Source organism: Mauremys reevesii, linkage group 6, assembly GCF_016161935.1.
Source record: "Mauremys reevesii isolate NIE-2019 linkage group 6, ASM1616193v1, whole genome shotgun sequence".
In the NCBI taxonomy this organism is placed as follows: Eukaryota; Metazoa; Chordata; order Testudines; family Geoemydidae; genus Mauremys; species Mauremys reevesii.
Window position 1 is genome coordinate 71,320,517 of NC_052628.1, and position 144,179 is coordinate 71,464,695.

The following is a 144,179-nucleotide window of genomic DNA, read 5'->3' on the forward strand; positions in this document are numbered from 1 at the left end:
TTGATATTATTATGGTCTTGCAGTAGTGAGCCCATAGTTAACATTGCATCAGAATGTTCTGTTTTACAGGGTCTGTATTTGAGTGTCTCACCCTTTTTTTTCCCCTCCAGAACCCTTCTTTGTAAACTTGCTGTAGACAACTTGAACCAAGTTGTAGCCACTAATTAATGTGTGTGTGGAATCATCTCCAACATGTACTTTGTGTTTGTATGTTTTTGGTTATGTAGGACATTTTGGAAAACTGGGACTCTGATTTCTCCCCCCTCTGTACACATTGGCTGCCCCCTGCTGTTGCCTGAGCAGTAACATTGTGACATCAGGAATAATACTGCTCTGGTTTGCATGGCAACAGCTGCCTTTGATAACTGATTTGCCCCAGACCACCATAACATTATTACAGAAAAGAGTCACAGGAGGTTCTGTAATGAAAGCAGACTGGGGCTGGATGAGCTTCTATGAGTTTGTATTGGGTAAGTTACACTGGTTCTTTTCAAAGGGTAATTGTTTGTTGTGTTTTTCAAAAAAGGTTACATAAAACAAGACATAAAATTCCAGTTTTTCATGTATATTGTTTATTTGCATCTTATGTGGGTTATGGCTTTCTGAATATTTACCTTTCTGAAAAAGTGGGAGATTGTAGATTAGTTTTTGGGTACCCAATAAAAAAAACACAGTTATTTAGAAGTTACAATAAAACTGAAGCTGCATTAGAAAAATCATGTTTTGGTTGAAAACAGTTTAATTACTTTCAGTATATTGGTCAACATGGCACTGAGTGGAGAAGTAGGGAGCTTCACAAAGCAATAAAATATACATTAAAGGAACAAATGCATGTGTTTTATTATTTAAAGAGCAAATATGTAAAATATTTCCTTTCTATTAAAACTATTAAGGAAATTACCAAAAAAAACCCCAAAACAAAACAAAAAAACAAACAACCCCCCCAAACCCTTCAGTTAATGCTAGTTAAGGTTGCTTTACTCAATAAACTAAACTATTTCTATGAGCAATGTGTACAACTGAGTGGAAGTATTTTTCCATTAGGAGTAATTCTTCACTGCTTTTCCCCACCTGTGTAGCCACTCATTAAATTTCACACTGCTTTGTTGTCCTGTCTTGCTAGCTGCCCTCTAACTATGTTTTTCTTTCTCTGCCTTTCCTAGCCCTTATCACTAGAAACTCAATTTTCCACTCATTTTCTTGAGTGGAAACTCACAGGAGCTGCCATTCTTTCCAAGTGTAGTTACTGGGAGTGAGCCATCATGCTTTTCTTACTGGTGCATTGTACAGCTTCTGTGGCTGTATTTTGCCAACATATCCTTTTTAAAATTAAAAAGTATTCACCAAACAGCCTGACAAATGTTTTATTAGTTATGGTTAAGGAAGGTGAGGAGGAAGAATGGTGGATGCTCCTACAAATCAGGGATGTTCCCAATACTAAATCTATTTTAACCATCATTAAATATGAGAGCAGTATTTCTTTAGTATAGGTGAGACTAGGGGTTTTCAAGACTGTACAAACCCATGTTCCTTTTTATAGAGCTACAGGGCTGTCATGAGGGCTCATAGATACCCCTGCTTTGCTCTTCCTGCTTATCTTTTTAGTTGCTCCCAAGGTGTGGAAAAGAGGGACTTTTCTGTCTGTAGTACAGTAAACTGTGAATTCAGTGCATCTTGCTGCAACAACTGCCTAAGTTTGAGCTGGCTTCCATCTGAATCCTGTATAGTCCAGTTCTTGTAGTACTCCAGCATAGTGAGTGTGGACCTCCCTGCCACCTTGAAAGAGTTAAATGGGCTGAGATGGCTAGAACATAATGCGAACATTACTATGAATGTCAGTTGTTTTGGCCTGTGTAGCAGAATAGATACCACATGCGGGTAATGGTCAGCTATTATGGAAGCATTCTACGTGATTCCTGACCAGGGGAATGAGTCAAAATACTATTCTACTAGTTATGCTTCTACATGCATGGAAATGATTTTGTTGATTTGGAATTGTAACCAAATAGTTTCCACTCCTAGATTATCTTCCCTGAGGAAAATCCATTTGAGTATGATTTGTTTTTTGGACACCGCAGCCCTTTTTTCTGGAAACCCGATCTAGCTTTCCTGCATACTGTGAAGCCAGAGACCACCCTATCTCATTGATTTATATTGTCTTAATGTGTCTGAGTTATCAGTTACTATAAGTCGATTCCTTGACAACCCAAATATAGTATGTTATTTTAAGGTTTAAGCTTCTGGAGTTTGCATGAAGACCTGTATCGTTTTTGCACCTAACAATATGGCCATTACACTTGTGACGGGTTGAATGACAGAAACCTCTTTGGGAGCTGCCACCTGATGTGCAGACTACTTCTGCCCTTGCTTTCCCTGCCAGGTTGGGACCCCAGCACCCTGTCTTGCTGAGCCAGACACGCCCATCTGCTTCAACACAGACCCAGGGTCAGATGCCCAACTCTCAGTGGGGTCTAAACCCAAATAAATCCATTTTACCCTGTATAACGCTTATACAGGGTAAACTCATAAATTGTTCGCCCTCTATAACACTGATAGAGAGAGATGCGCAGCTGTGTGCTCTCCCCCCAAGTATTAATATCTACTCTGGGTTAATTAATAAGTAAAAAGTGATTTATTAAATACAGAAAGTAGGATTTAAGTGATTCCAAGTAGTAACAGAACAAAGTGAATTACCAAGCAAAATAAATTAAAACACGCAAGTCTATGCCTAATACAGTAATACAACTGAGTACAGATAATATCTCACCCTGAAAGACGTTTCAATACATTTCTTTCATGGAGTGGATGCCTTCCTAGTCTGGGCACAATCCTTTCTGCTGGTACAGCCCTTGTTTCAGCTCAGGTGGTAGCTAGGGGATTCCTCATGATGGCTCTCCTCTCCTCTCCTTTCTGTTCCTCCCATTTATATATCTTTTGCATAAGGCGGGAATCTTTTGTCCCTCTGGGTTCCCGTCCCCCCACTTCTCAATGGAAAAGCACTAGGTTAAAGATGGATTCTAGTTCAGGTGACATGATCACATGTCACTAAAACTTCATTGCCCACTTGCTGGCCCACACGTGTACAGGAAGATTTACAGGTAAAACACAGCCATCTGCAGTCAGTTGTCCTGGTTAATGGCAGTCATCAAGATTCCAAACCACCATTAATGGCCCACACTTTGCATAATTACAATAGGCCCTCAGAGTTATATTTAGTATTTCTAGGCTCAGATACACGAGTGATACATTTATACAAATAGGATGATCACATGCAGTAGATTATAAGCTTTGTAATGATACCTTACAGGAGACCGTTTGCATGAAGTATATTCCAGTTACATTAGCATATTTTCATAAAATCATATAGAGTGCAACATCACAACACTTACTCCGTTTAGTTCAACTGCTGCTTTTAATTGGACTGATGCCAGTAATAACTCTTTATCTTCTGTCATGCTTGCACTGGAAAGTCAGGGCTCCTGGCATAACCTTTGGACTCTGCTAGCCTTCACAGCTGTCCTTATTGTGTGTCGTGCAAGCTGAGTGCTCTTCAGCTCCTTTTGACTCCTCTAATTTGTAGTGTAAGCCATTCTGCACCCATCCCATTCCAGAATTAGTTTTCTTGACTAGTGTTCTCTTTGCTTTATGATTAATGTGGAGCCTCTGTTTTGTCTGAAAATAATTGTCATAGAGAAGGAGGAAAATAACTCCACACACTGTTCATGTTCCAAGTACAGTGTTTAATTTTTCTATTTTCTTACCAATTATGTCTTAGATGCTAGTGCTCACAGCTTTCTATCATTTTTATTCTGCCTCGTTATCATATTTTAGGGCTTGAAGTAGTGGTAACAAGATGATTGTCTTGTCTTCACAAAGTATTATCTTCTTTAAAGCCCCATTAAAGGCTACTTCATAAGATTTATTTAAAAAAAAATCAATGTGTGTGTTCTGACTCCATTTCTTCTCATGTAGTCAAACAGCTATCAAACTGCATCACTGATATGAAAAACCAGTGTGTGTCCTGGCTAAAGCTGATCTAATCTATTGTTTCCTTTTTCAAAATATAAATAGCTGTGGTGAAATTTCATGGAGGCAAAAAAGTATTAGCTTAGGCACCCATGTATTTTCTCTGCTCCACAGTCTTTCCCTGCTGTGGAAAACTACAGGGCTAGCAAAATAGCTCTTATCAGAGGGGTAGCCGTGTTAGTCTGGTTCTGTAGAAGCAGCAAAGAATCCTGTGGCACCTTATAGACTAACAGAAGTTTTGCAGCATGAGCTTTCGTGGGTGAATACCCACTTCTTCGGATGCAAGCAGTGCATAATATGCATAAGATGCAAAATAGCTCTTGGTATTCTCCAAGTCAGCAAATGGTAATTCTTATCCACCACTGTTGATGCAACTTTGGTAAACCTCCAGGATACAGTATAGTCCTTTAGTACCACTGTCCAATAGCATACGTGTCAATGGCATGAGATGCTGCACTTTGCTAAGATCAGGTCACTCTTGTCAGGGAACGATAGATAGTGTTTTCATACTTGGCTTCACACATTTTATAAAGCACAGTCAAGATCTCTTTCATTCAGTGTTCAGATTCCTTTTCTAGTGTTTTGGAGATCATCCTTTCTATTATTGGATACATTATAATAGTGTTCAGTATGGATCTGATTTTACTTTTGATCCCCATAAATAAAGGTGGTTTAAAAGAAAATTGCCTTGTGTAATGCAATGTCAGCAAATGTCCACACAGGGAGTCAGGACACATATGGGTGGCAGTCATGCCTCTGACACTGTGTGACCTTAGGCAAAGCACATAATCTCTCTGTGCCTCAGTTCCCCCTGCCCTAAAGTAGGAACTATACTAACCATCCCAGTTTCACAGGAGTGCTGGGAGGTTTAAACAGTTAGGGCCAGATTGCAAACCTCTCACTTTGGCGAGCAATTATACACACAATTCCATCTACCCAGTTTGAGTAAGGGGTTCACAATTTGGCCTGTTGATTTCAAACATTTTGAAATCATCAGATGGAATGTCTTATTATGTGATGATGATGCTCATTACTGTTTAACAAATTATTATTTTATTTATCTATTAACCTCTGCCTGCTAAAGATCACAACGTTCTATTTTCTAGTCTCTTGTGAAAGTGCAGTACAGCAGTCTTGCAGATTTAACATGATAATTCTCTTTTGGTTAAAACAGTGAGCTATCTTTGAATTAAATGTGTTCATCTGGCTTCCCCAAAACCCTAAAGCTCAGAGGTGGGCAAACTCTTTGGCCTGAGGGCCACATCTGGGTATGTAAATTGTATGGCGGGCCATGAATGCTCATGAAATTGGGAGTTGGAGTGTAGGGGGGTTGAGGGCTCCAGCTGGGGGTGCTGGCTCTGGGATGGGACTAGAGATGAGGGGTTGGGGGGTACAGGTGGGTGCTCCAGGCTGGGACTGAGGGGTTTGGAGGGCAGGAGAGGGATCAGAGCTGGGGCAGGGGGTTGGGGCACGGGAGGGGGTCAGGAGTGCAGGATCTGGGTGGCACTTACCTCAAGCAGTTCCCAGAAGCAGCGGCATGTCTCCCCTCTGATTCCTGTGCGGAGGCGTGGCCAGGTGTTTCTGAACGCTCCCCTGTCCACAGGCACCGCCCCGCAGTTCCCATTGGCCATGGTTCCTGGCCAATGGGAGCTGCAGGGGCATTGTGCGGAGTCCCCGGCTGCCCCTACGCCTAGGAGCCAAAGAGTGACATGCCACTGCTTCTTGGAGCCATGCGGAGTGGGGCAAGCCCTGGACCCTGCTCTCCGGGGTAGCTCAAGGGCCGGATTAAAACGTCTGGAGGGCTGGATGTGACCCCTGGGCCATAGTTTGTCCACTCCTGCCATAGCTACTTGTCTATAAAGTATCAGAGGGGTAGCCGTGTTAGTCTGGATCTGTAAAAGCAACAAAGAATCCTGTGGTACCTTATAGACTAACAGACGTTTTGCAGCATGAGCTTTCGTGGGTGAAGAAGTGGGTATTCACCCACGAAAGCTCATGCTGCAAAATGTCTGTTAGTCTATAAGGTGCCACAGGATTCTTTGTTGCTTTGTCTATAAAGGTTACTTTCACTTTTAGTTTATTCAGTCTTGCCAGATTTGTCTACTTCTGTATCCAATGTGGTTAATGAAATCAGTGAACTATCAATTTTTACATGATAAACCTCTGTTGAACTTCTTAGAAAAAAGGGGGTATTTCTTTAGGATGTTTTGGGTTCAGAAGAAGTCTCATTCATGTGGGTGAGTGGAGGATGGCACTAAAACCTAGGACTATGCAGAAGTAACTGCCCTTAAAATATGTTTAGAAGAATTAGATTTCAGTATAGATTTCAGTTTAATTAAAATAGAAATAGAAGTTTTAGATTTAATTTTAGGCATCTTGTGGAATTTTCTTCTCCATGAACAATGAACTTCAGTAACAGGACATTGATTTAATGAAATTAAAACAACTGAAACAGATAAGAATACCACTGCCCCAACACTCCGATACTACACAATGTCCCTCTATTTTCTGCTTTAGTTTTTTTTTTAAATTCTTGCCTACATGAAACAAATATGGAAACTGTGAAAGAATATAAAAATATCTGGTGACATCTCAAATCATCTGAGCTTCTCTTTCATCATCTCTTACTATAGAGTATTTGAGAAAGGCATTGTTTCTTCAAAAGTATTGGGGCCTCATTATGATTTCATTGAGGCTGGCATAAATCAATGTTATAACTAACACTATAAAATTTGAGTAAGATAGGTCTGAATCAGGACCCAAAGTGGCATATGCTAATTACAACCACAAGACATCTCTGTTGTAGCATTTCCCATAAGTAACAGAGCCGTGTTTCAAATGTTCAAGCCACATTTGTATAAAGAGCAGAATGACTGAGCTGTTAGAATGTACGTGAATGTTGTAAGATTGAAAAATGTCTTTTGTTGTCATCTTTTGGTGATCAGTTTTGAGCTAGAAAGCGCCAGTAGGTGTAGTTTAGTTGGTATAATGCATACAGAAGGATTATAAAGTCACCAAGGAACCTTGACAATCACAATCTCTCTACACTCCCATTGAAGATTTAAGAGCAGAAAACTATAATAGGGTTGCATGTTACAACTGTCTTTTACAAAATCTATAGCACATTTGCTATTGTGCTTTGAAATACTTTGCTTAAATAAAACCAAACTACAATGGTCAGAATAAACAAACAGGAAGGAAGATTGAGAGGTGTGCAGGCATCTGTATTGGAAAAGGCAGACAGACTACAAAAGCAGTGAAATGGGGCTAAAAAAGACAAAATAAATGGTAAGAAACACTGAGGGGCAAAAGAGGGAATTTGAGTAGGTAAGGAGATTGTGGGGGACATGAAGGGAGAATGTGATGGCATTTAGCTAGCCAATGAGATTATTCCCTTAGCCTTTCTCCCATGGTATGGCCTTGAGATTTTCAGCTGCAGTGTATATAGTTTTTTTTCTCTCTCTCTCTCATCTGACATTTCATGCAGTGTTCCATCACTGCCAGTTACAGTAATCACATTGTAATATGTTCCCTTCAGTATTGCATGTAAGGGAGCATGAATTGAAACAAAGCAGAAATGAGGTGCTGTAGTTCATATCTTTCTACAGGATATAAGGTAGTTTTGCCTTCCTACCTGTTTTACACAGGTTGTTATACATTCCCAATACCAGATAAATTTAATTTCATTTAGCTCAATTTAACAATAGTTTATCACCTGAAAGCTTGCTTTAAGCAGTTTGAAAATACTTATCTACGCTATACTACATGAATCAGCTCTACAACCACAAAGAAAAAACGAGTTAAGTGTCTGACTACAATGTGTATGCTTGTTGGAATGCCAGTGTTGTAGAGAAAAGCCTGACCTTTCTGCTGCTGCTTCTCCCCCATCGAGCAAGCTACCCAAAGCCACATTAAAGAACAATAACATGACTAAAAGTTGAAGAGGATCCCTGCAGTGTTTTTCTACTCCCCAGTTTGGCTCCCTTCCAATATCCAAATTTCACACTCTATTCACATGGTGAGAAGAGCTTCTCATCATCTGAACTTTCAGACTGCTATGATGAACAAAATGGGCACAGCTCTGAACTTGAACCTAACAGGATTCAGTTTTCCTTCACATAATTTGGGATCCATGATATTTTGAGCGTGTTCAAAGGATTTCAGAATGTGGTCCTCTCTCATCCTGTTAATCAGACATTCAGTAAAAACCTATCTTTTCAGACTTTAAGATTCATAACTGTGTAAAACCTTAACAAATACCACAGTGTGTGTACACTATAAATGTCAGCTATGTCTCATCTCAAGGGATTTTCATTTTCCTCCTCTGTTTTTTTTTTAATAGATGAAAGTGGGGGAAAATATCCAACTGTAACCAAATGTTTCTTTATTACTCAAACTTATTAGAGAGTCTGTTTTTAGGTTTTGATAAATGGCAGACTGGTATACCTTCAGGAACAATTACCTCTCTGATCCTAAAAGCAGTTTATAGCATCTTTTTGTTTTTGTCTTGGCCTGAATACATTATAAATAAAACTTGGTCTGCATCCAAGTATTCTTATTTGCATTTATTGGCTCACAATAGGAACATCAAGATTTACTGCAAGCGGAATTTCTTGCTAAGATTAGCTACAATGAGGTTGAAGTGTCCGTCAGCCCTGACTGTTTGTTAAATTGGTATCAAGCTTATCTCTGTGTAATCTTTGTCACCTTTTGTGTTGTCTTTAAAAAAAAATCAATTTCTTGGCCGACTTGAATGGTCTTTTCTATTTCACTGCTGATTTTCTGCCTAATCTTGCAAACATTATACATAAGCAAGTAATCTTACTCATGCAAATAACTCCATTGAAGAACAATTCCTGTTGATTTATTTGCATGAGTAAATGTTTGCGGGAGTGAGCCCTTTACCTTTTTACAACTGATTATTCTTCCCTGAATAAAAAGGTCAGTAGTATACCCCACGCCTCTAATATGAGTGCAAATGTATTAAAAAGAAAACTAAGTACTCAAGTTTCCATAGCAAGTGCAATAAAGATACTGTACCTAGTGTATGAGGCTTATTACATAGATCTGTTGAATATTTCCATAGAGAGAACATTGCTATGGGAGTTATAATTTTTCATAAAAACAACAAGGAGTCTGGTGGCTCCTTAAAGACTAACAGATTTATTTGGGCATAAGCTTTCATGGGTAAAAAAAGACTAATTTTTTATGAATTCAAAGTGCACTGGTATATGTTTTTACCCTCTCTTAGTATTTTTCTCTATTTATAAAGGACTAGAGTCTGCCCAATCTGCCATCAGGAGCACCAATGGTTGAGGACGTGTAGCACTTAGATTTCCAGGAAGAATTCTGGCTGACTTGACCAGATCTAATCTAATCTACTGTAGGGGTCCATGAATCTTACAGCATTTCTCTCCTCCCAGCCCAACCTCCCGCTTCCCCCCGCCAAAAAAAACAACTTATGTGCTTGGTTATTTCCATGTGCTGGTGGGTCTCTTTCTTTTTTTTTCTCTGTGTGCCAACCTCGCCCAGAAATTCCATCCTGGACCTGAGAGATGCTTCTGATAAAAGCTTTGTTGGAATGGACACATTTCTGCAAAACATTTGTTTCAATGAATTGGCATTTTGTGACTGAAAAGCATTTTGTTGAAAAATTTGCAGTGAGTTCTATCAGTATGGAGTGCAGTATGGAAACATGGCCCACCCTCACACTGCCCATATTCACCATTTCAGGCTCCTAGCATCTGCAGGGACCCAAGGACGGAATAAGGACGATGTTTCCCAACAGAATACTGAACAGCCTCTATCTAAGAGGCATAAAATTGGGAGTTTGGGAGTACCAGATAGCAGTGCCTCATGCTCCTGAACAAGGGCATAAAGGGCTGGGTGGTCATGACCCTCCCTCTTACCACTCATAACGGTGAGACAGAACCTGGCAAGTATTGAACCTGCTAGTTCTTAGCTCTCACTGTCTTCTTCAAGACCTCCCAAAGTCTTCAGAACCAGCTTGGAGCCATCTGCTGTATTCAACAGTTGTGAATTATCCAACCAATCTGGACCAAATTCTACTGTTTTGACTCATCTGTATAAACCTCTCTGCACAGGGCTCTTTATCATGGTAGACTTAAAACTTGTGGGCTTCAAAGTCTGTCCATCTTGTGCTGGACTAATCCCACTGAAGGATGGACACAGTAGGGCCGTGGATCTCAACCTTTCCAGACTACTGTACCCCTTTCAGAAGTCTGATTTGTCTTGCGTTACCCCCAAGTTACACCTCAATTAAAAACTACTTGCTTACAAAATCAGACATAAAAATGCAAAAGTGTCACAGCACACTATTACTGAAAAATTGCTTACTTTCACATTTTTACCATATAATTATAAAATAAATCAATTGGAATGTAAATATTGAACTTACTTTTCAGGGTATAGTCTATAGAGCAGCATAAACAAGTTATTGTATGAAATTTTAGTGTGTACTGACTTCGCTTATGCTTTCCATATAGCCCGTTGTAAAACTAGGCAAATATCTAGTTGAGTTGATGTACCCCCTGGAAGACCTGCATACCCCAATGGTACATGTACCCCTGGTTGAAAAGCAGTGCCATACATGGCTGGTCAGAATCTATCCCAAGAAATTCTGTACATGTTACTTATTTAATGTACTGGCTAGTCAGTGCTATAAAAGGGTTTGTGTATATGTTTTCTGCACATAAATATTCTTGAGAGAAGGTCATATGAAAACTCCTTAAAATATACAGCTGTTTTCTCATCAGATTCTTTAACTTTAGAAATGGTCTGAAAATAGCTTTAGGCATCAATCTTGCAAATACTTACACGTGCTTAACTTAAAGTACGAGAGCTTCAGAGTCTCAATGCGTGGATGAGACGATGGTGTAGAGAGGAGGGGTTCACGTTCATTAGGAACTGGGGAAACTTCTGGGATGGGCTCCACCTAAACCAAAGTGAACCAGACTGCTGGCACTAAACATTAAAAAGGTTGTAGAGCAGTTTTTAAACTAGGAGATGGGGGAAAGCCGACTGCTGCAGAGGAGCGTGTGGATCGGACACAGACTTCTCTTAGGGGAGAGTCTGATGATAGAGAATCTCCAGGTTATAGTCAGGAGCAGAGGACTGAAAAGTATAATGTAAGGGCCAGATCAGATGATAAACAGTCACATAAAAAAGAATCTGGCACATCAGAAAAAGGCAGGCTAATAAACAGGGACAAGTTTTTAAAGTGCTTGTACACAAATGCCAGAAGTCTAAATAATAAGATGGGTGAACTAGAGTGCCTTGTGATAAAGGAGGATATAGATATAATAGGCATCACAGAAACCTGGTGGACTGAGAGCAACCAATGGGACACAATCATTCCGGGGTACAAAATATATCGGAAGGACAGAACAGGTTGTGCAGGGGTAGGAGTGGCACTATATGTGAAAGAAAGTGTAGATTCAAATGAAGTAAAAATCGTAAGCGAATCCACATGTTCCATAGAGTCTCTATGGATAGAAATTTCATGCTCTAATAAAAATATAACATTAGGAATCTATTATCGACCACCTGACCAGGACAGTAATAGTGATGATGAAATGCTAAGGGAAATTAGAGAGGCTATCAAAATTAAGAACCCAATAATAGTGGGGGATTTCAATTATCCCCATATTGACTGGGAACATTTCACTTCAGGACGAAATGCAGAGATAAAATTTCTCGATACTTTAAATGACTGCTTCATGGAGCAGCTGGTACGGGAACCCACAAGGGGAGAAGCAACTCTAGATTTAATTCTGAGTGGAGCGCAGGAGCTGGTCCAAGAGGTGACTATAGCAGGACCACTTGGAAATAGTGACCATAATACAATAGCATTCAACATCCCTGTGGTGGGAAGAACACAACTGCCCAACACTGTGGCATTTAATTTCAAAAGGGGGAACTATACAAAAATGAGGGGGTTAGTTAGACAAAAGTTAAAAGGTACAGTGACTAAAGTGAAATCCCTGCAAGTTGCATGGGCCCTTTTTAAAGACACCATAATAAAGGCCCAACTTCAATGTATACCCCAAATTAAGAAAAACAGTAAAAGAACTAAAAAAGAGCCACCGTGGCTTAACAACCATGTAAAAGAAGCAGTGAGAGATAAAAAGACTTCCCTTAAAAAGTGGAAGTCAAATCCTAGCGAGGCAAATAGAAAGGAGCACAAACACTGCCAACTTAAGTGCAAGAGTGTAATAAGAAAAGCCAAAGAGGAGTTTGAAGAACGGCTAGCCAAAAACTCCAAAGGTAATAACAAAATGTTTTTTAAGTACATCAGAAGCAGGAAGCCTGCTAAACAACCAGTGGGGCCCCTTGATGATCAAAATACAAAAGGAGCGCTTAAAGACGATAAAGTCATTGCGGAGAAACTAAATGGATTCTTTGCTTCAGTCTTCACGGCTGAGGATGTTAGGGAGATTCCCAAAACTGAGCTGGCCTTTGTAGGTGACAAATCTGAGGAACTGTCACAGATTGAAGTGTCACTAGAGGAGGTTTTGGAATTAATTGATAAACTCAACATTAACAAGTCATCGGGACCAGATGGCATTCACCCAAGAGTTCTGAAAGAACTCAAATGTGAAGTTGCGGAACTATTAACTAAGGTTTGTAACCTGTCCTTTAAATCGGCTTCGGTACCCAATGACTGGAAGTTAGCTAATGTAATGCCAATATTTAAAAAGGGCTCTAGGGGTGATCCCGGCAATTACAGACTGGTAAGTCTAACGTCGGTACCGGGCAAATTAGTTGAAACAATAGTAAAGAATAAAATTGTCAGACACGTAGAAAAACATAAACTCTTGAGCAATAGTCAACATGGTTTCTGTAAAGGGAAATCGTGTCTTACTAATCTATTAGAATTCTTTGAAGGGGTCAACAAACATGTGGACAAGGGGGATCCAGTGGACATAGTGTACTTGGATTTCCAGAAAGCCTTTGACAAGGTCCCTCACCAAAGGCTCTTACGTAAATTAAGCTGTCATGGGATAAAAGGGAAGGTCCTTTCATGGATTGAGAACTGGTTAAAGGACAGGGAACAAAGGGTAGGAATTAATGGTAAATTCTCAGAATGGAGAGGGGTAACTAGTGGTGTTCCCCAAGGGTCAGTCCTCGGACCAATCCTATTCAATTTATTCCTAAATGATCTGGAGAAAGGGGTAAACAGTGAGGTGGCCAAGTTTGCAGATGATACTAAACTTCTCAAGATAGTTAAGACCAAAGCAGATTGTGAAGAACTTCAAAAAGATCTCACAAAACTAAGTGATTGGGCAACAAAACGGCAAATGAAATTTAATGTGGATAAATGTAAAGTAATGCACATTGGAAAAAATAACCCCAACTATACATACAACATGATGGGGGCTAATTTAGCTACAACGAGTCAGGAAAAAGATCTTGGCGTCATCGTGGATAGTTCTCTGAAGATGTCCACACAGTGTGCAGAGGCAGTCAAAAAAGCAAACAGGATGTTAGGAATCATTAAAAAGGGGATAGAGAATAAGACTGAGAATATATTATTGCCCTTATATAAATCCATGGTACGCCCACATCTCGAATACTGTGTACAGATGTGATCTTCACCTCAAAAAAGATATTCTAGCACTAGAAAAGGTTCAGAAAAGAGCAACTAAAATGATTAGGGGTTTAGAGAAGGTCCCATACGAGGAAAGATTAAAGAGGCTAGGACTCTTCAGCTTGGAAAAGAGAAGACTAAGGGGGGACATGATAGCGGTATATAAAATCATGAGTGATGTTGAGAAAGTGGATAAGGAAAAGTTATTTACTTATTCCCATAATACAAGAACTAGGGGTCACCAAATGAAATTAATAGGCAGAAGGTTTAAAACAAATAAAAGGAAGTTCTTCTTCACGCAGCGCACAGTCAACTTGTGGAACTCCTTACCTGAGGAGGTTGTGAAGGCTAGGACTATAACAATGTTTAAAAGGGGACTGGATAAATTCATGGTGGCTAAGTCCATAAATGGCTATTAGCCAGAATGGGTAAGAATGGTGTCCCTAGCCTCTGTTCGTCAGAGGATGGAGATGGATGGCAGGAGAGAGATCACTTGATCATTGCCTGTTAGATTCACTCCCTCTGGGGCACCTGGCATTGGCCACTGTCGGTAGACAGATACTGGGCTAGATGGACCTTTGGTCTGACCCGGTACGGCCTTTCTTATGTTCTTATGTTTTGTTTTCAGTGAAACTATTCGCTTGAAGTTAAACACGTGCATTAGAGTCTGCAGGCCTGGGGCCCTACTTCAGATCTTCACTGTGTTGTGGATCTGGTATTACATAATTGCTTTCCTCCGAGTTATAGACTTTTAGGTCAGAAGGGACCATTGTGATCATCTAGTACGACTTCCTGCACGTTACAGGCCATAGAACCTCTGCTACCCTCTCTGAGTTACTGAAGTCCTCAAATCATGGTTTAAAGACTTCAAGTTACAGAGAATTCACATTTACACTATTTTAAACCTGAAAGTGACCCATGCCCCATGCTGCAGAAGAAGGTGAAAAACCCCCAGAGTCTCTGCCAATCTGTCCTGGGGGAAAATTCCTTCCTGACCCTAAATATGGCGATCATTTAGACCCTGAGCATGTAGGCAAGACCCACCAGGCAGATACTTGGGAAAGAATTCTCCATAACAACTCAGAGCCCTCCCCATATAGAGTCCCATCTCCAGCCGCTGGGGACTTTTGCTACTGGCAGTCGCCAATGGACCACATGCCACTGTAGGCAGTCCCATCCTACCATCCCCTCCATCAACTTATCAAGCTCAGTCTTGAAGCCAGTTAGGTTTTTTGCCCTGCTGCTCCTCTTGGAAGGCTGTTCCAGAACTTCACTCCTCTGATGGTTAGAAACCTCTGCCTAATTTAGATTTAATGTTTTGCAGATTTTTATATTGTTTTCTCAGCTCGGTTTGCTTTATCAGGAACTATTATTAATGCAGTAACCCCTAAAATGTGTTAAGTGCTGTACAGGCATAGGGAGAGACAGTGGTCCAGGTGAAGATTGCCGTGCATTTTATTAGTTCCCTTTTCAAAAAACTGTGTTTTATGGGGGATGAGATGGATGAGGAGGCTTGTCAGGTTAATTGGGAAAGGATGTAGGTGAGAAGGAAGGAGGAAATTGAGAGGGTTTAAGAAGGGAAGGGGAAATAAGGAGAGGATGGAGGAAGGACAGGGTGCTGAGGGAATCAGGCTAACAGAGGAGGGCTGGAAGAGGTTGGTGCAAACAGTCATGCAGTCGATTCTAAAGAAAGTACAGCTGGACAGTGCAGAGGCTGCTGACATACTGTTCTGTGCTGAATATTGTCCAGTTAAGGAAAAGTGACATAAATCTTGAATGAATGTTGAACACTTGGTTTGTCCTACATGTGAATGGATGGGTTCGATCTCCTAATCTGAAACTCTCAAACTTAAAAAAAATCAATTTGTGGCAATTCATTATAGTTGATGAGATAAAACATTTATTTGTCAAATAAAATATTCTAAGAACCTTTTTATGATTTCATTTAGATTTTTACTAAGAAATTCAGAGGCCTACTGGTTTTGAGCTCTCTTAAAAATATAATACTAAACAACACAGTCTATTATGTACCACCATGTCCTATTTGTCATTCATTCTGACATACGAAGTATTGTATTTGTTTGAACTGCACTTAGCTCTGGTTGCATAGTATTGTTTTATTCAATGGGATAATTTCATACTTTGGATTTATGTGTTTGTGTGTGTGAATTTGTGAAAGCTTGCTGGGTTAACTCAGGCCAGTCTGTGCAGCCTTAAATTCTATTCTCAGGAGGCGCTCCCTTTCTGCTTTGGCACTCATTTCTATGATTCTTCACACCATTGCTTGTGGACACCAAGGAAGCAGGGTAAGTGCTCAGATGGTGTTGTTTTATGTGGCTTGACCTTCACTCTGTTCCAGAGAATGGCCTTAACAAGAGATGGTGAGAAGCTTTTATCTGATGCCTCAGTTACTCTTTGTTGAAGGTGAGGTGATTGCTCACCATAGTCAGTAAATTTAGGTCTACAGAGTAAAGTAGGCATTGGTGTTTATACAGAAATTATGAAAACAATGGATTAGGGAAATGTAAAACTTTAAAAGGTCCAAATTCTTGGGGAGAGTGGCTCTGTGGCTCTCCTCTCCTTTTCCCCAAATCCCAGAGCAGACAGCTAAGCAACAAAGAATCCAGTTAATCAGGAAGGCCAGAAGACTAGTTGCTAGCCCAACAGTGAAATGTGATGGATTACGATGGATGTTTTGGTAAGTGGAGAGGCAGAGCATGTATAAAAGCTTTATAGAAGGAGGGATCAAAGGTCAAAAGTATGCTTGGCATAGGCAGAAGCCACTGTAATGTATTACTAGGTGAATTTAGGCCAGTTTGGGCAAAACTGTTCCCCAGATTTTGTCATATGATAATTCTGCACAAATCCAGTAGTAACTGTAGCACATACTTTGTATGGGAAATCAAGGCTCTCAGGAGGAGACCCAATATTGTAGCTATTTTTAAATGTGTTTATTGAGCAATTGAAGAGCTATCATAAAAACAAACATTAAAAATATTTTTTCACCTCACTCAGGAAGACTTTATGGAAAGTATAATACTAATCCGCTTTTTCTCCTGACAGAAGCTTATTTAACTGACCATATTCTATAAATATGTCCTGTAAATGCTTTCTGAAAAAATGGGTAATTGTGAGTTATTTTGTAATGTCTGTACAAAATGCACTCAATTATAAACTGTTCGGTACTGAATTAGGGTTAACACATAGTAGCCATTAGCCAAAACATATTCTAATTTACAAAAAAAGTGTTGCTATGGTAACCTTAATGGTATTATGAGTGAAAATCACTAACATTAATTAAGTCCTTTTTAAGGTACAGTGGATGCAGTGCGTATTACCCACTCTGTTAACGGCCTTACATATTGTTGATTTATTATTATAGCTGCAAGGTGGCAAAATAAATGTATACCCATCATTTGGACTGATAAATCAAGAAAATATTGGGCATTCTTGTCAAGAGAAACCTGCAAATCTTGGGGAAAAAACCCTAAAATATTGCATATTTTTGTTATCTGGTCACCATTTATTAATTTCTCTGAACCTAACAACGATGCTACAAGGCACTGTCTTTTAAACCCAATCAAAATTACTGATAAAAATCTAAAATGTCATCCTATCCTTCATTCTCATTATCTAAGAACTGAAATGAGTCAATATAACTTGGGGTTTTTATCTGTTATAGCAGCAAAGAGTCCTGTGGCACCTTATAGACTAACAGACGTATTGGAGCATGAGCTTTCGTGGGTGAATACCCACTTCGTCGGATGCATGGGACGAAGTGGGTGTTCACCCACGAAAGCTCATGCTCCAATACATCTGTTAGTCTATAAGGTGCCACAGGACTCTTTGCTGCTTTTACAGATCCAGACTAACATGGCTACCCCTCCGATACTTTATCTGTTATGTGATTCTTTGTTACTTAGTGTTTTAAAATCTTGACTCCCAAAAGATTTTAAAATATCCATTTTTAAAATTAATGTTATTTTTATTGGGGTAACTTAAATTATCATTATACTGCTAACTGCACAGAATAAAGGAATTTAGATAGACTCACCCCAACAAAACACAAAAAACTTCTTTTCTGTCTGGATCTATATCCCCCCACCCCATGAAACCCGGCCAACCCTCCACAGAAACCCTTGCAATTAAATATGCCTTGCAGTGTTCCCAGAAGGACAACTGACCTATGTGGCCAATGGGAGAGCTTGTTCTAGAGCCCCCTTGCAAAGAATGCTCTACCACCAGCCCCTCCTCTGTTAGATAGAGGATAATTTAGCTGGGAGACTATAGTTGCTGATTACAACCAAGGTAGTGTGACAGGGTAGAGAGGCAGTTTCTTAGGGAGGAAGGTCTCAAGCCAGTCTCACAAGTGGTCGGAGTCTGTGTTTTGTAGTAGGAGGCTCTAAGTTCAATTCTCAATATTACCACAAGGTTCTAAATAGCCATGAGGTGCATTGCAGTGAACACTCTGAAGTCCTAGATGACTGCAGATTTTTTACAGTATATTGTAAAATATATATATCCATAGGGCAGCTAAAGGGTTATAGTTTCATGCTGTTTACTAAACAATTGATTGTGTGAGTGGACATTTACAGGTGCCAGTGACAATGATGTATGAAGAGTTTCTTCATTTCGTAATGTCAAATGAGGGCTGTGTGTGTGGTGTGCTATTCTTGAGTTTTATTCTGAGTCAGAAAAAAAGGTAACCACAAAAACAGATTTAGCTGACTGAAACCAACTACATGTTCAGAATATTGCATTGCCGATGATATTTGACTCATGTATGGTACCATGATTTTTGCACTTTTTAACAGAAATTATATGGGATGTTCTTGCTGCTCGAATCCTAGATTTTCTTTTAAGAGAAGCAAAACTCTCCTATATGTCCATAAATACATTACATGATCTGATGTATTTATTTACTATACTGGCATGTAAAGCACTTTCAATGAAACTGAAAGACAAAACTGATAAATGGAAATACATTTAATGTGTTGTGTAATTACCTTTTGGAATTCATTACCACAAAATATCAATGAATGAAAGAAGGTAGCCGCTGTAAAATGAATGTACATTTACACAGACAATAATCACATACACAGTTATATTTTTATCCTATATATTTTTAAATTAAAAGATAAAACATTCCTTTTGAAAGTGGGGGAGAATTGTAAAGTAAATTATGAAATATCATTTAATATAAGGATCAGATCCTCAGCTGGTATCAATTGGCAAAGCTCCCTTCACTCCATGGAGCTGTGGTGATCTACGTTAGCTGAAGATTTGTCTCTACACATTTTAAATACATTGCCTTTAAAATAATGAATAAAACCACCTCCATTATATTTGGCTGATCCTCAAGCTATCCTATTTATAAGTGTCGAGGAAGAAGTAGTTCCTGAGAGGTTTGAAGCAAGAGCAAGTAGGAGCAATATGGGGAGGGCATTCCAAGCGTAGGGTTAATGTAGGAGCTGGCACAAAGCAACAAAGCTGAGTCAATCTTATTACCCAACACTGCTTGTTAATAAAATAAAAATAGTTGTTCACTAGAGAGAGGAAAAGCATAAACAAGTTAGAATAGATGATTGGTGTATACAATAGAGTGACCAGGATTGGGCCAAAAGAAATCTGATGAGGTTCAACAAGTACAAGTGCAGAGTCCTGCACTTAGGAAGGAAGAATCTCATGCACTACTACAGGCTGGGGACTGATTGGCTAAGCAGCAGTTCTGCAGAAAAGGACCTGGGGATTACAGGGGACAAGAAGCTGGATATGAGTCAACAGTGTGCCCTTGTTGCCTAGAAGGCCAACAGCATATTGGGCTGTATTAGTAGGAGCATTGCCAGCAGATCGAGGGAAGTGATTATTCCCCTCTATTCGGCACTGGTGAGGCCACACCTGGAGTATTGTGTCCAGTTTTGGTCCCCCCACTACAGAAGGGATGTGGACAAATTAGAGAGAGTCCAGCGGAGGGCAACAAAAATGATTAGGGGGCTGGGACACATGACTTACGAGGAGAGGCTGACGTGAACTGGGGTTATTTAGTGTGCAGAAGAGAAGAGTGAGGGGGGATTTGAGCCTTCAACTACCTGAAGGAGGGTTCCAAAGAGGATGGAGCTAGGCTGTTCTCAGTGGTGGCAGATGACAGAACAAGAAGTAGTGGTCTCAAGTTGCAGTGGAGGAGGTCTACGTTGAATATTAGGAAACACTATTTCACTAGAAGGGTGGTAAAGCACTGGAATGGGTTACCTAGGGAGGTGGTGGTTTTTAAGACCTGGTTTGACAAAGCCCTGGCTGGGATGATTTAGTTGGTGTTGGTCCTGCTTTGAGCAGGGGATTGGACTAGACGACCTCCTGAGGTCTCTTCCAACCCTAATATTCTAAGATTCTATAATAGTAGATTTTTATATAAAAATAAACCAGGAGTCCTAGGTACTAAAAAATTCATCCCAAAAGGGGTGCCATTTTGGATATAAAAGTTGAGTTCATTTATAATTGTGCTTGCAGCCACATCTTTATTTTTTCTGTGTGAAAAGTTATCTGCATGAGATGACCCACATGATCTTCATGAGATGCTGCCTAATGCCAGCAGTCTGTGGGTATCCCCACAACGGGGAACATGGTATTATCAGAAAAGACTTGTCATGTTTTTGTGGAATAGGGTGAATACAGGAAAAATATTCATATGACTAAAACAAGATGATTTTAATTGATTTAGAAGCTTTTTTACATTCTTGTTCAAGTATGTAAGCTTTTTACTGGAATGAATGTTCCTGTAAACATAAGCTTTGTGAATTAATGTTCATGAGCCTGTTTACTGAGGAAGTACTTTCATGGCCATGTTGAAAACCTCCCTTTTATTATTTGCACAATACATTTGCTGAACAATTACAAATGTTTTTGGATCATATGTGAACAGAAAAGGGGATTCTGCCTGTTTAAGTCATTCTACCAAGGAACAGAGAAAATAATATCATTTGACTTAAGTAACTGATGTGACTAGCTAACAATGAATAAAGAATACTCATACTGTGACAGGTTCACAGACAAACCATAGACTAAATTTGTTCACATGGTCTACTGGTTGAACATTTGTGAATAATGATCAGTCATACAAATATGAGCTGTTTTACGGGCCTTTTGAGAATGAACAGAAGGCAACGTTCACTGGATAAAATATTTATAGTGACTAATTCAACCAGCTCTATTTTTGGCATCCAAACTACACAGATAAAACTGATCCGAGGATGTCTCTGAAACCCTGAAACAGAAGAATGGCTCCTGATCCAAAGATATTAATATGCTGAGCAGAAAGTCTGTTGTTGAGCCTGTTGTAATACTTTGTTCATTGTCAATACAGCCAGGAATAGAGTGAGTGAACAATGTTGATTAAAATCAGAACTGTCTCCCACTCCACTAAGTCTGCAGTCTGTTGAAAACAGACTGGATGCAGTACCAGTATTTGGTGGTGGTCGTCTCCTGGTGAAAAAATGTCAGCATAAAAAATGTTTTCTATTCTGGATGAAACATCATGGGGAGAAATACCTGCAGTGCTGTCCTCTAAACTGCCTGCCAATGAAAAAGTGAACAGAAGGAACAATGAGCGAGAGGAGAACAGCTAGAGAATGAAGCAAAATGATGATGGGAGAAGAGTCCCATAATCTGAAAGGGAAGAGGGAAGAAGAGAGATGGTGAAAACAAGTAAAAGGAGACAAGGAAGTCACTAGAAAGAGACACCTATGCAGAAAGGAGAAGATATAAGAGAAAGCAACAAATGGACTAAAATTGACATCAAGAAGAAAAAATAATTCAAGTTTCCAGCCTAGTCAAAAACAGGCATGATCCATACCAGAAATTTAGTGAAAAGCATAACCTATCAGGATTTCCAGTCCAGATTCTAGCTGTGATCTTTGGATACACTTTAGATAAGCATTTGAGGTGATCCTGTTACTTGTATATTTTGTATGGATGACTGGCAAAAGAGACATACCCTTCTCATAGTCTCAATCTTTTCAGCTACCTGCATGTTTTAAAGTAACTATACCAAGGAGTTAATTCATTTTATTTTGAGTAATAAAATCCACTGATTCAAGGGCTTACATGCAAATCCATCTGGGATCTCATCAGGATGTGAAATACATCGTGGCCACTATTTTGGATCCATAATTCAAGAGTCAAGATCTTTTATTCTTGCTATTGATGCAATGGAAGAATCTCCATCAGAGTGGGCATGAGAAACTTATATTGCTAGAAAATCACCAAAAGATCTAAGGGTTGGAAAAAGAACTGTTTTACCTTTCTTGCTTCAGCTGTTTCTGCCACTGGTTTATCTGTAGATTTCTTCCCCATCCCCAAGATATAAGAAAGCATCTGAAAAGCAGAAGCCATCGCAATTTTATAGTTTATTGAACCCCAAATAAATCACAAATGTAATCCTTGGGTTTACTGGGAACAAACGACTTGGCTTCTACTCACTCACTGGCTCTTAAGCATCCTAGGTATCCTCCCATCAGTGCGTCTTTTGAAAGTTTACTTAGAGTAGGAGAAGCCTCACTACACAGATCATGTTCAAATCAGTGCAGCAGCTTCTCTTTCTCAAGTCAGTTTATCAGTGCCCAATTTCCAACTCTCATTAATTCTGAAAAAGTGGTTATTTTGACGTTTTCTTGGCACCAAATCCCAGAACTTTGTATTGAGGATTACAGTTGCTTTCGGACAAAATGTTATGGTCTGGTGTTTACATTGGGTGAACTAATCTACATTGTGAAAGTCCATTTAAAATTTACCACTGGTGGCTACTGGGCCTTCAGCTTAATGCTTAGAATTCCTGAAATGGTCTAATACAGTATTACAAGCAACCAAAAGTTTAAATTGTTGACTTCAGAAGCACTACAAGACTGGAACCTTGAACCTTTGAGTCACTGTTTGCTAAATCTAATTTTAGAATCCATAGAAAAGTCCAGTCCATTAAATAACATTAAAAAAATCCCCCACAAAGCTGTTTCCAAATTAAATAGCATTCTCAATATGTAAATAAGCATTATTGGAAACATTTTTTAAATTGCTGTATATCTGAATATGAAAACTGGCCTAGAAAAACAATATGAATAGTCATATCCATACACAGAGAGCTAGTTTAGTTCATGCCAACTCACCTATAAACAGCTTTACATAAATCTGAAAATTAATTTCTTATGAATTTCTTGCAATGTAGCCCATTTGCTCTAATCTGAAATAACCTCAAGTGCTCCTTCAAAGTACAAATAGGTTTCTTATCATTGCAAATTTAATTAATATGCTATACAATTGATATGTAAGTTGTTTACTGTACAATCTCTAAACTGGTATCAAAACTTGATATCTATTCTCTGGGAAATGGACTGAAATTTCTCACCTGTGATTATACAGCATTTGTTCACTCAAATTGGATTCTTCTGGCAGCAAAGAAAGTGGACTTAAGAAGGTAGCTTGAGCATGAAAGTTCTGGGCAGTTCAGCTCATCTTTATCATGTCTGAAAACAGCAATATATCTTCATATTGGTCTGTATAACCTGAGGAAATAATTGGCATGATCATTTCCTTTCTTTCAAGCCAAGAGCTGAGGAAAATTTACCCTTTTGTGCTGTATGATAAAAGATGGGTATGTGGCTCTTCTTGACTTTGTTGTGTCTTTGCAGAGCTAGTTATTGTGCTGTTTCTTTGCAATTTCCCTCTATATATAATAGGAAAGAAGCTGATCACTTATTTTTCTTTTGTTCATAGCTTTGGCTATGAAGAGAAATTTTTAGACAGCCTAGTATTGATAACCCCAGTGAAAAACACATTGTATCAAGAAAGTATATCCCTACAAAAATACCCAAAGTGAGCTAAAGAGCTCAGATGTTAGAATCATGTTTGAATAATAAAATCCATATGTTTCTTGTTAGATGTAATTTCTGATACTGATGGCTTGTGTGATTATTTTTGTGAATTTTTGCTAGCTTAATAACAAATCATTTCCCATCTTCTGGCACACTATATTCTATACTGAAATGGAAACACAGCAAAATAAATAAATAAATAAAATCCCCCCCTGCAGGTTCAGATAAAATATGATGAAGCCAAATTAATCACACACGATTAAAATTAGGAAAATGAGTTTAAAACTAGATAGATCCACCCCATGCCTGTTGTTTTATCCAAACTTAATAAAAAATTGTCTGTCTCATAAACAGATATGTGAAACTAAATTGTTTCTTTACTCTGGGGTAGATGCTGGTATGGGTGCTACCAGATCCCAGACTATAAATGAGATTTGGATAAATAGCAATAGTGTTCAGATCTAGAGATGAGAAGTATTGCACGAGGCTGCAGACTTTGCATCATATATTAAAATTGAAGCCTTGAACATGCAAGAAAATGAACAAGAGACAAAAAAATCCCAAAGAGGATACATTTGCGAAGAATAAAACTTAAAGTATATTACATCAGAGGATGACAAATAGTACATTCTTGGACGACAGCAGAAATGTTCAGAGCTGGAATCTTTTGCCACCCATCCAGACTTCTTGACATGAATTGCTTTTGTAATTTATGATAACTGTCGTGTACTCTTGAGCCCCAGCCCCAGAGAGTATAACTATAAGATAGCCATCATCAAAGTGGATCAGAATTGTGCAGTGGTGATCCTAAGCCCTCTTGAGCTGCAGAAGCAAGCTATGGATCCTAGCTATCATAGGCAAAAATCTTAGAGACTTTGAAGTCCCTTAGGACTGGACTAAAAGAGAGAGAAATTGAGAACCCTTCAGAAAATGAAGCTGACCCAGTGGATCTATCCTGTTCCGCAACCTTAATTTCTTTGCATGTGTTCCCTTTTAAGGACCTGCTTCTCTGATAGCCAGTGCTCGGAAGATACCTATGTACAACATTTTAACACAGATGAAGAGAAGAGAGGGATGAATATGTTTTGGTTCTTCCATGCTCACACTAACATAGTTGCAATTTGCATCTTGACCACTCTCAAATCTCTCTCTCCCAAAAAAAGGTTTCAAGACCTTTTTCCTTCTATTTCATCAGTTACAATAATTTGACAAGTGATTATTCCTTCCCTACTGGAAAAAAATTATTATAAAGGCATATTATGAGGCAATGAACAATTGAAACACACACCATTTATAAAAGCAATAATATAAAAAAGGTTTTATTATATATTATAACTTCATGGTATTAACAATAAACATGCATCCTTAGAGATCCTTCAACTATGACTATATTGAGATAATGCACACATCAATAGACAGAAGATAATACCTTAACAGTACTGAGTCTCTGGATAGTGATTGAAATTCTGTTCCTGTAACTCAGTGTTGGCAAAACCCTTGTGCCCTTTGGGGGCCCCATTGACTTCAAGTGGAACTGAACAGAGGTGCAACTGTTCATCCACTTGGAGATCATTTCAGGATTAAGGCCTCTAACTTCAAGACTCCATACTTTATCCTGAGTAATCCGAAATGATCCCAATGCTTGTGTCTTCTGCCTCTTTCATATGTTTCTGCGGCGGAGGTGGGGTGCGCTTAATAAATCACTTTGATGTTGTCCTCAAGTGGAATGTATTTTGTGGTTTGTGATAGCTGTACCATTTCTCTATATCTTCAAAATCCATATTCAGATTTAATTGAGTTTTCTGCCTTTCTTGGAGAATTTTAAGGATAAAGATTTGTCCTTTTGATAAGATTATCATGAAAGGAAATTCTCATCTGTATTTCAAACCTTCTGCCAGTAGTGCCTCCTTTAATTGTTTGTACTTGATTTTTCCCCAGTGTGTAACACAGAACTATCATGAAAAATAGATGACCTGTGTCCTTCACAAGAAAAATACTGAATACTTCTACCAGTTCTTTTAATTAATAATTATATACTATGATGTGTAATTTCTGGGGTGGGAAATTTACCATTGGAGCTCTGAGGTCTATTCTTAATAGTGCTCACTATTAAAAAAATGTTTATTTTGTTGCTTAGTCATAGTTGATATTTTCAAAGTCTAATGCCAAGGCCACTGCTGTATGTCACAGAATAGGTTTTATTTACCTTTTCTTTCTTTGTTTCAGTTCCTAAATCTTTTAGCCTCTTAACCACTTTTATCTCTTTCCATCCATAAGTGCCTTACTCTCTAGTTTGTTTGGTCTGAAAAATGGTTTTCCCCAACATGTTTAATCAGAAGGTTTGCACTGACATTTTGCAATGATGCTTGTTTTCTTTTATCTGAATTATTTTGTTTAGATGGACATTGACATTTGTGTTTGTATAGAACCACAGGAAGATGGAAACACTTTCCCATTTGTATGTTATGGCTGAACTTCCAAAATGGTTTCACTATTTTGATAATGGAGAAAAAATGATGCACTTATTTTGGTTTAATTTTGATGAAATGGTTTGTATTTGAAGGTCAGATTCTAAACAAATGGGACTCAAATTTGCAGTGAGTGTAATTTGTTTCATTGCAAAATACTGAATACATAGTAGTGGGCATTTTACCTTGCTGCTTTGAGCAATTATTGAATAGATGTTGCCATAGTATCTTGAGAATCTTCTTATATTTATGGGTTATTCTTATTCTTGACCTTTGTAGTTTTTTCCACACAATGAAACTATTTATTCCCCCAGAAAGAATGCTGTTTACCTAGTTCTATTTAAAAAAAAAAAGAGCTAGAGGTAGAAAAAGTTTCTTAATTTATTTTCATAGGCAAATGGTAAAACATGGCAAAGATATCAACACAGAAGCATTCTTTTTTTAAAGGATTTATTAAAATGTCAAACTCTTGGGAGATGGAGGCTATATGAAGTGTCTAAACAAACATCAGATTAGCATTTAGACAATATTCTGCTATTGTTCAACTGTGGAGCATAAAACTGGTGAATTGAATTAATTTGGAATTTGGCAGGAATTCTAATAGGTGGAGGTAAAACATGCAAATAATGGAGTGAATTTGAAGCTTGTAGAGACATATATTGGAATAAATTAAGGAACATCCTGGCTTATGAAAATTCTTGCAGAGGCTAGACTAAATCAATGCCAAGCAAGCGCACAGTTTCTATTTATTTGTGACATGGAAACTCTGGAATATATAAAGGAAAAATATGTTCTTATTAGGTTTGAACAGTGAATCTTTTTGCATAATGAAGACTACTCTAACCTGTTGGAAAAAATTAAGGTTATGGGTGGAATGAGTTCAGATGGTTTGAGCCTACTTTCCTCCATGCATAGATAATGAGTTGCAGTATCAGTGGTTACTTAGAGTCTTTGATAGCATTCACAGATAAGGAAAAGAATGGAGGATGTTTCATTTTTCATAGAGTGGCCTTCCCCACACAATGGCCTGACAGTTAAATTACTATAGTTTATAGACCATAAATTGTGAATAATTCAGCTCTTTTCCGTCACTTTCACATTGTAGATCTAATTAGGAATAGACAGACTATTTAATGTACACATATATGAGATATATGATGAGATATAGTGTTGATTCTAGCTGGGTTTATAAAATGGCCTAGATTAAAGAAGCAATTTATTTGTCTAATGAAGAGTCTGAACTGTAAAATGAATTGAGACCATACGACCAAAAGGAATTCATTTACTAAAACATTAAAATAGCTATTTTATAACAGAGAAATATCCTCCAGGTGTGTGACTACAGTGACATACTTGCACTTTGTGGTTTCTGGAGGAGCTCTTGTCCCTTAGAGATTTGCAGAAATTATGATACTCTCTTGTTTGAAAATTATTATATATTATAAACAAAGCACCAATACTAGAATTTTTTCAATTGCCCAGCATGTGTCATCTGTCATGAACATGTCCTGAAAAGCATTTTTCTTAACTAATCTCCTTGTCCTCTTGGTGTCAGTTAAAAAACTGTAGGTGTTATTTAGAGAACATTGGAGGTGAAAATAGCACTTTCAAATGGCACTCAAGCCCCCTTTTCCTCAGGGGATTCATGATCCCCACCCCAAGAAAGGGCAGTAAATGATTCCATTTGCTGGGATATCTTTAAATTCTGTGGGGAGCTTTAGGCTCTATGCACTAAAACAGTATATCCTCTAGTTGCTTTAGCTATTCCATATTCCTGGCCAGCAACACCCACTTCTGGCCATGTGTGAGCACGGTGGTAGAAGGAAGTGTGCCTACTTTGTATTGCCATCCCATGGTTGGACTTCCTGGAGGTGGCCCTCTCTGAAAATCATCACCAGCTTCACAAAACCCTCCAAAGGGAGGCTGGTAATGAAAGCACTTAAAGGACTATTAATGACAGCAACACTGTTAGATGCCAAGTTTAGTAATAATTTAAAGTCATTTTAAAATATGTTGTTCATCTTATCACCATCCACTAGTATCAGCATGTTCCTATCACTTAGCAATGGTAGTTGTCAGATATGTAAGCACTTTGAAAGGACTCCACATGAGTCTGAGATGTAGTTAATTATAAAACCTCCTTTGACTGAATTTACAATAATGGCTGGACTTTGTCAGTGATTCAGATGGCTGTCACTCTCCCAGCTAGTTATTTTGACAGTTCCAAATGCTCATTTGATTTCCCACCTCGTTGTATAAAAAAAGATAATGAGGTTACATCATACGTACAGCTGCTTTTCTTCCATTTCTGTCGTGTTGGTGAAAAATGATGAACTTTTCCCAGGCTGTGTATTAATTTATTTCTGCCAATCTGCTAAACTGAGAATGCCAGGTAGATCCTCAGTTGTGCATGAGCAAAGCTCAGCACAGCTGAGGACAAGGAGTACCAAAGTGGGATTAAGCTGGCCATGTTTGTAGTTCTTGAATCCTGGGGTCTACTTTCCACTTGTCTGGTCCCTGGAATAGTCATCCAGTTTCCAGTAGCCCTCAAGGACTGTTCCAGCAGATGGGAATTACTGAAACACAGGTTTACTCCACCCACCCACAACCTTTTGCCTAGCCTTGCCCCACACAAAGTGAGATGGAAGGACTGATGATGTAGGAGCTGCTATGGAGGCCTTACTCCAACTTCCCAGAGTGGGAGACCTCACGTGGCTATTTAAACCAAGACTGTCTGCTTTGCACTGACAGAGTTTATACCGTATCTAAGATGTTTGAACTCTACCAAAAAAGACAGACAAAAGCTGAGTAATGCTAATTATTCCCAGTAGTTTTTGCCTTTAAATAGCTTGTTAGCTCTCTAGTGGTCCTCACCATGTTCTGTGCTTTAAAAATGAGTCAGAATAGCCATGAGTATTTTGGGATGGCGATATGACAGCTTGTGGAGGTGGACTCCAGATAGGAAGTTCAGGAAAGTGCTGCTCAACAGAGAGCAGAGACAGAGACTCAAAGGAGCCCAGTAGGTTCTGACAAGAGAAGACAGACCCATAGGAAAGAGAGGCTGGGCTCAGCTTGAGACTGGGGTGAAAACTCTGTTTTTTGGACACAGATATTGCAAAATGGGTGCATTTTTCTCTAGTGACTTAGCTGGAGGGCCAAATGACTGCAGCAAACCACCGCAGCAATCACATTAGGTTGGAAGGTCAGGTGATCCAACCTGAGGGAAGAAAAACCGAGGCTGGACTTGGTCTGTAGTGCGGCTACAGCCTTGCATGTTTGTATATGGTTAGTAAATACAGTAATTTGAATCCAACTGTGTCTGTGTAGTTTCCTCCTATTTTTATTGTTGTGTAATAAGCAAAGATGCAAGAGGCCGTTTATTATTATAAACACTAAAAAGATTGGTTTGAATAACTATCTAAATATTTGAGTCATTGTTTCTCCACTTTGAATTGGCAATCGGGTTAATCAGCTTCATTGCTGAACTTAATTTAAGAAGAACCCCTAAAGTTGTACCATAATCTTAAAATATGGTTCTACTCAGAAAAGTGATGATATAAAAAGACACCTTATGCAACAGAGCTATTCCCTTTGTATATTCTGAAACATATCTGGGGACAGTAGTTATAAAAACAAGACTTACTGCTTTTTATTCTGGTTAGCAAAGAAGAGCCAACACAGTTGAGAGACTAGAATCTAGCTCATTCTCCATCTTGGGTATCATCAACAGCTTAGTGGTGTTTGTTGGTTCTAATCAATTATGCCTGTGCAAGCCCATTAGAAGGACAGGGTAGGTGAGTACAACACCCAGACCTGAAGAACAGTTCTGGGTAAGCTCAAAATCTTGTGTCTCTCTCCAACAGAAGTTGATTCAATAACAGATGTTACCTCACCCACCTTGTCTTTCTAATATCCTGGAACCAGGGCCGGCTCCAGGCCCCAGCACGCCAAGCGTGTGCTTGGGGCGGCATGCCGCGGGGGTGCTCTGCCGGTAGCCGGGAGGGCGGCAGGCGACTCCGGTGGACCTCCCGCAGGCGTGCCTGAGGAGGGTCCGCTGGTCCTGCGGCTCCGGTGGACCTCCCGCAGGCGTGCCTGCGAAGGGTCCGCTGGTCCCGCGGCTCCGGTGGACCTCCCGCAGGCGTGCCTGCGAAGGGTCCGCTGGTCCCGCGGCTCCGGTGGACCTCCCGCAGGCGTGCCTGCGAAGGGTCCGCTGGTCCCGCAGCTCCGGTGGACCTCCCGCAGGCGTGCCTGCGGATGGTCCACCAGAGCCGCGCGACCAGCGGACCCTCCGCAGGCACGTCTGCGGGAGGTCCACCGGAGCCGCAGGACCGGCGACCGCCAGAGCGCCCCTTGCGGCGTGCCGCCGTGCTTGGGGCGGCGAAATTGCTAGAGCCGCCCCTGCCTGGAACCAATCCGGCTACAACAACATTACATGTGCAAACTCCTTGAAGACAGCAAGGCTGCACATATGTCACTGAAGGCATAGTGAGCACAAGCTCGGGTTACCCAGGTAATGCTGATTGGCCTAGTTTAGGCTGCATTACTGGGTGGTGATATCTGAGGTGGAAATAAATCAGCTTGGCTGTCACAGCCCAGGTTGAGTTTTTAGGGATGCAAGTTTGAAAAACATCTGTTTACTTGTGAACTTGAGCAAATTTGCTATGGAAATAAAAATGAATAAAACTGTCAATATGGAACCCCAGATTGAATTTTTAGCATCAGCTTTCAGAATAGAAGAACACTCTCTACAGCATTTCATTTATGATGCCGCAATATATGATTAATGCCTCAGAAATTAGTTAGATTTTTTCACTGAGCCAGGGAAAATAATCCTCCCCTTGGTGTGGGCGATATTACTTGCATTTGTAGCAAAAAGAAACTCACTTCAGATTTAAGGCTTTGGCCTTTTGCTCTCTACAGCTACAATATTTGGCAATTTATCCACTGAATAGATTCAACTGAAATTAAGATGATTGTCACATAAGTCAGACTTCGATTTCCCTAGGATAAAGATCTGGTGCCTTATTCAGTCTTTTCCCTTGTGTTATGTTAGTCTTCAGAAATATTTAATTATGGTTTTGGATATACACCCAAAACTCATTATGCTTGCCAGCTATCACATAATGAACATTACATGGATGTCTGTAATAAGGTTAATGAATATTAAAAAAGAACATTGACTTTTAAGCATAAGTATAGAAAATCTTTATTCTGGTTCCACCACAAGCACTCTTCCTGTGAACAGCCTAAAATTTCCAACTTTCCTAAATTTTATGGACTAAATTATGATTTAATTGTCATCACTGAGACTTGCTAAATATCATGACTGGAATAATGGTATAGAGGGGTGTAGCTTGTTCAGGAAGAACAGGCAGGAAAAAAGGGAGGAAGTGTTGTATTATATATCAATTATATATAAACTTGTTCTGAGGTCCAGAAGGAGGTGAGAGGCAAACTAGTGGGAGTCTTTGAGTGAAGACAAAAGAGGAAAAAACAGGGTTGATTCCATGACCAAGATCTACTATCGACTGCCAAATCCGGAGAAGGAAGTGGATGAAGCATTTCTAGGGTAAATAACAGAAATATCCAAAACACAAGTTTGGTTGTAATGGGGAACTTTTAAGCACACAGACATCTTTTGGAAAAGTAATACAGCAAATCACTAAGTCTCCAGTAAATTCTTAGGCTGTACTGGGGACAACTTCACATTTCAGAAGGAGGAGAAAGTAAGCAGTGGGACAGCTATTTTAGACTTAATAGGGAGGAATTGTTTGCAAATCTGAAGGTTGAAGGCAATTTAGGTGAGGAAAAGAAAGGAGTGAGAGCAGCAGAACAAGGATAATGGACTTCAAAAAAGCAGACCTTAACAAACTCAGAGAATTGGTATATAAGGTCCCATGAGAAAAAAATCTAAGGGAAAAAGGAATTCAGGGGAGACAGCAGTTTCTCAGTTGGCAGTTATGCCTTTAATATTGTCTCTATCTCAATGATAAGGAAAGACAGGAAGAATAATTAAGAGGACATTAAGTCTCCGCAGGAGCTCTTTAATGACCTGAAAATCAAAAAGGAATCCTACAAAAAGTGAAAAACTGGACAAATTGCTAAGGATGAATACAAAAGAATAGCACAATCTTGTAGGGACAAAATCAGGAAGGGTAAGGCACAAAATGATTTACACCTATCAAAGCACACAAAAGGCAATAAGAAGTTCTATCAATGCCTTAGGAGGGAGATAAAGGCCAATATAGGTCCACTGCTTAAAGCAGAAGGGGAGCTAATAATTGACAATATCAAGAAGGCCGAGGTGTTTAATGTCTATTTTGCTTCTACTAAAAAGGTGAATTTTGATCAGATACTTAACACAATTAATATGAACAACAAAGGGGAAGGAACACAAGCAAGAATAGTGAAAGAACTGGTTAAGAATATGTAGATAAATGGATGAATTCAAGTTGACAGAGCCTGATGAAATTCATTCTAGGGCACTTAAGGAATTAGTTGAAGCAGTCTTGGAACCATTAGCAATTATTTTTGAGAATTCATGGTGGACGAGTAAGGTCCCAGAGGACTGGAGAAGAGCAAATATAGTAGCTATCTTGAAAAAGGGGAACAAAGAGGACCCACCCAATTAGAGATCAGTCAGCCTAACTTCTGTACCAGGGAAATTATTAAACAATCATTTTGTAAGCACCCAGAGGATAGAAGGGTTATATGTAATAGCCAGCATGGATTTGTCAAGAAGAAATCATGCCAAACTAATCTAATTTCCTTCTTTGACAGGGTTACTGGTGTGGGAGAAGCTATAGATGTGATATATCTTCATTTTAGTAAGGTTTTTGACACAGTCCCACTAGACGATCTTATAGACAAACTAGGGAAATGTGGTCTAAACGAAGTTACAATAAGCTAGGTACACATCTGGTTGAAAAACTGTAGTCAGAGTAGTTATCAATGGTTTACTGTCAAACTAGGAGGATGTATCAAATGCAGTCCCACATGGGTCTTTTGGGCCTGATATGATTCAATACTTTCATTAATGATTTGGATAATTGAGTGGACAGTGTGCTTACAAAATTTGCAGATGATTCCATGTTGGGAGATGTTGTTAGCACTTTGGAGGACGCAATTAAAATTCAAAACCACCTTGACAGATTGGAGAATAAATCTGAAATTCAACAAGGTGAAATTCAGTAAAGACAGATGTAAAGGAGGAAAAATCAAACGTACAACTACAATATGGGGAATGATTGGCTAGGCAGTAGTACTGCTGAAGAGATTTGAGGGTTGTAATGGATCACTAATTGAGTATTAGTAAAAAATGTGACACAGTTATGCAAAAGGCTAACATTCTGGCATGTATTACCAGAATAAGACATGGGAGGTAATTATCCCCCTCTACTTGGCATTAGTGAGACCTCAGCTGGAGTGCTGTATCCAGTTCTTGGTGCCATGCTTTAAGAGAGATGTGGACAAATTGGAGAGTCCAGAACAGAGCAACTAAAATGATAAAAAGTTTAGAAAAGCAGTCCTATGAGCAAAACCTATTTGGCCATTTTTTATTTTGGAGAGTGGAAAAAATACACTTTGGCATTTAAAAAAATGTTTGCAATCTATTTTAAAGAGTTCTAGTATATTAGTGGTTTGGGGAGAAAACCTGAAATTTGGTCCCTGGGTCACAGATGTGTGTATTGGTGGTCCAGAGAAAAACCATTTTTATTTGGTTGAATTGTTAAGGTTTAAAACGTTTTGCACAAATGTGAACTGATTTTTTCTTATTATGGTTTTCTAGTGACTATCTCCCAGTGTGCCACTGGCACTTATGTAAATTGGATGTACTTCTCATTCAACATATAATCTTTCAATATTGTTTTGGCTCTAGGCATGCATTTCTAAAATGCTGAGTTGAACTTAACTTTGGTGAGTGTGGAGAACTCTCTCCAAAAGTGTGTGTAGAATTATGTATAATTGATTTTGACACACTCAGGGCACTAGCAATAAAATATAATAAAAAGGAAAACTATTTCCTAAGCTTGTGGAATACAGCCCAGAGCTGAAGCCATAGGTGTGTATTGTGCTTTACAAACAAATATAGACAATAGATCAAATTCAGGGGTACTTAACTGAGTTTTCAGACTTCAAAAGGAATTTTTGACCCATTGAGGACTACAAATGTGGTTAAGGTCTCTTCCCCAAGGGTATGTCTTCACTGCCCAGTTATCCCAAACTCTTACCTGGGTATTGTCCCTTATGCACCCCCCTAATCCCCACACACAAACTTCTCACCCAAATTTAGTGTTGCTTTTAACCTGGGATAGCTGGTTTGGCTGGGGTGTGTGGGTTAGAGCCCAGGCTCCACCTTCCCTCAGGCTGGTAACCCTTCTACTTTGTAGTGAGGACAAGTCTAAATCACACAAGTGTTGATGGTCCTCCAATACCTTCCCACAATCCCTCCTGTCTTCTTGTGTTCCCAGAAGGGCAGCCAAGTTCTCCCAGAATTCACAAGAATCACAGAGCAGCTCAGCTGACTGCAGCATGAAGAACCATTGGATATGCCCCCAAGAGTCCTAGCAACATACACTGGTGAGCGCTGCACCAGCAAGGACAGAGTAACTTGGATAGGGCTTTGCAATATGGCTGTTCACACCTGGTTGCTCAGACCTGGGTGCTGATTACCTGCACTAACTCCTCAGTGAAGACATACCCCAAGAGTCATAGAGGGTAATTTTAAAATGTGCCTTAGATTTATACCCAGGCATCTTGTATGTTTATCTTCATGCACAAAACTCAAGTATTTGTAGAAACTGGGTAACAGCAGTACACAACTGATGCGTGTAGATAAAAAATTTACCCAATGGGCTGAAAGTAAATTTTTTGGACACAGCTTTGGAAGCTTGTTTAAAATTCTGGCAGCAGATGTATTTAAGAAGACATTTAATTCTACTGGGTAAAAAGGAGGTTCTTTTAAATGACAAGTAATTGTCAAATTTTTCATTCATGTTTTTCTCAAAAAACTTTCATTGCCTTTTAGGGCAACTGTGTTGGTAAAGTAGTGCCTAATTAGTCTCCTCAATTACTGTAATGGTGTGTGTGTGTGTGTGTGTGTGTGTGTGTGTGTGTGTGTGTGTGTGTGACAACTGACATCCCATAGCAGTTTTGATCATTTTAGCAATGATAGTCACCAAATTCAACACAGTGAATTTGGGACAGTCAACTTGGTATGAATGGAAAAGTAAAAATAAATCAACTTATTTACATTTTTACCCTCTCTCAGGGCAAATAATATGTCTGACTAATTATAGACTCTCCTCTCCTCTATTTCTGAAGTCTTAAGTAAATCTCATATTCCAGATATATACAATTAAATATACTAGTGGCTATTGAAGATCTAATCCCTTCTTTCTTCAACCACTCATGACAGCTGCATAGCTTAATTAGCTATTTCCTTATCTCAACCAAGAGAGTTACCTGATCAGCACAAAATAGTACACTTACTGCTGAGGATTAAAATATACTGCAGGCCTTATATAGGTGCTTTTTTCATAGACTGACAGCTGTCAGAATCAGTGTGCTTTACTCAGTATTGTAAATGGGAACACTGTGTGTGAATGGTGACCTAACTTGTCTATGATACTTTGGGGACATAGTCCATCAGTATGAATTTATACCTTTAATTCAGTGCATTTTCTTACAGTTTGGAAGTATAGATAATTAAAAGTGGAGTAAGTTAGAACTAGGGAGGAATACTTTTGGAAGTTTTAGTTCTCTTTGTACATGTATCTGTGATGGTATACACTAAAACCTGTGCCACATGGCACCTGTTGACTATTTTAACAGCCACAGCAGTACACTCTGTCTCAACTTCCTTTTTTTGATACAGGAGGTCAAATTAGGTCATCAGAGTAGTCCCTTTTGGTACTGGAATCTGTGAAACTGTCTTTCAACATTTTCCAGGTTTTTATACATTTGCCTCTTTTCCGTTTCTGTTTTCATTTTCAACTAGTAACTTAAGAATATAGAACTTGCTTTTTCTAAAAGAACAAAAATCTCCTAAGGAGTCAGTGCTAACTATAAATCAAGCTCTATACTAGTTAAACATGTAGTTTTTGGTCTGCACTTTAACTTGCATTTGCTCTTATTGGCCATACATTCCTAATGGCCATACATATTCCATTCAGTTTTCATAGCACACTTTCTATTTATCTTTATGCCAAAACTTCATCCACTAATCTCAGAGCACTTAACCAATTAAGTCTCTCGTTAACTCTAGGATATTATGATTATTGCTGGTTGGGAATTTTTTGACTAAACATTTTTTCATGAGGAAGATTTCTCAGGTGCAGGATGAGGGGTGGGGAAGGAGAGAAACTCTAGAATAGCTAATGGTGCAGTGAGTAGGAGCACTCACCTGGGATGTGGGATACACAGGTTCCAGTTCCTGCTCTGAGTCAGAACTGAACCCAACACTCAGAATGCTTCCTTACCTGTTGTCTGTCTGTATCCTGGATTTATAAAATGCTAATTCGGCTAATGCCAGGAGCAGATCCTTAGACTTGATGCAACCAATGACAAGGAGGAGTAGGTGGGGAACCAGAGGAGATAATAGCAGCTATAGTCTGTAGTATAAAAGATACTCCCATTCAATTGAATTTTGACTATTGTAGATAGGTGAGGCAGCAGGGATACTGTATCTGTGATGAGTTGCAGATAGTCATCTGTGCTCATGACCTAGTGGAAGAGTATCTTGCTCAAATTCTGGTTCGATCATGCAATGGTGCTGGAACAATTTGTGTACTGAGGGTGCTGAGAGCCATTAAACCAAACTGGAAACCCTATATTTCAGGGGTGGCCAAACTTACTGGCCCTCCAAACCGCATACAACAATCTTCAGAAGTTCGAGAGCTGGGGCATGCCTGCTGGGATTCGGGGCTTCAGACCCACAAGAGGTGCCTGATGGGGCTCAGGGCTTCAGCCTGCTCCTGCTGAAGCCCCAAGCCCTGGCAGGTGTGATCCACAGGGCTGAAGCCCCGAGACATCCCTCCTCACTGGGCAGAAGCCCCTACCCCACCACTCTGCTGCAACGCAGAGGTCCTGAGCTCCCCCCTCCCTTCAGTCTGGTAGGTGGAGAATGGGGGGGCTCGGCGAGTTACACTTTAATGGTAAAAGAGCTGCACGTGGCTCGCGAGCCACAGTTTGGCCATCCCCTGCTATATATGACGGAAACCACTTCAAGCCAGGGAGTGCTGCCACAGCCCCAGAATCTCTAGTTCTAGCACCTATGCGATCATGGAAGGAAAGGGTGATACTGCAGCGACAAAAGCCATGTTTGTTGTTTGGATTTCAGTAATTGGGTCTTATGGACATCTTCAACAAAGAAAAAGTTTACGGTGACTTCTATTATGCAGCCTGCTTCCATTGCTATGGTCTGTTTGTGAAATTGATCACACGGGGAACATGTGGGCTGGAGCCAGGCTGTTTTTTGATATTCAGCTCTGTTTTGACTGTGAAATACCTATTATTTTCCGAGATTACAGATGGGTTAAATTGTGGATAATGCCCACAGCCTGGAAACACTGAGTCATAGGCCAGCAATTCATGTCTGCTTTGGTGAAGGGCTTGTGTACTGTCTAAACCTAAGCAGCTGGTAAAAAATTCATTTTGGCAGAAGAAAGGTTGGCATGATAAAAATATGTCTCCGTATTATATATGTCATTAGATTTCAAACTTTAGTCTCAGCTTATTAAAATTCTGTTTGAAACTGCAGGACAACTATTTGCACATCAGCAATTCCAAGTTGCCAAAATGCATTTCTAAATTTCATTGATATATTAGAACTCAGAGCAGTCCTTACATCTAACCACTCATTTACATTTAAACTTTCAGTGTAACTAAGAAAAACAAAAAGTTTCTCTTGGTTTAAAGACAGCCTATCAATAATCAAACAGTAAAACCCAACACTCTGCACTTCCTCAGCTATGAACTTCCTTACCATCTCACCAGCAATGCATAGCAACTCATTTTGAGATTCATGGCCTGTGAAATTGATCATTTGTTTATTTTGATAAAGAAACAATCACTAATAAATACAAAGGTGAATGATTTATAGCTTGCTTATGTTACCAAACACCACACATTTCAGAGGATATCCAGTAAAATTATGTACTTACATAAAAAAACCCAGAACAAAATCACAAATAGGCAAAAAAGTAAAAGAGATGGGGAGGGGAGAGCCGGCAGGGTGCAGAAAGAGGGAGGGGAAAGAGCAGAGAGGTCGGGGGAATGGAAGTCTAGCATGATTTGAACTATTTCATCATTCTTTAGCCAAATTTATGAAGAAATGGCATCCAAATGTCTCTATGTTGATAAGCTATTTTTACCTTTGCTGTTAACTCAAAGGTCTGAATACCACTGGTGTATTCTGGGCATAAGCCCTACTCCTCCATTTTTGTAAAATCATTATGGCCCTCAAGAACCAAAGTCTTTGTTGTGGTGTTAAACATATGTTCCTAATGAAGTAGATACATAACCTAAGAATTACTTTTCAGCTGAGGTTTGGTTGCTGAAGCCAGACACTGTATCCTTTCTAGTGTCCACCTCTTTCCACAACTGCCTGACTGTTGGACAATCCCATAGCATATGCATCAGGATTTCGTTTTTTCTTTATTGAAGTGCCAACAAATATCAGAGGAAAAGGATCTTGTCTTGCACAATCTCTGTGGCATCCAGTACATTTTGAATGGAATCTTTTTCTGCGTAAGTGTAGCCTGAGATCCACAGAAGCATTTTGAACATTCTGTAATATGCTCTGCCATTGGGACTTTTTAAAGGGCTCTGATAAAATTCCCTTCCCATGTCTTCACAAAGAGCTCCAGGTCAATGTAATTCTTCTTCATCAGTAAAGCATACAGAGTGGATGTGGGCGTGGGGAGTTTATGGATCATTTCCAAGGTTTCCAGTAGCTTTGGGGTCTCTGGCAGTTCTAGGGCATCCAGGCGAATTGATACATTAGCAAGTGTTTTAGTTGTAAGTACTGCCATTCTGTTAAGGGAGGCAGGTCATATTCAAAGCTTAAGTGTTAGAAAAGAGAAAAGCCTTCATCCTTGATTAAATGGGAGAACCATATGATGCGTTTGCTCAGCCAGTTCTCCTAAATTATAAGTTTTTTTTTCCAATTTACAAGTCTGGGCTACCCCAGATAAGTGCTTTGGCATGGTGGTGAGGAGGAAATTGGTGCCTCTTAGCTGAGATAGCCCAAACACTTTGTGCAGCTACCACTGTAGGAACCTTATTTTTCTCCATCGGACAAACAAGGAACCAAGCAGTCCTGCAGGTGGAATTAGATGTGTTAATATGCATTCATTTTCCACCCATGTGGGTATATGGTGTTAGCATGCTGGAACCAATGTGTTGTCTTTGACATGATAAAAGCATAATAGTAATTTTGTAGATCTGGGGGCTGAAACCTTCCCCGGGCTATAAGGAGCTGGAGTTTTTAAAATGATAGTTGTGAATGTTATTAAAGACTCTCTAATAATGTTAAATTTTCTAAAATAAGGTAGATCTACCTACAGGTAGGCTGCTTAGAATATAGAGGAGCCTAGGCAGAATATTCATTTTTGCATTAACCGTTCCCCACGGATAGATATTACTGATATCTTCAAGGGAAAAAAAAACTTGTTAGGCCTTGCTTATACATCATACAGTCACAAACAGACCCCGCCCCCCAAACTAAAGAAGTTGAAAATGTATCCTCAGATATTTAGCACATCTTTAGTTTAAATTGTTTGTGTGGTCAGTGTGAAATGTATTAGAAAATAATATATTAATAGAAACTTTGTAAAACATTTCCTTGGCACGGAGTCAGAAGTATCAGAACGCCTTTTGCTTTGAATGAATGAAGTATACGTGAAAAATAAGTTCAATGCTGTAAAAATAATCTTAAAAAATTGAACATCATGTATTTCATATTCTGGGGTATAAAATCAAAACATCTTATTTTGTGTAAATACAAAACATTATCCTAAATTTGTTACAGATATCTCTGCTCCTCCGACTTGCTACGTTCTTTTAAAATAGCTTGGGATTTCTTGTTGCAGACATTTGGTGTGCTGGTTGGGCAGAATGTTGTTTGGTTTTGATTATAAACTGCTCAGTAAGATACAAATATCAAAGCAAAGAGGCAAAACTTCATTTTTAGCTTTACATTACATGTATGTGTGCACTCAACTTATCTTAGTAAAATGCATTACTAAAAAAAATTGCTGTTTTCCCTACAGTAACTTCTAAGTTGTGCACAATGGTGGCACAATGTACTAGCCTGTAAGGGGTATAGTATGCTGTCAAGTGATATATCACTGATAGCATACTGTGTATTCTGCACCCAGGACTGATTAGCCTGTGCTACGTCATGACAATATATAATGGCGGTGTGGCTGCCAGCGGCAGTGTAGAAGAGAGGATGGCATGGTATGGTGTATTGCCACCCTTACTTCTGCACTACTGCTGGCAGCGGCACTGCCTTCAGATCTGGGCACCTGGCCAGCAGCCACCGCTCTCCAGTCACCCAGCTCTGAAGGCAGCACCGTTGCCAGCAGCAGCACAGAAAGAAGGGTGGCAATACCATGTCCCCCCTACAGTGGCCTTGCAACCACCCCCACAGCTCCCTTTTGGGTCAGGACCCCCATGGTTACAACACCGTGGAATTTCAGATTTAAATATCTGAAACCGTGAAATTTAAGATTTTTAAAAAAACCTATGATTTTGCAATTTAACAAAATGGGCCATTACATTCATAGAATCATAGAACTTAAGATCAGAAGGGACCATTATGATCATCTAGTCTGACCTCCCGCAAGATGCAGGCCACAAAAGCTGACCCACCCACTCCTGAAATAATTCTCTCCCTTGACTCAGCTGTTGAAGTCCCCAAATCCTGATTTAAAGACTTCAAGTAGCAGATAATCCTCCAGCAAGCGACCCCTGCCCCATGCTGCGGAGGAAGGCGAAAACCTCCAGGGCCACTGCCAATCTACCCTGGAGGAAAATTCCTTCCCGACCCCAAATATGGCGATCAGCTGAACCCCGAGCATGCGGGCAAGACTCTCCAGCCAGACACTCAGGAAAAAGACTTTCAATATTCAACATTGACCCTCGGTACTAATTACCAGTGGCTGCACGTTATTGACCTATTGACTAAATCACGTTATCCTATCAAACCATTCCCTCCATAAACTTATCAAGCTTAATCTTAAAGCCAGAGAGGTCCTTCGCCCCCACTGTTTCCCTCGGTAGGCTGTTCCAGAATTTCACTCCCCTGATGGTTAGAAACCTTCGTCTAATTTCAAGCCTAAACTTCCCGACTGCCAATTTATATCCATTTGTTCTCGTGTCCACATTAGTACTGAGCTGAAATAATTCCTCTCCCTCCCTGGTATTTATCCCTCTGATATATTTAAAGAGAGCAATCATATCTCCTCTCAACCTTCTTTTGGTTAAGGAAAACAAACCGAGCTCCTCAAGTCTCCTTTCATACGACAGGCTTTCCATTCCTCGGATCATTCTAGTTGCCCTTCTTTGTACCTGTTCCAGTTTGAATTCATCCTTCTTAAACATGGGAGACCAAAACTGCACACAGTACTCCAAATGAGGTCTCACCAACGCCTTGTATAACGGGACTAGCACCTCCTTATCTCTACTAGAAATACCTTGCCTAATGCATCCCAAGACCGCATTAGCTTTTTTAATGGCCACATCACATTGCCGACTCATAGTCATCCTGCGATCAACCAGGACTCCGAGGTCCTTCTCCTCTTCCGTTACTTCCAACTGGTGCGTCCCCAGCTTATAATTAAAATTCCTGTTAGTCATCCCTAAATGCATAACCGTACACTTCTCACTATTGAATTTCATCCTATTACTAATACTCCAGTTTACAAGGTCATCCAAATCTCCCTGGAGGATATCCCGATCCTTCTCCGAATTGGCAATACCTCCCAACTTCGTGTCATCCGCAAACTTTATCAGCCCACTTCTACTTTTGGTTCCAAGGTCAGTGATAAATAGATTAAATAAGATTGGACCCAAAACCAAACCTTGAGGAACTCCACTGGTAACCTCCCTCCAACCCAACAGATCACCTTTCAATACGACCCGCTGCAGTCTCCCCTTTAACCAGTTCCTTATCCACCTCTGGATTTTCATTTCGATCCCCATCTTTTCCAATTTAACCAGTAATTCTTCATGCGGTACCGTATCAAACGCCTTACTGAAATCAAGATATATTAGATCCACCGCATTTCCCTTGTCTAAAAAATCTGTTACTTTCTCAAAGAAGGAGATCAGGTTGGTTTGGCACGATCTACCTTTCGTAAAACCATGTTGTAATTTGTCCCAATTGCCATTGACCTCAAGGTCCGTAACTACTCTCTCCTTTAATATTTTTTCCATGACTTTACATACTACAGATGTTAAACTAACAGGCCTGTAGTTACCCGGGTCACTTTTTTCCCCTTCTTGAAAATAGGAACTATATTAGCTAATCTCCAGTCAAATGGTACAACCCCCGAGTTTAGAGATTCGTTAAAAATTATCGCTAACGGGCTTGCAATTTCACTCGCCAATTCCTTTAATATTCTAGGATGAAGATTATCCGGGCCACCTGATTTACTACCGTTAAGCTGTTCAAGTTTGGCTTCTACCTCGGATACTGTAATTTCCAACCCCGCACCTTCATTCCCATCAGTCACTCTGCCACTATTCCTAAGCCCTTCATTAGCCTCATTAAAGACCGAGGCAAAATATTCGTTTAGATATTGTGCCATGCCTAGCTTATCCTTAATCTCCACTCCGTTTACAGTTTTAAGCGGTCCCACTCATTTGGTAGGGCCCTACTCATTATACTGTGACAATAATATGATCAAATTGCATTCAGCTGTGAATAGTACAGGAGTAAATGACATGAATAATCTAATAGATGTACTATAATGTAAAAATATTCAAGAATATGTAGGCCTCAGCTGATTACATTTTCTATTCTCTTGAAATGCCACTTCAGGAGATGAATCAGCCCATAGATGGAGGAGGCTCAGGACAGACACAGGTCTATCAACAATAGTAGCACATGACTAAGGAAATAATAATACTTATCACTTTAAATGATGCTTTATATTTTCACAGCAGTATGCAAACATTAACTAATTAATGAACTGAGAAGTTCATGTCATGAGATAAATAGTGTTAGACTAAAACAACCTTTCAGTACTAGCAGTGAAACGCCACTGAGGTCAATGGTTTTGAACTGGTGTAACTGAAAGAAAATTGGGCTCCTTGAGTTTTGTGTTGAGGTGAATAATATCACACTTTATTGATGATAAACTAATTTAGGCCAGATCATTAAAAATATGATTACCCAACCTTGTCCCAAACAGAAGACCTGCAATAATTTTTCTGTAGCACTCTCAACTCTTATGGCTCTGAAGGTACACTGTATACCTTAATTGTTTTGTTGTGTATTAAATATTAAGTATTCGTGTGCTACAAGCATAGGGCATGGAATAAATAAAGGTGTTGGAAAGTAAGCCTGATGCAACTAGGAAAAAAACATCCTAAAATGTGGTCATTCTCTTGAAAATCATCTTACATGTTGGATGTAAGTTGGATAGTTTTTTGAGTTAATATTTATGTTGGACATCAGGCAAAGATTCACGTGCGTTGGATGTCAATATAGATATTGCAAAGGAAAAGCCATCTTCTGTCTGAAGCACCTGCTTGTCCCTTGGAAAGCATATATTTTCCCCTTTACCACAATATTTGTCTTTCTTTCTGAACTTATGCTGTATATCCTGACTCCGTGATCATGTGAACAAGTGTCACTTCTAGAAAGGTGCACCATGACACACATGCATAGAGGTACAAAATTACCCCTTTAGACTTGAGATGTTAGTCAAAGTTTGGAGCCCTGGGTTATTTCTGTTGGGAGGAGAAATAGATGATGGAGTCAGGTATCTTTGATGCAATCCTGTTTATTTACAAATAATGTAAAAAGTTCTTTTTTCCCTGAAGGCAGGAGTCAAATAATTGGAGATAGTTTCCTTGCTTACAGCTCCAAGCCCCTTTCAGCCAGCACTCAGCCCCAAAAGCTCTCTCTGGACTTTTCTGAGGACCATGCTAACAGTGCTTGCTCAGCCTGTGTCCTGGAGTTCTCTTGCTGTCTCTCTACTTCTCTCTCTTTTTTACACACATTTCTACTGTAACAATACCCAACCAAACCACTCCACTCACATGTGCTTTTCTTTTAGGGTGTGATCTGTGCCTGTTTTAGGTGGAGACTATGGTTTCATAAAGGAGCTTAACTGTTTAAGAACATAACATAGGAATGGCCATACTGGGTCAGACCAATGGTCCATCTAGCCCAGTATCCTGTCTTCTGATGGTGGCCAGTGCCAGATGCTTAAGAGGGAGTGAACAGAACAGGGAAAGTTATTGAGTGATCCATCCCATGTTGTCTAGCCGCAGCTCTTAGCAATCAGAGGACACCCAGAGCATGGGTGTTATGTCCCTGACCATCTTGGCTAACAGCCATTGATGGACCTATCCTCCAGCAGCTGATCTAATTCTTTTTTGAACTCAGTTATCTTAAATGAAGGGCAGTGGTTACATCCATCAGCTACAATGACATTTTGCTCAACCCATTAGTTTCAGCATAGATTGATTAGGAAAGTGCATTGTTGTTTTCATTGTAGCTTTTATTGTATGTGGCTGCATAATTTTGAATTAGAGGATTGTGAGAGAGACACCCACAAAATGTAGTAATGGTTAGAACATATCAATAGTGATTATACAGGCCTAAATCCCTGAGACAACAAACAGAAGCTGTTGCCATCCCTCAGATGAGATGCATTTTCAGATTGCTAAACAGCTTGCCAAATCACAAGAATGCCAGCAAGCATCTTCAGTCTGTGGTTCAGTAAATTTAAGGTTACCATATTTCTTTTCGGTTGTTGGTTGAGAGATTCAGGAAATAATTAAACCGTCTTGACAAGTAATCAAACTAATACCAAGAAATAAGTGGATTAAAAGATTCAATATAACTATGTGGGAAGTATAGTTAAGTGTTTCTCAAATGTGGCCACCATAGCCACATGTGGCCACCAGGGGCTTTTTGTGTGGCCACAGGCTCCTGGGTGATTGGGGGGCTGGGGTGGGAAGCAGCATCTCCTCCCCTGGGGCCGTCAGCAGGGGTTGGGCCCTGACCCCCTCTGGAACCACCAACGCTGGAGAAGCAGGAAGCCAGTGTAAGTTCCCCACCTTCCTGAGGGTGGCGGGGCTTGGGCTTCTGGCTTCAGTCTTGGGATGGCAGGCTGTGGGCTCCATCCCCCTGCTGCAGGGTTTCAGGCTCCAGCTGCGGGGCCTTGGCCCTGGTCCCCAGTCACACAGCAGTGAGTGCCAGCTCTGTGCTCACCGCCCCACCCGCTCCCCATCGCTCCTGACCGCCACTGTGTCCTCTGGTCCTGGGCTTCGTTCACATGACTGGAGGGCTCCAATCTCAGGCTGCCCCTAATCCATTTCCCCAACCCTCCCCCCCCGCGCTGCCTCCCCCAGCCCTTCACCCACCCAACTCCATTGCATCTGGCCCCTGCTGCTTTGCTCAGCCCCGCCATCCATCTCCCAGGTACCTGCTGCCTCCCTCAGCCACTCATCCATCCTCTCCATCTCCCCTGTCCCGCTGCCTCCCTACCCACCTCCCCATCCGGGTCTTAATTTGTCCCCCAGCTTGCCAGGATGAGTAAGTCTGTTGTGAAAAGTGATATTTGTATATTAATATCACTTTTTGCTGATTCCCAGCTAGCTAGCAAGTCTGCTGCTATGAAAAGTGATATTAACATGCAAAAACAAATATCAGTTTTCAAATAAGCAGACTTACTAACTAGCCTTAAAAATTGCCATTTATTGTATATAAATACTGTCTTATAATTCCTATTTCTCTAATACTCTATTAGTTTAATATAAAGATATAGATCCAAATTAAGCGCTGGTGTAAATAGACACAACTCCATTGACTTCAATGCCAGGTTTAACTTTGTTTTCAGAAGTTTCCTCTGTTTGTTGGTTCATTTTATGTTCATGCACAGAAGAGTATGTGCTTCTTATACTCATTATTGTGCAATCAACCATTTAGCAATTTAGATACCAATGCAGTTTAGCCTCATTTACTAGTCAAGTAAAACTCCTAGACATTTATCACATTTGGTCTAAACTGCAGCATTGTTTCAGTTGCTGAGCTACTGAGTGCTTCAAAGTTTTTTTTGTATGTGAAAATATGGTAGGTGCAAAATACATTACATTTTGACAGCTGGTGTGTTGTCATTCAGGAATGTCACAAAATGCAAATATGATCAGGAGACAGTTGACTCATCTCTAGTTGGCTGTCTTGTTGACATGTTTTGGTAGGTATGAGTTATTTGCAGTTGCCCTTGGGAGGTTATATAAATCCCCTCTACAATAGATATTTAGGCTCTCGATTAAGAATTGTGGTAGGTTCGTCTCTTTTAAAATAAGGATTACAATGTGTTTCCATGACTACATTGCTGTTAACATGGCCTTTTGAGAACATAAAAATGGAATATATTTTTGAATGATACAAAGAAATTTGTGTTACAGGAATGCACCAAAAAACCTTGCTTACTAGATGTGGTCTTTAATTAAAAGTCAAATAAAATGTACAATCGATACTTTAAAGTGACTACTTAAGATGGGATATATTACAAATGGTCTTTAGGGGGTGAGGTGTTTGACTGTAGTAAAATTCTATTGTATTCTTCTCTATTCAGGGTACTGTACTGCACCCATCACTGTGGTATACAAGTACCTTCCAGAGGTTCAGTAAATGACATGATGAGCTTCTTTCATATGTGGTTCTTTCTAAAACCAATCTCTGCCCCAAGACAGCTTACAAACTTAGTTTAATACAAGATGTAACACAGGTGGATGGAACAATTGGAGTAAGGAGAAGGAGAATGAGGTAGTAATAATACACATATGGTTTTATATACAGCAGTGATGTGCATAAATTGTTGTAACAGAGGGGTGGGTTTTTTTTTTATTTTTTTTAAAAATGTTTTGAATGGTAACCTTGTTTTAGCTCATCACCTGCTCACCAATTATGATCTGGCAGTATTTCACAGGCATCCTGATAGAAGTGAGTGTTCAGGAGGGTTTGAAAGAATAGTGTAGTGCAGGGGTTCTCAAACTGGGGGTTGGGACCCCTCAGGGGCCTGCGAGGTTATTACATGGGGGGTCAATAGCCGTCAGCCTCCACCTCAAACCCCGCTTTGCCTCCAGCATTTATAATGGTGTTAAATATATAAAAAAGTGTTTTTAATTTATGGGGGGGGGGGTTAGAACTCAGAGGCTTGCTATGTGAAAGGGGTCACCAGTACAAAAGTTTTGAGAACCACTGGGTGGCTTCAAAATATTTATCGTGGCAGGCATCCTACATATAATGTGTGACGTGAAAAAGCACAGAGGTACTTGTGAGATAGACTAATTGTCAATAAAGACTGGAAATTGTGGAGCAAAAGCAGCAGACAATGACCTAAGATAATAGAGGATATAGATTGGATGGGCCTTGAAACTCTATGGCAAAAGCTCATGTTTAGTGCGACAAATAGGGAGTGGAATCACTACAAGGAATTAAAATGTTGCACACTAGCTTTTTAATTGGTCTTGAAAAGGACAAGGTTTAGGCGTCAAAACCAAGAGAGGACAAGGGCCTGGATAAGAGTTCTGACTATGAAATGTATTGTTCCTTATGTTCTGGAAGTGCCTGAGTGGGGACCCATTGTATTTGGTACTCGACACTTTGAGATACAGTCCCTATTGTGAGTTGCTTACAGTCTAATTTAAGATGGAGACATGAAAAGTAAGTGTGACAAATGGTAGGAGGTGAGAGAGAGGATGAGGAGAACAGTGAGATTTTACAGTTACATAGGCCAGCTATGTGCACAAGTTGAAATTTCCAAACAGTTTAGGAGTATTGGGTTGTGTCTGTTTTCTTTTTTGCCCCTGATTTAGTTACTCATCATTAGTAGGCTTATTTCTTTTATATTTAGTACATGACTTACGTATGGCTTATATATTTGTAATGATCTGCAGATAACCTGTTCCTGTTTTTTATTTTGTATTACTGATTTTATTAATGGGCACCATTACAACATTGAAAAATCTAATGGGCAGTGCATGAAGTAAAACGGTGACAGGTGCTGAAAGTTGGGGGTGGTCAAATCAGACCCAGCAGCTGGAGAAAGGATTCTAACTTGTGAGAAATGGCATCCAGGAAGATCCAAGGCTGTGAGGAGGCAGTCAGGAGCTACTACTTACTTTTGAAGGCATCATAATCTACCTTCGTGCAGGAAAATTTTCTGGAATTTGATATGATCAGGCGGCATTGATATGAACAGAATATATACACACACATCCCATATAGTCCAAAATTGCTGCCTTCTTGCCATTTGGTTTTCTTGGTAACTCAAATAACAATAAAGCATAAATGTCAGCAAAAACATTCTACCCTGAGCTCTAGAATTCCAAGGGTTTTCACTGAGGAGCCTCTTCCATCCAATCCCATAGCTTTCAATGCCTCAGATAGACACCCTCTGAGTTCTCAGTTAGAGCTGATGAGATGTGCCAGTGTGACTCAGACAAAATTTGCATCATTACGTAGGGTTTCTAGCACCCAAACTTAGGGTATGTCTACACTACGGGATTACTCCGATTTTACAGAAATCAATTTTTGGAAACAAATTGTATAAAGTCGAGTGCATGCGGCCACACTAAGCACATTAATTCGGTGGTGTGCATCCATAGTACTGAGGCTAGCCTCGACTTCCGGAGCATTGCACTGTGGGTAGCTATCCCATAGCTATCCCATAGTTCCCGCAGTCTCCCCCACCCATTGGAATTCTGAGTTGAGATCTCAATGCCTGATGGGCAAAAAATATTGTCGCGGGTGGTCCTGGGTACATGTCGTCAGGCTCCCTCCCTCTGTGAAAGCAACGGCAGACAACTGTTTCGTGCCTTTTTTCCTGGGTTGCCTGTGCGGACACTATACCACGGCAAGCATGGAGCCCGCTCAGCTCAACGCAGCAGTCATGAATATTGTAAACACCTCGGGCATGATAATGCAGTTTATGCTGAACCAGAACCTACAAAACCAGGCGAGGAGGAGGCGGCAGCACAGCGACGAGAGTGATGAGGACATGGACACAGAATTTTCTCAAACCGCGGGCCCTGGCACTTTGGAGATCATGGTGTTAATGGGGCAGGTTCATGCTGTGGAACGCCGATTCTGGGCCCGGGAAACAAGCACAGACTGGTGGGACTGCATAGTGTTGCAGGTGTGGGACGATTCCCAGTGGCTGAGAAACTTTTGTATGTGTAGGGCCACTTTCATGGAACTTTGCAGCCAGAATGTCAGCCTCCCACCCCACAAACAGAACTCTCACACCGTAGCCTGGCCAGTCATGAAACTGGTTTTCAAAGCTTCTCTGATGCGCAACGCTTCCTGGTGTGCTCCTCTAATCGCCCTGGTGTCTGGCTGCATGTCCTCTCTCCATCATGCCCTTGGAGACTTTTTCAGATGTTTTGGCATTCTGTTTTTTGGAATGTAGTTCTGCTAGCACAGAATCGTCTCCTCATATAGCGATCAGATCCAGTACCTCCCGTGCAGTCCATGCTGGAGCTCTTTTTCGATTCTCGGACTGCATGGTTACCTGTGCTGATCAGCTCTCCACGCTGGGCAAACAAGAAATGAAATTCAAAAGTTCCCGGGGCTTTTCCTGTCTATCTGGCCAGTGCATCAGAGTTCAGATTGTTGTCTAGAGTTGTCACAATGGTGCAGTGTGGGATAGCTCCCGGAATCCAATACCGTCGAATTGTGTCCACACAAACCCTAATTCGAACTGGCAATATCGATTTCAGCGCTACTCCCCTCCATCGGGGAGGAGTACAGAAATTGATTTAAAGAGCCCTTTATGTTGAAATAAATGGCTTCGTTGTGTGGACAGGTGCAGGCTTAATTTGATTTAGCGCTGCTAAATTCGACCTAAACATGTAGTGTAGACCAGGCCTTAGATAGTCAACAAAGGAGCTCTGTGTTATCCTACAATTTCCCAGAACCTACCACCCAGTTACAATAATACTTAGAATGTAGTTTTCATTATTTTGTTACAGATGAAATGACATGAGAACCAAAATTACACACATGGTAAAATATACCAAGAGTGGGTATTTTATCAATTACATCAATGTACTTGTGTCAGGGGAAATGATTTTTCTCTACTAAAGACATATGAGCCAGAGAGAGACTCTTTGATTTCAGATTTTATGTAACATTCTGTTTGCAATTAGCAGGGTTCCAGATGTTAATGCATTGTAAAAAAATGCCTTTAAAGTCATTTACATTTCTCATCAGAATACACCAATGGTTTATGTTCCCAAAACTCAATCTAAAATATTTTTTTCTGAGGTTCAGCTTGAGCTGAGTGGATTTGTTCATTGTTTTACCTCTAATTTTAGTTGTTTTTCCAAGATGAAAAGGCTTTTTTGTTCATTCATGTTTACTTCTATGTCGTACACTGCTGTTGAGTAAACATTTGGAAACCATTTGGTCGCAGGGCAAACAGCAGAATAAAGAAAATGGATTTCAAGAAGGCAGACTTTAACAAATTCTGGTAGACTTGCTTCCCATGGGATCTTACCTAAGGGGGAAAAACAGTTTGATAGAATTGGCAGTTTTTCAAAAAGACATTAAGGGCACAAGAACAAACTATCCCACTGCATAAGAAAGCTAGGAAGTATGGGAAGAGACAGCCCAGCTTAACCTGGAGATCTTCAATGATCTGAAACGCAAAGAACAGTCCTACAAAAAGTGGAAACTAGGTCAAATTACAAAGGATTAATATAAACAAACATAAGTATGTAGGGAGAAAATTAGAAAGGCCAAGGCACAAAACGAGATTAAACTAGCTAGACATATAAAGGGTAACAAGAAAACATTCTACAACTACATTAGAAGCAAGAGGAAGACCAAGGACAGGCTAGGCCTGTTACTCATTGAGGGGGGAAAGATGAAAACAGAAAATGTGGAAATGGCAGAAGTGCTAATTGACTTTTTTGTTTGTTTTCACCAAAAAGGTTGGTAGCAATTGGACATCTGACATCGTGAATGCCAGTGAAAATGAGATAGGATCTGAGACTAAAATGGGGAAAGAACAAGTTAAAAATTACTTAGGTTAGAGGTCTTCAAGTTGGCAGCGTTACCCCAGAATTTGACATTCCTGCATGTACCCCAGAACTTCACAGTACTGCAGTCAGCCGTTTTGTGTGTTCAACCCACTGCCAGCTGAAAATCAAACATCACATAACATGTTGTTGTTATGGCTAGAAATACTAAAAATGTTTTGAGATAATGAGTAGTTTGTTGAAATTAGAATTGGTGACCCAGTAGAGGTGGTTATGCGGACCTGCTAGGAATCACTTTAGGTTATGAGTTTTTGTTAGAGTTAGCTATAGAAGATTAGGTAAAAGTAAATACCTCGGAGCAGTCTGTGGGAGCTTTTCTTTGGGCAAGGAGCTGATATCTAAACTCTCCATCAGCTGGACAGAAAGAGGACCCCTGGAAGCCCAGCTTGTGATCACTCAAAACCATCTCAGATTGTGGGTAACTATATCTGGCATGTCCTAAACCTCTGGTGTAAGTGAGTGTGTGCTTAATAGCTAATAATTAGTAGATTTAGGTAAGAGCACGCTTGCTTGTATGAATCATATATCAGACAAGTGCTGTGTTTCCATTGATTTATTCCTGACATTGCCTGGAGAGAAACAGTTACCACTGCTTTGGGTTCTGAGAAACCATGGGTAACAGCAGGCCCTGATGAAATACACCCTACAATACTCAAGGAGCTGGCTGAGGAGATATCTGAGCCATTAGCGATTATTTTCAAAAACTCATGAAAGATGAGAGAGAGTCCAGAGGACTGGAAGAGGGCAAATATAGTGCCAATCTATAAAAAGGGAAAGAAGGACAACCTGGGAAATTACAGACCAGTCATCTCAACTTCAGTACCCAGACAGATAATGGAGAAGGTAATCAAGCAATCAATTTGCAAATGCTTATCACCTTACTATCTTCTAGGTAACTGTCAACATGGATTTGTCAAGAACAAATAGTGTCAAACCAATCCAATAGCTTTCTTTGACACGGTAACAAGACTTGTGGATTGGGGGAAGTGGTAGATGTGGTAAATCTTGACTTTAGTAAGGCTTTTGATACCTTTTAATAAACAAACTAGGGAAATACAACCTTTTCATAAACAAACTAGGGAAATGCAACCTAGATGGAACTACTATAAGGTGAGTGCAGAACTGATTGGAAAACCATTCCTAGAGAATAGTTATCAGTGGTGTTGGAAGAGCATATCAGGGGCTTAGTTCTGGGTCTGGTTCTGTTCAACATCATTGATGATTTAGATAATGGCTCAGAGAGTACACTTATAAAGCTGGGAGAGGTCCCCTGGAAGGCCCACTTATAAAGCTGGGAGAGGTCACTCCAATGGTCAGTGCTTTGAAGGATAAGATGAAATTCAAAATGATCTGGACAAATGATCTGAAATAAATAGGATGAAATTCAATAAGGACAAATGCAAAGTACTCTACTTAGGAAGGAACATTCAGTTGCGCACACACAAAATGGGAAATGACTGCCTGGGAAGGAGCTCTCTGGAAAGGGATATGGGGGTAATAGTGGATCAGAAGCTAAATATGAATCAATATGTAACTGTTGCAAAAAAAAAAAAGCAATCATCATTCTGGGATGTTTTAAGAGGAGTGCTGTAAGCAAGACACAAGAAGTAATTCTTCCACTCTACTCCATCCTCATAAAGCCTCAGCTGGAGTATAGTGGTCAGTTCTGGGTGCCACATTTAGGAAAGATGTGGACAATTTGGAGAAAGCCCAGAGGAGAGCTGCAAAAATGATTAAAGGTCTAAAAAACATGACTGAGTGGGGACATAAAGTTTCAAGTACATAAATGGTTGTTACAGGAACGGGGGTGAAAAAATGTTCTTGTTATCCTCTAAAGATAGCACAAGAAGCAAGGGCTAGAATTGCAGCAAAGGCGGTTTAGGTTGGACATTAGGAAAAGCTTCCTAACTGTCAGGGTGGTGAAGCACTGGAACAAATTGTCTAGGGAAGTTGTGGAATCTCTGTCACTGAAGGTTTTTCAGAACAGGTTAGAGAAACACCTGTCAGGAATGGTCTAGTTATTACTTACTTCTGCCTGGAGTGCAGAGGACTAGACTAGATGACCTCTTGAGGTCCCTTCCAGTCCTACATTTCTACGATTCAATGAAAATACTCAATTTACATTCATAAAGCCAAATTCTTCCGATATGTGTATAGTTTTTAAATACGGCTTTGTATGTGCATAACTGAGGGCAGCACTGACCTTTAATGGGCAAATTCTTGATAGTATGAAATTCTATGTAAAACTAATAAGTACTTTTCAGTTGATATCTTTGCTAAAAATATACTAATCCCAGAAAATTGTCTATTTTATGTATAATCTATATATTTCCAGAATTTCAAACATGTATTTTTGAAAACTTTACTCAGACCTTAGAATTTTCTAGCTTTCAAATATTTGTTTTATAAGTACAGTGTTACATTTCAATATAGAAAAACTTGAAGCAACTCATTTGTCTTTACAATCATAACTTTATTTTAAAACAAAAGTTTTGGAGTAAAATTTTCAAAAGCTACAAAGTGCCTTAGGAGCATAAATTCCATTATAAAAATGACTTAGACCTTTAGGAGCTGAAGTCTCATTGAAAATCAATGGGAATTAGGCTCTTAAGTAGCGTTGCCAACTTTCTAATTGCACAAAACCGAACACCCTTGGCCTGCCCCTGCCCCCTTCTTCGAGGCCCCACCCCTCGCTCACTCAATCCCCTCTCCCTCCATTACTCACTCATTTTTACCGTGCTGGGGCAGGGGTTTGGGGTTCCGGAAGGGGGCGAGGGCTCTGGCTGGGGGTATGGACTCCGGGGGGGGGGGGCAGAGATGAGGGCTTCAGGGTACGTAAGGGGGCTCTGGGGTGGGGTAGGGGCTTGTGGGGAGGGCTGCAGGTGGCGCTTACTTCAAGAAGCAGCAATATGTTCCTCAGCTCCTAGGTGTAGGGGCAGCCAGGTGGCTCTCCATGGTGTGCGATGCCTCCATGTGCAGGCGCCACTCCCGCAGTTCCCACTGGCTGTGGTTCCCAGCTAATGGGAGCTGCAGAGCCGGTGCCTGGAGCAGGGACACTGTGTGGAGCCCTCCTGTCTCCCCCTGTGCCTCGGAGCCAGAGGGATGCCTTATTGCTTCCGGGAGTCATGCAGAGCCAGGTAGGGAGTCTACCAGCCCCGCCAACCAGACTTTTAATGGCCTGGTCAGCGGTGTTGACCAGAGCCGCCAGGGTCCCTTTTCAACTGGACGTTCCGGTCAAAAACCAGACACCTAGCAACCCTACTCTTAAGTCACTTAAGCACTTTAAAAATGATACCCTTAAGGAACTATGCTTGTACAATATTAAGTATTAACTTTGTCAGTCTAATACAGTATTGAGGTCTGATCCTACACCACTAAATTCAGTAGTAGTTTCACCATTGATTTCTGTGGTGCAAGATTGTGCCCTTAGTGAACAAAGTTAATCTACAATTACCGCAGTTGACAATATCATTTTAAAAAATACACAAATATTGTTACTGATACTTTCTCATTGCAACTAATTGAGGTTGAGTTGGCTCTTTGGCTATACAAATTCTTATGCTACTTTAAAGAGAATTAAAATGTGTTTAATACGTTTGGTTAATAAATACACAAAATTGTAAAATATATTAAATACAATTACTAAGTAATAGTCATAGAGTTTAAGGCCAGAAGGGACCACCAGATTAAATAGTTTCATCACCTGTATAGCACAGGCCACTGACAGCACCCATACTCTATACACAATGACCAAAATTAGTCCACAGGAGACTTAACTGTTAGGTGCTACTGAGAAAGAATAAGAGGAATAGAGAGGCATCACAGATCAAGGCCCCTGCAAGGGCAGGGAGTTAAGTGAGATAGATATGGAAGGAGAAATTCAGTTTTAAGTGTTTCATGGTATTTACAAACTGAAGCTGTATTTTATGGTTTATTTTATCAGATCCTATTTGACTGATCTACAAAATAACTTGGATAATCTATTTGCTGCTGTATATTTGCAAAGACCAGGTAAGAACATGATAAAAAGGGCCAAATCCTGGTCCCTGGCTTTCCCCATACTGGCAGCACAAAGGATGGATCTTTATTCCCAAACGAGGCAGCTGGGGATTCCCCCGAGTAGGCAGAATTCCCCAAGCAGCATAAAGCACCATAACAATGGTGAATGTTCCTGGGAGAGCTGCAGCCAGAGCCAGAGTATGATTTACTCAGAGCAATTCCCAGGGAGGCTGCACTAGATGGTGTAATTTAGGAGAAGACTGGCCTAAGGTACACTAAGGGCTGGTTTCACCCCAATTGTGGTAAGTATCAGGGCACTGAATCATGGCATAGTCACCTTTCTCTCCATACCCAGACTGTACACTGAACAGCAGCTCTGCTACAGACAGACATCTAGTCCAAAGTCAGTAGTTAACTGCATTTTTAGGCACCATATTAAAAAGCAAAATTTTAAACATCCTTGCACAATGTCGTCTTTAAAAAGACAATAGATGGGTACCAGAATGTTTCCTTTGTTAAGGTGTCACTCAGAAATTTTGTTATACCATGAATCTGAAGTCAGAAGACTCTTCCGCTATGAATTTGGTATTGGATTGACAGTAAAATAAAGTTTTAATTGACAGCTTGAGTGGATGGAATTGCAGAGACGTTTTCAGGAATAAATGGTTGCCTTTTATTTTATTGTGTTAGCAGAACTCTTCAGTACAATGACAACATCTTCATACAGTACACTGTTGAGTAGTACAAAAACTGAAATAAAAAACTTTACCACTTGGGCAACACAAAAGATGTTTGAAATACAAAGCTGACAGCTCCTATGCCAGATCTTAAAGCGTGTCTGCACCATAGCTGGAGGTGTGATCTGTAGCTCATGTAGATATACTTACACTAGCATGGGTGGTCAGTGACCTGGCCGTTGGGGGCGGCTAGCCCCTGCCCCTCCTCTTGTGCCCAACACCCCATCCCTCCCCATCTGCCCCCACATCTTTCCCCCCTCCGCTGCAGGAGCCCAGAGCACCCTCACCATGGCACCTGGCCCCAGCTCTGGGCGGCCAGGGGCTGAGGCCTCAGCCCTGGTGAACCCGGCAAAAGCACTTCCGACCGTGGCTTCAGGTGGCACGGCCCCAGCGCCAGCCATCCTGACTCCTTATGGGAGGCAGGCCAGCCAGCCTGGGCCAGCCAAGGCAGAGCGCTCTGGGAACCACAGGTGGGGGCCTGGCCTGGGGGGCAGAGTATGGGCAGGGCCACACTAGGCTGTTTGGGAAGGCACAGCCTATTCCTGCCTATGATACCCACCACCCATGTACACTAGTTTTAATGTAGTTAGCTTGCTGAAAGGAACAATGAGGATGTAGCAGTGTGGGCTTCAGTGCTGGCTGCATGAGCCTGCCTGACTCCTCCCCCCGCCCCGGGTACATACTCACTTGTGCGGCCCATGCCGCACTGTCCTCACAGCTATTTTTAGTGCGCTAGCTATGTTAAAGCTAGAGTGGGTACATCTACATGAGCTGAAAATCACACCCCCAGTTGCAGTGTAGATCTTGCTTTTGAGTTTCATCTGGAATAGAAAATTTTAGGAGCCTTTGATAGTTCTGAGATAAGACAATTCACAGTAAAATATTTTACTAGCATAATATGGAAAAACTATAGACAAGTAATTTAAGAACAACTCTGCTGGGAGAAAGACAAACTCTCTCTGAGTATCAGGGCTATAAACTCCAATTAATTCCAGCTTCCAAATAAAATAGTTAAATATCCATTTATTTCAAAGTAGCATGTATTTGGTAAACCGATGTTTCACTCTCTTTGGCAAAATTTCTTTTATGTCTGAATCATGAGCAGAGCAGAACTTAGACTATCACATAGATACATACTAAATAAATAAAAATAGTGGGCAGAGTACCAGAAGTTAGTGTGGAAGATATGCAACTGTTTTTGCCAATCTGGGAATTAGCAGCCTTGAAAGCAAGTGGGAAAATGTGTACTACTTTAACGCATAAATGATATACGTTGTCACTGACTTCTCATTAAGTGTGCACAACTTCTGGCTAGCCTGTTATGATTAAATTGTTTGCACTGAAGGGCATGTTTTCTTTCATGTAGCTTAGCATAGTTTAAAACATATTCAGATCACATCTGTGACATGATATTATTTATAACTTAATTGTTTCCTCTTTGCAGTGCAACTGGAAATGGGGTAATATAATGATGCTTGGAACTTCTTTGAGTGCCCAAGGGTAGAGCTGTGCAAATCCTTCCAATTTTGGCTGGAAGTGGCTTTAAAGGGGTGTTTGTATGGTGGTTTTTGAAGAACCCATTCTCATGGGTTTGTAGGCACTAAAGTTTGAAAAACTTTGAATCCAGAGTCCCTTTGTCTCATTCTCCATACATCAGGTAGATAAGTTAAGCTCTTCATTGCCTTTGGTCTGTGTATGATCCCACAATTTTGCAGATGGAATTAATACACTAGGCTACTACCTTGAAAGTAGATATGCAGGCTAGGCATCTCTGATATACAGTTTGTGTGTTGCATACACGACACCCCAGGGATCTTAGATACAAAATGAAACAGCGTAAGGCTAAAATAACTTCCACTCAGGGTATGTCTACACTACCCGCCGGATCAGCGGGTAGTGATCAGTCTATCAGGGATCGATGTATTTGATCTCATCTAGACGCAATAAATCGATCCCCAAACGCGCTCCCCGTCAACTCCGAAACGCCACCAGGGTGAGAGGCAGAAGCGGAGTCAACGGGGGAGCGGCAGCCCTTGATCCCGTGCCATGAGGACGTGAAGTAAGTCAATCTAAGTCGATCTAAGATACGTTGACTTCAGCTACGCTATTCTCGTAGCTGAAGTTGCATATCTTAGATTGATTCCACCCCCTCCCCCGGTGTAGACCAGGCCTTAATGATGGAATTAATAATGTACTACTAAAATGCTACTTACCACAAAGACAGAGACACTTTACTTCTCTGGTGCACTATTTTGTGTGTGTGTGTGTGTGTGTGTGTGCTGACTGCACATGCATTGATGGTTCAGGAATGTTTGTCTTCAAAAACTCTGAGGAATGACTGTAATGATGGTTCTCCACAAATAGCTGCTCTCAGCAATAGTATCAAGGGACCTCATGCTGCCAGCACTGATTGCCTGCAATACAGAAGGTGAGATTGTCAGCTGATGTAAATTGATCTGGTTCAATGGAGTGGCACAAGTTCACACCAGTGACAGTTTTGGTGCATTATGTGTGGAAAACTCCAAGTATCCCAAAGCCAGGAAGCTTGCTGGTCTTTTCCTAGATGTACTGTAGTAGAACACTCTGATCTTTTCCAAAAGAAAATCTATTTTCTGACACTAAATCGTGAGTGTAGTATATGGAGGCCCAAAACAGATTAGAACTGAGAAAGGAGATCTTTTATTCTGATACACATTCATATAGACAACTAATCAACCTTTCTCTTGGAAAAACTTCCTCACAACCCTCTGCCCCCCAACCCCTCTGAACCTGTTGGAGCATGCTCAGTACAGTCATAGGGCTTCTAACAGTCAATAGGTATTCTCATATTGGCTACCAGGTAACAATAAGCATAACATAAATATCTACACCATTACACTCCTCCCCTTTATATTATTAGTAGTAATAAACTTAAAACTTATAACAAAAAAACAAAACATCCCAACTAAAAGTCTGAGGTAGAGTACCCTAATCCTCAACCAATTACAAGGGATTATTCTGCCTTCTCTAGCATAACTGCCTTACTACCACAAATCCAGTCTGTCTCTAGGTTTGGGAAATCTATTGGACTAATACAGTGGAGACACCTGTGGTCCTTGATCAGTAGCTGGTGCAGAAGGGCTTTCCTAATAATGCCACCATCTCTGCAGGTTTAACTTCCAAGGCTGCTGTAGTGGTTGGTATGGGGTCCTCAGCCATCTCACTATTTCTGGATGTAGTAAGTGGGTAGTCTAATGACTCCATAACACCTGACATCTCAATATCCAAATAAGAATTCTCTACAGTAACTCCTCATAGCAACGCAAACAAACCTGATTGTGATGTCAATGAATGTGACTTCCATCTGGTAACTCAGTCACCCAAGAAAGTGGTCTTCTCTGTCCTATGAGGCGACCTGATAACCAGTGAGGGCCATTGTGAAAATTAAGAGCCTGTACTGCATTACTTTCACCTAATGTTCTTGGTGACGTTCAAACATCATAATATGACTTTTGTGCTGTCTTGCTTTTCCTTCACCTTAGCATTTTCATCATGGTGTAGGGAGTCCAGATGAGTTCTTAGTATCCTTCCCATTAAGAGTTGTGCAGATGACTTTCCTGTTGTGGCTTGTGGTGTTACACTATACTAGTAAAGAAGCCTGGCCAGTTTGGCTTCTATGCTACCATATGCCAAGTTCTTATGATTTGCAATGCCTAGTCGACTAGGCCATTTGAAGAAGGGAGGCAAAGTGCACAGTTCTTATGTGTTTTATGCTATTTTATTTCATTGATTCCTGAAATACAGCACCAGTGAACTGAGTACCATTGTCCCTCACTACTGTCTCAGGCAATCCAAAAGTGAAAAATGTACGTTGAAGTTTATCAGCTGTAGCCTGGGCTATAGAGGAGGGCATTATGTGTGCCTCAATCCATTTTTTTGAATGAGCATCAGTTATTAAAAACATTTTCCCCATACATGGGCCAACCTAATCTACATGAAGCCTCACCATGGTTCCTTAGGCCACTCCAGTGGGTGCAAAGGAACTTTTGGTGGAGCATGGTGACTGGATCGGCAAACTACACACTGTTGTACAACAGTCTTGATCTCCTCATCCATTTCTGGCCACCACATATAATTGCGTGCAAATACATTCATGCATACAATGCTAGGATGTGCTTCATATAACCAGTTTAGCTCCACTGGTCTACTGACTGGAAGTATGATCATCCAGGACCTTAATAATAATCACCCGTCTTGGACACTAAGACTCTCTCTCTGTCCAACTACTTGTAATCATTTTCTGTACTTGAGACAAAAATGGAGGTCTCTGAGTCCCTTTTTTTAACGGAAGTGTAGCTGTTAGTCTTTAAGGTGCCACCGGACTCTTCGTTGTCCTCCTGAACAGTCCTCCTGCTCTGCGTCATACACTTTTATTTTTCCATGTGCAGCCATTTTTATTTTCAATAAAAAAGGTGGTAATTTACACAGTGTGCAGAATTCGCTAGTGGTTGTTTTTCAGTTTATCCTCCTCACCAATATGGATACCCAAAACAGATTAGAATTGAAAAACATCTTTTATTCTGGTACATGTTCGCATAGACAACTAATCAGCCGTCATCTTAGAAAAAACTTCCACACCCTTCCCACCCTCTGTTGGAGCATACTCAGTACAGTCTTATGGCTTCTAACAGGTTTCAGAGTAGTAGCTGTGTTACTCTGTATCAGCAAAAACAACGAGAAGTACTTGTGGCACCTTAGAGACTAACACATTTATTTGGGCATAAACTTTCGTGGGCTAAAAACCACTTCATGATGCATCTGATGAAGTGGGTTTTAGCCCACGAATGCTTATGCCCAAATAAATGTGTTAGTCTCTAAGGTGCCACAAGTACTCCTCCTTCTTTTAACAATAAGCCGGTATTCTCACATTGGCCACTTGGTGGCAATAAACATAACAAAAATACCTACAATATTACAGGGAGATAAAAATGATCAGTAAGGAGGGACGGAATTGTAAAGTGCCTTGAAAGTGGTGTGTGTGTGCATATAAAAATTGTTGCAACAGTGACCGCTGGAGTCAGGTGATGCTGTAATTTACAGTGTTATAACAGACTTAGGCCTGGTTTACACTAAAAAATTATGTCGGTTTAACTACTTTGGTCAGGGGTGTGAAAAAGCCACACCCTTGTGCGGGGTAGTTCATGGAATCATAGACTTTAAGGTCAGAAGGGACCATTATGATTGTCTAGTCTGACCTCCTGCACAACGCAGGCCACAGAATCTCACCCCTCCACTCCTGTATGAAACCCCTAACCTATGTCTGAGCTACTGAAGTCCTCAAATCGTGGTTTAAAGACTTCAAGGTGCAGATAATCCTCCAGCAAGTGACCCATGCCCCACGCTGCAGAGGAAGGTGAAAACCCCCTAGGGCCTATGCCAATCTGCCCTGGAGGAAAATTCCTTCCCGACCCCAAATATGGCAATCAGCTAAACCCTGAGCATGTGGGCATGACTCACCAGCCAGACATCCAGGAAAGAATTCTCTGTAGTAACTCAGATCCCACCTAACTAACTAACATCCCATCACAGGCCATTGGGAATATTTACCGCTAATAGTCAAAGATCAATTAATTGCCAAAATTAGGCTATCCCATCCCCTCCATAAACTTATCAAGCTTAGTCTTGAAGCCAGATATGTCTTTTTGCCCCCCCTTGGAAGGCTGTTCCAGAACTTCACTCCTCTAATGGTTAGAAACCTTCATCTAATTTCAAGTCTAAACTTCCTGATGGCTAGTTTATATCCATTTGTTCTTGTATCCACATAAGTACTGAGCTTAAATAATTCCTCTCCCTCCCTGGTATTTATTCCTCTGATATATTTATAGAGAGCAATCATATCTCCCCTCAGCCTTCTTTTGGTTAGGCTAAACAAGCCAAGCTCTGAGACTCTCCTTTATCAGACAGGTTTTCCATTCCTCGGATCATCCTACAAGTCCTTCTCTGTACCTGTTGGAGTTTGATTTCATTCTTCTTAAACATGGGAGACCAGTTCTGCACACAGTATTCCAAATGAGGTCTCACCAGTGCCTTGTATAACGGTACTACCACCTCCTTATCTCTACTGGAAATACCTTGCCTGAAGCATCTCAGGACTGCATTAGATTTTTTCACAGCTATATCACATTGGCGGCTCATAGTCATCCTGTGATCAACCAATACTCCGAGGTCCTTCTCCTCCTCTGTTGCTTCCAACTGATGCGTCCCCAGCTTATAACAATAATTCTTCTTATTAATCCCTAAATGCATGACTTTTCACTATTAAATTTCATCCTATTACTATTACTCCAGTTTACAAGGTCATCCTGATCTTCCTGTATGATATCTTGGTCCTTCTCTGTATGGTCCTTCTCCCAGCTTTGTGTCACCTGCAAACTTTATTAGCACATTCCCACTTTTTGTGCCAAGGTCAGTAGTAAAAAGATTAAATAAGATTGGTCCCAAAACCAATCCCTGAAGAACTCCACTAGTAACCTCCCTCCAGCCTGACAGTTCACCCTTCAGTATGACCCATTGTAGTCTCCCCTTTAACCAGTTCCTTATCCACCTTTCAATTTTCATATTGATACCCATCTTTTCCAATTTAGTTAATAATTCCTCATGTGGAACCGTATCAAATGCCTTACTGAAATTGAGGTAAATTAGATCTACTGCGTTTCCTTTGTCTAAAAAATCTGTTACCTTCTCAAAAAAAGAGATCAGGTTGGTTTGACACGATCTACCTTTTGTAAAACCATTGTATTTTGTCCCAATTACCATTGACCTCAATGTCCTTAACTACTTTCTCCTTCAATTTTTTTTCCAAGATACAGATGTCAAACTAACAGGCCTGTAGTTACCCAGCTCACTTTTTTTCCCTTTCTTAAAAATAGGAACTATGTTAGCAATTCTCCAGTCATATGGTACAACCCCTGAGTTTACAGATTCATTAAAAATTCTTGCTAATGGGCTTGTAATTTCATGTGCCAGTTCCTTTAATATTATTGGATGAAGATTATCTGGGCCCACAGATTTAGTCCCATTAAGATGTTCAAGTTTGGCTTCTACCTCGGATGTGGTAATATCTACCTCCATATCCTCATTCCCATTTGTCATCCTGCCATTATCCCTAAGCGCCTCATTAAAGACTGAGGCAAAGTATTTGTCTTAGATATTGGGCCATGCCTGGATTATCCTTAACCTCCACTCCATCCTCAGACCTAAGTCCCTGCTAGGTCGATAGAAGAATTCTGTCAATCCAGCTGTCATGTCTCTGAGAGGTGGATTACCTACGCCAATGGGAGAATCCCTTGCCTTGACTAGGTAGTGTCTACACTGAGGTGCTACAGCAGTGCAGCTGCAGCATTTTAAGTGTAGACCAGACCTATTCTAATGTGCCATTTCTTCTCTTTAGTTGACCTGTCCATTTAAATACTATAAATGTTTTTACTTTTCTCCCTAACCCATTTTAGCAAATAACAGCATTTTTCTTTCTACTTTTTTTATTTTAATGGACCTTTAAAATGAGGCCCCTGCATGCTGTTTGAGTTTCTTCCAGTGTTCATAAAAAAATCATGCTTTCCCAATTCATTCTGGGTAGCTGAACTCCAGCAAACCCATAGCTCTGATGATTTTTTTCTTAGTTCCTCCTTTACAATGCGAAGGTTTCTGAGATCATGCAATGTTTTAGTACCATCTAATGTTTTGTATGTTCATGCAGTTGTAGCATGTAGGCAGTAGCTCTTTACCTAAGAAATCAGTCAGTGAGAGAGAGAGAGACACTAAGGCAGAGCAGTGATATTCTAGTGTTAAACTAGTGATATTTTCAACTAAAATAAAGTAAAAAGAAGCTTAAAAAGTAGCATTTCTTCACTGGTTAACTTTTTATACCTTGAAGTACGGTAAATAGAACTATTATAACCCTATGGATAGTAGTGCCATCTGGTGACTCCCACTAATATTACAATACCCGTGTCAACAAAATTCGAAAGCTGGGGCAACTAGGCCTATCTGGAGAAGCCCTTAGATATAAATAATGTGGTAATGGGGGACAAGTAGCAGGAATGGTCATTGAAAAATTAAACTACTCTCCTATAAAGGCAAAAAAATTACCAGACCTTGACATGAGCAGTCTTCATACTTGTAATATGGCATAGGTGCTGTCACATACTCTGCTCAAAGCGGCATGAAATCACGGTTAAATAGGCCGTGCTGATATCCAAAACCATCCAACACAGACTACAAGTACTTGTCATATTCCCAGTATCTCATTTTGTGATCCAGTACTGCAAATGTGAACTGTGTGAAGCCATTCAGGCTGTACTCTAATGTTAGCATTGCAGTATTTATATTCCTGCATGCCTAATTTGTGTGTGGATTTCTGTCAGATTCATTGGCTGTAATAGAATCTTGGTAAATAGAAAATGCCATGGGCTATAGTTTATCACACTCCACAGTTGCCCATGTAATGATATTGTGCTTCAGAGTCTTGTTAAAAATGCAATAGTCAACATTTTTAGAAAACACAGGAATAGGGACTGGTTGGGCATTCAGTGAACCTTGGGAATCTATCAACTTCGATTTTGCCAATTTTTTTTTATGAGAGTAGCCTTGTTGTTATAAATGGGACAGCCTAACATTAAACCATTTTACTATATAACAGACTGAGCATTACTACTCCCATGACATCCATGCGTATTACCTAGATGATGCTGTAATCCATATTTAAAAGGGCACCTAATAGTGCAGGCTCCCCTCTGGGATTGGGACTTCAGCGAACAGGGGTTGGATGCAGTGCTGAATACTGGGACAAAGAACTCTGTCTTGTGAGATAGCGGGTCTAAGGTTGCTGTGTGGAATGTTTATTTTTTAAAATAATAATGGAACTATTATCATTACAATTACTGCTGCTGAATGTTGTTGGAATATGTTTTGTGTTGTCAGCACTCCATTTCTTTTAGAGTATTACTGCACTAATATTTCACAATATGTATTTCAACTTAAAAAAATCGAGTTAGTGCAATGCAACTGAGTCTCATTGTGAGTGCAGGTTTCTGTGCTACTCAGCAGTGATTTCTATTGGTCTTTCATGCCTGCCTCATGAATGTAGTTAGTTTGCACTCAGTTGTGTGTCGGTCACCATTTAGTATGCAGCAGTCACTGAATTAGTCAGAGAGCTACATCTGAAGCTGTAATTGCTCTAGCTTATATAGTGTTTTCCATCTCTTTTACAGCAGACTAGCACGTTATTTAATGTGCAGTGATTGCAATCTGTAGCCTACAGGGATTTATTAGTTATTCTACAATGCTCCTTAAGTTTTTGGTAGGGCCAATTACATGTTAATTCATCACCAGGTTGGGTGGTGGTTGGACCTATTTGCTTGCTTCAGGCATCTAATGGCAGACAGTATGTGCTAAAATATCAGTAGCAGCTGCCAGCCAGCTGCCCCCATTATATGTGCAACTCCAGTCACAATGTTTACTTGGTCACTGTTGCTAGCTTGTAGTGTGACAGCATCTGAATCACTGTTGTCATAGAATATAATATCTCTAAATACTATGGCCGGGATTCTGTGAAGCATTATGCTTTGGATTATCCAGGAGCAATGGGACTCCATGAAGGACTGTCTATACAACTGGGTCTAACTTGGTGCAGTATCTTGGCCTATGATTGTAATTTTAAAAAAGTTCACCCAGCAGTACCATTAGAACTTTTAACAATAGCATACTAGCTAATAAACACAGAGCAAAACCCCTTCAACTCTATCAAGAACCCCATACCTTTAGCATTCCCCAGAGGCCCTATTAAATTGATGTTTTCTGCAGCATGCCCTGAAGGCCAAATTTATGTCACCAACATGTCTATCTACCTGATTGTTCCTGCATATTAGAAGATTGGATATTTCAGTGACATTAATTAGAACAAAAATATAAAGAATCCTGTGGCACCTTATAGACTAACAGACGTTTTGCAGCATGAGCTTTCGTGGGTGAATACCCACTTCTTCGGATGCAAGCTCATGCTGCAAAACGTCTGTTAGTCTATAAGGTGCCACAGGATTCTTTGTTGCTTTTACAGATCCAGACTAACACGGCTACCCCTCTGATACTTAACAAAAATATAATTGCAGATACAAAATTGCTCCTGCAGTTACTTGTGCCAACAATGTAGTCGGTACCAAAATGGCTGTTGAATGAAGCTAGCCTGAAAAATCAGTCTCTAAAAGTGAATCTGAATTTTTCCTATTATTAAAAAAATTGCCAAACCAAATTGTTCAACATTACTTGCAATCCTACTTTTTGGACTCAAAAGAATTTTAAAAATAAGGGACTGATTCTGATCTCTCACTGACTTTATAAGGGTAAAACTCCATTGATTTTTCAACTGAATTACTCTTTGTTTATACCTGGCACACTAAATTAGCCCCCAGTAACTTTCCCTTACACCTTTGGTTGTCCCCTTTTAGCCTTCACACACTCAGTAATCCCCATTCACACAACACAGTCCAATCCTTCCACCCGACAGTTATCGTCTCTCAATTTCCCACCCACCTATATATAAAGAAACTTATCTTCAGCTATAAGCAGAGAGCACACAAGTGAAGTATGGCAATTGTAAAGGTTGTGTAAAGCTCACTTTTACACTCTCTGATCTTGGACATGCTGTGTGCTTGGCCTGTCTGCTGGCATCAGTTAGACCAACATGAAGGCAGAATGTAAATTACATAGGCGGCCAACAGCCCCAATAGGTTTGAAAACCACAGATAGGAATCAACACAGTGTAAGGCTGCTGGCTATGCTCCCTGCACTGCTAGTAGGGTCCACAGGAACCACTGTGTTAGTTCTTCTCTGCCCCGAGATCATCCTTTTACTGGGGTATGCCTCCAGGGACTGGACGTGCCTTCAACTCAGATTCCACTGGCAGTTTGACACAAAGCAGCCATGCTGCATTGGGGGATCCTGCCGAATATATACCCAGGTATAATGGTTGCCATCAAAGAAACAGCATCTGAGATATTGTAGTTTGATCATTACTTGGAATAAAAAATTAACTGTTATATCTCGGTGACTACTATGTGGAATAGGTGAGTAATGGTAGCCACTGTGTCTCAGCTGATAAGCACAGTAGCAGAAATGTGGAGCTTTATGAGAGCAAGTTCCAAAGATGACATTTTGATAGCTGTATGCAGTGGTGCTGTAGCTGTGTTGGTACCCGGCTATTAGAGAGAGACAAGGTGGGTAAGGTAATATCTTTTTTTGGACCAACTTCTGTTGGTGAGCGACAAGCTTTCGAGCTACACAGAGCTTAAACTATCTATTCAAACAGATAGCTTAAACTCTGTGTAGCTCAAGAGTTTCTCTCTTACCAGCAGAAGTTGGTCCAATAAAAGATATTTTGATAGTTGTCAGACACTGACCTTAATGGGGTTTCTGTTCTGCCTAACTTCTAGTCTATTTTCTTTTTCCCATATGCTGCTACGTTCATTGTCCTCTCTGAGTAAGAACTGCAGGTTCTTACTAAGGAACTAGGGGCCAGATTTGTAAAGGTATTTAGGTGCTTAAAGATGCAGATAGGCATATTATGGGCTTTTCAAAAGTGCCTAGACATTTAACTCCTGTTGATTTAAATGGAACTTAAGTGTGCAGGTGCTTTCGAAAATCTCTCTAGGTGCCTATCTGCATCTTCAGTTGCCTGAATCTTTTCAAAGTCTGCCCCCAGATTAATTGAAGTTTAAGTCCAGTTTTAACTAGAAGAAGTTGTATGAAAACACTGGGTAAAATGTGAACTGGGAGTTATTGCGGGAGGTTACCTTGTACTCAGACACTTTTTTCCTTCTCAAGGTGCGGAGGTCACACTGTCTTTTTTTTTCTAATGGAGATATTTAGTATAAGAAGCACAGGCTGCCCACTTACTCTGCCTTGAAATGAGTCTGAACTTTAAAATGCCTAGAAAGATTGATGCAATTGTGCATGTTGGATTTTTCTGCAATTGAATACTATGATGTGTGGATGACTAAATAGTAGGGTTTTTACCTACATCTATCAGTTCCATCTTTTCTCCTAACAGGTTTTGTTATTACATAATAATATTACTAAACTGTGGCCATAGTAGCAGAAGATTGGCAATTTAAGTAACCTACAGTTTTCCTTTCTACCCGCAATTAAGTAGAGCTAAAATGAGCAAGGATAATGAGGAGATTGTTATTTAATACCTTATTTCTATCTTTCATCTCTCTTTGCTTCTCATACTAAATGATTCTGCAACACAATAGGATATACAAAAGTGAAAAATACCCCCCCAAATCCAATAGATATTTGGAAAAGTTAGATATTGTTAGAATTTTAGGTGGATATGGGCAATGGTAAGAAACAAAAGGCAGGATGGAGGTGTTTGGAAGCCTTTCAGGAGATGAGGTTTATGACCTATTTTATTTACCTTCTAAATGGTATATACAGACATCATGGATTATTTTGTTTGCTTTGCAATTTTAACGTCATTTAAACATAGATTTGGTATACATTTAAAAAATGCTAGATTGAAAAAAACGTTACTGGGGGTAAATATAATGCTTACATGTGATATTGAATGTAAATTCTTTATGCATGTTTCAGAACATATTATGTATCTAGTTGCATGTGTATTTTGGTAGGCTTATTTATTATTTATGTAGAGGATAATAATCCCCATGCTTCTTCCCCTTGAAAGGGATTTTACAAATTATTGTAGCTTCAAAGCAGTGGTAATCTTGTGACACTATATGAGAAGTGAGGCAGGAATGGCATCCAGAGTCCTAGAGTGAGTAACTTAAAAATATTATATGTGATGCATAGGAGTAGGGGTTTGGTGGCTAAGTGGGGACTGTCTTATGCATCCCTGATTCGATCATTTGGGGGCATTTTTGCTAGATGGGTTGCTTCCTTCCCTGAATTGAGAGCTTAATTTTTGAGCTATGTACTAGGAGCTGCCTTCAAACCATTCACACATTAATCCTCTCTCTAAATGTGATTCATCTGAGGAGGACACAATCCTTCTCACTCTGACCTTCTAGAAACACTGGAATAAATACCCAGATTATCACATATATTCCATGCAGGGAGGAGAGTCTTGAACTCCACAGTGTGGAAACTGGAAGAGGTTTGGTGGCTATGTAGAATACTACATGGAGGACTCCACATTTGCAGAGCCTATCTGGACTATGTAGCTGGGGTAAAGCTCTGAACCAAGTTCAAGATTTGACCCAGTAGCACTGCAAGTGTCACCAAAATGCATTCCTTAACATGGCTTAAGGGGATTTCACTTTGGTAAAAGACTACTTTAGCATGCAGTTCACTGTATTTTATAACCTGCATAATGACCCCATTCTTTCATGGACAGTTCTTAGTAAAACACTGGAATATCAGAGGCTCTGAGTTTTAATTCTGTTTTTTTGAAATTTACCTTATGGCTTTTCCATATCTTTTAAAACAAATCTCTATAGATTTTTAAAGATTTTTAATTTAGTTAATTTAACTTGTACATAATGCATGAAAAATATTTATCTGCAAGAATTCCATTGTCCATTATCCATTAGGTATTACAGAAATATTTGTATCTGGCTATATCCTTTCTTGTTTACTTTTCTTTTAGCATCCAGTATTGTCATAGAATCATAGAATATCAGGATTGGAAGGGGCCTCAGGAGGTCATCTAGTCTAACCTCCTGCTCAATGCAGGACCAATTCCCAACTAAATCATCCCAGCCAGGGCTTTGTCAAGACGGACTGACTTTTAAAACCTCTAAGGAAGGAGATTCCACCACCTCCCTAGGTAACCCATTCCAGTGCTGGAATTGTCTGGAGTTGGACGTTGATCTTAGTTTTCAATTTCTTGGGCCTAATGTCAACCATGTTTATTCAGGTAACCTTATAAATGCTAAAAATCAAAACAAAATGTCTGGGTATAAAGTGTAAATATTTAAAAATGTTTAACAAAATTCCTATTGATCTGGACAGTCCTTCGGTCTTTGTTCAGTGCCTGCTTATGCAAAATACCAATTGACTACAGTGGAAGTTTTGTCTGAGTAAGGACTACAGGACTGGGCCCTCTTTATGTCAACAAGTTGAATTGTGTGTGTTTACTATGGGACTAATATCTCACACTTAGGAAAAACATACTTTCATCTGTTAATTATCTTATTTTTCAGTATCCATAGGCAATGTAACACACACTTGGTTATTTGACTTTGTTATCCAGCAACACAGAAAGGTCTGATATCCCTTTTTAAATTTTTATCTTCTTTGAATGAACCTATTTTGACATATGGGATATTTATAAGTGTTTAATACAGCCAAGCTTTTTATTTAAAAATGAAAACAGCATCTTTAAAATGACTGTAATAAAAATAAAGAACTATTTTTGATATAGCATAAATGTACAACTTCCAAGCAGAAGGTAATTTTGGGTTCTTTGAAACCAAAATGTAGCTTATATTAATATTTTCTGTTAAAATTAGAAGACAAATGAAGAAAATAAATCTGGATAAGTAGATGTACAACACTAGCACAAGTAGCATGATTGGGTTGGTATCTAACATAGGCACTCAGATATTGCTGTCATGGGAATCTAAATCAGTAATTAATTTTCTCTAATATGGTACTTTTATAGAGACATCAATATGGTATCAAAAATCTTGAGTCTATATTTGGACTGACTACGGATCCTTCTGTCCTGCAGGCAAGAAAGTGGGCAGGGTGGGTTTTTAGATGGATTAAGGCATTTGGCAGATAAAAATATGGGGAAATCACAGCATGCCCTTGATTTGTTGATTACTCTGCAACATCTGCTGCATATCAGTGATAGTATTATATCATCAACTTCCAGCTCATCCTGATGGATCAGAGAGATGTCTATTCTCCAGCAGCAAAGTGAACATTATCACTTTGCTGATAAGAACATCATCAGTTTTAAACAGTTTTGTGGAATCATCAAACAGCCATAGATTTTTATGTGGGTGTAGTGCACCAGGTTCCTTTGCTCTGTGTGCTTAAACAGCCACTCCAGCTGGTGTAGCAAAGAATACACTTTATCACTTGCTTTATCTGGGGGAGGGAAAATGACTCTGCAATGGGTGTCCTTGTGACGATGCTGTTGCCATGTAGGAGTGACTGAAATATCCTCCTTATGGGCAATGGTAAACATTAGAGCTGGCTGAAAATTTTCCAGCAGAACAGCTTTCCATTGGAAAATGCTGATTTGATGGAAATCTGGAGGAGGGATAGCTGACCTGTCAGCATGACTGGCTCGCTCCTTGGGATTTCCAGCTCCCCAGCAGCTCCTCTGAGGAGTGGGTGGGCTCTCTGAGCTGCCCAGCCACTTGGCTGGCTCCCTGAGCATAATTTTTGAAAAAAATCCCTTTTTGGTCCCCCCCCAATTGGAATTTCTTTGAAAATTTCTGTTTTGCAGAAAATGTCAGATTTTTGACTTTCTTCATTAAGATTTGTAATGAAAGAAAATTCAGAGATGCAAATTTTTTCATAGAATGGAAATTCCAGTTCCTGCACATCTCTGGTAAACACACTCCTAATGTTCTTGCTGACCTGGGGAACTCCCTCACTGCTATGTTGAGATCATGTATAAATCCATCACTGTGGCCAAAAATTGCCATTGGCTTCACATCTTGACTGACTGATGACAAACCTGAGAGGGAGAGAGGAGCAGGTCAGCCACTCTTGATGATTTCTTCCAAGTACTTTGTCATGGTGTGATTTTTTTTTCAGAGTAACACATGCGTAGTGTAGCATGCGAACAGCTGCTGCTGTGGCCACCATCAAAGCTGGCCCATGGCTACTAGTATTCTGTAAACCACCACCAGCAGCAGCTCTCATTTCCTTCTTGTCCTTTTGGCTTGTCCTCTTGGGTTTGTTGACAGCAGCCTAATGGCAACACAACTCACTGAGAGAGGACAATTTTTTGCCTTACCCCTTGTCTGAAGCTGAGTAGGTATTGTAGTTTCTAAAAACTCTTTATCCTCAGCACCTCTCTGTAGAGGTTATGGGATTCTCTTCTTCTTGAGGATGTCTTCATGAAATTACCCATATGATAATAAAACTTTTTTCAGTTAAGGTTACTAAGAACAAAAAATTGAATTCTAACCAAACAAAAGTTTACTTAGCACAACTAGAGTTAAACTTCTTATACACTAACTTAGGGAAGTCCTTCTCAGCTTACAGAGGAAAACTGTGAAAATAGGTATATCTCCAATTATTATTATATCATTATCTCCTAGAACTGGAAGGGACCTCAAAAGGTCATCAAGTCTAGCCCCCTGCCTTCACTAGCAGGACCAAGTACTGATTTTTGCCCCAGATCTCTAAGTGGCCCCCTTGAGGATTGAACTCACAATCCTGGGTTTAGCAGGCCAATGCTCAAACCACTGAGCTATCCCTCCCCCAAAAGTGAATATCTTGTATGTTTTGCAAGGAATCCCCTCTCTGACCACTCTTTGGTTAGACTGGCATCATCACTTGCTTCCTGGATAGCAAGTATTTACTCTGTCTACAGATCGTTTTATCAAGTACCTGCAGCTGGATCAGCTTGCATGTCTAGACACACCTCCACTGATCTAGGCCAGCCACCTCCTCTTTCCAAATCAGTTTTCTCCAGTTATGTACACACACATTTTGGGGACTCCTTGAATTCTCTATGAGATGAGTCATTAAGGATATAAAAACTCTTTAATGATGTTTAATAGCTACCTTTAAAAGTTCCAGTGACCTAGGTTAGATACTGCATCTCACAGACCAGGTTATCTGGTTGTATTGATTTCTGGTGAGGCCTCTTGCTAAATCCCCAAGATGCCTTTTTCTTTTGTTATGAACTATGAATTATGGATAAGTCCTGCCGTCATCTGCTCATAAGTGGTTTCCCAATATATTCATTGGCTGATCCTTCTGGCCGTGTGGGTTTGGCACAGCTATCAGGAAAGTGATCTAGCAATCCTAACCCCACTTGACACTCAAAAATGCATCGTGAAAAGATGTCTTGAAATTAAAGGAGTCTTCCAGGTGTTGAAAAAATTCCCACAGTGAACTTCTCATTGTGTGAAAACTTTCATATTAAAATGTTGCATTGCCATGAACATGGCAGTTAGACAGGTTTCTGGTATTTTGTATTTTACTGTAAATATTTCAAGAAATCCTGTTACTTCATAAAATCAAAAAGGAATCCTACAAAAAGTGAAAGCATGGACAAATTGCTAAGGAGAAGTACAAAGCAATAGCACAAGCATGCAAGGACATAATCAGAAATGTTAAGGCACAAAACAAGTTACACTTAGCAACAGTACTTAAGGAACTAGCTGAAGCAGCACCATCAGCAATTAACTTCAAGAACTCATGGAGAAGGAGTGAGGTCCCAGAGGACCGGAGAAGGACAAATGCAGAACATATCTATGAAAAGGGGAACAAAAAAGACCCAGGGAATTATAGACTAGTCAGCCTAACTTCAATATTTGAAAAAATACTGGAACAAATTATTAAACAATCAGAATGAAAGCACCTAAAGGATAATTGAGCTATAAGGCATAGCCAGTATCAATTTGTCAAGAACAAATCATGGCAAACAAACCTAATTTCCTTCTCTGACAGGATTACTGGCCTAGTGAATAGTAGGCTTTTGACACAGTCCCACATGACATGCTCATAAGCAAGCTAGGGAAATGTGGTCTAAATGAAATTGCTGTAATATGGGAGCACAATTGGTTGAAAGACAATGCTGAAAGAGTAGTTATGCTTTGCTGTCATTCTGGGAGGACATCTCTAGTGGTATCCCACAGGGGGTTGGGGTCAGGTACTAGTCAATATTTTCGTTAGTGACTTGGATAATGGAGTGGATAGTATGCTTAGAAAATTTGCGGATGACACCAACCTGGAAGGGGTTGCAAGCCCTTTGGAGGACATGATTAGAATTCAAAATGACCTTGACAAATTGGAGAGTTGTTCTGAAATCAACAAGGTGAAATTCAATAAAGACAAGTGTAGAGTAATTCACTTAGGAAGGAAAAATCAAATGTACAACTAAAAATGGGGAATAATTGACTAGGTAGTAGTAAAACTTTTAACATAATCTCATAAAGCAAACTAGGGAAATGTGGAAATGAGATCCCCTCCAAGCCCTACTTTTCTATGATTCTACAAATATTTATTTTTATTTTAACAAATGGCAAACTTCATACCTCCAAACATACAGCTCCATTTTACTTGGTAACACAAATAATTAATGATGTTTTTTTCTATTAACATTGAGAGAAAAAACATCAAATGCTAACCAGCTTAGGCTGTGACAACATCCATAGAAAAACCCTGGTAGCCACTACTATTTTGAATGCCCCAATCAACAGTGTGCTTTAAATTATACCATCGGTGATAATTATCAGAAATATGCAAATAGATAATAAAAAACTAGTGCAAATTAGAAATGTAGTTTTACTTATTTTTTTTTACTAATTAGTTAAAACAAACACATATCCAGATGAATATGTTGATAGGAGCCTATAATAATTATTGTTGTTTATTTAGAGGGCACCAGAAGCATGCCAGGCACTTATGTGGGAAGATGAGTCCTCTTTGAGTTGCTAAAAATCTCTGATCCTGACCCTGTGCAGGGCATGTTTAACTTTGTCTGAGACTACTCTAAACTCATTTGTGTTCAATGGAAGTGGTCAATGCTTCAAGTTTAGCGTGTGTAGGTTTTTACAGATTAAAAGGCGTAGTAGCTAGGCAACAGTCCAACAATGGAACAGTAATGGTATGGACATCAGTCAGAAACTTTACAGTTGAATTACTTTGCTTTATCATTGTTCTCATTATTTCCATGTTTCTTGTATTGATTTTTCTTTTTTAATCATGTCTCTCTTGCTCTCTTGTCTTCACACCGGTCAGGGGAGTTCCAGTGTTCCAATGGAAAAGGTAATGGGTCAGAACCTCATCTGGTTTAAATCAATATAGCTTTATTGCAGTCAGTAAAAGTACATAGTTTTACACCCACTGAGAATCTGGCCTGTTACTTTTATTGGTTAATGAATGGATAAATTTCCCATATTTCACAATTTACCAATTCATGATTTACTATTGAATTTATGGTTGTACAGAGTAGTAATTGTTACAATGAACCTATTGCCAGTTTTTTGGAGGAGAAGGGGAAAAGGATGGGAGAGGACAGTGAGGTGGTAGTATTTCCTTTTTAAAAATGAAAATGCTTTACAGCAGGGACTACTTTCTGATGTAATATATAGTGATAATAATGGGTGATTGTGGGATTAATAGAGAGAAATAATTGAAACTTCATTGGCAAGCTCAGTCTACCTAGGGAGAGAGCTCCAATTAAGTCATATTTCCTTTACATTATAGCTGTTCTGCCAATTAAAGTGTGATGTATTTTGTAATTTTTATACAGATGAAGCTTTTAGACTTTAACAGACTCAAGAATTTACATTTAGGCAGGATTATGAAAGACTGTCATTTCATGTTAGCAGAGCTATAAGAGGCTTTAAAGCTCAGTCCTTACCCCTGCCTACTCCCAACCAAAAAATGAAAAAGACACGTATACAATTCCTTTAATAACAGCAGCTACACAATGTTTATTGATGTTGTAATATTTATATTCTTTCAAGATACGATTATATAAGAATGAAAACTCAGCAGATTAATTAAAATGACAGAGTATTCAGCATACAAATAATACAAAGCCTAATTTATGTCCTCTAGCATTTTTAGAAGAAATAAAAATGAGCTCTTTTATTAAAGAACAATACAGTTGTGTGCTTTAAGTAACCAGTGGAATACAAGGGTTGTTAGATTCTTGTAATATTATTAGCTTCATGCAGAAGGGAAATGTACAATGTTATTTTAGAACAATTCAGGCTATTATCTCTTGCCATATGGACAGTGGGTGCACTAAAAAAATCCATTCTGATTTTAGAGAGAGTATTTCTTCTACTCATATTTCCCATTTTAAATATAGGGAATCAGTAATACCTCTAAAATGAGAATGGACTTTATAGGTGCAACTACTACAGATTTTTAATATTTCTGTTCAGTATTTGAAAAGAAGCAGGATGACGTACTTGTATTACATGAGGCTGATATATTTTTCCAGTCCATTACGAATAGATTCTCAAAGGTATATAGATGCCCAATTGCCTCTTTAGGCATCTAAGTCCAACATTTGGGTGCTACTGAAACTCACAGTTTAGCTGCCACCTAACCCTAAAGGTGCCTAATTCATGGGCATGCACAAAGTCTTGATGCTACCCCATTGTTATCGAGCTGGTTGGTGCCCTCACTCACACCTAAGCCCTGGTGGGCTTCTCAAACTGGTGGCTTTTCCCTCCATAACTTGCCTGCAAGTCCAATCTGTTAGGCATGCTCAACGTATGCCCAACCTGCACAAAAAACAGCCGGGGTGAACAGTGTGTGTGTCCGTCTGTCTGTCCATCACTGTATACCTAATAGCTCAATGGGTAGATCACATATTGGGTTGTGGGAGATCTGTTTTCAAATCTCTGCCTGATTTTGAGCAAGAATTTAAAACTAGATCTCCTACATCCCAGATGAGTGCCCTGACCACCAGACTATTGGGTATTCCAGGCCATGAGTCTCTCAGTCTGTCCTGTTAAAGCTATTCAAATATTCATTGGAGAAGGGACTTGAGAAGGGACCTGAGTCTCCCACATCCTAGGTGATTGTGCTGACGAGTGGTCTCTAGAGTCATTCTGTCTCTCAGGCCTAATGAATATTTAATTATTTATGCAAAGTGGAACAGCTTCAACAGGAGAGATTGACAGATACCTACACTAGAATACCCATTAGGTCAGTGTAAATATGTGAGACCAGGGTTCAAATCCCTGCTTCAAATTAGGTGGCATACGAATTTGAAAATAGATCCTCCACATTCCAGGTGAGTGCTCTAACTAGTGGGCTATTTGCTAATGTGATCCTTGGATGTATAACCAGGGGAGTAGGAATAGGGAGATGGTTTGACCTCTATGTACAGTGTTGGTAAGATGGGTACCGGAATACCAAGTACATTTCTGGAGTCCACATTTAAAAGGGATGTTGAAAAACTGGAGGGAAAAGAGCCATGAAAAGTGATTCAAGGACTGGAGAAAATGCCTAAAGTGACAGGCCTAAAGAGTTCAGTCTGTTTAGCTTATTAAAAATGAAGAGGCAAAGGTGTATAAGCACCTTCACTGGCAGAAAATACTGGGTACTTAAGACACTTTAATTGATCTGAGAAAGAAACAACAAAAAACTAGTGACTGGAAGTGGATTCCAGAAAAATTCAAATTAGAAATAAGGCATATATTTTTAATAGATAATTAGCCATTGCCTTACTATTAAGACCAGTGCCTTGAATTTGACCCTAAAATTCTTTGAGCATTGCTGACGAAAAGCACTGTACAAGAGTTAGATATTAGTATTGTTTATTAGTAAAGCAAATGGACAGGGAGTGGAGGGCACAGAGCACTGGTGTTATAAAATTGCTGTCGTTTTTCCTACTCAATTTAGGTTGCCATCTGTTATGAGAGCTGGAGTTTTTGTTGGCTTTAATCTTCAGCTAGAGGTAGGGGGAATTATAGTATTCCAGTCTCGAGGTGATAACAGTGATAGCTAGAAAACTGTGAATTTTAGGCTAATAGCTTAGAGTTGAATCATCATGAAACAAAATTAATTTTATAGTTTAGTAATATTAGTTTCAGGTGGCAGTAGTTTATTAGGTCCTACAATTGGAATAAAAATACCACCATTTGACTTGAGGGACTGGTCACATAGCTGGGATATTGACCTGAAGGAATATTCACAGTGAACTGTTCAAGTGTCAGCCATAGGCTGAAATTGTTCACACAAGCATTTCAAGAATTTCATCCTTACCATCATGCAAAAGTCCCTGTTTGGGGTAACTCAGACTTGGAAATTGGGGAAAAAAACCTATAATTTTGGAACAAATGGCTGAGCGAGGGCATCATATGGATTTCCCAGTTAGTCAGTAAAGAGGGCTTTGTCTCTTTTCTAACACTAAAGCATTGATATGACCTGCTACCCTCATTAAGGTGGCAGTACTTAATATTTGGGTAACCTATCAGCACTAAAATTAACAATCTCTAATCAGTTGAACAGTGCACTTGGAAACAGACTTTTCTTTTGAAACTATTTTGCTTAGCTGAAAATTAATTTGCAATTCATATTTTTCTCTTTTCTGTCTGATGAGATAGTAACTTTAACAAATAATGTAATTAAATATGATTTGCAAAGTTATTTGTAAACAATCTGCAGAGCAAGAATTATTAGCTGATGGCTGAACTGCCAATGTTCACAATTTGTAATCTGTAGGTGTGTCACCTAAATAACTTGCATAGTATTTCCTCTTCTCTGATTGGTTGACTTATGTAATAGTTAGTTAATGTGAACTGTGAATATTGTAATCAAGTATTTAATACAAAATTCATGCTACTGCTAACAGGACTGTGCATGCTCCATTCCCACAAAGTAACTGAGCATGCTCCATCTCTTCACCACTTGTATGTGTGACCGGCTTGCACATGCATCATTCCTACAGAGTGACTGAGCATGCTCCAGTCCAGGGCTACCATTGCAATGCCTGATTTTGCCTGCAGTGGTGCTTTGGGCCAGAGTGCCATTGGGTACTGGAATTAAGAGCAGGGAACCTCTCTCCCCAGTTCAGTCAATGACTCCCCCGTTCCCTCTCCAACCGCACCCTGTGCTGGCACCCAGGCAGTGTGGAGGGTATTGCAGTAATTGAGATGTGAGATGAAGAGAGCTTGGATGAGAGTTTTAGTTGTGTGGATGGATAAGGATTGCTGTATCTTAGGTTATGAAGAAAGAATTGGCAAGATTTAGCTATAGCCTGAATGTGAGGACCTAGAGAGAGGTCTGAATCAAACAATCAAACAGATGTGGCTGAGACTTAAAACACAGGAGTTAGGAGTTTGATCCATCATGTTTATTTTCCAACTGTCTAACCACCAATCATACCCCAAATATGACATCAAGAGTTTGACCATTGTTAGTTAAGCCAGTAACTACTTGGGATAGTTCCATAGTTTTGTGGTCACCGTAAAATCTTGAGATGATTCTGAGGACTCATCATCCACATGGATGTTAAAGTCCCTGAACAATATCAAATTCAATTCTTCCATTGCCACCATCGGGAGGAATGTCACCAGCTCATGCAAAAAATGATCTTTTTCATTTGATGGGGTGGCCTTTTGCTCAGGTTCTTTGATTAAGGTGTACTGTGTATTTAGGCTTGTGGGTTCTTTATATTGGTTTTATTGTAGAGTGCTTAGATGCCTATCAAAGAATGCCTTTTCAATTTATTACTTATATAAATAATTTTTGGTGGAAGAAACAGTCAAAAATTAGATATTTCCCATATCAGTCCCCTCATTTCCAATATGAGAGGAACAAACATGAGTTAAAAACAATTTTATTATAAATACCAACACACAATCTTCTTGCTTTAATTCTTTGTATCCTGCCTCTACTCACATCCATGTGTGACATGTATATTGTCATATGCTGTAAGTATACTGGAAAATCAGTCCCAAAATTAAGTTGTAAACTACATCCAAAATGTTTAGTAAGGGCCTTTTAGGCATGTAACACAGAATTAAATTAACACCATGTGCTATATAATTTCAGCAAGAACAGAGCTTTGCTGTCCCTTTGAAACTGATAAGAAGATAGTTCTTTAAAGTATAATGACATTTACATATATATTTTAATTTTCATATGCTGCTTGCAGAGCCTAAAATAGGTTGGAAAAGGTTGAGGTCTTAATTGGCTGATTGAAATCTTCATTATGTAATGCAATAATATTTGTGGATATAATATGGATACAAGTAGGAAATAGATATTAAAAGGAAAAGGATTCAGTCATCTCAACAACACGTACTGAAATGCAAATAAAACAAGACAAGTGAAAATATATCAACATAACCTCTGCATACTAAATGGCTCTTTATTATATTTGGACTTCTATGTTGTCAAGGCCATGAGGAAATACTGAAAAAAAGTTATGTATGCTGCAATTTCTATGCACATCTGAGACTTCATAATTACATTTTCCTCCTCATCCAGATTTTTCAAAGAAGTTCAAAGCAAGGTTTAAAAGGGTAAAATAGAGAGATGATCTTCTGTTCATTGGCTGGCCTTGCTCATTTCCAGTTAAATACATTTCAGGAGCAGAACAGCTGCACATGGAGCTGCTGGTTTGTGGCAACTTCAAATGAGGTCTTAAGAGACATTTGAGGGGAAAGGCCTAACATATTTTTAATCATAACTGGGAGATTCCTAAGGTACTCATCTTTTATCTTTCACTGCACAATTAACACAGATCTGTTTACTCTGCCAGTAAGTCAGAACTCCAGCAGCCAAAAACATCACTAGCTAATGTTCCTTTTACAAGAGGGCATTGCAATTCTCTTAATGAGACTGCTCAGTAATTATAATTAGTTACAACTCTTATAGCAAAGAAACTCCCCACTGTGTTCTACAGTAATGGACTTAAACACGGCAGTGACACGGGGGATTTTGATCTTGTACTATTTTTTTTTAATAGCATAGAAGTGACTTTTTTTTTTTACTCTGTAAGATGCTGTCTATGTTTCGTGGGAGAATTTCTTCATTGTAGGAAACAAATATTTAGAAAAGAGAGAATGGGAGGGAGTAGCATAACTTCAATCAGTTTGTTTGATGATATGAGAGCCCCAGTAGAAGAAGGCTTGCAGCCCTAATAAGCCTGTTAAAGGATCTATAATAGGTAATTTATGTTTGTAGAATCATCCTTGAATTTGCAGTTTTATTTTCCTCCACTTTCATTTTTCACATTTTAATTCTCCTCCCCTTTCAGAGGTCAAGTTTAAGTGTGAGATCCTCACTCCTCCTCAGGGCCCCTTCCGCCTTATAACAGGGCTGGAGTTGTGCCAAGGACCCTAAAAGCTCTGTATCTAGCTGGGAGGGATTCCTTCAGCAATGAAACTGCAGAAGATAGCCTCCACATTCTCCTTCTCTGCCAGGTGTACAGCTACAGTGTGAATTTGCCTGTAACCTGGGCATCATCTTTGAGTCGAAACTTTCTGTAGGCCCTCAGATCCAGGCTAGTCTAAATTTTGCAGATTCTTTCTCGCTAACATATTGCCTTCCCTATTCATCCATATGGTTAAACTTTCATTCAGTTTCTCATCTTCTTGTGTCTCCATTACTGCAGCATCCTTTTCTCTGGTCTTGACAAATACAGTCTTGCCCCACTCATATCCATTCAGAATGATGCGGCAGTGATTGTTGTCCTAGCATGTTACTTTGATCATTTTGCCCCTCTGTGATGGGGTGTCCTCCTCACACAAGGCAGAGCAGGTTAAATTAGGTCAATTAGGAAGAGCCAGGGATTGAAAGTCTGGAAGATGAAGAAGCTTGGCTGAGTAGTGATAGGTTGCGCTTCTATAAAGCCAGCAAGCTGAGAACAGGAGGAACTGGTTTGGTGGGAGATGGAAGATTCTCTGACCTGAAAATAAGTCACTCTGGCAATTGCAGAGAGTGAGAGAGTGGATACAAAGTAGGAAAAAAGAAAAGAGTAGAAGCAGAATCAGATGGCAATATCAGCAGAAAAGAAAAGCTGAAAAAGGAAATAAACCAAAAGGTTATAATTGTAAGATTCCCTAGTCAAAGAAATAAGATTAGGCAATATTAACCCTGTGAAAATAGCTGTCTGGATTAAAAAGTATAGGGATATCGTAAGAGCTAGGAGGCTGTGAGATGGTGAGTTTTTAATTGAATGTAAAAACAAAAAGCAAGCTGATAAACTGCTGAAATATAAAATGCCAGGGAAAGTTAAAATGAGTTGCCAGCTACCAAAGTATTTGACCGAAATAAAGGGGGTAATATATGGAGTTCCACTAAAGCTGACCAATGATGAGATAACCAAAAGCACAGGAGAAGACGGTCTTAGTAAGTGACTAAATAGAAAATGAGGAGGAGACAGCAAACCATCAATAGCTCTACTGATTATATTTAAGGGAGGGATTCTACCAGAGAAAGTAACACTAGGGTTTCACATATTCAGAACCAAGCCATAGAGTCCCCCTCCCGTTATAAATGCCAATGGTGTGGGCATGTAGGAGCTGTTTGTAAAAGGAAAACAAGATGTGGTAAATGGGATGAGCATTCCTATGAAAACTATATAGAAGGGTCAGAAGTCAAATGTGACAGCAGTGGTAATCGCACTTAGGCATATAGAGCGTTTATTGCGTGCAAGGCAAGCTAAAGTGATACAAAAGACAAAAACGGTTAACATACCTTTTGCGGAAGCTGTAAGGCAGGGATGGGGAACCTCTTTTCTATCAGGGGCCACTGACCCACAGGAAAAATCAGTCATGGGCCACACACAGCCCTGCGGGGCTCTGGGCTGGGGCAGAGGGTTGGAGTGCAGGAGGAGGTTAGGGCTCCAGCTGTGGGTGCGGGCTCTGAGGTGGGGTTGGGGATGAGGAGTTTGGGGTGCGGGGGGTGGGGCTCAGGGCTGGGGCAAAGGGTTGTAGTAGGAGTGCGGGGTCTGGGAGGGAGTTAGGGTGTGGGAGGGGCTTCTGGCCCACGGGTCTGTAGGTTCCCCACCCTGCTGTAAGGGGACTTTTAAAGCATCAGGTAGAGAAGGAAGAGACAATTGGCACAAGAACAGGGGAACTGCAGACAGCCTTATTCTATAAAGAATATGATAAACAGTGCAGAAGGAATAGGCAATTGTATACTGATGATGGAAAAAGAAAGGGTTACTGCATTTATGATAGAAGTGATAAATTGTACATCACAAACTGGGAAAAATCAGAAAAAATGAAAACTATAAAAAAGGGCAGCTTCCTACTTGGATATTTGCAACTTGTCAATGGACCATAATCATACAATTTTGAATGAAGTTAATGGTGAAATATGACTAGTATTGGTGTAAGCAGAGTCAGGATGAGCTCTACCCTGACATCTGGTGGTAGATTATGGGGAGTGCAGAGTGGAAGTTTCAAGTATTCGCATTAGCATTTCAGTTATTTGCATGGGCACTCCCACCCCACTTAGCATACTGCAAAGCAGCATGGGATGGTCATTTTCACAGCTGTGGGAGCCCCAATTTTGTTGTTATTGGGGCAGGAGGAATGAAATGTTGTCACCCTATTGGGTAAATGGGGAACTACAAAATTGTCTTGTGATGGGGGGTTTCATTGTCAGCTGGATAGCGCTTGCTAGATGGGGCACATGGGTTCCAAAACCCATTGAAAGGAGAGAGGCTGTGGACAGATATCTGTACTTGGTGGTATAGGCTCCTTGTGTGAGCCAGAAGCACCAGTTCCACCTATGCCTCTCTCCACTGTGGAATGTCAGAGTTAATTTTTGATTCCCTTAAGAATCTAGATGCAGGTTACTGAGCTGAATTCACTGGTACTGGGGCTCCCCTACTATGAGCTGGAATCACTAAGAGCTGAAATCACTGAAGAGCTGGACTTGCTGAGCTGAGAGCACTGTGCTAATGAGTGGAGCTGAAATCACTGAAGAGCTGGACTTGCTGAGCTGAGAGCACTGTGCTAATGAGTGGAGCTGAAATCACTGAAGAGCTGGACTTGCTGAGCTGAGAGCACTGTGCTAATGAGTGGGGGAGCCTGAAGCAATACTGGCAGAGCGGAGTGGAGCAGTTTGTGCAGCCACTGGGTGAGTGGAGCTGAGCAGCTCGTGAGGACGGCTGGAGCGGATCACAGGACAGCTGGTGGACCAGAGCAGCTGGCAGAGCGGAGCAGCCCACAGAGCAAGCGGAGCTGAGCTGTTTGCGGGGATGACTAGTGGAAGCAGAACCCCACGAAGAGGCAGGGCAGTTGGCCCCCAAACCACGTAAGGTGCCCCTTTTTACCTAGGCTGGGGAGGGGGACCTCTGCAAAGAGACTCTTGAACTCTGGGGCTGCACTGACCCGGGACAGAGACTTTTGAATTGTGGGACTTTTGGGACTGTGGGTGATTTGGGGGGTTGCTGGACTCAAGGGTCCAGAGAGAAGGACACGGCCCAATTTGCTGGGGTGGGTCTTTGCTCACGGTTTGACCTATGAACTCTAGTTGAGGTATTTTCCAAATTTAATGCTTGTTGTTTATCTTATGTGATTAAACCTTTTCCGCTACACCAAGAGTCTGTGCTTGCGAGAGGGGAAGTATTGCCTCCTTGAGGCGCCCAGGGGTGCGTGTAAGATTTTCCCAGGTCACTGGGTGGGGGCTCGAGCTGGTTTGCATTATGTGGTGGGGAAGGGACCCCTATGTATTGAACCTGGCCCTTGCTGCTATCATTTCAGCCTAGCAGAGGAGTTACATTGGGATAATCTCCTGTTGGAATGCTCATAATCTGTTACCACATAGTCAAGAACTGAAGGAAAATATCCTGGAAATTAAAGCAAAACCATGTGTATCCAGGAAACATGGCTGGTTAAAATGTGCTTTAAAAATTCCAGGGTATATTGCCTTTAGGCAAGACCAAAAACTAGGAAGAGGAGGAGGCATTTGTACTTTCATAAGGGAAAGATTAAACTACATAGCAGTAGAGAATGAAGAAATAAGCCTAGAATATAATGCTGTTGAGATCCCAATGTAGAAGAGAAATATTTTTTTCAGGATCTATAATATCCATAACCCATGTGGGAAATTAGAAAGTGCAGAACTATAAGAAATAGTGAAGAATGCTAAAAGACTATATGTTATATGTGGTGACCTAAATAGTCATAACAAATTTTGGGGAAGTATGACAACTGATAAAAATGGTGCATGCTTAGAAAAGTTCATTGATGAAAAAATCTAGTAGTTTTAAATGATGCCACACCAACTAGATTTAATGCAGCAGATGGTAGTTTTTCCTGCTTATACCTGGGAATGAATAACAGCAACTGGGAAATATTTAAGGAAGGGGAAGTGATCATTTCCCTGTACTTAATACTTCTCAAGGGCAAGGTAAGGTTGAAGGTAATGGAAAATTACCCATCTGGAATTTTAAGAAAGCTAACTGGGAGCTATTTAAAAGTAAATGTACTGAATTTGTGAATAATCGTGTGAGTGATGACATAAAGAATTTTAATGATAATGTAATAAAGGGATTAATAGTAGCAGCTTCTGTAGCCATACTTAGGATATTGAAATATCCCAAAACTAAAATCTTACTTCCATGATGAATAGTGAAGATCTAATGAAGTATAAAAGAAGTAAGGTAATAGCACAAAGAATTATAAAGAAATCAAATAGAGAGTTGGAGGAAATACTGTGGGCAGATGAATGAAGATGTCAAGACATCATAAATATACCAGCAAAGTAGAAGAACAAATGGAATTAAGACTAACAGTAGCTGCATCCCAGGTCTTATTGGGAATGACAGCATAGTTAGAAGTTCTGATAATGCACAAGTGGAAGTTTTGCTAGAAATGTTGATGGTTGAGTAATGATGAAAACCAAAATTAAGTTTTCCATCAGATTACAAGACAGTTCATTAAAGAGAATCATGATCCACTATATAGTTAGGGTAAACACAAAGATACTATACTGAATGAATGGTTTTCTGCATGAGAACTTGAGAAAGCTATTGATACCAGCAAGAATACATTTCCAGGTAAAAATAATATTTGTAACATAAAGTTTAAATATCTCTCTGAAAGCAGTTTGAGGGTTCTCTTGGAATTGTATAACATGATATGGGGAAAAGGAGTGATACCAGTTGGGTGGAAACATGCAGTAGAAAATCCAGTACGAAAACCAGGCAAACTATTGATAAAAGTGGATGGCTGTATTGTCTAAAATCTCCGGTATGGCTTCAGTAGCCTCCGGAAGATAGAGAGAGGGAAAGGAGTTTCATCAGTTCGGCCATGGACACTCTGGGGTACTTGCAGGGACCTCCAAGGGTCTGCGGACCCCAGTTTGAGAAATGCTGCTGTAGACCAATTGCCGTCACATCCTGTCTGGGTAAAGTTATGGCGAGACTGGTAAATGAAAGATTGGTTGTCTATTTGGAAGACAATGGTATAGATAAGGTACCATTGATCTGCTAAATTAGAAACTGAAATACAAGTCATGAGGTTTCATGATAGCTAGATATTAAAAAGGCATATGATATGCTATGGAGGAAAGGCTTATTGACAAAGTATGTGCACTAGGGAGAACGGAAAAAATATATGAGTGGAGTAGAGAATTTTTCAGTAAAAGGACCATACAAGTCAGAGTTGGGAAAGTTATGTCGAACATATATAATATTAAAAATGGTACACCACAGGGAAGTGTTTATCCGCCCAACCTTATTTCATATGAAGATAAATGATTTTCCAAAAATAAGTGCCAGGGTTGGTGTCACTCTGTTCACCGATGTTTTTACTCTGTGGGTTAGGAGCAGGAATATTGAGGTGTCAGAAAAGAGAATCAATCAAGTGTTACAAGAGACCTCAGACTGGGGAAATGCATAGGGTTTCAAGTTCTCCATTGCTAATACTGAATGAGTGATCTTTACAAAAAGGAAAGTTACAAAGGAATGTAAACTATATCTGTATGGAGAACAAGTAGATAACATAGATATAGCTTGAAATGGTATCAGCCTGGAGGCAAGCAGCATTTTATGAACCTGAGTTTATGAAACCTGCAGTCTAAGATACCCCTCTCCTAACTGAGGGTGTGAAAGAATGGCAGATCACTCATTGGGTGCCTGAATGGGATCCTCCTAAGCATATGAGGCACTGGATATGGGTATCAGTCTCTGGTATGATTGAAGGACAGGAGGTGCATCTTTTGAATCCCTTACAGGGCTCAGATCCCCACATAGTTCCAATCAGGGTACCTGGGGGCTCCAAGGGTGTGGAAGGAGCTAACTTGAGCTATTACCTATACCCAACACTAACAACTATAGAAGAACCTCAGAGTTACGAACACCAGAGTTACAAACTGACCAGTCGACCACACACTTCATTTGGAACTGGAAATATACAATCAAGCGGCAGCAGCAGAGATTTTAAAATAAAAAAAAAAGGCAAATACAATACAGTACCATGTTAAATGTAAACTACTAAAAAAAGGGAAAGTTTTAAAAAAAGCTTTGATAAGGTAAGGAAACTCTTTCTATGCTTATTTCATTTAAATTAAGATACTAAAAAGCAGCATTTTTCTTCTGAATAGTAAAGTTTCAATGCTTTATTAAATCAATGTTCAGTTGTAAACTTTTGAAAGAACAACCATAACATTTTGTTCAGAATTACGAACAACCTCCCTTCCTGAGGTGTTCGTAACTCTGAGGTTCTGCATTTACAATATCTGGATGTGTAAAAGCCAGAGAAGGCTCTAAGTACATGATGAGGTTGAATTTGATTTGTTTTATGTGGCAGTGATGAAGGAACAGAGGCAGTTGTGGATGGGTGCACTTCCTTATATGAATTGTGGCATTAACATCATATTCACATGAACATGAGAGAGTGTTTGTGTAGTCTCCACCCCCGCCCTCCCCCGCAGCAGACACAGCCTTAGAAGGCAATTCCACAACTTCACACCAGAGGTGCTGTATTCCACAAATGGGAATGTACAGACGCCCTCAAAGAAGATAATACGTTTAGATAGTTCAAGCAAAATGATTTGAATGTTATAAATTATACATCTACCCCATTTGTGATCACTCAGCGACTTGACTGATTTATATAGAGATTTAACAGATGAACAGCTCTGTAATCGGAAATATGCTAAAGTTTTTGAAGTGAGAGCATAGATGCTGGGAGAATATAGATTTACTGCCAAATTGCAGCCCTGACCATTTTACATAGCCAGCTTGTTATCTTTACTAATGCTTTGTAAGTTTTTAGTCCTGAATCTCGTTACTTATTTTAACAAATTATGTGGGGAAAAGACTGGGAACTGACAAATCTTATCTGAGAGAGTTTTCTCTGGACCTGCCTGTCTTTGACTGCTCTTGAAGACAGGAGAAGAGAATTCCAAATCTTTCATGATTTACACAGCATTATCTCTCTGACTGCAACTTAGATTCTCAGAGGTCTGTATTATCATGTGGTGAAGTACTGCATAAACTAGTAGAACAAACCATGGGAGGGTATCATGCCAAAATAATTAAATGTTAACAACTGACATTTTATAGAGTCAAAAATTAGAGGTGAAATCAAAGTTATAGATTATCTGTGAGATTATCAAATCCATTTCTTGCCGATGCAGGTATGTTCCTTACCAGATATTCTCCACACTGCTTTGTCTGGCTTAGTTTTAAAAGTCTCAGGTAGTAAGGCCTGCATCTTTTCTGTTGAAAGACAGTTTCACTAATAAGAGCTAAATGAAGAAAATATTTCCTGATATTTAACCTTATTTTCATCCTGTTGCTCTAGTTGTCTTCCCTAACCTTGTTTAAATAGTTCCTTTTAATCTCAGTGTTTATACTCTTCAAATGTGTGTAGATAGTTATTGTGTGTCCATCTTATTTGTTGATTATAAATCAGTCCCTTCAACGTCTTAATAATTTTTATTATTCTTCTCTGATCTCTCGCCAGGTGTTTACATCTTCCTGGTAATGAAGTGTCTAGAATGGAACACAGCATTTCAGCTGGAACTGGGTGTGATGTTTAATGGAACAGTATACATATTGTTTGCCAGAATTAGAATTTTAGAAGCTTCTATGAAACTGGAACAATTTTGACAAACATCACTTAGATTTTTGGTGAAATATTTTCCACTCTCTGGAAGCTTGTAAAAAAATCAAAATGCTTCTTTTACTAAAGTTTTCTTGTGAATTTTGAAAAAGCTTCTATGTTGGGTCAAAGGCTTCCCCGTGGTCTGAAGGAATGAGCACAATAATGAGATCCAAGGTGGTTTTGATTTCTGTTTTCACTGCTTTTCAGTGAACGTCCGTAATAATATTTATCTGCCTTCTATGATTTTCTATAGTGTTCTCACCATTAATGTAGTATTTAAGCTCTACACAGGTGAAATTAGATTAGTGAGGTCTGGAGTTAGAATACATGAAGTCTTCTGCTTTTCTGCATACTCTATCTGTTCAGGAACCTGTATTTGGTGTGTGTGGAGTTTGATGGTGCTCAGTGAATGAATTAGGGTTGTATAGTGAATGAGGCTATGGCCTTTAAGATCCTAGCCTTATTTCTTGTAGAAGTTGGAAAGAAAGGGTCGTCTTGTAGTTAAGGTGTTGAATGTGACTCTGGAGAACTGGATCTTATTTTTGCTCTTGTAACAGACTTCATATGTGATGGTGAGCAGGTCTTCTAAGTGGGAATTTTCACAGGTGGCCACTAATTGTGTATTCTTCATTTTCTGGGTGCCCAACTTGAAATACTGAGGGGCTGATTTACAGAAGAGTTGAGCACTCACATCTACAAGTGAATTCAGTGGGAGCTGTGGATGCTCAGCGCCTCTGAAAAGGAGAATCTAGCCATCACAAATTGGGCACCCATCAAAACTAGTGGATCCTTTTTCCAAATTTTGGCCTTAATCCCTCTGAGTCTCAGATCCCCATGTGTAAAATGAGGATAATAATAAGTTGTTTCACAACTAAAACATACTGGCACTTTACTGATCCAAAGTTAGCTGCATTTACTGATGACTGGTATTTAGGAGATCAATATGGAAAGGTTTAATAAACTTGTGAATACTGCATTTTAAGGTTAAAACCGAAAAGAATTTTTCTTTTCCAAATGAGACAATAGTCTTGAGGTTTATTCTGCATTTAATATGACTGAGGATTTGCACTTGGATCTATCATATAGTTATAGTGGCTACAGGTTTTCTTTTTTTGGCTCCACTTACAAATAACTGTTTAATAATGTGTTTTTTAAACAAATTTTGATATTACAGAAGCAGTTTTAGTACAGACAGACTTGAAAAACAGACTGAATTCACATCTTTATGACATAATTTGCAGAAAACAGACAGGAATGTAACTTATATTCACTTAAAAAGACTTACTTTCTTAAGAGTTTTTATACCATATTTCACGCTAAGTGCAAATTTAAAAGGTTTTTACATTTTATGGTTATGTATTTTATACATATGCATAAAATGCTGTTGGCTTAGTAAGGTTACAGCCCTGTTAATATTTGGGTTTTATTTCTCACATAAACTGATAGCTATGATTTCATTGTGGTTCCTTCACATATTAACCCTATTAAAATTTCATTGCATCCAACACCCAGGGCTTTTCATTTAAATTATATACAACATTAATATGAAGTAGTGTGGAGTAAAGAACTTGTTGATACGAGTTGATAATGACCGGATTATCCAAGAATGGCAAAATTCTCTCTCTTTCAGGCATAACATTTCATGCCCACACTTTCATGTAACAACTTAACATTTCCCCTTACTGTTCCCTGCCCTATAGTTCCTCTTTGTAAAAACCTGTACAGGGAACCAGAATCTGAGCTTGATCCTTCTTTCAGAGTTTCCAATAGATCATTCTATGAGACAGGGTTTCTTCCTGTGAGGAATGGGCAGGGGGTTCAGTGCTCAGAACTGCAGATCTCACAGGAGTAGGGTGACCAGTTTGGAAGAGTAAAATATCAGGACACATGGGGCAGGGCAGCCACAGGCGCACAGCCCTAGGAAGCTGCGAGTGTGGCGTTCGGCCCCTGCTGCAGCCCCTGCCGCAAGCCACAGGGCAAGGGCTAATGGAGTCATGGCTCCAGCTCCAGCCCCCGACAGAAGCCATGGGTTAGGGTGCAGGGCCCCGACTCCAACCCCCGGCTGAAGCTGCGGGGCAGGGGCGCATGATCCCAGATCCAGCTCCTGCCCTGGGACAGGGGCCCAGGATCTTAGTTGCAGTCCCAGTTGCAGGGCTGGGGAACGAAGGGTCCTGGTTATAGCCCTGGCTCCAGCCACAGCCATGGAGGGGAGGCTGACAGTCCTGCCTTCAGCCCCAGCTTCAGCCACTGACAGCTGAAGCAAACTATGTCAGGGAGGTCTAGAATCAGTGACTGCCGTGCCCTCCCTGACTAAATTGTAGATTTAGTTGAAATCCATATTTAAATCTACAGATTTATTTGTACATTAGACAAACAACAGGAATAAAAGCCAGAGTTTTTTATTCAGCTAATAAATCAACTTCACAATTTGCATACCTCTCAGATGTGCCAGAAGTCTAGTACTTCTTGGATGATTTTGCCATAGTCATGACTTGCTTCTGGGCAATCACAAAGCTGTAGAAGTCCTTGCAACTCATCCGGAAATTCATTTTGACAAAGGTTTCATACCGCACCAAGTCTATGCTGCTTCGATTCCAGACATCAGTCCATGCACCATTCATGACTGAAAACACACACACTGTGTATGCGCTGCTTACTGGTATACTGAGCAAGTATTGACACCAGCTTTGTCATGTTCAGGAATTCAGTGCTGCCGTCCCTGTTTCTCAGCACTATAGACCAGAGTTCCCCAGCTGAGTATTTGCTAGGCTCCAACTTGGAGTTGATGTCTTTGATGTTACAGTACTCATCATAGAGCTGATCAAGATCCATTGTTTTCTGTAGGTTTACAGCTGTCACAGCCACAGACAGATCCCTGTATTCAAATTCCCTATTAGCTTTGATGTTCAAGCACTGGGTATTGAACAAGTAGCCAGTTGTTGAAAAATCAAACCATTTCTCCAGATGTAGGACTGACACATTATAAATTTTCATGAAGTCTTTCCTTAGATATTCAGCAGTGATAGGTAGCATCTCAGTTAATAGATTTTCAACTTTGGAGCAGAAGAATTTGTCATTCTTCCATTGCTGAAGTTTAATTCTCAGATTTTTCATTATGGCATACACGTCACATGCCGTCTCACTTTCATTTTTCAAACAGAGCACAGTATTATCGAAGATTTTCAGGACATTCTGGAAGAAAAATAGATGAACCTCAACTTTGCTAGGCCCCTCACTTTGTTCATTGTTTCTCATTGGAGAACAGCATCCATAAAGATTTTGGGCACTCGTCACTGCCCAGAGAAACAAAATAGCACTTAACAGCCTGCCACACATTTACAAGCCTGTTTACAGCTGGGAAAAGACTCAACCAGCATGTCGGAACATGGCACAGTAAAGTGGCATACTCCATATCCACAAAGTCAGACATATCCTTCAGTGCTACTACTCTCTTAGCAGAACTGTTGAACTGAATCGAACATCTTAATCACTGGAGTCTCAGTGTCAACTTGAAGGCAGTCAACATGGGCAGGGCAGTTTGCAGGCAAGATATTTTCATTTTCTTTTTTAAAATTCTGGTACACTGATTATCGCTTTCCATAATTCACGTTTGCATTATCAGCACAGTAGGAAGATACTTTGTTCAGGTCTAGTTTGTGTGTTGCAAGTTTTTCAAGTAATGTGTTGCTTATTGCCTCTTTGCTCATAGAAGTCTAACAGTTTATCTTGGATCCCTTGTTTGGGTGTCCAGTATCTCAGTGATAAGGGGTAAGTTTTCACATTGCCCTTGTTAGATGCTTCTTTGGCAACTGAGAAATAGCGATCATCTGGCTTGTTGAGGTCTTTTGAAATTCTGTCGAGAGCGGCGACAGCACATTTTTGATCAATGCCTCTGTTAGTTTGGCCACAGCTGACGTGCTTCGCAATCGTTGAATCTGGATACAAGTTAGGCACCAGTTTAAGTTCACAGTCACACGAGCAATAGGAGTGTTGATGGATTACTGTGTGGTAAACTTGAGTTAGCTCAGCAGCAATAACCTTGTTATTGAAGGATTCATTTGGCTTCCTGAAAAAATTTGAGGCCAGGGTATTGCTCATGTGAGTTTTTTGGTGTTCACAATTTTTTTGAATCACCATGATGCTTAACATCAGACTCACTGCCATGGCAAATGCTAAATTCCTTCCTGCATGCTTTACTAAAGGCTTTTGGATCATACTCGTAGGATTTCTGAATCCAGGTGTAAGTGTTGTGACAAAGTTCCTCCTCTACCTTGGTGGGTCCTGCGCTTATTGGCGGATTTGCTTGCCTCACAGATTCACCCTGTGGGTCGGGAAACAGCCCAGAGACCTTCCCCTCTGGTAGAAGCCACAGTCCAAGTCAATTCCTCCTGTGTTTGATCAGGAGTTGGGAGGTTTGGGGGGAACCCGGGCCCACCCTCTACTCCAGGTTCCAGCCCAAGGCCCTGTGGACTGCAGCTATCTAGAGTGCCTCCTGGTACAGTTGCGCGACAGCTACAACTCCCTGGGCTACTTCCCCATGGCCTCCTCCCAACACCTTCTTTGTCCTCACCACCAGACCTTCCTCCTGATGTCTGATAACGGTTGTACTTCTCAGTCCTCCAGCAGGATGCCTACTCACTCTCAGCTTCTTGCACACCTCTTGCTCCCAGTTCCTCGCACACAGTTCCTCTCCCCTGGCTCCCTCTGGCCTGACTGGAGTGAGCCCTTTTATAGCATCAGAGAGGCCTTAGAGTCAGGTGCTTAACAGCCTCACCTGACTCTTAGCAGGTTAATTGGAGTCAGGTGTTCTCATTAGCCTGGAGCAGCCCCTGGTCTGGTCACTCAGGGAACAGAAAACTGCGTATCCAGTGGCCAGTATATCTCCCTTCTACTACTCTGCTGTTCCCAACTGGCCTGGCTCTATCACAGTGTTTTCCCATTCTGTTCTGTATCTGCACTGTCTTTTTTTTTTTTTTAAAGTAGTTGGCTCCTCACTTGCTAATTCAGGCGGGGTTTTTGGCTGAAGACCGTTAGGTAGATAGCTAGCAACTGAAAAGAACTGTGCAATCTCTGTGCTTCTTACATGTTACTACGCACCCACTGTAGTTTGTGCCACAGTATGTACAATGGTTCAGAACTGTGAACTACATATCCCTACTGTAAATTGTGTTACAACTGAAAACAACCTGAAAAAACAAAATTGCCAGCAGATAACAGAGCACAATTGGGTTTAACAAGTAGGACATCCCCAATCGACTAATTTTCTGTTTCACTACCAAGTTTTAAATTTTACCTGAATATCGGGACAAATGGCGTCCTGGTCATACATCAATCAGGTGCATGTCACTAGGTGCAGCCCCTGCTCACCAGTGTGGGTAAGTGACCTGGGCAGCAACTTAGCAGTGCTCAGCCCTGGCCTGCCCTGTGGCGGAATCAGCACGTGCAGAGCTCATTTCAGAGCCGGCAATCCTAGCCCTTACACTGCATCCACGGAGCTGGCTGCGGGGCTCCCTGCCTGGCTCTGCGAGTCAGGGATCCCTATGAGCTGCCCTGTCCAGCCCTTCTTAGGGGCATCCCGAGTGCAGAGGGGTTCTGCTCCAGGGCTGTCACTCAGCCCTGGGTGCCGAGAGCCAGGGGCGGCTCTAGGATTTGCGCCGCCCCAAGCAGGGCGGCATGCCGCGGGGGGCGCTCTGGTGGTCGCCGGTCCCGCGGCTCCCGTGGACCTCCTGCAGACGTGCCTGCAGAGGGTCCGCTGGTCCTGCGGCTCCGGTGGACCTCCCGCAGGCACGGCTCCACTGGAGCCGCGGGACCAGCGGACCCTCCACAGGCATGCCTGCGGGGGGTCCATGGGAGCCGCCTGCCGCCCTCCCGTGGGACGCCGCCCCAAGCGTGCGCTTGGCGTGCTGGGGTCTGGAGCCGGCCCTGCTGAGAGCCATTGGAACACTCCAGCCCTGGGGCTCGGCTGGGGCTCAGCAGCCGCCTGGCCTCAATTGGCTGGGGTGGGTTTTCCTCTCTGTTGTCACTGTAGAGTGAGTCTTCCGGATGGCAGAGCTTTCTGGGGGTGCTGCCCCCACACCTTAAAATAAATGGGCGACTTCAGCTCACTTTGGATTGGTCGGATCCCAAAGCTCATTCGCCAAGAGTGGGTTTGGATCCGGCACAGTACTAAGCCTGGTCACAAAGAGCTGGCAGGTGACACCTGAATTGAAGCATGACTTTTGTTCCGAGCCTCAAGGAAAGGGCAGTTCTTTCCAGTGCTGGGTTTACCATGGCTACTCAGCGGCACCAGGCCCACACTCACAAGGGGCCCCAGCGTGGCCTGTTCCACTTGCGCTGTGCCCCCAGGTCCCACCAAGCCCGCTGGTTCCTCTTTGCTCTGGCCCCACCTGCCAGCTCCTCTCTGCCTCCTAACCCCTCCCCCCTCACTTGATGCACAGGGGGCCGGGACACTCGGTGCAGACCCCACTCCTGTCCCTGCAGCAGCAGCAGCCTGAGCACACTCAGCTACACTCCTGGTGCATGCGCACTCCCAGGTGCTGGCATGAGGCCCTTGGAAGCAGTGTGGGTGCGCGTGCCGAGGAGGGGGTGAGGTTCAAATGTGCACACAGCAGGCAGCCTCCCCGCTCCCAGAGTGAATGGGACTCTGCTGGCAAAAGGCAGCAGTGGCATAAGCCTGGGAGCTTCAGATCCAGCAGCAGTCTGTGTGTAGAGACAGCTGCCCTCTCCCCCAGCTGCCTCACGCAGCCAGCGACTCATGGACCCCACTGCCCATGGGCTTTGTTCCCTGCTTCTTGGGCTCCAGTGGCCCCCACCCCAATGGGCTCCATCCTCCCTGTGCAGTGCCTTCTGTGGGCACCCTATTTTTGTGGGCTCCAGTACCCTCCATTCATGGGCTCCAGCGGTTCCCCTTACCCGCCCCCACCTTCCTGGACTCCATTCCCCAGTTGCTGGGCCCCTGGGGATCTCCTCCCCTGTCCAGGGGGATCTGTGCTTTTCACACTGTCCCCTCTTGGAGCTTTCTTCCTTCTCCCCCCCTTTCCGGCTTTATTCCTCCCTGACCTATTTCTTCCCTTGGATATAGGCTGGTGTCATTGTGATGCCAGTGGAGTGGGCTGGGGCTCCTTCCCGGAACTGTCCATCCATCCCAGCATGTAAGGGCATGTGTGTATGTGTGAGGCAATCAGGTGTGGTGGTTGCTGTGTGTGTCCCCAGAGAGGTGGTGAATCTGGATCCATACAGAACAGCCTGCCTCCTGCATGGCATGCAATGAGTGGTGGTTTTGTTTGGCTCCTCTCTGCCCCATGCCCTGGCTGGACCCCAGTGTAGCTCCAGCTCCAGACAGTCTCTGGTGCCTGCCTCCTGTGGGTCCCCGCCTGCCTTCCCAGAGCCGAGCCGTGTAGGACCGGTGAAGAAGTGGGGCCAGTCTTGGTCAGTGTGTGGAGAGGAATCAGGGTGGGGAGACTTGGGAGGGCCCCTCCAGGCAAGTGGGTCTTGAGGGAGCTTGGCTGTGGTGGGGGCAGACCCTGGCCTGGCTGATCACACTGCTCCCAAGGGGCCGGAGTGATTCCCTACCCCCGGGACCTAGCCCAGCTGACACTCACCTCACCTCCTAGCAGGGCTGGTGAGTGTGGCCAGGGGAGGGGGCAGGCATGAGGGACAGTGTGTCTGGGAGGTCTGTGGTGGGGTGCTGGGCTGTGAGAGGATGCAGGGCGCTGGGTGGTGAGGGGACTGTTTTTGGGGGGTGCTGGGCAGTGGGGGTCTGTGTGGGGCACTGTGTAGTTGTGGTGGTGGGGCTGTGGAGAAGGGCACTGGATAGTGGGGGAGGTGAGGTGTGAGTGTTGGGGAACTAGGGAGTGGGAGGTTCTGTATGGGGTGCTAGGCAGTTGTTGGGAGTTGGGGGGGTGCTGGGCAGGGGTGGTGGTGTGCAGGGCACTGTGCATTTGTGTAGGTAGGCGCTAGGCAGTGTGTCTGGGGGGCGCTGGGTGAGGGAGCTGTGTGACGCAGCATGGGCCTGCCCCCAACAAGAACGGGCATGCTGGCAGCACAGGGCCAGACGGACCAGTGTGCCTCTGGCCGGTCACCCCACTCGCCTCCTCACCTGAGGGCTGAGGCAGGGGGAGGAGGTGCGGGGTCCTAACGGCACTTACCTGGGGCAGCTCCCGGGAAGTGCCGGCAGTTCCTCTGGCTTCTAGGGTCAGGGTGGCCAGGGAGGTCTCCATGTTTTGCACCCACCATTAGTGCCAGCTCTGCAGCTTCCATTGGTCAAGATGGTTAAAGAGTTGCCCCAGAGTTCCTAGGATTGTGGGACATCCCTGAAGCTGGCAAAATAAAAGGAAAGTCAAGCGGTAGCCTGTGAACACAGTGTGACCAAGGGAAAATCTAGATAGAATGCTTTTGGGTCTGTTGGCTAAAGAGGCTTCCTGCACATTAAGAAAATGCTCCTTTTGTTCTTGGTTCCTCCTGAATTCAGAGAAGGAAGATGTTGTACATTCCTTGTAAATAAACAAGACTGCATCAAAGAAAATACTGGACTCCATAATTTTTGTTTTGAGCTGGAACATCCCCAGGGCCCTGAACTTTCACTAGCTGCTTGGGTTGAAAAGGGGCAACAATATGATCCATAATATTTCACACATTAAAAAAATCCATTTGGAAAACTGGATTTCTCAGTGGACTGACACAGAGCTTTTCATCTTTAGGTCACCAGTTTGTTGGTGTCATTAGGCATAACCCTAGGTAACTCAGGAGGGTGGAAAACCACAGTGTTAATGAAGCCTTTCTGTACCAGGCCTGAATGAATCAAAGTTAATGCTAAGCTTGTCCAACCCGCTTCCATGTTAAACTCTAATCGACCTCACAGGCCAAAATTGAGAATGGAATGTGTAACTGCTCCTTATCAGTGTAACACTGGTACCAGGAGATGATAAAGAGGCCCGCTTGTGTCTGGCTGAGGAGGGCAGGATAAACAAATCAAATACCCTAAAACAAGCTAACAGCCTTGAAAAGTTACTAACAAGATGAATTGTTTGCTGTCAAGAATGATTTAACCTGCTTAGTGTAATTGCTAGCCATATAATGTATTTGCTATAGGAGAGGGGAATAGAGGGAGTGGGGAGTAGTGGGGGGTAATGAGAATGCCTAGCTGAAATCATGTATAAGAAGGGAGACACAGCTTCTGTGTGCTTGATTTGAGACGTGTGTGTCTCCGAGCATCCAGTTTATTTGAGATCTCAAATAAACTTTGTCTGCTTCTCCACCTTGGTGTGTTTATTGGAGCGAAGCACACCGGGCAACAAACCACTGTTGCTGTCCTCGAGCATTCTGTGCTGGCAACAAGTTGAAATAAATCTGAGGTTGCTGGTGTCTGGAAGTCGTCACCATCTGACAGTTGTCGGATAGCTTATGTGAAATGAGCTGTTGGTGTCAATCTAGCTTCTTGTGGGCAAGTGCCCATGTCTTAAAAATCATCAAACAACTTGTGCTAACTGGGGCCTTTGTTGGCAAACTCAAGAGAAGCCAAAAATTGAATGGTTAAGGATAGTGAACTGCTCCCCAATCCTAACCTGGAGAGTCGATCCTTTGATAAAAGGGCTCATGCACTTTATTTGCCAAGTATGTTAGCCATTGGCTGTCCCATGGTTGTCACATGGCTAAAAGACCACAGATTCCATGGCTGCTGATCCAACACCTTTCACAAGCAATGAAATTCATAGTTTTTGCTTGAATGACTATTCATGAATCCTATTTAAAAATAATTGCTTAGCCCTATTTAGCAGTTAAACTTTGAATAGGGAATACAGCATACATCACAATAATTTATTGTATATTTGCCTACATCATTAACATTATTTGTAATGGACTACACAATGTTAAACATTTAACAACCAGACTCATATGGAAAACATCAGCAGTTTTGCAAATTGATACTTATCCATTTAGAAGAGCTAGAAAGGCAGTGATAAAATTATAGGCCTCAAATTGGTTGAGATTGTTTTAAGTACTGCAATTAGGGTGCAGCATTTCAAGTAACAGTATTTTAAGGAATAAGCTATGGCTCATTTTCTCATAAGCAATAAATACAGAAAGTAGTAAATGTCTACTGGTCATCTAGAATAGAAGCAAAGGATTTACATTTATGATTATATAAACAATTATATCTTTAGCCTATCTTTATTATGAGTTGAAATCTCAGAATACACACAAGTCAAAGCAACTGTTGCACTCCCATGAGCACAAGGACTGCTTGTGGCTAGGCTGTTAGTTATCCTGAAAGGGGCAGGAAGGGGTAGGGCCAGTACCATCACTTCAGCAGCACTTTTTACAGTGCACAGCACAAAAAGACTCTAGTTCTGATATGGTAGCCTTTGAGTGCTACCATAGTATAAATGATCAAAATAATAATGACCTCAACTTCTGACTGGCCATCTAAAGTAGAATGTGTCAGCTGCATTCTCTTCAAGGTTGGTGTAGTGGCTTGGAAGTTCCAGGAGACATGTCCCAGTAGAATGGCATGGCTCAGCACTACTCTGAGCACAGGGCTCTGGTTTAGTGTCAGAATTTAAGTTCATAGCTGCATTACTGTATATCATACAATAAACAGAGGCTGCCATGAAAAAGTCAAAATTTGCTAAGAGATATCACACAGTTACCAGTTTTTGTTTTTGTTTTTTGTGTTTTGTCCTAAGGACAGGAATCCCATATACCATTGTGAGGTAACTGTTAGCAATTGAAGCCAAAAGTCTGTGAGAAAAAAAATCTAACCTAAAATTAAAATAATTATTTCTTGAAAAATCATGTACAGTTAATGTTTCCTAGGGCCACATCTTGCACATTATTGTATTATGATTTTTATATATTGACCATGGATCGTGTCCCTGACACTTTACAAGATACACTTTCACGTATACTTTTATTTCTGTGATATTCTCTTGATGAAAGACTTCCTGGAAGAAGAGTGTTTTCAATAGATTTTGGTGAGGAGAAAGCAGCTGTTTGAAGCCTCGTCCAAAGCCTGTTGAAGTCAATGTGAGTCTTTTTGTTGAAGTCAATGTGAGTCTTTTAATTGCCTACAAAGGTTTTGGATCATGTCCTTGGTGCATACCAATAGCAACAAGGTCCCAAGAATAAGTGCAATGGGGGTGAGGAGGGGAACGCACAAAGATGGGATTGGAAGAAGGAAACGAGGAAGGCTTTTACAAAGAGGAAAGGGGAAGAAGGAAGAAGCAGGAGCAGAGATGTAAGCAGGAGCAGTTTTAGGCAGGGAGCGGAAGGTATTAGACTGGGTGCAACTTAGCAACATGATTTGAGTGACGGAAAAGAGATGATTCTCACTGTAGCATTTTAGCTCATCTGGATGGGACCAAGATTAGGATTATGAGACAATTCCAGGAAACATCTTTAGGGTGATTAATAATGAGGTATTTCTCACCAGAAAGAAAAATCTGTAATGAGAGCTGGAGAAGCAAATCCCATAGTGATGGCTGTTATCCAGGAGATAAACCAAGCGTTTTAATCAAGGGACACACTCTAGATATTGCTTACTGCCTTATATACATATCTCATTATTATAAACCATGTAACTAGCTGATATATTTAACTTCATTTTTGGATCCATGATTTAATATGCTCCTTGCTGTTCTTCCAGGACCAGAAGAAAAATGGTAATTTTTTCTCCTGAAAATAACAGTCATGTCATTATGATGTTTGAATGAGAAACTAAGATTTATAATTCAATGCACACATCACGTTCAACAAGTCTTTTAATGAGGTAGTCGTGTCCATGAATTAATGTGTTGTTTTAAATAGCTCTTGATCATATAGTAAATTGAACAAAAATGCAGAACTTTCTTCAGAGTGTCTTGATTACATATCATTTCTTTTTTCACCCCTTTCTTTCTCAGTTTGGCAGGATTGAATAACTGTCTGCACAAGTATTCAGCAAATAACCTTCCATAATATGTGACAGTGCACAAATCACCCCAGTTTTTTTATACATTCATATTCTATAGCATATACCATGTTTGGTTCACTGTTTTGTTAGAATTTCCATTTTTATATTGAAACAACCACAATAGCTTAATTATGCAATTATGAGGAAGTAAAAGTAAGTTACAAATATAACAATTGTAAGTATAAGTTACATAAATATTTTCATAAGGGGGCAATTTCCTTTAATTTGAAAATGTAAAAAGATCTGTCTTGTGTGTATTATTTTTGACATAATAGTATATTAAAATCCAGCGTGGGTAGGTTCAAATCTAGGGTCAAATCCTTTTAGAGAGAATCATATTTTCTACTCAGTGGCTCCTGGTTTTTCAGCATGAATGGGTTAATGGCATATTTTATTGTCATTTCATCTGCCCAGGATAGGGGAGATGTTTAGTTTATTGGAAATGTTTTGTGTGAAGCTCTGATTTTCTTATTTCCTATGTTTGGACAGAAAAGCATGAGTGGTTTACTTGATGGATAGCTAGGTAAATGTGAAGTGCTATATGCGTAAAACTCACATGCTCATATTCCCATTGTTTTCTTGTACAAGAAACTTTTTAAACAGAAAGGTACGGATAAATCCAGTCACTTCTGTTTCTGGAGAGTTGGTTCCTGGGCCCACTTAATCTAATTTAGCTAAAAAATAATTAAGGGTATATCTTCACTGCACAGTTAACCTAGGTGATCAGCACCATATCTGAGCACCTGGATTAGACTAGGCAAGAGGTGTGAATGGCTGCAGTGCAAAGTCTTGCTATGTCACTGTGTCCCCACTGTCTGCACTTGCCTGTGTGTGTCATTGGGCACATCCCAGGGTTCTTCAGGTTCTAGGATTCTTTTTCAGTCCACAGTGTCAATTGCAAAAGCACTTGTCTATCCTTTAGGGAGAAATATAGGAAGGGTTTATCCACACTTCAGTAATTTTTGCCAGTGTCTTCACTGCAAAATGGGTGGGTTCCAGCCTGAGTGAATGTGGAGCCTGGATTCTAACTACACTCCCAGCCAGATAGGCTAGCCTGGACTTAAAATAACTTCAAACCCAGTCAAAGATTTTTCTATGTGGATGGTAGGGGGATTTGGGCTAAAGTCCAGGTAAGAGCCAGTGTCAACTGTGTGGTGAAGACATACCCTTAGGCCTGGTCTACACTGGGGGGTGGGGGGTCGAACTAAGGTACGCAAATTCAGCTATGCGAATAGTGTAGCTGAACTCGAACTACCTTAGTTCGAACGACTCACCCGTCCAGACGCTGCGGGATCAAAGTCCACGGCTCCCCTGTCGACTCCGCCACCGCCGTTCGTGGGAGTCGATGGGAGACGCGATATATCGAACTCCGAGAAGTCGAACGCTACCCGCTGACCCGGGCGGGTAGTATAGACATAGCCTGAGTCATTATCTTCTCACCAGACAATGAATGACCATTACCTTAGATCTAATTAGTTAATCTGTCTATAGACAATTAATTATCTAGCCAGGACATGGCTTCTAGAGTCATGCTGAAGTCAGAAGAAAGTTAAAAAACACATAATTCCCACAGGAAGTGGGTAATTGATTATCCCTTATTAATCATAGAATTGATGGCATGTTTTACTTTATATCACATTATATGCTCCCAAAGGGGATATGGATATATATATATATATATATATATATATATATATATATATTATAAATATATAAAATAATTTATAATGTCTCTGGATGATGTACTAATTGCAGTGGCTTAATGATGATGTAACTTGTGTTGACATAAATTTGTAGTGTAGATATGGTCTAAGAAAAGAATCTGGCATTTCTTTTTAAAAGCAGAGGCACGCGCGTGTGCACGCACACACACACAGTGTGGGGAAAAAAATTAGGTTGTTGCATATTATATTTATTGTAGACTACTGTACAAATGCCACATTACCTGCTGGAAATGTGAGCCACTGTATCCTGTAAGTACCACATTATTAAAAGAGGACGCTCAATATTCATGCACAAAAATAACCTTATTGAACCCAAACTTTGGGAAAGTTTTTGGTTTAGTCTCCTCACTCACATTTTAGTGATGGGCTGTGGGCCCCACAGTTGCTGCTTTTTGGCATTGCCCCAATATTGACTTCCCATGGAGCACAGTGCTCCTGAGAAACCTCATATCTGATGTAGTCTGAGGTTTCTAAGGCATATATGATAGTCTGGGGTGTTTCTTCCTGACATGTCCCAAAGGCACAATAGTCAAACAGGGAGGCATTGAAACCTTTAGGTTGGACATTAGGAAAAAGTTCCTAACTGTCAGGGTGGTTAAACACTGGAATAAATTGCCTAGGGAGGTTGTGGAATATCCATCTCTGGAGATATTTAAGAGTAGGTTAGATAAATGTCTACCAGGGATGGTCTAGACAGTACTTGGTCCTGCCATGAGGGCAGGGGACTGGACTCGATGACCTCTCGAGGTCCCTTCCAGTCCTAGAATCTATGAATCTTGTACTGCTCACCTACTATTGCTGTTGTAAGGATTGCTGCTGAGCTTCTGAAGAAAGCTGATGTTTCCTGAGAGGAGAGGAAGGCCTTTCTGCAACAAAAACAGAAGGGAGAAAAGGGCATTTCTGTATCCTGCCTCTGAACTTCCCTGTTTTTCTCTGAATCTCTGCCATGGAGGAATGATGAGAGTATGTAAAGGAGCTTTTTTGGTGGCTGACTGGCCATGATGAGTTACTTGTTCCTGTTTGAAAGTTTTTGGTTTTAATGCTGTGGAGGGTATTATGTTGTCAGGACACCTACAGTTCTTATATAGGAATCCTTGTATTATTTATATCTATATTTTTAATTATCGTGAACAATAATTCTGTTCTGTTCTATTCAGGTTGAGATCAGATGGTCCAGAGCTTAGGTTGCTAGCCCATGACTTTGGACTGAACTCAAGTCTCCCATGCTTCATCACAGGTTATTTATGTGATGTTTGGCAAATTGCTTAGACCCAGATCTTCAAAGATATTTAAGTGCCTAGCTCACATTTCAATGAGTGCTAGGTGCCTAAATACTCTGGAGGATCTGGGCATCTGTGTCTAAGTTCCTCATCTGTAAAATGGAGATAATAGTACTTCCCTACATCACGGGGTATTGTGTGGATAAATGCATTAAAGATTGTGGGGTGTTTAGATACTACGGAAGTGGAGGTCATGTAAGTAATTAAGATAGATAGCTTCATATACTGCACTTATGACTGCAGTTTCTGGGTCCCTGAGTGTATATGTGTGGATGTGTCCTTCTGTCTCTGTAAATATATATGTAGATACACTGAAAGTATTTTCAAAAGAGGTTGCCTAAAATTGCCATTGTAAATGGGACTCCAACTTTATGGTGTTGTTGCATTGCCAGTGTATAAAGGTGAAACTCTACATTTTAACACTAAGGAATGTGTAATATTTTTCTGTATCACATCCATCTAGATAGCATAGTGATTGTGGCCATAAATACATTTGAAAATGTATGTTGTAGCAATAATGCCTAAGGTGTGTTTTAATTTTCCATTTTTCATTCCATCTTCTTGAAAAGAAAGGTGTGATACGTAACTCCGTACTGAATGACTTACTGTGTTGAAACATGGCCTCTAACAATCTCAAGATGATTGTATGTGCCTGTCTGATGTTGAAATATCATGGTGTTATAAAACATTACATCGTGGGTTGAAAATAAATTATGCATACTCATGGTTGAGAATCATGGTCTATCAAATTTTTTAAATTGTTAACTGATTTGGATTTGAATACTAATTACTTGCTAATACTCTAGCTTGCTGTGCAGAGACATTGATGTACATCAGCTGTAGACAGAACACTTATAATTCTTTCCAAATACTTTTGAAAGCCTAAATGAATTGTACAGTACATTTGCATGTGACCTGCACTGCTGTATTCTTCATCTAGCACGTCAGTACTCTATTATCCATTTTTCTTATTTTTAATTATACATCACCATAGAGGCATGTTGCTTTCATCTACATTTCATTAAAGCAAGTAGGTTGAATGCACAGATGAAGTACAAGGCATTAACATGTATTAACATTATAGTGTCAATGCCTTAACATGAGGATATGTAATTGTTAGTGGTAATCAGATAATGAAAATCAAAGATAGATTCTTAACCTCTTGATCTCAAAGCTATTAAATGTATTAAAGCCTTGCTAACTTGCACTTTGCTAAACCACATACTCCATAATTTGCACATAGAACCCAATGGCCTCTTTTTACATGGCAGTAAAGATTTAAAAGAAGAAAGCTGTAGTTTCAGGTCATTATATGTTGCTTGAAACATCCTGCAGATCATTTGCTAATATAGTGTGATGTGTTGTTCTAAAAAAAGAATTAAAACTTAGCTATCCTTGAAAAAAGTATGTTATATGATGCCCCCTTTTTCCCTTTGTGTTCTCTAATTCACAAAATCCAGCATGCTATAATTGATTGCCCAGTCTTAACACAAATGACTGAAGATATAGGTAGATTGTCTTTTGTGCCAGTGATATGCTTAGAGAAAGAAAAGTGAGGGTATATATGTCAGCTAGAGTACTGTGTTCAGTTTTGGGTGCTACACTTTAAGAAAGATGTGGACAAATTGAATAGAGTTCAGAGAAGAGCAACAGAAATGACAAAAGACTAGAAAACCTGACCTAAGACAAAAGGATAAAAAAAAACTGGGCCTGTTTAGTCTTGAAAAAAGAAGACAGAGGGGGACTGATAACAGTCTTCAAATACCTTAAGCAGGGCTGGTGCAAGGATATTTTGCACCCTAGGCAAAACTTCCACTTTGTGCCTCCCACCCCGACTTTATAAACTTTCAAAAATGAATACTGCATAATGTGGCATTGTTCATTAGAATTAATACACATTTGGCTTGAAAATTTATTAATTTCATTATTTAGTCTACATATTTCATGAAAATAAAGGGGTGTGGGGCTACTTGGCTTCAGGCAGGGGAATGCAGCAGGGGCTGGCTGGAGAAGGGAGTGTGGGGCTACCGGGCTTCAGGCGGAGGGTGCTGCGGGGGCTGGCTGGAGATGGGGTGTGGGGCTGGCTTCGGGCAGGGGGAGTGTGGCAGGGGCTGGCTGGAGACGGGGGGTGTGGAGCTTGCTGCAGGCAGGGCAGGGGGTGCAGCAGGGGCTGGCTGTGGGTAGGGTGGCGGGTACCAGGGCCATCCCTAGATATTCTGGGGCCCTACGCAGCCCCCCCACCTGGGGGGTACCCCAGGTCTCTGGGGGGGCCCAGGCCTCCTCGGGGGGGGGCAGCGCTGGCTTGGAGGGCAGGGGGGAACCACTCCCCAGCACTCACCGGCGGCGCGGCTGGGGCCGGGTCTCTACACTTCCCCCCGCCGGTGAGTGCAGGCCGGGCCCTGCTGCAGAGCTCAGGGGAGTGGGGGCGGGACGGGGCTGAGCAGGGGCGGGGGCCCTGGGGCAGAGCCAGAGCCAGAGCAGCAGGGAGCAGCACAGTGCCCCTGGTGGCCGGAGGAGGAATTACATCACTTCCCAGCCAGCCGGAGCTGATCAAAGCCGCAGTGTCCCCTCGCACAGCGGTGAGAAGAGGGTTACACGTTTAGCTGGTGCCAAGTGAGCATCCCAGACATTTTGGGCACCGCTTTTTGGTGCCCTCAAATCTTGGCGCCCTAGGCAGCTGCCTAGTTTGCCTAGTGGTTGCACTGGCTCTGACCTTAAGGGCTGTTATTCAGAAGACGGTGATCAATAGGTCTCCATGTCCATTAAAGGTCGGACAAGAAATAATGGACTTAATCTGCAGTAAGGGAGATTTAGATTAGATATTAGGAAAAATGTTTTAACTATAAGGATAGTTAAGTACTGAAATAGGCTACCAAGGGAGAGTGTGGAGTCCCCATCATTGGAGTTTTTTAAGAACTGGTTAAACAAATACCTGTGATCATGGTCCTGCCTCTTGAGGTCTCTTCCAGCCCTAATTTTTTTCTGATTCTGTGATACAAGAAACTCTGAGAGAAACCTGCTGAACTTTCTACACCATTTGATTACTGCTGAAAAGAACTAAGTCAGCAGGGTAAAACTGTTGTCAAGTGTATCAAAAGTAACTAGTGATTATGGGTGCCTCCATTTTTGGTAAGCAACTTGAGATACCTTAAATGGGCCTGATTTTCAGAAAATGCTAAGCACCCAGACTCTTAAAATCAGGCCATCCTTTACATCTGCTTACATAAAAATGTGTATCCAGTGTTTTTTGTCTGGTACCCAGATATACATGGGTAGTGCCCAGATATCTACTATAGTTGAGGCCCTGGTTACAGTAGTGCTATTTTCATAGAGAAGTATTTATTCAAGCTGTTATAGTTGTATTCATTATGTAACACTCAATTTGCAAGGAATGTAACTACAACAGCAAAAGTTGAAGGCATTGGCCCAGTACGTCAGAATGACTAGGTTTCAGACAGTCAGTGGAATGCCTCAGGAGTCGAAGACTACCAGGAGGTAGCAGAGGCAACATGTTAGACAAATAGGTTATTTTGGATTTATATGAGGTGTAGGGAGGAAGAGCTCTCAGTGTATTACATAGCAGGAATGGGGATTCTTGTCAGTCTCTCTCTCTTTTGGGAACCCAGAGTGCAGAGCTCTGTAGTCTGAGGGTAAGAGCTCTTTGCTCTCCAATTTTAAGACCCCTGAGTTGGTGTTTTTATCCTTTAATGGTAGTTCTGTCTGCTCTGGGAATCTTTTCTGGTATAAATGTGTGTGAATGTCTAGTCTGTCACTTCTTTTCTTTCCTTCTCTAAATTGCTGTCACATCCTGATTTTTGTCCCCAAAGCAGAAAAAAAGTTTTTTTACTGTATTTTTTCTTTGTTGTTATATTTTTTAATTCACCTTTACACTCCTGTTCCCTGCCAAAACAGCTGGAGTTCCTGTGGGGAGGCAACAGGAGCAATTATGTGCAGCAGAATCTAATTGAAATGGGCTCAGTTGGAGAAGGAACAGCTCCCAGCAAGCTGAGGTCATGTGATCCTATTGCTTATAAAAGCTGAGCAGGAGATTAAAAATGGCTATCAGGAGCTCAGAGAGAGGTTTGGGCAAGCCTGTGTCACAATTGCAGGAGCGTATAAAAGCTGTGGGTGTCCTCAAGCTCTTGGTGAGCTGTAAAAGCCTGTTTGGGAGAAATGTAAAATTCTTTGTTGTCTTATTGTTATATTTTATTTTGGTAATAAATGTGTGGTCTTTTCCTTTTACCTTATAGGCAACCTTTCTGGGTCATCTCTTATCAGACAACCCTAATCATTGTGATAGTTAAACTGGTAAGTGCCTAACTAATGATTTAGTAGTCTCATGTTAGGCTCCTATTTTTGAGAAGTCTACAAGTCTACATTTGTTGTTACTGAATAGTTAGCAAAATATTCAGAATATTTACTCCAATCTAAAATGTTTTTTTCTGAGCTTTTGCATTGTAAATCACAGATAAAGTTGAATATCTCTTTTATAATGATAAAACACCCAGTTAAGACGACCATAACATTATACAGTACATAGTGGAAATATAATAGGTGCACTACAAGATGCTATTTTTAAAATTTTTCCTTAGTAGTGTATTGGTAGCACAACTTCTTTTCACTTTTCTCTAAAATCTTCTTTGATACCTTAGTGGTATGAACTTGACACTTCATTTAACATTTTCAGACTTTAACAAAGCAAACATACTTTAGAAACATTGAACCTTTCTCGGTTAAGTACATGCTCACAATACTGGATGTAATCAATGAATTATGTAGTCCTGAAGTGAAACTTACTCTGATGTTATATTGTGACTGATAATTCTTAACTGAATAAACGTTAGGATGTGGTTTGCTTCATAACTATATTTTCTTAACATTAATACTTGCTTCTGTTCCTGGAGTTCTGCCTAAAAAAGCAACTGTATTTTATTCCTATAAATAGCCAGATATGCTTGAAATATCTGCATGGGCAACATTCATATTATTATTTTAGACATGAATTAGGCTATTGCCACATGGTAATGTGTGTGATAAAGTTAAGGCAACTCTCTGACATGTCAGGTTTGCCCGATTGATTCCTTTGCTGCAGGAACAGATTATATATATATAAAAAAAATACACACACTCTACCCCGATATAACGTGACCTGATATAACACGAATTCGGATATAACGTGGTAAAGCAGTGTTCCGGGGGGGAGGGGGGGGGCTGTGCACTCCGGCAGATGAAAGCAAGTTTGATATAATGCAGTTTCACGTATAATGTGGTAAGACTTTTTGTCCTGAGGACAGCGTTATATCAGGGTAGAGGTGTAATGTATAAAAAATATTCTGTGTACCACTCAAAGAATTCTAAGTATAATATAGTTCAAGTGTACAATGTATGTTGTTTTAGCATCTTATAAGATTAAGTCGGAGTCATTCTAGAGACCAAATCCTGAATGGTGATTCACCACAGGGAGGTGATATACTGTTCATGAATGTACTAGTGGCCAAGGTGGGTCATCTGAGAAGGACCAAAAGAGAACAGACAGATGAATCATAACATTGCTGTAAAGATGGAATAGTCATGCAGAATTTTGAGTTCAGTTTAACAATCATTCTCATGGAAATATGAAACCAGAATTTGGTTCATGTTTCTTCTTCTTCATTATTTGTATTGTGTTTGTGCCTGAAAGACTTACTAAAGATTAGACCTCTGGAACAAGGTGCTATACAAACATAGACACAATTGCTCCCCCCCCAAGTATTTACAATTCAGTTCAAGATAAGTGCAACAGGTGAATGTAAGAAACAATGGGAAAGAACGGAGGAAAGGAGAATGAGGGTAACAATAAGAAGATCAAACAGGCTGAAGCTAGATACATACACAACACAATGGTTTTCAAATCAATTACAAGTATATCATCATATAACGAAAGCATAAGCTTAGTTCTAACTGCCTCTCAAACTAGATTTGTTGTAGGCAGAAGTGAGCCTTAAGGAAGGGTTTGAAGGGAGAAGAGTAGTGGCTGAGAAAATCAGTTTGTGGAGGGTATAGCCAGGATGGCAGAAAGCACAAATGGTTTGGGGAGGACGAGATGAATCATTTCTCAAACCTGGGATTGTTGTCAGAACACAGGGAGCAGCAATTGATGAGGTACAATTTTAAGAGTAGATATGTTGGCAAGGGCTTCTAAAGCAAGGACAATAATTTTGAACTAGATGTAATGCCAAAGGGGGAAGGGGTGATAGGATGGGCAAGGAGGATGACTTTAGCAACTGTGTTTTGCATGTATTAGAGTAGAAGGGGAGGCCAGAGAGGAAGAACCTGAAGTAATTCAGCCGGAAGATGAGAAGGGGTGGGTGAGCTTTAGCAGTGTGGACAGTAAAGGGCGCATCTTAGAAAGGTTAGGGAGGAAGAAGCAGCAAGATTTGTTAATGGCCTTGATGTGTGCCAAGTGAGAGGAGGAGTTTAATCCTGGCTTAAGGAATTGCTTGTTGTGATCCAGCCAGCATTAGCCCATACTCCTGTCTGTCTGTCTGTCTCTCTGAGCTGGGTCCAGGCCAGGGGGCAGTGTGAGAGAGAGAGAGAGACACAAACAGATTCTTGAAAGGTTGATATCAGCTGCTATTGCTTTTGTGAACAGCACCATTTTATATGCTGTTCACTCTGGTAGTACTTTCCCAAAGCCCTTGCTAAGCCTGAGAAAGTATTAATACCTACTTCCCTTTTCCCCCCAGTGGCATCCAAGAACTGTTAAGGTAATTGTAATCAAGGGAATTGGAGGAAGGGGTGGGAGGCAGCACCTTTTGAGGATGAGAAGAATGGCATGGAAGCAGGACTGTCAAGGGACTGTAGACGAAAGTGTGTGTGTGTGTGTGTGAGAGAGGGGGGGAGGGAGAGAGAGAGAATGTGCAATAGGTGCAAAGAAAGTGCATAAGATGAATAGCAAAAGTGTGAGTATGATAAACGGGAAGAGAGGATGAGTAAGCATATGTGAAGGGTAAAAAGCAAGTGAGAGTAGGTGAAAAAGACAATTGCTGTGATAAGTAGAAAAAAATTATGGGTGAGGTCGTGAGCTGCACCTACTCCCACTATCCTTTTCATATAATTTTTATGCCGGGCTATAGAATTCTCTAGGTTGGCTAAAAAATTCTATAGATTCTTATTCTATATGATTCTTTATGAGCCATGAATTGCTCAACTGAGTTGGAATTCATAGCTAAATAGATCAGTTTGTTCCTTCTGTGTACAATATTTTACAATATTTTAAATAATGTTTTTAAATGACCTTGAGCTGATCACACTTAATACTATGAGTCAAGCCTGTCTCCAAAGGTCACACTGAAATAAATCATATCTCAGCAGTGCAAGTAGGAAAATAGCAGCCTTATTCATAGCCCAACAGCAGGTTGTCTTCTGTTTCTGGAGACACCTGAGTTACTGCAGAGTGGTAAATGTAGACAGGCGCCCATTTCTGTGTGATTCATATTTTTGTGCGGTAAGGAAAACTAGTTTTCTGTGCTTTAAACCACAAGGAAAATGAATCAGACTGGTCATTGCCGTTAGACGGAATGAAGGTGAACTAATCAGGTCAAACCTGGATACAAATGCCTGCGTGGTTTTAAGGGGGAAGCTGCAACTTTTATTAAACTTAAGCACATGGGAGCTCATCACCCATTCCAGGCACTTAATTGGTTCCAGTGCATGGCAGGGTTTCAGGGCTCCTGCCACATAAACCATAAGTCAGAATAGGCTTTCCTGAGCTTATCCCCCAGTATTCAGCTCACTCTGACCATGACAATTCCCCAAGGGGAACATGGTGCAGAAGGATGGGGCCCATCAGCAAAATTCCAAGTCTTTTACCTCTGGACATGGTAATTTTTTTTTCTTTTAACTGCACTGGAAACCGGCTGCAAGTTGTGATGAATTAACAACTCAACCAGGTACCTCAGTTAGGCATTCAGCACATTCCTATGTATTCCTCTGTGGCTTGAAGGTGCTGTGAGGAAGATGGAAAAAACTCCCTGGCCCTCTTCCAATTGTCCCTATGGGTAAAAATTTTTCCTTCCCGACTCACAAACGGGTGATCAGCTAGATCCACAGCATCTGTCAGGCTGGATTCCCATCCTAGTTCAGGGTGGGTAGGGTGGGGCTGCTGGAATGGAGCTGAAAGAGGTTTCACATGGCCCTTCCTCCAGGTTAAATCCCTGGAACTGGGGGATGCTGGCCAATCAACACCCTCTTGCCCCAACTGCCCAATAGATGTCAGAGACTCCAAGAGGAAGGAGAGAGTTACCTGGTGTCCTTCAGCGAGTGTCTCCCCGCTATTGGGGCTGTCCCCCTTTGCCATTGGCTCATCAATTCCCCCCCCCCACATTAAGGCTTTTGGGTAGTATTTGTTTCTGCTTTATTAGCCCAGTCCTCCAGTCCTTATTCTGTTTTTACTCAGTTTTGGGTTAGGCTAATGCCCATTTAGTTCAATGGGTGTTTGCCTGGTATGAACTGACTAAATGTTGATTAAAGAAATCGGGAATTGGCCCTTTCAGCCTATTCAGTATTGCACCTAATATTTCTATACCAGAACTGTGTTGCAATGCAATTAGTGACTTAAGTTGCTAATTGCCAAATCAGTAGTAATTATTGGTTAGTGCAATTTTTGTTCTTTAGATCGTGCAATATTCCAAAAGATGTTTCTGAATATAAACTCTTTGGAGTATTTCTCTCTTGAGAAAATGAGGAGCTTTCAAAACAAATTTTGAATAATAATAATTGTTTTGACATTCAGGCTATTGAGAGAGTAGTGTTTATTCAAAAGCAAGATTTTCAGATTGTTTACTGTGTATTTCTGGGTACTCAGGCTGTTAAAGTTTGATACTGTAAGTAAAGGTTTATTCAGACATTGAAATGGGAGAATCTTGTACTAAATTATTTTATTTAATGAAGCAGGATTGTTTGCATACTGAATACAACAAATAAATGTACTAAAATTACTTTTCTTTTGGTGCTGTGAATGAGTCTGCAGACAGCTATAGCAACTGACCGAGAAATAAAGGCTGACTATTTTGTTTGCAAAGCAATCAGTGCAAAGGTTAAATGGAACATCAGACTGCAGACATGTTTATATCTTTTGCATGAGCAGATTGACAACACAGTGGATCAGACACCATATGGCCTCTTGTAAGAATCAAAGGAGGTCCTGTCTCTGACACAAAATTAAAATAGTGCAGTGGAAATTAACGTGCCTCCAAATGTGGGGTTGTCCATTACTGACCCAAACTGATAAAATCAATCAGATGTGAATGTCATTCACAAGATAATGACTTCCCCCACCCCAGGAAATTCAAATAAACATTTTTTTTAAAAAATGTGCTCTTAGGAGGGGAACTTGCATTTGGAACTATCCAAAATTCTGTATATTTCCATTTAAAACATCTTTTATTCTTGAATAATATATTTCCCTTGGACCCTTGACTAATTCTATTATATTCATCACAAAGAGATTCTTGTTTAGGGTCAAATAACAACTTGTTCTTGCCTTGCACCATTTCCTACTTTTACTACAATATATTACAGAAACACGTTACATGATCATATTTACTACATGTAATAGTTAAGTGTATGATGATCATCATAGATCTCAGTAATGGCCAGAAGAAATAGCATTAGTTTATTGATGATTGCCTTTAGCACAATGAATTATGAAAATGCAACAGCCAGGGCCGGCTCCAGGTTTTTTGCCACCCCAAGCCAAAAAAGAAAAAAAAGAAAAAAAAGGAATGCCGGCCCTTGAAAAGAGCCACCCTCAAAGGGCCAGAATGCTGCCCCTTGAGAAGTGCCGCCCCAAGCACATGCTTGGAACGCTGGTGCCTAGAGCGAGCCCTGGCAACAGCTAATTTAAAAAAAAGTTAAATCCTGAAAGAAAAGAGAAATGGAAACAATAATTGTGCCATATAGTGTATATACCATCTGTTTAGAATATATTTCTAAACAGAGTGCTCCACTTAGTTCTGTGTGGGTGTAAAAGCTGAGGCTAGAGGGAGCAAAGATTTTTTTCCTCTTAAATTTCACCCTTTCACCAGGATCAAGCATAAATTGGTCCTTGTACTCTGGCCAGACCAAAAGTCACCAGGAAGGGGAGATGCCATGCTGAGCTGGGATGGCTTAGAGGAAAAACACTTGAAAGAGTGTAGCAGTTCCTGTGTGCACTTCACTAGTGCTCCTGGAACATGGTGAGTGCTTCATGTACAATATAGCTAGAGGGTGCTGCTGAGGTGGCATGCTTCTGTACTCTCTCTTCCCATCATAGACTGTGGCTTAAAAACCATAATCTAGCACTATATGTGAGAAAGGCCAAATAAATAATGAGCAAGATATGATTTTCTTTAATCTACATTAAACTATTCATCCATCAGATTCACTATCCTGCCTCTTATACTTCAGAGGAAGGAACATATCCCTCTCCCAAGTACCTGTAGCCAGTGGTGGAATGCTGTTTGTAGGTGGAAAACACTTTCTTCTTGAACGAGTGATGCTTAATTCAGTGGTTAGTTCAGTGAATCACAATTTTTAGATGGCATTTCCCAGTATTTAGTTTTTTATATATTTTTATGATAGTATATTTTAAATACTGCATATATTTCAGCAACAAAGAGAAGGTAAAACATAGAGGAGGAGAATCAAACTCAGCAGTGACCTCAGGGAAGCTGGAGATGAATTCACCTCAGGCTTGCTCAGATCTTAGACCTGTTTGCTTTTTGTCGTCATGTGTAGAATTAAGTTTTATCACATGAATGTTCAAGAAAATAAAATTTGAATTCACATTTCAGTATTTGTGCCATAAGTGCTTGCACACTCTTGTAGTCAGGAGTTAGAAAAACAACCTGGTGACTTATCTGATCAGTTACAAGTAATCACAACACATTTTGATATACTGCTCAATACTCCTGGGGGAATTCTGTGCCAAAAAAATAATAATTCTACACACAATATTTTAAATTCTGCATATTTTATTTGTCAAAATAATGCAATATAATCACTCCAGTTTCAATTATTTTGGTGATTTATTTGAACTACAATAGAATGGATGGAGAATGGGAATGGGGCACATTTGAGGAAATCCCTAAACCCACTTTGTCTAATAGTCATGAAGTAGATGTGACCCCTTTTGGGGTGCCACCAGATGTGCTGGGGTCCCACTGGTCCTACCAGCCTGGGTTTCCCTTGCACTGCGTTCCTGTGCCAGGCTTTCAAGCCCCTTTCCAGCACACACCCAGACGGGGCCACACCTAGCTGCAGACACAGACTGAAGTCAGCTCTGTGTAGGAGGATTCAGCTAGGGGAATTGCCAGCACTCCAGTGCACACACCGTCTGGAGTGTAAACACCAAATAATATTGTCTTGTGCTGTACAGACAGATCTCTACAACGCAAGCTCATAAAAATCACCCCCTCCTGCAATGTGGAGGGAGATATGCACAGCTTTCCCCCAGCCTCCCCCAATATGATGCACAAACTGTGTTTTGGAATAAACAAGAAATAAGTTTATTAACTACAAAAGGTAACTTTTAAGTGATAATAAGGGATAGCAAACAGAACAAAGCAGATTACCTTAGTAAATAAACAAACTGCAAACTGAGCTTAACACACTAGATAGGTAAAATATCAATTAGCAGATTCTCACCCTGAGCAATAAACAGGCTGGCAGCTTCTTAAGGCACAAGTTGCCTTGGCTTTCCCAGGTTTTCATACACAGGCTAAAAATACTTCTAGCCTGCGATCATCACTTCCCACAGTTCAGTTTGTTCCTCAGGTGTTTCCAGGTGTGCTGTTGTAGGGAGAGTGAGGTCCCCCCAAAATGTCATTCCCCCCCTTTTGTATCTTCTCTCCACTTGCTGGAAAGCTCTTTTGCTGTGACCTGGGTCAAACAGTTCCCATTGTGTAGTGCTATTTGAGAGGTTTCTATTGTACACAGTTCCTGGGGTAATCCTTGTGCTTGTCTGAATTTCCTAAAAAAGCCACTAACATTGTGTGGCCTTTTTACTGTCTTACCTGAAAAGGTGCTTGTGGGTGTTTTCAACCTCAGGACATGTTTCAGCAACACATACATAGCCAAACTTCATAACTTCACATACAATGATAGCACATACAAACTAATGAGATATTGCTGTCTAACAGATCAAGACTTTTAGAATGACAAATCACAAGGCATACTTTGTATAAGACATATCTTAATTACACAACAGTGGTGAATATTGGAGTGCCAGGGTGTCACAGTAGGTTTGACCATTTATTATCTGGTTATTAGTCAACAAATCTATGCAACCATATGCTCAGTATTACATCATAGGCAACTGAAGAACAGGTGAGGGCTGAGGAATCAAACTCCTAATTTATATTGGCTACTGTCCATCTCCAGAAAGGTCAGTAGTAAACAGTTCATGGCACACATTTTGGTAAGAAATTTTTTCAGTCCAAAAATTTAGACCAGTTAAAATCACTAAAGCATTTATAAGGCCATACTGTCATTTACAATAAAGCTCCTTTACACCACTCTGGCAATGTAAAGGAGCCTTAAAACTTTTACATCTGTTTTATGCTCCTGGGGGAATTAATTAAGAATGGGAACAATTCACTAACAACAATGACAACAACTAGGCAGGCAGGCTGCTACATTTTGCTCTGCCTGAGGGGACAGAGCCTGCCTCACACCTACTTCCAAACACCCCAAAGCCCTGCCCCTGCAAACTGGACCTGCCGCAATCGTGAGCCAGAGGGACAGTGTCTCTCTGGCTCACTCGCACACCCAGCTCCTCCCCTCTGGTGGTGATTGACATCTCCCCATGCATAATACAGGTTTGATTGGTGTGACTCCACTGAGATCACTGGAGTCACACTATGAAATTGGTGTAATGGGGTGGAGAACCAGGCTTAAGATCTTCATAGCTAAAAAATGGACAATGCTATCTTTTCTGTAAGGATAATAAATAGAACTGGATCTGGAATGTATTATTGGATATGGGCATTGGTTCAGGCCCATTTCCAGTGGCAAGATGTTTGTGAAAACCGATGTCTTTTTCAATTCTCTTTTCCGTATTGATAGTGTAATATATGGATACTTAGAAATTAAATCCAATATTTAATCTTTAAGTGGTTGATTTAAAGATTTTTCGGTTAAATAAACTTCAACTTTTTTAAAATGTGTTTTCTGCTTCCTCCCCAACATATTCTATTCTCAGTCTAAGTGGTTATTGAGGGGGAGAGCAAATGCTGTTTATGAGGACATCTTGAGAGAATAAGAACCTCTTCAGTATGAAGAGTTTTGAGGACATATGCTACTGCCATTTCATTGCATTATTTCAGTTACAGGTTTTCTTTCTGTTGAAGTGACTTGGAAATATTTGTAGAACAGCAATTTTTAAAATTCTGTTAAGGTAGGACATTAGGTACACTTCTAAATCTAGAATGATACTTACTCATCCTGGCCTCACAGCTAAGGAGTAGGGGGCATGGATCAACATTCACGTCTCACTCCCCATCAATAACTGGCCTGGGCCAGGGAAGGTAATGATCCAACCAATGGACCAAATTCTGTAATGAATCCTGGTCATGTGCCATCTGAGACACGTTTTGCATACACTAAGGGTACATCTATGCTATCCGCCAGATCAGTGGGTAGTAATCGATCTATCGGGGATCGATTTATCGCGTCTCGTCTGGACATGATAAATTGATCTGCGAATCGACGCCTGTACTCCACCTCAGCAGGAGGAGTAAGCAGCATCAATGGGGAAGCTGTGGCAGTCGACTCGCCGCCGTGAGGACGGCCAGGTAAATCGAACTAAGATACTTCGACGCATAGCTGAAGTTGCTTATCTTAGATCAATCCCCCTCCCTAGTGTAGACCAGCTCTAAGAAGAAGAGCTAAGGAGTGATGCAAAGCCACTTTATTTCAAAATCTGAGACATACAAATGTCTCCCAGAGGTCCCAAGTATGAAGAGGCTGCTTAATACTACACCCCTTTGTGGGATGCAGCTAACTCCAGATTGCTGTCTTTGCGGGATCATGGGTAGAACTGAAATTCTGCTGATCATAATGTGGACAATGCTGATCCTAACATGGACCATGTGAAAGTGGAGGAAGTTTCCTTTGTTCCCCTACCCCATCTCTACTGTGCACCAGGTTAAGAGCTAGGAAAAATCTAGCCTTCTGTTATGTATTTCTCACTATCAGTACCACAGTTCACTGAATATTAATTTAGCATTGGATTGCTGTTCAAATATGGACATTCAAGCTTGCTCCCAGCAGGATCGTTCTACTAAGCTACCCTTACCTTGCACTCCTTAGTTCAAGCCTCAGGCATTTTAGAGCTGAACTTGATTAGGATTGATGAGCCCTGCTTATGCAATAACCCTGAAGGTTATTAGTTCCTTTCAGATGATGGGAATAAAATGCCACTTGATTTTCATCCTGCAATCTGTTACATTATCACAGATAGACATGAAAAGGACAGCTCTCATTGCCATGACTCATTCTGACTGAGATAATATAAAAAACCTTTTGCATCTGTGTGTCAGGTACTCATTGATTAGTTTTCATTAAACTATCAGATCTGAGATTAAATTAGTTTTGGCAAAATCCATTAACATTTTTCTGTTTAAACTGTATTCTCTTGGAGGACTTCAGTTACTACAGCCATTAATGATTGCTTGTATTGTGTAGCTTTCATTTAGCAGCTACTAGCTAGACAGAAGCATAGATAATAGAGATGGAAAAGGCTTACCTAGGTAATTTAGTGCATCTCCTTGCCAAAAGCAGGATTTTTCCTTAGTGTTTCCTAGAGCTTTATGCAGGAATCCTAGGTTTTAAAAGTCCCACCTTATTCTCTTGCACTTTCCTGATGGTGCTGAAGGTGAGTGGAGAACAGGTTTCTTTCAGACTGGGTTAGATTTTGAAGGATGGGCTAGGCTCTGAATTGCTGTAATACTACCTCTCTCTGTTTTCCATAAAGCTGGGTGTGGTGGGAGTACAGTCTGCTGCAACTGAAAAGTTGATTGTTAAATGCTAAAGACCTGGGGCCTGAATCACCACTTTGAATTCTGGTAAACTGCAGTGATACAGTAATGAATCATGCCCATGTTCTGTAAGCCTTCTGTCGCGTTCCTTCCACACTCCCCAGTATTACCAGGTGGAGGAGAAAGAATGGACAAAAGCTGTTAAGGACAAGAAATTAGGATTTTAAAGTTGTGGTCTGGAACTGTGATGGGGCCCCGGTGTTGTTGATAGCAGAAGAGTGGAGATATGGCAAAAAGATTGGTTTGGGCTATGTTTTGAATGTCCAGCTGTAGGGTTTTTCTTTCTTTCTTTCTTTCTTCTTTTTTAAATTATATAGTTTTCGCAGTGCAAACATCTCTTTTAAAATTGGTTTATAATATTGTAATAACTCAATTTTTTTTGTAATAATTAAAATGATATATAGACATAGTAGTAAAATGCAGAAAACTATTGTAAGAAATACAGTAATGTCCTCCAAAATTATTGCAGTTAGAGCTGGCAAGTCCTTCTGCTGGATCCCTAAACCACCTTCAGCACTTGCAGAATTCCATTGTACTGATCACATCAAGGAGTAAATTATGTCTTCATAGGACATTAGTTCTGACAGAGCATCACTTCTTCTAGTACAAGAGCTGATTGATCTTAATGTGGTGGTGTTTATAATTAGCAAGTTAACTATTAAGTTCATTGTTTATAACCAATTTACACTAGTATCTTGCTAGTTCCTTGTGTCCCTGGTCTGTCTTTATATTCAGTCTTAGTGGCATATGCACCGACTTACTCAGATCTGGGTGCTCAATCCCCGGTGGCTAGGGTTGCCAATTTTGGTTGGAGGTATTCCTGGAGGTCTTGTCACATGACGTAATCTTTAAATTAAAGATTAATCTTTTATGTCTAGAAATTCCAGGACAATCCTGGACAGTTGGCAACCCTAACCCCCCTTCACCCCAGGCCCTGCCCCCACTCCACCCCGCCTCTTCCCTGGCTCTTCCTGGCCCCACTCCTCCCCCTTCCCCAGAGTGCCTCCTGCATGCCGCTGAGCAGCTGATCATGGCAGGTGGTAGGAGGAACTGATTGGCAGGGCTATGGGCAGGAGGGCTGCAGGGGGTGGGAGAAGTGCTGATCTGTGGGGCTGCCAGTGGGTGCTCAGATTGTTGACTATATCTTAAGTGTGGACATCTACCTCTGGTTCTTGAGCATTTGTGTTTTATGCTTCTAAGTGATGGAATTATTTGTCTTTATGGCTGATTCTTCTTTTTTTTTTTTTGGTCCATTGTGGGGGCTTTTGCTCCTTTCTCTGAAGTGTCTGATGCTGGCCAGTATCAGAGAAATGATGTTGGACTAGAAGGACTACTGGTCTGATCCACAACAGCAATCCTGTATTCCTCAGTACTGTATTAGCAATAGGGTTAAATCTACAAAGGACATAGGTATTATAATGCTCAGCATTGTGAGGCCTAACTTTTAGGTACTCTCCTGCCCAGTGGAATTCACAGTCCTGATTTAGGCACCCAGACTCTATATACAATGCATGGGTCAAATTAGACACCTGGGAATGGGATTCACAGAAGCCAGCAAAATAAGTGGGGAGCCACAGAACTATCCATTAGGGAATGCTGAGGAGAGGGCTGGGGTCTAAGCCCCATGGTAGTTATGCACTCTTCTCAGCTCAGGATTTACAAACATGAACATTTATGTTCACAGCATACTACTGGAAGTTAGATAAGAACATTAAACATTCTTGACCAGGAAGGTTGCAAAACAACATTACCTTATTTCTTATAATTCAGAATAACACCCTAGAACTCCAAAACAGAGACAGGCAAAGCAGGTTGCTCTGTAAAACAGAGAGGCCCAATTCACCTCTCTTTTTTCTAGGCTTGCTGTAGGCTAAACTGACTCTGCATGCTTCCCTACAGAGCTCCCTGCCCACAAGCAGGACCAGGAAAACCCTGTGAATGTAAAAAGATAAATGACAATTTAAAGTATTCAATACACCACAGTGAACTCACTCCTGAAGTTAGGTGCCTAATCCAGGGCAGCCATTTAATCACAAAAGAGATATCTCCTCCCGCCCCATTGGAGCCAATAACTGAGGGACAGGGTGCTCACCTGGGATGGGGCAATACTGTTTTCAAATTCCCCACACTGCCTGATGTGGAGCAGGGATTTGAACCTAGGTGTCCCTTAACCCAGGAGAGTGTCTTAACGACCAGGTTATTGGGTGTTCTGGGACATACACCCACACATATGTCTCATGCTAGCCAGCCCACCTGCCCACCCCCCAAAATTCCTGATCTGGTTGTCCCTAGCTGTCTTGTGTTGGGGTGGGCATGCTCTGAGAATGCCTACTGGATTGGATCCCACAGGCGAGACAGGTGGTAGAACATCCACTGGGGCTTAGTCGAGGGTTCTGGGCAGCTTAGTGGCATCAAGACTCATGTGGTTTTGTGCATGCCCACCTGAAGAATTTAGGTGCCTTCAGGGTTAGGCAGCAGCTGAGAGAAGGTTTTGGGGATCTTGATGCATAGATGTTGGATGTAGGCACTTAAAATGTCATTTAGGTGCCTCAATCCCTTTCTGGATCTAGCCTCTACTGCCTGCAGAAGACACCCCCTGCTTTATACAAGACACTGTTTTGCTTCTTCCTGTGATTGCCTGTTTCCTGCTCTGCTAACATAGGATCTGTTTAGCTTCTCATATTTTATAAGTAACATGGTACATAATGCTGTCTCATTTAGTAAAGCTCTGCACCATAGGGGTCTTGACACATAATTTAGGATGGCATATTACAAGAGCCCATGCCTACCTCATACGAGTGCATAGACTGTATAAATGTATTATTTGTACTACATCAGCCTCTCTGGGCCCCTGTGATGGATTGGGGACCCATTGTGTTAGGTGGGCAGGAGACTGCAACATTTGTACCTTTGCTGTTTTCTCTTTGAGGCTTTTAATTAAGTGTTTTATTTTCATTTGATATTAGTACTATAAGTCATGCTGAAGTGCTTGCATTAAAGACACTATAAAACAAAGTGATTGAACTAAGTATTGAAATGTTTTATATGACAATATAATATACCATGCCATTGTACACCTAAAAAAAATATGGAAAACGTAATTTTGAAGCTACTCAGTTTGTCACTTTTTGTAATGGTTGCTCTTCTGTAACTAAGAAACCCAATTCCCCCTAGAGTTTTCAGAACTATTTCTGATCCACTCAATCAGCTACAAAATGTAAGTAATTTCTCCATGTCTTTGGTATCTTTTTATCTTTAAGGCTATATCATGGGAAAGATTAAGATTGCATAACGGTTTCCATTTTGACTATTTTAATTTCTCAAAACTTTCATTTCATGGCTGAAATTTTCTGTTTTTGATTTCTTAGAGAAGAGAACTTATTTCAATAAAGATTCAGTAGGGACATTATGACAGTGAAAATTAGTGTAAAAGAATAAAAATATGTTGCAGGATGCCATAAATGTATCACGTTTAGGAAAAATGTATATTTCGTCCTAGTTGGGACATGGTATATGATTATGTAATTAAATACTTTGTAATGTATATGCAAAAAAGTACAGAGTTAAGCCTGTACCTACAACCTTAATGCTGGTATTTCAAATGCTTAACAGTGAACACATAATGTTCTGTTAATGTTTTGTTGTATGTAATTCACCTTGGCTAAAAATTAGTTTTGTGACAGTGCTGTAGACCCTGCAGTATTCTCCTCTCCCTCTACTGCAGGCCGGCACAACTCGAAAAGCAGTGAGGGCCAAAACCCGCCGGCCCCGCCGAAGTGCCGCCCAGGCTCCCCAAAACACATCCCCCGCCCAACACAAACACAGGGGCTGCAGGGAGCCCGGGGAGGGGGGAGAGGGGGGCAGCGTGATAGGGGCCAGGGAGGGGGAAGGTCCCTGGACCACGGAAGGGGGCAGCAGTCAGGGCAGGGCAGGTGCAACACACACACATGTCTCCCTCGGGGATTTCCTGGCTGCCCACAGACAGTTCAAACCCTCCTTCTGGATCACTACGGAGGCTGCCCTGGGACCAACCAGCGCCCCAAGCGAAGGGGGGGTTTGAGGGGGGTCTCGGCCCAGTTGTCCCCCCTCCCCGAGCCAAGGCTCGGGCCCAGGCTGGGCGCCCTTCCCCTCGCTCAGCACTTACTGGCACTGCCTCATGCCCAGCGTTTCCCAGCTCAGTGGGCCCCAGAAGTGAAGCACCCCTGTACGCCAGGCGGGGGGAGTGGGAGACAGAGACACATGCAGTTCTGGCCATTAGGGCGGTTGGAGCTTGGTGCGTGTGGGGCTGTGAGGCGGACCCCCCCCCCCAGGGAGGGGCAAGCCCAACAGCCCCACCCCGCCGCTTGCCCACTGGCCTCACAGTGAGCCCGTGTGAGCTGCATGTTGTGCAGGTCTGCTCTACTGCTTTCCCCCTATCCACTAGGCCAATAACCCCTGTCAAAGAAGGAAATTAGGTTGGTTTGGCATGATTTATTCTCGACAAATCTGTGCTCGTTATTCCTTATTACTCTTTTATCCTCTGGGTGCATACCAATTATTGTTTAATCATTTGTTCCAGTATCTTTCCAGTCATTGAAGTTAGTCTGACTGCTGTATAATTCACTGCTTCCCCTTTGTTCCCCCTTTTTAAGATAGTACTATGTTTGCCCTTCTCCAGTCCTCTGGGACCTCACACATCCTCCATGAGTTCTCAAAGATTGTTTCAGCTAGTTCCTCAAGTAACTTAGGGTGAATTTCATCAAGCCCTGTCAACTTGAATGCATCTAATTTATCTAAATATTCTTTATCTCATTCTTTCCCTATTCTGATATGAGTTCCTTCCCCTTTGGATGTAAACTCTGTCTAAAAAACACTAAAATAATAATTATGGGCTATCCCTTTAGTGATTTCTGTGGAGGTAGGATGGGGTGTTCGTCCAAGAGGCAGGTAAAACGTGGGGAATGAGATTTCTCAGCTACCGAAACTCCTTTTTTTAATATTCATTTTGTGCACTTTGTTTCAGATTTTGGAATCCAAACATGAATATCAGCCTCCAGGCACAGTCCTACTGTACTGTATTTGTCATTTACATCCTGTCAATGTGTGTTAACTAAGCATTCAATTCAACACTCGTTGTAATGAATTACTTTTTCATTGATTTCATAAATATTGTATTTTAATAGGTGTTCTGCTATAATTTATCTCTATTACTCAATTTGATGAACTGATAGGAAATTACAAAATGTGACACAACAATACACATTCTCCCTTCAGTGGAATCATATTGAATATTTCATCTTACTTGGAAAATGTTTGTAGAATATTTCATTAGATTTCCAATTTATTTTATATTTTCCGGCATAATAAAGAAATGGTTAGAAATCTAATATGTAGCCTTGACTGAATAAGATATTAGCACTATTGTTAACAATATGAATATTGATTATACTGATATCTTACCGTTGTTAAATTAAGTTCTAATGTATTGTCTATCAGTAGAAGTAAAAATGTAAGCATAGCATAAAAATATCATACCATCTGGTGAAGCTGTAATGCTGGAAACCATGAGGAAGGATTCTCTAGAAAGCACATAATCAAAAATATTAATAATGCACATTAATAATCCTTTCTGACTGAACTGCAGCTTCATTCTGTCCCTTGGGTGTTCACGGTAGGAAGAATAGAAAATGGAAAAGTCAGGGTATTCATTTTCATATTTGCCAACTGTACTCGTTGCTCAGGCGTACACTGCAGGATTACTAGTAGTCACCAAATGACATTATTAGAAATAGTCTTATATGCTGTTTTTGCAGCTATTTTGGAGAAATGCTTGTTGTGAGGTCTGGTGCAGTTCTTTTGGGAAGGTGTTTTAGGAGACCGTAGTCTGTGTTTGTTCTCTGCCTCAGTCGGGGTGAAAGTAACCTAAAGGACTGATAGCCCTGGGCAAGATATATGATGTGGGGAACACACAGAGACATGTAGCACAGAGGATGTGAGGATGGTGATCAAGAGCATGGGTGCACAGTTGAGGACCTGGATAGAGATCACAGGGAGAGAGCACTGAAGTATTACCAACTCCAAATGTTTCAGAATCACGAGTCAGACCCTCAAAAGTCCTGAGATTGTCTTAAAAAAATCTCACGTCTTTTAGAAAAAGTCATTTTTGCTTGTCTTCTGATATCCTTCTCTGCTAGTGGGAAGTTGCCCAATGCCAATTTGAAGGAGATCGTCTCTTATTCAAAATCAAAACTTGAATACACTCAAATAGTGGCTCCCCTCAGTCTGCGTACTTCTCTCACATTTCTCTGTATCCCTTCAGTCTGTCTCATACTTCCCCCATTCCTCTAATTCCTAATAGTTTGCTAGTACATACCCCCCCATGCCTGTTTCCTCCATAGCCTCATCCCCCGTACTTCCACATTCTCTTGGTCCCTGTCTGGTCCTCACATTGTGACTAAATAGCCACTATCTTTTCTGAAGGCAGCCTGACTTTAGTCCTAGTGAGCACTGGTGGCCATTTTAGCTTGGGGATGCCTCCGAAGATGGTAGCCACTTTGGATAAGGGCACAGCTACATGAGATTGAAATCAGAAATCAGAAAATAGTGTAATGAATCTGCTGTCTCATTACTGCTACTACCACAATCCTGCCACCAAAGGAAAGCACAGCCTGAGGTCAGAGGGACCAGACTCAGGAAGAAGCCAGAGGATACATATGTATGGGAGACCACAGTGTAGAGGGAAAACCTGAAAGCAGACAAACTGGGAGTTGGGGCTGGAAAGCCTGAGAGCTGGACAGACACACCCAGTTGCAGGCAGGGAGCCAGAAATAGCAGCAGGACACAGCTAGAATCTGCAAGCAGGAGGGCACTGTGGAGGGGTTACACTGGGACGCCGTAACTTTCATACTGCTGGACTGAACGGCCCTGAGGGGCTGGGTCGGGAACTGTTGTGTTTTATCGATCTTTAATTGTTACTGTGAAAGCATGTGTGCCTAGGGTATTTTCACCTTTTATTTCTAGCATCTCAGTTATGCAAAGTGAGAGTGTTTATGGGAATCCAAGCACTAAAAGCATGGGGGCCATAGAGGTTGGAGTGCCTGTAGTGCTTGCCAATAAGAGCATGTACACCCAACACATTGTCTGACATCAGAGGGGACTGGTGTACCACAACACTTGCATCAACACCCTGCAGTGGGGTCAGTTACAGCATCATGACAATGTTTTTACCTTTTAAACAACCAACCAAGTATAGGAAGACTTTTGATAAAATCATGAGAATTGGTAATACTACCCTGGTATACAGATACCAGTACCATCTGTACCCGGAGCACAGATGAGAGAGAGAAAGGTGGAAGAACTCTGAGATAAGGAGAAACAGATAAAAACAGGGAACATGAGGTGATAGCGTAAGCCTCAAATGACTCCATCCAAACTCATAGTGGAGACAAAGGGGGGTAAGCCCCAAATGTCACCCCCCAGAAGACAGAGACAGAAACCCTGAAGAGCTGTTTGTTGTGGTGGTGCAGGAGGAAAGCAAACATCCAGGCTCCTCCTCGGCTAAGAAATGGGGAGTGTTTTCTGGAGGCCTTGACTGGGACAGTGAGATGAGGGATGCAGGGAGACTGTGGAAGATGATCCAGGGAGATGGAAGACCGAGGCAAGATGTTAAAAAGGACAAAGGTGATAGAGAGATGAAGAAGAAGAGTGCCCCATGCTGCTTCCTATTGCAAAGAAGAGCAAGCAGGGGAGAATCAGGAAGGAACCTCTAACTTTAAGTGGAGACAAAGAGGAGAGGAAATGCCCCTTGAACAAGCTAAACAGGAGGAATGGGTCTGCTATCCTCCCCTAACAATGCCTGAAGAAACAGAAAGCCATTTGGGTTTGCCCTGCCCTCAAGAAGATAATTGTAGATAGCAAGCAGCTGTTGTAAGAGGCAGTTTGTTTAAGGTAGTTGACAGGGGGCCCCGTGGAGGCTCTGGTAGACTTGACAAAACCTAGCATCTGCACCTCTGAATGCTTATCTAAATCCCTAGGCTTCTGAGTGCCTGGAAAGTAAAATATATGAAACTAATTAAGAACTCTGGTGAATTTTAAAACAGAAGGTGTTATAATATATTATAAATTCAATTAATATGTTGGATATATTGTATGGTGAATCCTTTTTTCTATTAAACTAATAGTTTATGATTCTCCCTCTTCCCAAAATGCTACACTTTCATACAGTAGATTATCAATATATTAAGCAAACCTGAATAACTTCATTCATATCTTCTTGGCTGTCTGAAGGAGCATGTTACATGTTTGCACACTGTATTAAACCTCTTAGATTCAGTACTGCAATTGATAAGTTAAATAATTAAAGATGCACTTTACATTTGAGTCTGAATATGAATCTGTCACAAAACTGCTTTCAGAGGCATGGATGAAACTCATAAGGGTTAGAGTTTGGCTCAGATTAGTATCCCAAAATTTGGATTGTTATCCAGACTCTCTAGATGTCTTCTGCCTGTATTAGTGCACTGAAAAGTTTGAGAGGAAAAGACTCCTTTATGGTATTCTAGCACTTTGATTTCTAGTTCTTACTGAAACCAGGAAGTTCCAAAACACAGAGAGACAGACACACAAAATCAGGTTTGGGAAAACGGATGGATGAAAGATAATGAGTCTCTTCTCTAGTTGCAGAGCTCCCAATTCCTCCCTTAACTATTTTGCAAACTTATGAAAAACTTTTTGAACGTATGAAAAAAATTGACTGTACATTCTCAATATGCAGTCCTCAAAAGCTAAATATGCTGCTTTTAAGGAAGACTATTTTCATATCAAATTTCACTTTTTAAAACCCACCCACAAGAAACTTGCATTGAGGCTCTTTAATTTATATATATATAGAGAGAGAGAGAGAGAGAGAGCAAGCGCGAGCGCGCTAGGATTTTTATATTTACAAGGCAAATGTCTTTGCCTTCAAAAATAGCTGAAACAAATGAGATCAAAGCTTCCAAAATTAATCACCTTAGGACAGGCAACAGTCAAGATAAATTTCAGTTACAGAAATGAAATTTTCAGAAGGATTTGAAGGAAATGAAAACAAAGGGTTTGAATTATACCAGGTGTTCTCTCCCCCAGTTTTAGCTCCTGTAAGTCCAGTTGGCATTTTTAAACTCTTTGGGGCATGAATAGTCATAATTTAATAAATGCATTTTAACTACTGACTACAATATGAAGAAGCCTGCCATCTGTCGAAAGTGTTGCTTCTTTCATCATGCATCAGTTGGAATTCATGCAAAAATCTGTGTGTGTCTAAACCTTGTATCTGCTGCATCTACAGTAGAACCTCAGAGTTGCAAACATGAGAGTTCTGAACTGACCAGTCAACCACACACTTCATTTGGAATTGAAAGTACGCAATCAGGCAGCAGCAGAGAGGGAGACACACCTACACAAAAGGCAAATATAGGACAGTATTATGTTAAATGTAAACTAGTAAAAAATGGAAGTTTAAAAAAAGATTTGACCAAGCTAAGGAAACTGTTCCTGTGCTTGTTTCATTTAAATTAAGATGGTTAAAAGCAGCATTTTTCTTCTGCATAGTAAAGTTTCAAAGCTATACAATGATCAATTGTAAACTTTTGAAAGAACAACCATAATGTTCAGAGTTATGAATATTTCAGAGTTATGAACAACCTCCATTCCTGAGGTGTTCATAACTGAGGGTCTACTGGATATAATTAAAATATTTATTGTTTAGAAGTGCAAATAAAGAATCCATATTCCAAACTGTCAAGCAATGTCATTTACAGCACAGACTGAGAGAGCGAGCAATGTTTTCAAGAACACAGCAGGTCAAAAGTCGAGAAATTTTGTGTGATATAGATTGTCAAACAAACTAGCTTCCTAAAGACTGAAAAATGCAAGAGAGTGAACTCCAAGATATACAATGGGTGACCGAAGGATCTATGGCTATTTGTTTTGTAAAGGGTAGTCACATTTTTTGTAGGCTTGGATTTAAACTAAAATCTTAAGGTCTTGAAAGGGTCTTGAAGGACTTTGTGCTCCAAGCAAACCTGTGACCAACAGAGTTTTCCACTCTCAGCCCCAAAAGAAGGCATCTCTGAACAGACATGAATTCTGGCTACAGCACATCAAAGTTGTTTTGAGCGGTAGATTATTTTTAATGATCTTTTCCTACTTGATGAAACTTCACAACCTATCAACATTTTACATGGGAAAGCCCTCAGAAAGTATTAGCCTGCATAAATCTGAATGTCTCTTAAGCTAACAGATGATCAGAAATCTATTAGGAAGAAAGAGGAATGTTGAACCAAAATGCAGAAGACCCACCTTAATTGAAGGTTAATACTGATATTTGCTTATATAATCATCAGAGGCTTTTCTTGAAAAGTGGATGAAGATAAATGAACCTTTACTTGGAGCTTGACGTCTTTCGTTGGCTCACTGGTGAAAGATTGTAGTTGCAGTAGATTGAAAGGAATGTACCCAACTGCAAATTACATGAATTTCTTAACCCGTTCCTTTGGAAGAAAAATTAAGATAAACGAATAATCTAGGAATCTATAAAAAAGAAATAAACTTTGACAATGACTGAAGAATGCACAAGGAGGCAACTGATGTTATTTTTCCTCATGTACTGGAAAGGTTTTGTCCTATAGGACCCCAGCATTTTTTTCAAAACATTGTTTAATCATGAGTAAAATCCTGTGGATTTTATCCTCCTGATTTCAGGACTTGTTCAACATATTTCTATTTAAAAAAATCTGTAAGGCCCAGGGAAGATGTTTTGAAACAGCTGGGTGGGTCCTTAATTTGTCTTCCTTTTATTTTAATAAGATTTGCATGATAATGATGACAATGTCACGCACATGTTTAAAATCCATCAAGTGATATCTTTTCAGTGCTCATGAAAGTGAAAGACTAATCCATGCTTTAAAGATGATCTTTGATGGATCAAGTGAGATGAAAGATGGATAAGAGCACCAGGGGTAGATATCATAGGCTGTACCTGACTGATTTCACTATGCAGACTTGTACTGGAGGCAAAGAAGTGGTTCTTTTTTTCTTCATCCATAGACTCTGCGAAGTCTCAGGCAGTGGATTTGTTTTGAATGATTGGCAGCTTGGCTAATCCAAGCAGCCTTGGCTTGGTGGCTGATTTGAATTCCTCCTATTATGAGGAAATGTCTCATTAGTTTTTGGATAAAAGTGAGTGGTTTCAGGTCAGGCTGTCTGCTTTTGAGAATGCAAACAGGATCCAGAGGAAACGACTTAAGTCTTCTCTGAATTTAGGCTGGTGACATTTACTGAGGTACAGGAAGTTTTGAGAGTACTTTGGTACGCAAACTATTTTTTGGATCTTCCAGGCTGGTGAATGTTATGGGGGAAGAACTGGGTTTTATTGCTGATGGAGACTGTCAGCAGCTACTTTAACAAGGGTAGATGGCAGGTCTCTTAAGGAAGCTGCTGTGCAGCCTTTTCTCAAGAAAACGTCACTTTAAATTGACAATCTGGTTAACTATCATCCAGTATCCAATCTTCCTTTTCAGATAACATGGTAGCTAATACCTAGATGCCTTTGAGTACTTTGAACCTTGTTACAAGGGTGCAGTCCTTGGAAAGCACAGAGGTTAGAAAGGTAGCATGGATTGATAATAACTGCCTGATGATGTATAGTAATCCGGTACCCATGTTAATATTGTTAGATCTAGTAGTTGCCTTTGATCATGAGATGATATTGACTTGCCTGTGCACTACAGCAGGAGTGGATGAGGTTGCTCTCAGACAGTTCTTTCCTGCTGAACATTCATAGGGGGTTGGTGTTGGGCAGCTGCTCACCATTTCCAACAGTGCTCTAATGAGCGGTCCTTTGGGATTTCAGCTTTCCTCCCTTCATAGCATGGAGTATATGGGGCCACTGGGAAAATTAGGGAGGTGGCATAGGCTGTAGATATCCAGTTTTGTCTCTCTGATCTGACCTAGTCATAACTGAGGAATTCCTTTCCCAGTGTGTGGTTGAGACTGGGGAATAGAGCTGGATGAACCTCAATCCAAATTAGACTGAGGTGATGTTGGTAGTTGGGGAGAAGTGACCATAAGTATGATGAGACTCACATCTGGCCCTGTTGTTGAGATGTGTACCTGAAATTCATTGCTAGAGTTTACTGTCTGGCGATATTATTGGATCACCAACTGCTTTTAAATGGCCATATAGTTTATAGGAAACCCTTATTTCATTTATGTTTGGCCTTGATCCTGTGACCCTTTCTCTCTGATGTGGATCTTGCTACTGTAACCTGTGCCTTTTTCAACTCAAAACTGGATCCCAGAGCATCCACTGCATGTGCTCACAGCAATATACTTAATAAGTGACTTACCCAATTCAGCAGCAGTTGATGTTGATGTTTCCAGGTTGATTTTAAGGATTAGCCCGATGCAGAGCCCATTGCAGTAATCTAATCTTGAGGTGACAAATGCATGGATTACTTCAATGTACTCTAGTACCTTGAGATACTTCTTCAAATCAACCTGGAAAGTTCAACTGATGCACTGTGCAGCAGCCTGGAGCACACAAAACATGTGCTCTGGTATCTGTATTGTGACCTGGCTGCCTATTGGCTTCTGGCTGATTCTGTCCCATAACTTCTAAATGATTTGGGACCTGCATGCTTGCGAGATCTGACTTTTTCACCATATCATACTGCCCCAATTGTGATGAGCAGATACTCTTGAGAGCCCCCCTCCATTGTCATAAGAGAGGGAACTGCATGCAAAGCATCCTCCACAGTGGAGCCTCAACTTTGCAGTCTAGTTTCCCCACTCTGAATTGCCTGAAACTTCAGGGTCTGCTATAAAGCCCACCTGTTTTCTCAGGCATCTTGAGAGTGAGGGATGTGGAAGGGTGGTGTTTGCGGTAAGGGAATAGTTTTGATTTCATAGCCAGTTAATTTTTTCAGATATGGGGAACTGGGGAGGCTAGAGGGAGGGAAACAGCAGCTGGTTCACTTTCTTTTTGTGATTGTATTTTAAATTTATAGCGAGGGTGCCTGGGGCCTAAGATAAGCATCATGTATCTCAAATCCAAATAAATAATTACCCTGGCTAAAGCCATGCATAGTACTTTCCTACAGTGAAGCGGAGATGACATCCAGCTATGTCGTGGAAGTCAGGATTGTCAACAGACTGTAGAGGAAGCATAGCTAAGAAGCAGGAAATGAAGGGCTCCAGCAATGCAGTTAATTTATTACTTTATTTATTATTTTTATTACTGTAGTGCCTTACTCATAGACCAGGACCCTGTTGCAGCAGGTGCTGTACAAACACAGAGCAAAAATATGGTCTCTGCCCCAAACAGCTTACAATCAAAATATGAGACACGCAACAACAGATGGATACAGATAGACAGGGGAAAATGAGACAATATTGGTCAGCATGATAGGCAGAGGTATAACTGTAAAGTTTTTCATAGACATTGCAGCAAAGAAGAGGAATCCGAAAGAGCATAATCAGGTAGCTTTCTGGATGTTTAGAAAAGCTTCTCCCAAGCATGTGGGGCAGCATGGGAAATAATCACTATGGTGCTTGTTTGAAAATTTTACAAGTGGGTGATGGTGGTGGCTTCATTGGCTGATCAGAGGTAGGAGTCAACAGCTTGAGAATGAATGACAGATGATAGATAGAGGACAGGACCTGAAAGTGAAGACAGGCAACTTACATTTGTGACAGAAGGCAGGGAAGCCAGTGGAGGGATTAAGAGAGGGATAATGTGATCAAATCAACAGTCTAGGAAAATACTTGCAGTAGCATTCTGAATGGATATGAAGGGGAAAGCTTGCATTTTTCAAAGCCAAAGAAAAAGATGTTGCAGTAATTGAGATACATAAGAACTGCCATACAGGGTCAGACCAATGGTCCATCCGTCCCAGTATCCTGTCTCTGACAGAGGTCATATCAGAGCTTCAGGTAGGGTGTATAGAACACTGCTAGTGTTCCACCTCTGTCTTCCCCTCCTGGCTTCTGGAAATCAAAGATTTAGGGTACACCCAAGAATGGGATTGTCTCCCTGACTGAAGGGTTAAAATCCTTGTGCATTTTATATAACAGCCTGGTACATGGATTGTGCCATCTTTTTTCCAGACCCAAAGTCCAGAGTTTGGCAAAGAGACCAGAGGCCTAGCAAATAGTGATTACCCCAGCTTTCTCTTAGATAAACAGATAACCTTGCTTTGCCAAAATAAGGCTTGTCAGCAAATTGCCGGGTGTTTGGAGCTGAGAACTAAATACTTATGTCTTATTCAGAGTTGCAAATTGAACAAAGAATCCCTGTTCCTATTGTGTTAGTTTCTTCTGTAGGGAGAGGTTCTTCCCACAGATCCAACCTTGACTTTATGAAAGGTTGGAACATGTCAGTATAAGATATGGCATCCTCCTACCTCCCTTTCCCAAGGACCAATGCCTGCCTTAAAACACAAAGGAGACAATCTTTATTGCTATATACTTTCACTGTTTATTTGATTTAACCCCTAGGACTGTACCTGTTGGACAGTCAGAGGAGTTGCTTCATTCCTATGGACTCCAAATTGAATTCAACTTGCTAACTTGAGACAATTGGGGGAGACATTATGTAACCTGTTAACCATTGGCTACTGTGCTATTTTGTCTTGCTATAAAACCTATCCGGGGGTGTGGAACTGCCTACATCGTCTCTTTCCCCCGCCCATAGAAAATCCATATATTCTATTGTAATCAATTGATTGACAGTGTCTCTGAGCCTAATAAGCCAGGTGACACTCCGCCAGCGCTGTGAGTAATAAACTCATATGCTTGACCTCTACATGGTGTGGATTTATGTCCCTTCACTGACCATCTTTTCTAATAGCCAATGATGGACGTATCCTCCATGAACAAGTTGTACCTTTGTCCTTCATTACATCCCATGTCAATGAGTTCCGCAGATTAAATTGTGCAGTGTATGAAAAAGTACTTCCTCTTGTTTGTATTAAACCTATTAATTTCATTGGAGTGCCCCTGGTTTTTGTATTGCAGGAAAGGGTAAATAACACTTTTTCCCCTCTCTTTTCTAAGCCAAACAGTCCTAATCATTTTAGTCTGTATTCACACCGTACACACTACTGTCATTTGAAAACTCATAATTTGCTGGTCAGTATTGTCCTTATAAAATATGTGTGACAATACTATATGTGAACTTATAACATTCCCTTGTATGGTGTTAACACATGAACCAAATCCCATAGCCCTGCCAAAGCAGAAGTTGGCAAACAGTTCTCCTACACAAAGGAATGTGTGCTTGCCTTAATTTGTATTTAAGCAGTAAAGGACTAATCAAGCAGGAAGGGAAACAAAGGAAGCTCTAACAGGTGGAAAAAATAACTGGAAACATCCTTCCACACAGACTTTGTCTCCTAGTTCCCAGCTGGAAATGTTTTTCAAAGGGGGGATTGAACTATTAAAAAGGAGGGGCAAACACACTGCCCCCCTCTGCCCATGTTTTTCTCTGCACCTCAGAAGACAAAAGGAAAAAGTCACTTGACTTTGCGGGGGCAGGTTCTGACCTGAAAGTTTGGTAAGTAATCTCTTGGTTCATGTGGTGAGAAAGTTTCCTTTACAATAGGATAGTTTAAGTAGACACTAAAAAACATTTTATATTTACTTTTCTTGTAACTATTTCTGATTCTTATGTCTCATTACATGTACTCACTTAAAATCTATCTCTTTGTAATTAATAAACTCATTTTATTGTTTTTTCTAATCCAATGTGTTTAAATTGAAGTGTCTGGGTAATTCTATTTAAGATAATAGACTGGATTATTAGACTGATATATAAGATATAGACATATAAGACATATAGACATATAAGATAATAGACTGGCATATTATTCCTTTCAAGGAATACTGTACATAAAATATTTGTACTGTCTAGGAGAGGACTGGGCAGTAGAGGACATACATTTCTGGGAAAAAATCTGGGACTGGAAGTCTGTTGGGGTTACCCTACAGTATAACCAAGGTTGGTGAGAGCCAGGGTGTAACCGGCAGGCTGCAATTACACACAGACACTTAGAGTGTGGCTTACATGCTGGAAGGCTGGTTTTGAGTGGTTAAATCAGCAAGACATTGTAAGGTACCCAAGGTTGCAGTGTAACAATAACACTTCCCCCCACTGGTCTGAATTGTACCCGGGTATGTCACACCTTCCTTTTTAAAGGCTTTGTGATCTCTGGATGATGTAAGAACTAAGTATTTATTACTAATTATAAAAAGCAAAATAAAGAAGAATAAATAATTGGATGATTATTTATGAAAGAGCCAGTGTCATTTCATATATCATTGATATATGTTCTAGATCACACTTTGGGCTATTGGCTCATAATCACAAAAGTCAGGCTCATAATTAGTAATGTTAATCTTCAAGCACTGATTTTATTATTTTTGTTTCATTGTTTCTAAAGAGTATCTGATGGACCTGAGTAGGTTGTTTCTTTTTTAATAGAGTGGCTTTTATTTGGGATTTAAATAATTTGAAATATCAAAATACTTTAGTAATATAATTAATACTGAAAATAACAAAAATGTAATAAGAAAAGAAGGTAAAACATTAACCGACACCATTTCCACCCCGCCCACAGTTTATTGTAATTTTATATAGTGGATCTGCTTCTTCATGCTGTTATAGTAGTTCTTTGCTGGTATAATTTAGATGAATTATGCTTTTTCCTTTTCACCATTTTACCCTGTTTGCTCTTCTCCATGTTCTGTATTTTCAAATTCAATGTTTCCTTGCTATTTTCTCTTATTACCTTATTTTCTGATCTCTCCAAAATACTTTCAAAAATTTATTTTGAGGGGTATGTTTTCAGAACAATTGTCATAGAATCATAGAAGATGGGGGTTGGAAGAGATCTCAGGAGGTCATCTAGTCCAACCCCCTGCTCAAAGCAGGACCAACCCCAACTAAATCATCCCAGACAGGGCTTTGTCAAGCTGAGCCTTAAAAACCTCTAAGGATGGAGATTTCACCACTTCCCTAGGTAACCCATTCCAGTGCTTCACCACCCTCCTAGTGAAATAGTTTTTCCTAATATCCTACTGAAACCTTCCCCACTGCAACTTGACACCATTGCTCCTTGTTCTGTCATCTGCCACCACTGAGAACAGACTAGATCGAGCCTCTTTGGAACCCCCTTTCAGGTAGTTTAAAACAGCTATCAAATCTCCCCTCACTCTTCTCTTCTCCGGACCAAATAAGCCCTGTTCCCTCAGCCTCTCCTCACAAGTCATGTGCCCCAGCCCCCTAATGATTTTTGTTGCCCTCTGCTGGGTTCTCTCCAATTTGTCCACATTCTTTCTGTAGCGGGGCCCCCAAAACTGGATGCAGTACTCCAGATGTGGCCTCACCAGTGCCGAATAGAGGGGAATAATCACTTCCCTCAATCTGCTGGCAATGCTCCTATTAATGCAGCCCAATATGCCATTGGCCTTCTGTTAACTCATATCCAGCTTCTCGTCTACTGTAATCTCTGTGGAGATTATGGAAGAGGGAGACATGCATCAGGGCCCTAATTGTACCCTGGGTGATCACCACTTCCCACCACTCAACACAGATGTAATGAGGTTAAGTGGTGTCCGCATAAGAGAAACTAAAACAAATAATTATTCCTCAAGAAAGGTTTTAATGATTTATGGATATAAAAACAACACAGACAGAATAAGAAAAGGAAGATTAAAGACCAGTACTGAATAAGATCAATATAAATGACAGGTTACACTGAAGACAGGCACAATGACTTGCAAAGCTATTATCACTCATTAACTATTAACTTTACATGCACTGTGTCCATTCCCAGTAAGCACAAGAACATATGCAGTTATTATATATTGATTAACTTTTTACTACCATTCCTAAACAATTTTCTATTATTAAACTTTTTACTAATATCCTTAACCCTATAGTATTGATACAGACTTAAGATACACCGCTCGAGCAACCAAACTTCTTTATTCCATAACCTTACCCTGCATTTATCCGAGAATACGTTCCCCTTCAGTTGACCACTTTCCACACTGGCTAGGCACAGATAGTCGGTGAAGTGAAAGTCCCTTCGGTTCAGGGTGTGTGTGTGAGCCCGATCAAGGAGAGATCTTTTAGGTCAATGCACACACACACACCCCTGCGTCTTTGCACCTCTTTATACATTATTTGTTGGCCGTGTTCCAAAGTAGGTCAACCAATTAAGGTGGCCAAATGTCTTAGTGTGGTATTTTGCAGTTGTTTTGATCTTATGAACTGTGCACCTGTGCCCAGCTCATCTTTTTTTTTTATGCGGCCAGTTGTCCTAATTGTGGTCAATTTGCTAGACTCAAAAACATTTGAGTCAGCCTAAAGAAGTATCTGGTTCCAGTGCATAGTGACCACAAGTCCGTATCTAATTTCACAGAGATTCCTTTTTGCTTAATCTTAGTATACAAAGCTTCCTAGCTAGATTTTGCTTATGTTTGCAGGATTTTATTGCACTTGGTCTTTGCAGCTCCCAGAAGTTTGTGGCCTAACACTGCTTGACAAGAGGCCTACCATTAGGCCTAACATTGATAATGCTTATACAATACTTATGACATTAATCACAATCCCCAGGTCCTTTTCTGCAGAATTGCCACTTAGCCAGTCAGTCCCCAGCCTGTAGCAGTGTATGGGATTCTTCCATCCCAAGTGCGGGACTCTTCACTTTCCTTGGTGAACCTCCTCGTATTTAGTTTGGCCCAATCGTCCAATTTGTCTAAGTCACTCTGGACCCTATTCCTACCCTCCAGTGTATCTACCTCTCCCCCCAAGTTTAGCATCATCCACAAACTTGCTGAGGCTGCAATCCATCCCATCCACATCATTAATGAAGATGTTGAACAAAACTGGCCCCAGGACCAAACCTTGGTGCACTCGTTTGATACTCACTGCCAACTAGACATTGAGCCATTGATCACTACCCATTGAGCCCGACAATCTAGCCAGCTTTCTATCCATCCTTACAGTCCATTCATTCAATCCATACTACTTTAACTTGCTGGCAAGAATACTGTGGGAGACCGTATCAAAAGCTTTGCTAAAGTCCAGGTATATCACGTCCACCGCTTCCCCCATATACACAGAGCCAGTTATCTCATCATAGAAGGCAATCAGGTTGGTCAGACATGATTTGCCTTTGGTGAATCCATGTTGTCTGTTCCCGATTACCTTCCTCTCTTCCAAGGGCTTCAAAATGGATTCCTTGAGGACCTGCTCCATGATTTCTCCAGGGACTGAGGTGAGGCTGACTGGTCTGTAGTTTCCCCATTTCTCTTTGTTCCCTTTTTAAAAGATGGGCACTATACACCTCTACCCTGATATAATGCGACCCGATATAACATGAATTCAGATATAACGCGGTAAAGCAGTGCTCCAGGGGCGCGGGGCTGAGCACTCTGGTGGATCAAAGCAAGTTCGATATAATGCAGTTTCTCCTATAATGTGGTAAGATTTTCTGGCTCCCGAGGACAGCATTATATTGGGGTAGAGGTGTATTTGCCTTTTTCCAATTGTCTGGGACCTTCCCCGATCGCCACAAGTTTTCAAAGATAATGGCCAATGGCTCTGCAATTACATCAGCCAACTCCCTCAGCACCCTTGGATTCATTGCATCTGGCCCCATGGACTTGTGCATGTCCAGCTTTTCTAAATAGTCCTTAACCTGTTATTTCACCACTGGGGGCTGATCATCTGCTTCCCATACTGTACTGCCCAGTGCAGCAGTCTGGGGGCTGACCTTGTCCTATATTTTAGCTAGGCAATCCCCCTTAGTGTCCAGGGGAATCCCGCATTCAATTGTATTACAAAGCTCTGGGCTGAAAAAAATTTACCCTAAGGCCTTAAAAACACCCCTTTACCTCCACTTTTTCCCTATTTCTGGGGAGGAGTGTGGAGCTTGAGTACAAACAGGATTTAAGATCTTCAAACCGATGTTTAAATTTTTTTTGAAAACCTGCTGGGAAGGCGGTTGCAGAAACATTGCAAAATTTTGTAATCACCAAGGCTTTGGCTGTGGTTCTGTTTCTAACCCGCTCCTGCCCTTTGGGGCTTTAAAACAGCTCTGGGAAGGGGCTTTTGGCTGGGCTGATTGGGGAAGTGGCTGCAGCTGGGGGCCACACCCCAAACTGAGCCCAGGGCCTTATAAAAGGCCAGGGAAGCCAGAAGCACAGACAGTCTCTCTCTGCCTTCAGAGAGAGAAGGGCCTGGCTGTAGGGAGCTAGAGACTGGATGCCTGAGTGAAGCAGGGCTGGGGAAAGGTTGAGGAGCTGGGGAGCTCCAGCCTGGAAAGCCCCAGGCTGTGGCCTAGCAGTGGGCCAACAGGTACTAGGGGTTGCAGAGGGCAGCCCAGGGGTAGGCCAAAGCAGCAGGTCCAAACTCTCCTTGCCAGTGATGAGTTGGCTGATACTGCAGTCTGCCCCAGGACGTGGGGCTAGACAATGACTGGCCGTAGCCATATACTGAGGCAAGGTGGGGATAGAGGGTGGGGGTTCCCTGAGAAGGGGAAACCCTGAGAGAAAGGGGTTACTGCCAGGGGGTAGCACCCCCATGTAAAAGGGCACTGGGTCCACGAAGGGACACGGGGGGCCAGAGGACAGGAGGCTCACCAGCCTGCAGAGGGCGCTCCAGTGCTGGAACAGAGCTAATTCCCGGAGTCACCAGCAGGAGGCGCCACAGGGGTGAGTCCTGAACCCGTTACACTGTTGAAGAATGGAAGGAGAATAACAAACAACTTACAATTTATATAGCATCTTCCATCTGAGGTCCTCAAAGCATACAATAAACAAATAATTAAAGTATGTAAGATTTTGGTGAAATTGTTTCTGTTCTCTGCATTTTAAAGATGGGTAAAGTTGATGTAGAGAGAGGTTAAGTAACTTCAACAAGGAAGCTTGTGGCAGAACCAGGAACAGAATTCAGTAATTCTGACTAAGCCCCATCTTTAACCCTTAGGATCATTGCCCCAGTAAGAAAGCAAAGAGAATACAAAAGGTGGGAGTGAGACTCAAGCCCAAAGATTACCTTTTGGGTATAGAAAAATTGTGACAGCGGGGGGGGGGGGGGGGAAATGGAGGGTACAGATGAATATGGATTTCAGCTCCACCTTCTGCACTCCCTTTGCTCAGACTTGAGTTAAGACACTGTTGGTGTTTATGAAACAGATCCTGGTTTTTTAATATCTGAAAATGGTTCTTTAAAGAGGATGTTTAATTAGCCAAAGAGAAGGGTGGTAAACTTGTAGAGTCAGCATTGCTCATATTGCCCACAAAGATTGTTAATTGTAGGCAAAATTTGAGTCTTAGCTGCCACCCAGTTCCTCAACCTAGACTGATCTTCTCCCCTTATTAGCAAGCCTCTTCCCCTGTATTTTATTTCACTGCAGATAGTCAAGGTTCTACACTAGGCTAGAAAACAACTTTAGAGCAGAACCTGTAAACAAGGTGTCTCTGTGTTTGAACACTGAGTCAGCTATTACTGAGTGCTTTCTTTAGCTGTCTGTTATACTGTCTGGTACTTAATGTCCAGTTAGAACAATCCAGTATATGTATTTTTCTTAAATCTCAAAGGGCATAGAGCCCACATCTGCTTCTCCTATTCTATATTCTCTGGTTTCCCAAATTCCACAGGGTATAAATTATTCTTCCGATTTGACCACTCAGAGATGTCTCTCTCTTTCTCTCTCTCTTTTTTTTTTTAAAACACTGACTCGCTTCTTTCATAAATATCTGATACAGGGGAGATGGGTGAAAGTTTGAGCCTTTGAAGAGACAGACAAGCCAGGTAGCAGCTAAACCAAGGCATTTCTATGTGATGATGATTTATTACTAATGCAAGTGGAAAGTGTGCAGCCACGACTATGGAGTATGCAGACACTACTATGGAATATCATTTATTGTTAAATTATATGCTCTCTCTCTTAAGAGACTTATGAAATCTCCATACTCTGATCCATTACATTTTTACCCTGCAAAGGCAAAATCCAACTCATCACAAACGTTTTTTTCCTGCCACTTTTGAGCAGCCCCCACAACAGACTTTTACACTATAATTCTATCTTTAATTAAACTAGTTTTTATACTTCTTGCTGTTACCTTCTGTCAAAACATTTGCAATGCCAGCTTTCAACTAGTATACTACAAGTTTGGTTGCTCTGCTGAACTCATCTAGTGCATTAAATTATTTTTTTTGGAAGACGACATAAGATCAAACAACATTGTATGTCACTAAAAAAAGCGAATTATAATGATTACAAAATAGCTTTGTTGATTGCATTTGTTCTTTGGACTTCATCAGTTAGATTATTCTCTCGTCTGCATCTTCTGCCATCTGTTCTGTTTGCACTGCTATAGAAAGAAAAATGATCATGCAGAACCTATCCATTTCCCTAGAGCCCTTTTTTATGTGATTGACAAAAGGGAGGTTATGTAGTGTACTTATGCAGTGGATGACATTTATGGATAAAGTATATTGATGTAAATACTCTAACTCCTAAACCAGCTATTATCTAACAGTCTTTGTTTCTCAGGATAGTTTCTGCTGGAGTTTTTATTTTATGTGCCCAAAGAGAGAGACTATGAATTTTAAGATGACATGTAAAGAATAAGGGCTAGATGCACAAAAGGATTTAGGCACAGAGGTCCAAAATTTAGGTAATCAAATCTCCCATCTCTAACCCTAAGGCACCAAAAGTTCCCTAGGCACCTATGTTGCCACTGGTGGGCATATGCAAAGCTCAGTGCCTAACTGGTGCCTATTCCACAGCAGGACCCTCAAACTAGGCATTCCCCCACCTATCTCTATTGCAGGGCCCAATCAGGTAGCCATGCTCAGAGACTATCTGCCAGACTGGGCCTGGCACAAAAATCCTTCACCCTTATACTCAGTAACCCAAGATGATATTGGAATTCCAGGTTCAAATCCCCATGCTGCCTGATTCATAGCAGGCACTTGAACTCAGGTTCTTCAATTTCCCAGGCAAGTGCCCTAACCACTGGGTTATCAGGTACTCTGGGTTAGACCTTTCTTAATCTCTTCTGTTGGAGCCATTCCACTCTGGCCAAATGATTATTTGCATATTTTATACAAAGAGTGAGTGACTCTATATCCTAGTGATCATGGCTGTCACCTGGCAAATCTATGTTCAAGTCCCTGCTTGAATTACTATTTAAGTACATATTTCTACAAAGTGGAACATCTTCAGCAGGAGCGATTGAGAGAGCTTCCTTCCCTCTGGAATGTCAGATAATGTAGTGGGTAGGACACTCATCTGGGATGTGGGGATCCTAAATTCAAGTTCCTGCTTTGAATCAGGTAGAGTGGAATTTGAGCCTGAGTCTCCCATAGCCTAGATCAGTGATGGGCTGCATGCGGTCCATCTGGGTAATCTGCTGACGGGCTGTGAGACATTTTGTTTACATTGACCATCTGCAGGCATGGCCCCCCCCCCCGCAGTGCCCAGTGGCTGTGGTTCACCATTCCTGGCCAATGGGAGCTGTGGGAGACAGCGCGAGCCACAGGGACGTGCTGGCCACCACTTCCTGCAGCTCCCATTGGCCGGGAATGGTGAACCGCGGCCACAGGAGCTGTGGGCAGAGGGAGGGCAGTGCCTGCGGATGGTCAACATAAACAAAATGTCTCATGGCCCGCCAGTGGATTACCCTGATGGGCCGCAGGTTACCCACCACTGGCCTAGGTGAGTGTTATAACCTACAGGCTATGAAAAACACCAACACCACAGATCCAGAGTTAAGCACCTAATTATTTCTGAAGGGCAGGATTTAGGCAACACCCATCTCCTCTGCATTTCCTAGTGGTTAGCTTAGGAGAGCCTTCCTCCCTGCTCAACACAGTGGCTTTTATGAATCCCATTCTTAGCGTCTAACTTTCTCCATGTAGTATATAGAGAGCCTGGGTGTCTAACTTGGGACTGTGGGGTCCATTAGTTGGCAGAGTGATCTAGACTCAGTGTTTCCAAACTGAACGTTAAGTCCCCTGTGTGGATCTAGCCCTAAGACTCTCAGGGACTGACTTTTTTACCTAACTCTGTGCCCTGTAAGCATCATAGTAAATACAGTACTGGCAACACCGTATTTATAGGATCCAGGTATGCTTTCTTTGAATAACTGATCTCATGCACTTGCTAAAATATTGATCTATTTGATTAAATGATTGCATTCTAAGAACTGTTTTATGCAGTTATGAGCCTGACTTTCAGACTTTGGCTTGCACGTATTCATAAGCTATTTTGCATAAAAATTCACATTGTCATAAATGTTTTTTTTTGCACTAACAGCTGTATGCATAGGTATTTGATCCTAAGATTTACAGTTGGTAGATTCTAACACTTGCATGTTTTAGTACACAATCCCTTTAGGGCATTAGCCTTTGACCTGGGAGATGCAGGTTCAATTCCTTGCTTCACCACCGACCTCCTGTGTGACCTTGGTCACTTAGCTGCTCTGTTCCTCATCTGTGAAATAGGGATAATAGTACTTTCATACTCCAAAGAGGTGTTGTGAGATTGAATGCATTAGACTGTGATGCACTCAGCTACTTTAGTGATGGGGCCCATAAAAATTATTCAGACAGAATGTTGCATCTGCTTTTCTTTTGGTGGTGGAATAGACTTCAGATATTAATAACGCTAGTACTTGGGAGGCATTGAGCTCGACCTGGACCTGGGCATAGCCTCAGTGTGTACAATTGTGGCATTCATAGCCTCCAGTGCAGATCTATTAATAGCCCACAGCAAGGGAATGTGTTTGAATTGTGCTCTGTATTCTTACCTTTGACCTCTATTTTCAAGTAGTTATATTCAGCAATCCCCTGTAGTCTGCCAGAATACAGCAAATGGCACCTGTCTCTCCAGGTTAGGACATCTGGCTTTTCCCGTTCTAATGCAGCGATTCAGCCCTTAACTTGTGAACCTGGACATTACCTTCTCCTGAAGCGCTATAAACAGTGAGCCTTGGCAGCCCATCTATATCCAGAATGGCTTTACCAATTCCAAATCCAAATTAAACTATGCCCTTTGCACTGGTATCTTTGGTTGCTATGATGTTCTGCGGCAGATAAACATTCTGTTGCACCAAAATAATTTCACTAGAGGTAGAAGGGATAGGATACTGCAGCTGTGCTTGATCATCTTAATGATGTTCTGACTTCTGGGCTTGTTACTCTGGGCATAGCTAGTATTTACTCCATCCTGCCTCTTGTAGTGCTTTTCTGGGAGCTGGATATCCTATTTTTAGTTTCAGTTTAGAGGTTTACACTTCCTCATTTTATTTTCTGCTCTCCCTCCTGTTTCCCTGAATGTGTCATTGGGTTATGGATCTGATGCTTAAGAGAATCCTTTCACTCTATACATTGTGC

The 144,179-nt window shown here is 40.9% G+C and overlaps 1 long non-coding RNA gene across 3 annotated transcripts; it reads right to left on the reverse strand.

The window, feature by feature from the left end:
• Window positions 1-3,543: 3,543 nt before the first annotated feature.
• Window positions 3,544-59,243, reverse strand: LOC120408513. Of its 3 annotated transcripts, XR_005600746.1 has the most exons (5): window positions 59,083-59,243; window positions 58,210-58,410; window positions 23,031-23,148; window positions 21,932-22,006; window positions 3,544-3,672 (listed from the first exon to the last, which is right to left on the reverse strand). It is a non-coding gene; the product is annotated as an uncharacterized LOC120408513 (long non-coding RNA). The 3 variants fall into 3 exon arrangements; XR_005600744.1 differs by lacking the exons at window positions 3,544-3,672; window positions 21,932-22,006; window positions 23,031-23,148 and adding exons at window positions 50,375-50,716; window positions 51,246-51,360; XR_005600745.1 differs by lacking the exons at window positions 3,544-3,672; window positions 21,932-22,006; window positions 23,031-23,148 and adding an exon at window positions 50,375-50,716.
• Window positions 59,244-144,179: the final 84,936 nt, after the last annotated feature.